Source organism: Lepisosteus platostomus, chromosome 13 (assembly GCF_059453375.1).
Source record: "Lepisosteus platostomus isolate fLepPlt1 chromosome 13, fLepPlt1.hap1, whole genome shotgun sequence".
Classification (NCBI taxonomy): domain Eukaryota; kingdom Metazoa; phylum Chordata; class Actinopteri; order Semionotiformes; family Lepisosteidae; genus Lepisosteus; species Lepisosteus platostomus.
In genome coordinates this window covers 43,124,431-43,262,332 of record NC_142623.1, presented here as the reverse complement: position 1 = coordinate 43,262,332, position 137,902 = coordinate 43,124,431, and the positions used below count along the sequence as shown (strand labels likewise).

The window sequence follows — 137,902 nt, the reverse complement described above, 5'->3', positions numbered from 1 at the left end:
GCAAACTCTTTATTTTGAAAGCTCCTTGTTAACAGATACGAATATTAATAGCAATACATGAGAAGTAGTTACATATGAGAAGAAGATGGTTTTTTAATAGAAGAAGAAGCTCCGTGATGAGAGAATTTCACCCTGTCACTTCCAGATCAATCCCAGGGTAGCAACTTCAAACTCATTTCCAGATAGCTAGACCACTCTAGATTTGTACTGCCTGTGTATGGAAATCCCACCTGTTTTCCATCCTATATGTCTATATGTATTCCTGGGTGTTATTGCAAATTCTGATAAAATCCATTCAGGATTTAAAATCGGAGGCACTTTTTAAAAGGAGCTGTGAGACTATGGAACAGTGAGCTCACTCATCCATTATCGGACAGCTGGATTTAGAGACACTAGTTAGCCCAGTCAGCACATCTGGGGAAACTGGGAGGAAGCTCCCCACTCCAGAACCAGCGCCGAGGCCCCAGCTCTACCAGCCATGCCACCTGCAAACTCACTCCATTCTCACAAACCTAAGAACAGTCATGACAGCCCCGCAACCTTCCCTGGACCTTTCTGTAATGACACTGGAAGCCACCTGGATTTCAAAAGAGATCGATTTTAACAGCAAACCAGTAGCTAATCCAGTATGTAAGGCTGAAAGGGAAACATCTAGAGAAAAGGCTGGATAATTCTGCAGACAGTAGATCAGTGTTGACTGCACATTAATTAACACTCAAGTAAATTGCACTGCATAAGCTTTGATGTGTGAAAAACAGAACAGAGCTGCAAGGGATACAAGCAACAAACACTCCAGTATTTCAGTCGCTGTTCTGTTTCGACAGATCTTTGTAATTTAGCACTTTTCTGCCACCACATGGAAATCAGTTGCAGTCAGAAAAAGAGAGGACAGGAAGAAGTGATTGCATTCAACCTGTGAAACAGGGAAGCTGGCAACATTGTAAACCTTATCTTGTAGTAATACTTTACACGGTATTTTGTATAAGTAAATGATGAGTATTTTACAGAGATTTAATAGTTGTATGTAAATAACCATGCACAGTAGATTGGTAGTGTGTTGCATTTGCAAGTGTTACCCACACATCTTGCCATATTGAAGAAACACAGATGAAACATATAGTTAGGAAGTGATGGGGAATATAGGTTAGGTCTCTTGAAACAGGAAGGCTGTGAGCAAGGTAATTCGCTCAGATGGCTTCAGCACAATGCCAAGCTGTATGAATGAGTACAAATATAAGTTTCTTTTGGATAAACGTATCAGTCTAATAAATCCCTAACAATAAAGGAACTCTAATCCTTATTTCCCATTGCTGTGATTACTTTTATTTCAGGAGGCTTTATGCGAAGCCACACTTCTGTAACTCTCCATAGCCTTACATCCGACTTTCACTTCACACAAATAAACTTGAGCTATAATTTATTTCGGATGGCTGTTTTTAAAAAAAGAATGGGATCTTTTAGGCCTTTTAGATTTCAAGAGCGTTAATGCCTCCTTCAAAATGAGATGTCTGTGAATTTGACCAGTAGACATGTTTTCTGTGTCTGGAAGTTGAATTTGACCGGTAGACGTGTTTTCTGTGACCTGTGCATTCGATTCCCCACACATTAAAGCAGAAATCGGACATCTCAAGCCAAAGAAAAACAAAGGCGAGATGGTTTCGGAACTAAAAGCCAATTCGAAACTGTGAAGTGAATTCCCACTCATTTCTCCTTTGTGAAAACAGACTGGCGGTCTGTAGTTTTTTTAAGCAGAATGCCAAACTAGAGAAACCCCACGGACTGAATATACCCTCGTAAAGAACATCTATATCCGTGCCAGATTAATAACCTCCTCCTTCCCTGGGCCAGAGTCTATGAAAAGCCCTAACATTGCTGAGGAGCAGGGAGGTCATATATTTTAGTTTTCTGTTTCACATCACAACTTTTTTTCTGTTTGGTTTAGAGTTTGTTAAAGAATTAATCATCTGAATTAGTTGTTTTTTTTTGTTAAGAATGTGAGAGGAAGGCGATTGACCTATTTATTCCTCAGGGGAATGCAGAGAGACCTGTTTTATATGGCTTGTGTGGGGGAGCGGAAAAGTACAGCCTGTTCTTTCCCCTGGATGGGGCTTGACTGATTGTCTTGCTGTTGGAACACAGGTCAAGCCACAGGAAGTACAGTCTGGGCAGGCCGGACCAGAAGGACCTGAGTGAGAATCTGGCTGCCACCCAGGGGCTTGCTCATATGGTGGCCGAGTCCTCTCGCCTCTTCCAGGTGCGCTGGGTTTCGTCCTTTCCCTGCACACCGTGCGCTGCTCCTGTACACTGAAAGAGCTCCCTTTCAAACAGAGGAGACGGCCATGTCTCACAGTGCACACCCATGTCGGCAGATATGAGAAACATCTCGATCGAAGCTCAAGGCCAAGCTGAGACATGTTTGTTTCTGCTCTGCTTTGTGCTAAGTGTGTGACAGGGCTCTTTGCTATATTATTAGGCCAAAATGTCTGTGATTGGCATGTTACTAAGAGATCTAGCAGGAGAGCCTTCAAAGCTTTTTATTGTATTTGTAGTGTAGCTCTTTCTCCGAACAAAATCTAAATTTTTCAAAACTGAGTTTAATGGGGTAGAGAGGAATCAGTAATCTGCGCCCTTGTCACGTCTTGTTAAATTCCCTCTTTCAACTTGCAAGAAAACAGCAAACATTCCTCTAGAGAAGAAGCTTTGACAATCACTGTTTTAGTTTTTAATGTGAGAGTTCTATTCCAGTAGGTGAGCAGGTGTATTTCCAGTTGCTCTCTGCAAAAGTACATGGGCTGCTTATGATATTTCTTTCAAAAATACTGGTGATGTTTCTTTTTTCTTTCTGTACTGATACGACCCTCTGGCAAAGTGATCGAAAATATTTTATACATAAAAAAAGATTCTAGTATAGTTTATCGTATTATTTTGAAGGAGAAAGTAGTACTTTCGTAACTCTTTAAAGACAGAGCCTTGGTACAGAGATCATTTCCACAACACCAAACACAAACCAGAGAAGAAGCCGAATGTGTATGTATATATACACAGCATGTAATAGTTTGTACCGAGTTTCATGCGGTTTCTTTTTGTCATTTTTAATTTCAGGTGCCAAAGTACTGGCTTGTACAGCATCAAAGCAGCTCAAAGGATGACATCACACAGAGCGAAGGGGGACAAAGCCCAGCGCAGAACAGCAGCGATAAGGACCTGGATAAGCAGGCACACCTGGACATTTCTGTGCAGGTGATGCTGAAGGAAGCCAGAGAGAGGTTCAAAGGATGGGTGGCGTGCTCTAGTTCTGACAGCGTTGACCTGGCTTTTAGAAAGGTACGACTCAAATTAGCCAAGAATTCCCAACAGGTTGCCACTTGCATGCATTCCACTTGCTGTGATATTTTACTGCATGGGCTCCATGAGGACTGTTATTATTTGCTGGGACTTAAAAGCCACATGACACATGATCCAGTAGCTGTAAAAGAGCCCTTTGTTTTAAGCAAAGAAAGAGGCTGTTAGTGAACCTGAAGAGTGATATTGAGGGGTTAGAGATGTGAAAGCAAAGGGGAATGTAAAATCGATGAGGAGTGTAGCAAGGAAAGCGTAATTAATGAAGGAGTTTGTATTTATCTCATCTCCTAGGGATCATCTTTTGATTATGTGATGACAGTCAGGCCAAGGGGGTGATCGTAAAGACCCTTTCCAGTTCAACAAATTACGTATTGATTCTGCTTCATAACAGAAACTATAGATATTGTATATTTACAAAATTAGTAAACATTGCTATACATAAAAGTGCTTTAAAGGATAATTGATTTTCATAAGCTGAAGCAGAAAAGGATTATAATCCTAATGGGGGAATCGAAATAATAATTGGCTTAATGAATAGATTAGCTGGGATTGTAAGTAATGAGCAGCTGCAGGCTGTGTCAGCTCGACCTGCGACCCCATGCAGCAGGGGTAATACATCATTAGCTACGTTCGAGCCGACTGTACTGTATATTCAGGTATTCATACTCCAAATATTTGCATACACGGTCAGGTGTAATATTATGTATCTTAACCATTTTTCTACCTTGGATCCGAAGAAACCCAGTTCAAAATTCATCCGTTGGTGTTAAGAAAGAGATATCGGCCCCTGTGTCTCTAATTCCGTTATCTCCCAGGCATGGAGGCCTGAGTGAAAGTTGGAGTACTCGGGCGTGAGCTTGCGTTTCTCTTCGCCAGGTGAATGACGGAAACCCCTTGCGGCTCTGGAGAGGGACCGTGGAAGTGGAGGCCACACAGGAGGAGGTCTTCCACCGGATACTGAGAGAGCAGAAGCTCTGGGAAAAGGATTTCCAGCACACGAAGATCATTGAAACCTTGGGCAACGATGCAGAAATATGTCATTACATTGCTCAAAGCATGGGTCCACAGCCTCCCCGGGAGTATGTGCTCCTGAGGTAAGCCCTCCAGCGCTTGTAGAAAGCGTCTTGGCAAAATGTAAAACTCCAGATGTCTACTCTTTCATTGTCTTTAAGACAGCCTAAAGGTGACATTAAAAGCTTTCTATCTCAGATGCAGTTACAGAAAATGCCATCTTTTTAGATTCATTTGGGTGTAAGACTAAAAGTGATTTCAGGCATTTTTCTGTAAGCCGCTGTGCCTTGTATTTGCAAGACAAAAGGCTGCTCTTGAGTTGCTGTAAAACTGCACACGGCTCTGAACAGGACAGCAGCAGGAGGCTTGCTGGGGGAAAGCAAATCCCAGGTAACTGCATCTGTCTTGCAGGACCTGGCAGTGCGATCCTCAGACGGGCACGTTTGTGCTGGCAGCCGTCTCCACTGAGCACCCCGATGTCACCTGCGAGGGGGTGAGGGCCGAGGTGCTGATGTGCCTCTACCTGATCGACGCCATCGGCCTCCGGAAGAGCCGACTGACGCACGTCTGCCGAACAGACTCCAGGTAAAGGCACTAGGAAAGGAGTCTTTTAGGTGTCCAGCAGAAACTCACTGCAGAGTGACCTTGCTGCCTAAGGCCCTGTTCTTGGTTCAGATCGCTTGACCGGAATGAGAGACGATCTGAGAACGGGAGCCCAGAGCAGGTTTTGCAGTGCACCAAAAGATACTGGTGAAAAAGAGAGCTTTTTATTTAAAAATATAAAAACAGCCATTCCTCACCTCACACTCCACCCCAAGGGTCTGCCCAGGAACTCCTTAAATAGGGTTTTGGGAATGTTTTGTGTAGAAAGAGGAGAGGGATATTTATAATATATAATTTGGCAAACAAGAGATTTGCTTAAACCCTGTTGTTATTTAAATAATCATGTTCCACATCTTCAATGTTTTGCTTGGTTCGGTGCAAAATATTGAAGAAGCCTTGCACAGTACATTTGAAAATATCACGCTGTTAAATTCCTTCACACTAGTTGTTAACAGGCAAACTCATTTCGTTCCTTAGAGACTCAACACATTAAGCACCTCTTGTTTTTTTTTTAATGCAAACATAAGACTCTACGGAGAAAGAAAGATTTAGAACTATTAGGTTCATTGTGATTCAGTTTACTTGAAATGCCAGTGCTGTAAAGGTATTGTTTTCCAGTTGTGTTTGTTCTCCTTTTGTAGGTAATTCAGTAGAATAGTTGTCTGAAATGTGAAAAGTCACACACAGTGCTTCAAAGTGTGTGTGTTTTATCAACTTACAGTGCTTCTAATACACTTCCAAAGTGGATTTTCTCTCTCCAGCTCCTAACTCTGTGCCTCTCCATGACTTATTTTAGTCTTGAACCTGGACAAATGTTTCGATTTATTAGACTAGGAGCTTTTAATCGACATCACAAATCCCTCAAAAACATTTTTGCCATTTCTGGGGGCAGGGAACTAGTTCAGAGAGCCCCAATAAGTCATTTGAAAGTTTTGACAGGAGTTTGATTATGTAATTGAGGACTCAGGTGGACTGAGAGAGACCCAGACACACCATCAAGAACCCCTTCTTTTGTCAAAGGCGTCTCCAGTCCTGGCCCTCAGGGGCCACAGTCCAGCCAGGAGGGAAGTATCTTCATTTGTCCCGTGGAAGAGGCTTCAGTTTGTCCAGCAAAAAGTGAAAAGCTATTTCCGGTTCTAAAGGGGGAGTGGAATAAACACACCAAGGTTCGTATTTCACAGCAGTATTTTCTTGTTTGCAGGGGCCGGACACCTGAATGGTACAACAAAGTTTCAGGACACTTGCTTGCGGCAGACCTGGTGAGGATCAGAGACTCCTTCAAACCGGACATGAAGGAGACAAAAATATAGTGACGACCTCAGATGAAGCAAGGGTCACAGTTTTAAAGAACGGGAAGGAGAGAGAGAGAGCACTTTATGATCAAAATACTCTGGAGATCCCAAAACTGCCACAAGCGCAAATGGGATCTCTGTTTTCTTCAGAATGGAATGGCCAAAAAAAATCAATTATAGTCATTTAAAAATAATAAATTTTAGCGAGTAGGCAAATAATGATGATTGGCAGATGAACTGTTGTATGGCAAGCAGTACAGGATGTATCATCATACAAATAAGGAACATCTACAGCATAAAGGAATATCTACTTATGCCAAAGGATTTCTATCTATTCCTACATTTTCAAGGGAACTTTTGGAACTAAATAAAGTTTTTGTGACAGCTCCATAGGCATGTTGGTCCATGTTTCCTCTTGGGAGGAAATTTGTGACACAGAATTTGCTTTTCTGAAGAATGCTTTTGGTGTCCTTTATTAGAAGCAAGGCATAATTTTTCTAGTTGTCTTCAATGCAGTTGGATAATTTTGGGGAACATTGTCAGCCCTGCTCTGTATTAAGCAGGTCACGGCAGACACCTTATCCTTCTGACTTTCATGTTTTTTTTCCTGATATTTCAATGATCCTACACAATCACCAAATTCCTCACACATACCAGTTTATACCTGCATGATGTACAGTTAATACCAGACATTAACTTTAAAAGTTAAAATGAGAGAATTATTCATGGGTTGCTTTGTAATATATGTAAAAAAAGTCTATTTTTCAAAATTTGTACGGAATTGCAATTAAAAAAAAACTGTATACTGTACATATACATACCAAGCTGTGCATTCAATGGGAACTTTAATATTTTCATGGTTTCAGTGCTTAATTTGGAATTGTGAGCATATATTTAATAAAATAATAAAGCCATAATATCTGATTGTGAAAAATTGTAAGAGATACTGTAATGAAACTGTAAAGGATTTTATTTTAATCTTGTATGTGTGGCTGCCAGACAGATTCTAAAAAGACTGAATCAGACAGATCAGCTACAGAATGTTACTGCAAAACAAAAAAGGAAAATATTAACAGTAACACACTAGTGCCTTCTAATAAAAACCTGGGTGAATCTGTATTTTTATAGGCTGAGTGGATTAATGTATTTTAACTTAATATTTCTATTAAAATACATCTCCCTTGTGTTTCTTAGAATGGGTCTAAATAATTATTTATACTGCTACAACTTGTAAGTGGAGGTTTGTGTATTTGAATGGTCAATTTTCTAAATAAAAAACATGATTTGTGATTTTCATTGAATTAATAGTACATTCGATTACTTCTCATTGATTAATTGATTTGCTAGCAAAGCACACCTGATTTAATTGATCATGGTAAATAGTCTCAAACTCCCCTGGGAATTTGTGTGACCGGAGCTTTGCTGCCTGTGCCCTCACAGAGGTCTCACAAACACGAAGGCGGATTGACGACACTTTTACAGCATTTTTTTTAAAAGGCCAAAATAATTTCATGTCACATAATAAGCAGTATATCCTATTTTAATTTCCCTAAAAGTTTCACTTTTGGTGTAGTTTCCCCACTAGAAAAAAGGTAAAAACACAGGCCAGTCCAGGAACCTATTACCTGTTCCTTTGCAGCCTACGCATGCTGACGCAGCTCCCCACCTGAAGAACTCCTATATACAGTACACTCATTTTCAGCCGTGTTGTAGGTAAATGGCTCTACAATAATCTTTGTTCTTTTCATCTATCCCCCGGGTGATATATATATATATATTACTGTATGTTAGCTATGCCAAGATAAATACACACTGAAATAAAGCTGTAGCCTTAAAACATTTGAAAATGTTCCAGCACATAAAGGGATAAAGTGAAATGTTAATGTCTTTTGAAAGGGTTTCAACTTTTATTTAAACTCCCTTGCAATAAAACAACCAAGATGGTTGCAACAGCAGAATTATATTAAGTAGCTCCATACAGAAGAGCCGCAGGTGGAAACAAACAGCCTCTTCTGGAGTCAAACGAACATCCATCAGAACTGACGGTGCAGCTGATCGACTGTCTGAGGACCCTGCGTGTGGGTGTTAATCAGACGAAAATATAGAAAGCTTCACCAAGCCCAGCAAAAGCTAGATTTCCCAGCCCAGGCCTCCCAGACAATTTAATTCAGTGTCCAATGCAATGTCAATTATTTCATTTTTACAAGCCCCAAAGAGATAAACTTCACATCCAATAAGCAAAGAGAACTGTGGCTAGGAAAAATAAAGCAATAATCTTACCATGGAAACTTTAAATGGAAATGCCAGGAATATCACTGAGAATCAAACTGCTTCTTCTCTTTCACTGTAAATGATTCTCTGTTAAGCCTACTAAAATAACCGACATTGAGTTATCAGATACAGCTGCAACAACGCTGGGTGTTTTATTGAGTGGACACAAACGCACCTTGCCAAATGTCTGCTATTGCTCAATGAACATCAGCAGGCAGAAATTCACATAATTGCCATGGCTGCATAAGTACTGCAGGGAAAATGCTTTTCTCTTTCTTGTAAGGTCCTGTCCCATAAATGATGCCCTAGAAGCAGGGATATCATGCACGACAGGTGATGAATAACATTCTCCACAGATAAGAACCTTCAACTTTGCGTTTTAACAATATTCAGTAAAGATTAGTTAAAAAAAGAGCCACATTATTTTGCATGTGACATTAAACAGAACAAATGCTAAAACAAAAGATTGAAATTGAATCTAATTAGTTTCCAAAGACTCATGCATATATTCAGCTGGCACATATATTGCGTAAAATGAGATACAAACACTACTGCACATAAAGTCATTACATGTCTCCCGGTATTTACAAACCCAATTTATCAATGTCTCGCTTACCTGTCTGTCAACCAGGTAAGGAATTAAATCCTGCCTCTCAAAGATTAATATCATTAATGGGCACTTTGCAGCCCATGAAGTTTCAGCTTTAATCCCTCAACAGATAATGAAAATTATCTTTCTCTTCAACACAAAATAACTAACAGCATTTTCCAACAGGTGCAATTGTGATACCATCACAAGAATAATTACTCTGTCCATGATGCCGAGGAATTGTTGGGATGGACTAATTATTCCTTCTCTTGTATTGATTAGAAATCCCTCAAGGGTAAAAAAAGCCATGAATTACACTATCAGCTTAATTAATAGAGCAGCCATCTTATTTCAACAAGAGGAGAAACTCATTTGCAGAACACTCTCGGTCCAGCATGTAGATTAAAGGAATTATGGAAAAGTAAAGACATCTTGGACAAAACCAAAATCTTCAGAGTTTCCAAATGAGCAAGGAGGAGTTCCGTTTATCATTGCAATCTTATTCACTTTTATAGTGCATGCAAGGACTATGCGAGTACAGATTTCAACTCTGACTAGTGGAGAGATCTGCAAGTTGGGAGATGTGTTTTCACTGCAAGTGTACAAGCCCAATGTATCTGTGCTCTTTGTCCACTGAAATTCCTTCCTCCTTACCCTCTACATACACTGAAAGGCTAATTACACTAACAATACAAATCCTCTATCACATATCTATCCTTCAGTTTCTTCCTTACATGACAGGCTCAAGTTTTTTTATTAAGAAGTGTTTATCTCTACAAAAGCCTCATTAGACATGCAAAAACTGTGCCTTTTTTAGAAATATCTCCAAGGCAAACTCGATGTCAAATTAGACGTAAAGAGTCAAATTAGGATACATCCGGGAATCGCAAACTATTTTAACAGCTTTAGACTACTGAGAATTTCACCTTTCATATTAATACACAAGAAATTATGTCCCTGGAGAAAAGCTCAAGATTTGTTGCATTTTTGTCTCATTTGCTTGTGGCAAAACACTCCATCTTCTCAGGAGTCTTACACTAGAGGAAGTCTGTTGCTTTCTTGTTTCTCCAAAACACAGCAGATTCGGATCACTAACTTTTCTCAGCAGAACTTTAAATGCAGGAGTATTTCCCAAAGTAATTTCAGAAGGCGGGTAAGAGTGGGGAGCAGATTTCATAAGATCAGAGTGCATTAAGGACATACCAGAGAAAAACCCTAAATGCCATATTCTAGGACTATGTCCTGTTGGAATCCCAATCTGTTGGAAAATGCACAACAGGGATACTAATCCAAATTTAAACTACTGTCAACCAATCCTGTGAAAACATAATCAAGTCACTTACAAAATGCAGGGTGGGACTATTAATATGTGAATATTTTTTCACTTAAAAAGCAAAAGCTTACCTTCCCTGGACATCTCATTGCTGAAGCTCACTCAGGGTCAGACAAGCTCTGAGATGCCTCTCGTGCCACAATCAAAGGCTGTTTCTGTCCCTGCATTTCCACGGAGATTAGATTCCCTCGCAGCATCTCTCGGCGGGCACAAACTTGAAAAAGGAAGCTCTGTGCAGCTCAGAACACGGACTCGCTTGGGCTGTACCCTCATGTCACCTTCATCCCGGTCTCCCCAAAAGCAATCCGCGCTGGCATGGAGGTACAGCAGGGACAGCACTTCAGTGCCACTCTCGCCGATCTCTGCCACACGCAGATGCTCCATTCGTGCGTTCAGATGCGTCAGTGAAGCTGTTTACACATTAACATACCTGTTACCAGCTCTTCAAGCCAGTGCAGATTGGGCATATCCAAGCTGATCAGTTTCAGCTCGTGCATCATGGGTTTGACATCTCTCTTGAGCTGCCAGCAGGTCTGTGTCAGGTTTGGGCCTAGAAACGAAGCCAAGCTCTGCACAGCGTCGTTCACTCGTCCGTGGGAGCTGAGCCAGACACCCAGTTAACCCCGGGTCTCTCTCTGCACAATGGCAGGCGTGCAGCGTGAACGGCGGGTCAGCCACACACGTCAGCTTCTAATCAACCCTGATGCGTACAGCACTGGACAGCTGCCGGCCGAGTCCGCGTTATTGCAGTTTTGGCAGGTTTTCCTGCAGTTCCTCAATCTCTCGTTAGGAATGTGACAGTTACACACAGAGCCGGTACAGTGCCAAGCTGTTCCTTTATTTAAGACACAATAAAATAGAAAGTGACAGGGATGGCAGAGGCATCGATCCGGTGCGCTGGCCCGTCAGCGTCGCTACATCCTCTGGACCGGCTTCAGGCCCAGGATGTCGAACCCCTTGGCCATGACGGAGGCCGTCGCCTCGCACAGCAGCATCCGCCACATGTTCACCTTCACCACCTCACCTGGGGGAGAACAGGAGGCAGCTCAGGGCTCACCCTGCCAAAGGCGGCGGCGCCGCCGACACAGCCCCTTCCCGAAAACCTGGACTGCACAGCCAGGGCCCTTAAACTAACCCTACTGCAGTCACGTCCGGGAAGCACCCACGTGACTGTCCTACTGTTAGGATTCATCATACGCAGTAATCCCTTGCCACACACGAATTCGCCTCACGCGGTTCTGAGTATCCATGCCGCATTCTCTGTAAACCACTGTGCCTTACACAACCTCACATTTTCAGTATCCAGGAGTTCGAGAAGAATCTGTGAACTTTGATGTGGGCTGGCTCATTACACGTCTGCAACTTCTCTCGCATTCTTCAAGTGCTCTGTGCATATCAGGGCACAATACTGCACTGGAGCCGAACACTCACAGGACCCGGGGCGGGGCGGCAGGCAGGGCTGTGTGGAACCCACCTGTCTTCCTGTCCTTCTCCACGCAGTAGCAGTTGTCGTAGAACTCGGTGAAGGTGGTGGCCAGCTCGTACAGGTAGTCGCACAGCGTGTGCAGCAGCAGGTCCTCCAGGATCTTCTGCAGGATCTCGGGGAACCGCAGGATGCACTTGCCCAGCTTCCACTCCTTCTCGTGCTCCAGGACCACCTCCGCCGTCTCCGCGGCCCTGCGCAGCGCGGCCTCGTCGATGTTGGCCAGGCGCGCGATGGATCTTCAAAGGCATCACAAAAAGGCACGCCGGAGTTACGCGACACACAGCCGCAAGCAAAACACAAGCCCGATCCCGTCAAATTGATGAGGCTAAGCCAGACTGGGCCCGGTCAGCACCTGGGCGGGTGGAAATCAGACTGCCGCCAGATGGCGTGCTGGTGAACCAGCAGGTGGCGCCATTCCCCCTGGATCCCGAATTCCCCAATGACATCCCAGCATGTGGGCATGGGATCCTGCTTTTCAGGGAGTGAAGGTTGAGCTAAAGAGCAAAGTGGGAGAGGTCTGTGGCTTTCAAGTAGCCTGGGTATGGCACCACCCCACCACCAGAATTAACTGGTACTTTAATGTATTTGTGCATGAGAAAAATGAATGGTTAACATTATTTTTCTGTCCACTGGGGAGAGTGGCGGCTTACCATTGTCGTCCCTGAGCCATACTGTAGATAACCCGAGGTCCTGGACTGAATTTAGTCATTAAAGAAGCTATAAATCGTGAGACACGCATTATTTATCACTCGCAGCTTCTGGAAACGGCTGAATGCGAAACAGCCAAATGATACAATCCCTACAGTCAAATCCTGGTTACTGGTACTGATCAGCGTGGACATCTGGGATGAAACAGTGAAGGAGAGAAGAAGCAACATGTCCCCGGGGCTCGACCGTGCAGCCGCCCACACAGCCTGGAGCCCCAGTCTGCTTCTGCTTCTGAGAGCCCGATATGGCCACCGGCCAGCACGGCAGCAGGAATGAAACCCTTGGGAGGAAGGAGGACAGCAGCAGCCTTCTCGATGCAGGGGATGTCGCCCGATGAGCCGGCTCCGCGCCGAGCTTGTCGAAGTCACGCGAAAGGAGCCGCGGATCTTTACCTGCAGCAGCCTGTCCGCGCCGCACCGCGTGACAAACAGCCGCCCCCACTAGTCCTCACAAACGCTGGGTCTACTGGGAACGAGATCTGGGGGCGCAGGGCCAGGCGGAGAAGCCCCCCCCGGGCCAGCGCTCACCTGATCCTGGTGAAGGCGTACAGCAGGTAGGCGGCCGTGTTCCCTCTGTCGTCCAGCATCTTGTCGAAGGAGAAGACGTAGTCGTTGATCCGGTTGTGCGACAGGTCTGCGTACTTAATGCAACCAAAAGCAACGGCCTCCTGGGCTGCTACCAGCTCCTCTGGGGTCAGCACCTGGGCGGAGGACAAGGACCAGGTCAGCCCGCCGGGCTCCCGGCACGCAGACGCAGGAAAAGACCGAGGTGACTTCTGGACATGAATGACTGCACGTTCACACGGGTACACCTCCAAAAGCAAGCTTGAAAATAAGACCTTAAAGCTTTCAAAGACAATAAAATAAAGACGTCTCAGTTTCGAGATCCAGTGGCAGTGATAAGATAGAGCTGTGTTTCCGAGTTGCTTTTTAAGTGTTGTGCAAAAGTGTGACGGGAAGGTCCATGAAGAGCTCAAAAACCTGTCTTTGGTCTCTGGTATACTCTGATAAATCAAAGTTCATCTTCAGTTACACCGGTCTTGCACACTTGACCAAGAAATCCTATTTCCAGATTTCCTAGTGAGCTGAGGGAGGTATCAGGGCACTAGATCCAATTAAATAGAAAAAAAATGCTAGAAAGTTGTTGCTTTTTTTTAAACGAGAATTTGAGAACAGGTGGCAGCTTGGGAATCTGGCCAGCCCTTACAGAACCAGCCGTTGAAAAGGTTTAAATAAAGTGTCTGAGGATGCCATAACAAAAGAGAAATCCTAGATCAAAACTGGCTTCCTCCACGTGTGCTGGGTAAAGTGATTACACCCCTGGGAAAGTGTGATTATACGCCTGCTAACTTTTCTGCATAATTTAAAGCAGCACATGTAACTTTCAATATCCTTGACAATTACAGGCTTGGCTAAATATATTACCAACGTTTCTTCAAAGGACTTTTGCTTGCTTGGAAGGCGCACATCACTGATGAAGTATAAAAATAACACACAAGTCCCCCTTGCTATTGTTCCCAAGCATGAACTGCCTGCTGGCGCTTTCACAAACTCACCGGGGGTTCGAGAAACAAAAGCAGCGCCACACTTCACTGCATCGCTCTTCAGACACAGTCCCTGGGTGTGCTTCACCTTTACGTCACATTCCAACTGATTACACACACGCGTTCGCTGTTGCCGAATGCTTCCCTTCTAAAACATTTAAAATATTTCTTTTAAATCCCAGACTAGCAAAGACGTCAGAAACGCCCAGGTAAATAGAATGACTCTGTGCGTCGGGCAATGCGCGTGCTGCTTCAGGAACACGGGACAATTTCCATGGCCTACCCCGGGTAGAACTATTCCCACATCTCCATCCTAAAGAGTCTGCAGGATAGGCAGTTCAACTCCCTTGCAGGATGAGATTTACTCTCAATACCACCTCCAGGAAGAGGATGGGATTAGTATACCAATCATATACTGTATGGATCATGCGCTGTTCAACATGCTCCTGCTGCCCGAACAGGCCCAACGTGCTGTTCAGTGGGTGGTTCCTAACGTTCTGCCCAGCCAGCGTCTGTTATATACAGAAACTGAAGTTTTTAAACTTAAAACACGATTTTTTAAATGCCAAGATTTTTTAAATGCGGATACAACAATAAAGCAGACCTTTATAGCAACACTGGTGAGAGAATGTGGTCCTTTACAACCGCAGTGCCCTCCTTGAGTATCTAGGCTATGCCTTCAACAGAGCTCCCTCAACCACCATAGCGCAGAAGACATTTAACCTTTTCTCCTCGCGTTCACCTGACAGGGGAGGTTTCATTCTTCCGCCCTGTCTGCCTCACTCATCTTGCTGTGCTTACCTTGTCCCTCTCCTTTTCCTTCAGCTTATCCATGGATCTCTTCAGCCCTTCTTCCAGAAGATCCATCAGCCTGACTGTGTCCCCTGACCGCGTCTTAAACTTCTTCCTGGTATAACAGGAGAAACAGAAGGGTTATTGCAGACAGGTTAGAATATCCTTTCCACCTGCAAGCCAAATGGTTTAACTCTTCTGCTTCGGGTTTGAAAAAGACCTCTAAAACGGTCTTTGGCCAGGCTCGGATGAAAACACTGACCTGTTCCTCAATTCTGGGATACAAACCTAGTACACAACATGGGGTATAGCAATGAATAGAGGGAAGATGTGTCTTGCAATCAAAAAGCAATCATTATGCGTTAGGTTTGCAGTGTGCAATAAGCAGATATATAAAAGTTATACATTTGGGCCTTAGATTTCAGAAGAGCTGCTATGATTTCACCAAGCAGCCCTGTGTGTCTTTACTCTAAAGCAGGGGTTTCCAATCCTGGTCCTGCACATCTAGCCCGAACAGTGTGCTGGTTTTTTGATGTAGTTTAACTCAGAATGACTGAATAGGATCACTGCTTATTTGCTTTTTAATGCTGCCTGTGAAAGTGAAACTGGCAGGACTAGGGCGCTCCAGGACCAGGGCTGCAGGCCCCTTGCTCTGGAGCAGCGATAATCCGTCTTGCTCTTGGAGAGGCCGAACCACGACCGTGTAAAGAACCGAAAGCGGAACGGTGGCCAGGAGCTGGGGCAGAATGATCCCCAGACCACAGTGTCGCTCTGCGCCATGTAAAGCACAGGAAACTCCAGTACCTGAGGGGCTTAGAGGTGCTTTTCAATTAGCACTTGAACAAGACCTAAAAAAAACACATGTGCCTTGACTTGTGTGCCAGATAGCTCAATTAAGCAATTAAGAGCCGAGGTGGATTGAAGACCATGAGAAACCGGCTCGGGAGCGTGTCTCACTTGTCTTCTCCCAGGACCACTCCGAACCCCGCGTGCTCCACTCGGGTGACTCTGGGGTCGTACCAGCCGATCATCTGAGCGGCTGCGAAGACCACCTGGAAATGCGTCGCCTGAAGAACAGGGGATGAGACAGATTACAAGGTGCCCTAACGACCGGCGACATCCGGCCACGGTCCAGCCGAGCGATGGTCGCTGAATCCATCCTAACACCAGGCTGTGATCAGCAGTCATGGAGGAAAGAGCACCTTGATGTCTGCTGCCGCACTCTGGAACACACAGATGTTTCACCCTGTATCACCGGGTTACAAGGGTCGGCCGTGTCCACGTGGTGAACAGGCCCAGAGGAGGGCAGAACTGGGGTACAGAGCAGGTCGAGAGGGGGGTACTGACACAGCTTCCACAAGTTCCACAGGGTCCTGGTGATTTTACTCCACCTCTGCTCTTAATTGCTTAATTGAGCTATTTGGAAAACCCTGTCTTGCCCCACCCTGACCCCAACTCTGAACCCTTACTTGTCCCACTCTGTAGCCCCCTCTCCCCCCCCATACCTCCTTTCTCCCTGCTCTGTACCCCAGTTCAGCACTGCAGGTGAACACCGCTGCCCTCTTTCTGTGAACTGTCCCTTGGCACACTAATTTCAGCCTCATTAAACTAATGCGATTCATAACCTTTTCTGGTGTTTTTTTTCTAAGAAACAGTATCGGCTCAGAAGCCGTTATCACACGCTTAATTACAGCAAATTATTTTCACACCTGACTCCGTTTCGGATGCAATTAAAAATCCAATACACAGGCTTCTAAAAATAGAAGAACTTCAGATTCCGATAAGAGTCAGGTAGGCCTGCTACCGCCAGCAGCCAGAGCTGAGAGGACTGCTGCGGTTCTGCATGAGCTCCTCAGCTCCACGCGGACTTACGCCTTGTGCATTACAGAACAAATCTGTTGTACCCGACACCCAAGAGACACGTGCCCATGCTCTCCTGGCTGTCAATAATACACACCAGAAAGCAACAATTCTACATTCTAGGGGCATGTCAATCATTTACCCATCCGGCCGTTTTCTCCCTGCTTCTTCCAATTTGGCTGGCAGGGCAGCTGGAGCCTATCCCAGCAAGCACTGGGTGCAAGGCAGGGTACACCCTGGACAGGACGCCAGTCCAGCGCAGGGCGGACACACAGACGCACACACTCACACCCGGGCCAGTTTTCCCAGAATATTCCGTTAAATAGAATTCTACAAAAAATAATAACAATATAATGGAAACCCCTGTTAGAGGCAGAGGTAACCAAACATCAAATAAACTGATATACGATACCGAAGTATACAGACCAAGACCACAGGTTTCGTAACAGCTTCATCCCCCAGGCAGTAAGACTGCTAAACAGCCAACCACAGCAGACGCCTGCAGTTCCCCAAACAGCCGCTGGCGAATAGGCAACCTCCTTGAACTGACAGGCGCACCGGCGCCCTCCTGCCACTTGCACTCTCAGGACACACAAGAAGAGCGCTAAATACCTCCTATCCCTGTAAACTGTATTGTAAATTGCAATTGTGTAATTTATTGAATCATAATGTTAATCTAATCCCTATAAATTCTTGTCCTTCTACTCCTTCTGTCCCTCTCAACAAGCTCGAGGACAAAGCATTTCATTGCTGACAACACCAGTGTATGCTGTACTGTTCGTGCATTGATCAATACACCTTAATAAATTGATTGATATTAAATTCTCACCTGTCCGCTGTCTGTCACATAGATGATAATATCAGCCTTTTCTTCAAACAGCCTCTGCTTAAGGGCTGCCAGGTCTGAAGTGTCATAGGTGTAGCCTCCGTCAGATTTGACAACAGTCAGGGGGATAGACTGACCGGGAGCAAACACAATCTTTCGGCCGTCATCCAGCTGAACGAAACCTGCGAGAGGGAACCGGGATGAGATTTCTTTGATAACACTGCCCCCTGGTGGCAGTAGGAAAAAGAACAACAATGCAAGAAACAAACCGAATAGAACAAGGGAGAAAATACACTCTTTCCATACACCACCACCTGCAACGAGCACTGAGTCCGGAAAACAGAAGCTGATCTTCCCTGTTTGAGTTTACGTCTTCCTAAAACAACTGACTGAATTACCTACCAGTGTCAACAATGATTAATCAAAGAGTCAAACTTGGCAAGTTCAAAAACATACCAAAGGGAAAGATGGTCACGTTTTTACTTTCATATCTCTAGGGACATCGAACACCACACCTTTTACAGAACATGATGGAAACGATGAGAAAGTGAAAAACAGGGCACTGTGCCTGTCTACTGCTGATGCTATCCTGATGAGATATGAGGTTCTTACATTTTTGTTTTTTTAAAGAGACTGGATTTACACAAGTTTGAAGCATCTGAAGCTTTAACGACACAAGACAAGGGCAGGAAGAATCATCCCAATAATGGAGAAAAGGTGTCTATGCTGAGATATTTCTACCTTCAGTCTTACCCACCCATAAGAATGTCTCACCCTAAAAACAATCTTGCACGCATTTTACCTTTTTCTTCAAACTCCTTCACCACATCTGTCATCTTATCCTGGTAGTAGGATTCCCCCCTTTCGATCAGCTTGATACCCAAACAGTCATACACCTTCTGAAACTCTTTAATACAGAAGAAGGATTAGCCAGATCCGTTTTCAGACTTCAAAAAACTGTACAGAGAAACCACAATCCAATACAGTGACCACACTCATGGATCGTATTATATACATGTGTGTATATTACTGCAAGAATGTATATGCAGTGTAGGCACATGATGATTGGAAGCATTTTAAGATTTAAGAATTGTTTAGTGCGGGCCGGAAGACTCAATCTGAAGAGTCTCGTTGTGGTCGGGCTTTTAGCCCTCGTTAGGACACAGTGCCCTGCCCTTGCCCCAGAGAGCCCCGATCCAGTTCATCTTACAGGCCTCCCCTTTCTAATGACTGGCAGAATCTGTGAGTGAAGCAAATAATCTCAATTAATCTCTTGGACCATGAGAGCTGTCTGATTCTGGTCCCTTAATCTGCCTTACTGGCCAAAACAAAATTTTCCCATGTCTTTAGAAATTAAATGGCAACTGACACTCTCCTTTATATGGGCTCCCTAGGACCAGGCATAGAGACCCCTGGCTTAAAAGTGTATTTTTTTGTGCATGAGAACTAAATTGTATTTTTTCAAATTGTCAAACTGCTACGATAGAGTTATGTTTGAAAGAAATGAGGTCACTGTGCAGGGACAGCTGGCCAGTAACACACCTTGTCTGGAGACATTGCAGATCAAATTCCAGGCTTTAATGAAGTCTGGCTCCTTGCTCTGTAGCTTAACTACACACTGGTAGGCCCTCTTCTTAAAGTCCTCCTCACTGTCAAAACGTTTTTTGGATTCCTAAAAAAACATATATATAAGAACTTGTCATTTTGCCTCACAGTTTTAAAGTAATCCTCACAATATTACACGTTTCTAACAGGTGTTAACCTTGTAGCAGTCATTTCATTTTAATTTTTCAATGGTCACTTTACTCATTTTAAATAAAAGTCAAAGAATTCAAACACTCTGGATTCTCAGTGTCATTATGATACCAGGTATACGTCACATTTCAACCTCTTCCTCAGCTGCACAGACTCTAGTTGACAGTAATGCTCTGATCACATAGTTCTGCATTTTAGATCTGCAGTTGCCAAGACTGTCTGGATGCATTCCTGGCTCCTAGAGAACCACAAGAGATAAAACTATAAACTGTAGTCTTGTAGCGACATCCCAACGTTTTTTAGTCACTCTATTGTAGAGCGGTGGTAGCCATCTTAGTAAATCCGTCAACAGAGTTTTGCGTATCCCAAAATCATCTTACGCTTGGGTTCAATTCATCATTTCCAGCAGAGACGCCTCCACACAAACACCCATCATGAACCGTCTTGCAAGCAATCCATTGGAAATGTTGGAATTATGGGTTCAATTACTAATAAAGCGTCAAGCTAAGACTGCAGTGAAAGACATCCCCAGTGAACACAGCTTCCCAGTGTCAGCTGGCTCTCACTTCGTTGAACCAGGACCAGGAACCAGTAATTTGGTTAATTAGATGTTTCCGAGTATTCTCAGCTGCTAAACATTGCAGCTTTAGGTTACGTATTAATCAGAATTGTAATCCTAAAATGTAGGACTTGCAGAGCATGAAATAACTGATAAATTGATACTCCTTAATGATAAAATCATTGGCTCAATAATGGTCCCAATTAAGTAATTAAGAGAGCAGCTGCACACACTGCCAAGAGAGCCTGAATGCATACATGGGGACAACACCAAGGACTACAGGCCCTTGCTGGGACACTGTAGTTTAGGAAAGAGCGAGAGACCGAGCTGGTTTGATCAGCTCGTTCTCAAGCTTCCCAGGAGTCTCTCTGAGGAGCCCTGGTGAAGGGAGCACTGTGCTTAGCACATCAGAATAAAGCGTAAAAAAACAAGACAGATCACTGGAGTTCCATCAATCCACCTAAGGCATTTAGCTGTTTCAAAGCAGGCTGAAAGCACTTTTTCATTGCCGAGACGCGGTGTCACACACTTTGTAAAAGGCCTGGAGGTCTCCTATGGGTGGAGACGCGGTGAGGTAGTCAGGGAATTGGTCCTGGAGGTGAGCAATCAGCATTCCAAACTGGGTACCCCAGTCACCCACATGGTTCAGCCTGGAACACAAACAACACGCGCACATTCACGGCTTAGCCACAGGGTTAGGAACTCACGCACAGGACAAGTCAGGCAAGGCAGGAAAGCCGTAAATAAGCACACAGAAGATCTAAATGAACATAAACCAGCGGGTGTTCTGTTAAAATTGTACACACACTTTAAAGGAATGTCCTACACTGTAGGCTGAAATAACCAAAGAGAAGGCCATGAGGGAACCAGATTCAAGTATCCAAAATCAGGCCATGAAAAAGTCCATCTAGGCTTTAATTCCTAAGGCATGTGCAGTTCTTCCTCTGCCTTTACCTCAACGGCCTCCAGGAAGCTGCGCAGGACCAAGAGCGAGCTGCAGGAAGCTACTGACCTCAGGACATCGTGCCCCAGGAACTCGAAGAGCCGACACATGCTGTCCCCAATGATGGTGGAGCGTAGGTGGCCCACGTGCATCTCTTTGGCAATGTTAGGAGAGGAGAAGTCCACCACCACCTACGAACGAGACCCAGTGCCGAAGGAGCTGAACTGGAGTGTCCAATGCAGGTTTAAAATAAATCAGAGTACAGCGCTCGTTAAACATGAATTGTTACCTTTTTCCTGGCCTCTATAGAAGGTGGCTGCACACCATTAACCAGCAGGTCGGAGAGCAGCTTGGACACAAAGTTCTTCTTGAGGTGAACGTTGATGAAACCTGCGATGGAACAAAATCATTTTAACAGGTGAGACTCCTCAGACGATCTACACAGGCTGCGTTTCAGGACCTCCACGTCTCGAAGCTTGAAACTCCAAACACCTCCTCTCTCACCTGGTCCAGCAATTTCCAGCTTCAGCGTCATGTCATTCTCTGGGATGTTCCTCATGATCTGCTCGGCGATCTCCCGCGGGCTGACCTTCTGACCCTTTGCTTTCATCATCTGGAATATGGATGAGAAGAAACGCATTCGAGTGGGCTCTCAAACACAGCAATAACTGTGTTTCCCACTTAAGGTATTTAATTCATCGCTGAGTTCACTTTGAGAAGTCTCAATGGTGATACATCTGTCACCTGTCAATGTCAAAAGAGCTACAGTTAACACTATAACAATTATTTGACATAATATTTCAAAGTTAACACTTAGGTTGTAGATTTTACAAATATTACAAGTATTGCAAATATTTGCTGATGGTTTAGTTTCACCATTAACTGAAATGGGTGACACGTGTTTTGCTTTTGAAACACAATCAAGAACTACAGGTTCTGCCAGGGAGGCTTTCATGGAACCCTACAGAGTTTTGATTTACCAACACCCGCCTGGCAGTGACTGTTTCAAAGGGATGATAGCTGGTTTGTTGCTGTATAATCGTATTTTTTATGTCAAATCATTAGTGGCAATAATACAAATGTTAAATGTCTCTGCAACCATTAATGGCATCACACAGAGTACTGTTTAATTTAATACAACACATGGCCCTGGGGAAAATATTTTTTTAGCTTCTGTACATTTCACAAATCTCAGATGCACAAGCATTCAGATTGCTTAAACATTCTACATTTCTAATGTAATTCTCAACCTAATTTTAATTAGGCTTTGGAAAAAAATAACTGTTCCTCTCTCAGGCCAATGAGACAGCTCACCCAACACAAAGCAAGCACAGCTCTTCATATCTGTGAGTCCAATGACAAAAGAACTTCACCTGAAAAAGCTCTTATTCTTTATTTTTAATTATAAAACGGATAAATCTGATTGGCTGACACGCTAACAACGCCTTTTAACTGTGACTACATTCACGATACAGCATGGCCTCTCGTGCCTTATTGCTTAAATGAAGAAATGAATTCAAACGTTTGGCTGGTGAATCTTCAGTGTAGATACTGCTGCCCAGGGGGAGCTTTAAATAAGTTTTCTACTTTATAACAGCGTAACGCGTTCGGGATGACGAGTTCGTGCAGGACCGGGATGTTCAAAAATAAAAAATGAAAAAATTAAATCAAATTCCACCACTTCAGAGGCAAAATACAAAGAAGGCTTTTAACACACACAACCTCCATAACAACCCTTCGGCTGTGCAATTACCACACATTAATCCGAATATCCATTACGAAACCACAATCAGTTACCAAGTTATTTTCCTGTAAAACTCAGTCGTGAACTTCTTGTATTTTGCGTTATAGGCTACAAATAAGGCAGTAATTGCAGCAAATGTTTACCGCATCACGACAGATGTTTTATCATCTGTTTCCAGTAAAACTGCAGAAGGAATATTCCATTGCACCGTCCTTCTGGAAATCACAAGTCGAGAGAAAATACTCCCCCGAGCGTCAGCCAGTTGATGAAACCCCTTGGACCCGTCCAGCTCAAGACCGAGGACCCCAGGACCCCAGAACTCCAGAACCCCGGACCTTCGGACCCCCCAGGACTCCAGAACTGCAGAACCCCGGACCCTCAGGACCCCAGAACTGCAGAACTCCAGAACTCCAGAACCCCAAGACCCCAGAACCCTCACCTGAGCCATTCCCATTGCGCTGTTGCACTGGTAGTCCCCGAACTTGGGCTGCTGGCTGGGCGTCACTGCCAGGGGGGGTTTCTCCAGGTCGGGGTAGGCTGCGCGAATGGCGCCCTCGAAGAGCTCCTGCAGTTGCTGGTTGATGTTGATCATGTTCCTGCCGCCCGTCCTCTGCTCCTCCTGGAGGCTCTGTGAGCCGTAACAGCCGCAGGTTAACCCCGAGTTTGGAGGGGATCTGGCCTTGTGGGTGCAGACGCCCTAGTGTGGACCCTGCTGGGCCTGCTCTGCCTCCCTGGAGGACGAGCCAGTCAAGCTGCTCGCCCAAGCACAGACTGAGCACGACAGTCACGGGGTCAAGCCTGGGTTTACATGGCTAAACATCTTTACATCACTAGACAGACTGAGCCCTGCAACATAGTAACAGCACTACCAAAACCCCAGGTCTCAGCAGAGAGAGCTGACATTGTCCACGCACTCATGATCACACAGTTTAGCACAAGAGGCACAACTCCAGCAACACCGAGGCCGTGGCAGTGGAATTCAAGTGTGGATAAACTATTCTTCTTGGGCTTGCGAAGTGCCATGACATGAGCAAAGAACCCGGGCAGAAAGGCTTAGCCTCTCCATAAACCCCCCACTCAGACCCCATATTTCAGCAGGTCAGAACATGTGCTCCATCTTTTTAGCAAAAAGAGACGTAAACGAAAGGCAGCTCGTATTTTACGATCCAGCAGTTGAAATGCGACACACTAGCAAACGTTTAAGATCTCATGTCATACGACATTAGAAAAATATCTGCCCAAAAAAGCCTGACTTTACTCACCCTTTTAAGGATATTCAGACGGTATTTAAGTTTTGCGTTTTCTTCTCTTAACTCTTCTAGATGAGGTGAGACACCCAGCGACTCTGGATTCTGTAGGTGTTCAATTTCAGCAGAAAGTGATCTGATATGCTTTTCCTGAAAAAAGAAAAAAAAACTGCTATACCATTGTTCAACAGCCAGATCATCTTGCTTGATTTACCAGAACACTCGTCGAGGGCAGATGGATCCACATGAGTGTCCCCTCAGACTGACAGTATTTCAATACTTACCCGGACAAAATCAGATGGGACTGATGTGGATGACAAATGGTAATTATTTGGAAGTAGTGAGTTTCTTTTTTCTCTTCGCAAAGCCTAGGAATGGCACTAAACACCAACGACACTTTCACTTTCTACACTGAGAAAAACACATACTAATAATGAAACTCATGCCTGTTCCATCTTACTCCCACACCTGAAGGAGGCTCAACAGCCAAAATAAGCTTCTCCTGCTTTTCAGCACGCAGTTCACATTTACCCAGTTCTCGTCACTCACGGCTACACTGAAATTTAAAAACCTTCTCTATGCTGGCAGGAATGGGAAGGTCTTACTGCTCATCACGTGTAAATGACCTGAACAGAAATATTCTCCTTTCCCTCCTGGGCCAGTATCACTACAGGTTTAGCAAGACATGCAGTCTTATGACACAAAAAAACACGAAAACTGCTGGCACCAACAAGTTTCACCGAAATTAAAAGCATTTTCCCACTGTAGCCTAGGAACTGAATTCAGGAAAACAGAATAAAAATCTTCATGAAACACCATCTCCGTGTATGAAGCTGCATTCTAGTAAAACCGCAGAGGCCTGTGACCCCTCAGCTCTCAGTCCTGTCCTTCTGTCTCTTACACCTCTTGTGCCACTGATCTTCCCTCTCAGCCCGGCACAGAGCTGCATAGTTCTCATTCCCTGCCAGCTTGGCCCACGTCCTCGTCTCTCCTCTGCGTCCCCCTGCTCTGAAGGCAGGATCAATCCTTTTTATCTGCTTTGCCAGGTCCTGCACTTGGGATCCTCCTGCATCTTACTGCATGTTGCTCTTGTTGTCATTTCATTCATTAGTCTTGTGTACTTGTACTGTTACTTGTATTTCATATACATAGGTGACAGATTGTAAATCACCCTGGATAAAGCAAATAAATAACCTTTACTAATAACCATTTCTCCCAATGGCAAACACGTTGGCCAAATATATTTGGTGTGGAACACAAGGAAATATCTCTACTTTGAAGCCTAATATTTTTTTTTGCTTGCAGAAAATTATTGTCATCAAATACGAAGATATGCAATATTCAAAAAGCGAGTACAGCAGTATGTATCGAACCCACCAGAGTGGAAACATTTAAAAATAATTGCCCTGCTACATGAATAATTTCACCAGTTTACAGTTATTATGTGTCGTTTGTACATAAATATGTGACAGTGAGAGACTGCAGAACAATAAGGAAACCGCATCCAAAACACTGGATTTTAAAGGAATAATATTTTCTTTCAGAAACATTGAGGCACGATAATCACCAGCACCCCAATACGGAAAGAGAGTGATATTTTCTATGCCTGTGCACTCTGTGTTTTTCAATTCCCTTAAAAAAAAACAAGACATTACCTCCAGTGAAAGAACTGAACAGTAGGGTACCACGTTTAATCATGCATAACTAATTGTCAGGATTGACAGGCTAATTTCTTCTTCAATCATTGACAGGTCTGAGCTCTTCACACTCTGCTCCTGATCCCCCTTGCTGTGGATCCCCCATCTCACCTGCTCTGCCCTTGGTCCTCCTGTTCCATCTTACTCCCACACCTGAAGGAGGCTCAACAGCCAAAACAAGCTTCTCCTGCTTTTCAGCACGCAGTTCACATTTACCCAGTCCTCGTCACTCACGGCTACACTGAAATTTAAAAACCTTCTCTATGCTGGCAGTACCAAAAGCCTTATTATTTGACAAAGCCACAGTCAATTTACAAATTGGTAATCTCCCCACTGTTTCCAATTGTGTAATTCCACATCACATAATAATTCCAGTCCGTTTGCTAGTTCAAGCATTAATGGTATAGAATATACACAGCATAATAACCATGTTTGTTTATTTAACATCCAGTGCAATAATTAATCACACGACCTGTCACACTTTCCTTCTCAGGTCCACTCTATCAGCTAGAATAGGACATTCTGAGGATGATCAGACATGACTTTTTGCTTCCTGACCCATTCATAGCCAGAGATGGGGAATTCCAGTGGAAGAAGTCACATTTTGCTAAACTATTCGACAAAGAGACAAAGGGGTATTAATTTTGGGCACTGTCAATAACACAAACAGGAATTTAGTGCATTTACTTTATTTGATTTCTGCTTTTTGATCATGATATCATACTGAAAGTGAAACTGCTACAGTATTTTATCTTGCACACTGCAACACTAAGATGGAAAAGGTTTCTATAATAAGGTGCATCCTCTAACAAGATATGATGAGGACAGCATCTTGACACGGGAAGAAAAACCCTGCACCTATTCCACGTCATATTCTATTACTGGTATAAAAAGATGCCGATGTAGCAAAAACCGCTAGTGCTCTTAATCGATACTGAAAGTATCGTTTCATCAACCTTGTACAACTATTTTAAGTAGCGTAAAACAGGACTGTGACAGGAATACAGCAAACATTCACTGTACTCCTCCTGACTCCAAGAAGTGACCAACTTCATCACGTTGCCCTGTAATTGCATCAGAAAAGGATTAACCACATGGACGCCAGCATCAGTTGTCATATTTTAATAAAATCCCAGCCTTGGCGAAAGCTTTCCGCCTGACGGGCTTCTGTGTCGCGATGCTGACCTGCTGTTGCACACGCAACGTGTATTCCGCGATCGGATCTGCCATTTTCCGTCCGGTTTCCCAGTTCACACTCTCTCCCAGCCCCAGCACGCCTCCAGCTTCCGCGCCAGAGCTGTTTCCTGGACCGGCTCCCGACTTCCTGCCGACGACTGACACCCCGCTCGGCAAGACAAGCGCGGCACATGGACACAACCCTGGGGGCGCACAGCGCCGTCGTGTGGGGAAAACGGGAAGGTGAACCTGACCGGAATGTATCCGACGGCCCCGGAGTGTATTTTCAGCTATAGACACGTTTTTGAAAAATATGTTCCAGGCTAACTTATCCGGTTAAATCAAAGATTGTTATCGCCGGTGCTGTAACACTTAAAGGGTACATGTCTAGCAGACCACTGATTTCAACAGCGTCAGAATTCTAGGATTTGCACCTCAAATGCTAAGCTAATTCAAATTAAATAAACCTGTTTAATATAGAAACGGAGCAAGTGCTTTGAGCTTTACGTAAGTGGCATTTTTCTATTTTTCATCGACAGAAATGGCCACCATCACTGCTGTGTTATTAGTTATTAGTTAGAGGAGCAGCTGGGATCAGGGCCCTGCAAGTCTCCAGTTTTCATCAGTCTCACTCTAAATGTAGACATTTGTTTTAAACGGATATAGGATCATTTGTATATTTCAGATTGCTCTTATTGGGTATGTTTTTATTTATGGAAATGCTACGGTCCAACACAACCCTGGTTTTCTGCGGTCATTCGTTGCTAATCTGCTCTTAACGAGCTTGATCAGGTCATTAATGGCACAGAGGAACCAATTGAACACCTGCTCCCATCTCTCCGGGCCCTGCTGCTCTGAACAGACACATATAACCTCCAGCTGTGGAGTAGAGTCTCCCTTTCCCTGCCTACAGCAGGAGACCTCATGGGACGCTCATTAGAGCAGAGAAAGGTTACGAACGAGAGGAGCCATTCAGCACGCGAGCTTGTTAGGTCGTTAGAACTTCATTGACCTCACCCAGCTGCGTACTGAAGGTCCAACAGCATGGCTGGGCAGCTTGTTCCACCCTCCCACAGTCCTTTGGGTAAAGGAGAGCCCCCTGCTCTGTATTCAATTCAGGTCCACAGAGATTCCACTAGCCACCCCTGTGCTGAAGGTGTTCCATTTCACGTGCTTCCAAATAAAAGGTTTCAAAAAAACTTAAGGCCGAAAACCATCACTCAGCCTGTGGTTTTAAGTGTCACTCTCCCTCTGCCAACATTTACTTACCCTGATGCTGAATCTCAGTATTAACCAGTCCAAATGATAAACATCTTCCTCAGTTAAATCTTTGGAGATCTGCCTGTGTTTACCTCCATATTCATTAACTTTCTAACCACTTCTTCCATTTCAGGTTCATGGGGGAGCCGGGACCTAACATGGCCAGCAGCAGGAACAAGGCACCCTGGACAAGACGCCAGTCCACTGCAGGGCGGAAGCACACCCTGGACAAGACGCCGGTCCACTGCGGGGAGGACGCACACCCTGGACAAGACGCCGGTCCACTGCGGGGAGGACGCACACCCTGGACTGGACGCCGGTCCACTGCGGGGAGGACGCACACCCTGGACAGGACGCCGGTCCACTGCGGGGCGGAAGCACACCCTGGACAGGACGCCGGTCCACTGCGGGGCGGACGCACACCCTGGACAGGACGCCGGTCCACTGCGGGGCGGAAGCACACCCTGGACAGGACGCCGGTCCACTGCTGGGCGGACGCACACCCTGGACAAGACGCCAGTCCACTGCGGGGCGGAAGAACACCCTGGACAAGACGCCAGTCCACTGCGGGGCGGACGCACACCCTGGACTGGACGCCGGTCCACTGCACAGGGCAGACACACACACCAGGGCCAATTTTCCCAGAAGTTGATTAACCTACCACTCAGATTGTGGGAGGAAACTGGAGCACCCAGAGGACACCCATGCCAACATATTAAGAACACACAAACTCCATGGCATCCCAAGAATTGAACCCAGGACACCAGTTCTGCAACGCAGTGATACTAATCACTGCACCACCGTGCTACCCTGGACTACATAGCTTGACCTCTACCCTTACCTCTGTATCTAACTCATTACAGGAGTTACCCTCAGCCCCTGAGAACTATAACCCCAGGTCAATAATTCATTGAAATAAGTCACTCTGGTCAAATGAAAACCAGAAGACACTGACTCTGCAGGTCTAGTAGTGAATATTGCTGCAGCAGTGGAAATGCAGCTCAGGATCCTGCTAATTATGGTTGAAAAGCTACAGAACAATCAAGATTTAAAATCACTTCAACTAACATTTTTCTTAACTTTCAAGCACAGGAGACAGAAGTTATGACTTGTAAAGCTGTCATATCATCTTACCCACAGTGGTTATATTTAAAGGTCTTTACTTACTGTAATTTAATCATTAATTTTTTTTTCTTCATTTTTATGAGAAAAATGGAGAAATGGTTGTATTACTTTTTTAAGTTCATGCACTTTTTAACAGTTGCGAGAAGATCCTTTTCTATCTTTGGCTTCTACTATGTTTTTTGGTACAACAGGTTGTACAAGGACTTTGCATTAGACCTTTTGTGTTAAAGAACGGGAAATGAAGACAGCACACAGTGTACAAGAAAAAACACTTTATATATATATTTGCTTTGAAACTACAAAACATGTTTAGTGCTGGTGAATATGTACAATGCTGGTTGATGCACAGAATCCAATTTTTAAATTCACAGCTTTCAGAAGTCTACAAAAAAGAAAATAACAGACCAGGAGCCCAGATAGCAAAGTGCAATAAATACACACTGTCTCTCACACGACAGCTACAGGAAAGTCCCTGTCTCCTACCACCTTGTGTGCAACAGACTTTCATCATAACAGGTTGCGACAAAAAAGAAAACCAAAGGGAAAATGAAGAAGACAATGTATAATAACCTCAAAAACAGCAAACAAGTATTAAATTACATCCATGCACAAAAGCAAGTTATTGTTTCTGTTAACAAGAGTGACCTCTGACCACTTAGGACTAGCAACACACATTCTCAATATAAATAAATATCTTTACTTGGTCAGCAATGAACAAATGTACCGTGTGCCATTAGCTGATAAAAGGCTGATTCTAATTTTAGTACTTACAGTACCTATTAATTTAGTAAGACTAAAGATCTGATACCCATATGATCTGTTCTCCTAAAATACAGCAAAGTCCTAATGTAAGACTTCCTCTATATTTTTATCAATGACAAAGAATACAAAACTAGCTGATATTGTTTCATGTTTAACTATGAAAGTCTCTTTTGAAATTTCTTATCAGTGTAAACAGGTATGCGTCATTCATTTTACAAGCAGGTCTCTGTACAAACTCTTTATTTCTGACACATGGTAGCTTTTTATTACAACAATTTTTAGTTTAAATTTCACAAACACACTCCCGAAACAGAGACCAATAAAAAAATATTTCAATGACACGGTAGGTGCTGTCACAAAGTGCCTGACTAGTTTTACCTCAGCTCCTAAAGAGCTTATTTTTCGCAGATGATACATTTTAAAACCACAAACCAGGTTCAGATTACACTGATTAAAAAAATGAATCCTGAGGAACTTGCTAAACAAAAGGAAGATACTCTTGTACCAAACATTCAACATTTGTTATGAGCACTTGCACAATGAGAGACAATTAGCTGCACAGACAGATGCTGTTGCTAAAGTGCAGAGATAAAAGAAATGATTTTAACTAAAAACAATGAGCTGCTCAATGTAGTGCAGTGGCAGAGTTTACCATTTGCACATCAATTTAAAAAAAAATCAGAACGGAGAGATGGTTCACAATTTTGTAAATGAATAGAAATACACGAGAGATTCGTTCCCCCAGAACTGCAGCCAACAGGTGTGGGGGCACAGCGGAAATAGAGGGGGGCTGAAAATGGACAGCAGGGGCACAGAATCCACTCCAGAAACACCAGGTCAAAGGTACGAGGTCATTGAACACAAAGCCTCTTTTTCCCCAGCACACAAACCTTTCAGCAGGGTGACAAAAAAGACCCCTGCATTCAGAAACACAGAACATTCCACAGAGAAAGGCTCTGAGATGACACCTACACACAGAGGAAAGCATCCTTGAAAGATCTGGAAATTTAATAAGCTGTAGAGAAAGAAACATGACAGAGCTTACACAGGGAACAGGCTTGAAAGAACAAAACCATCCCGAGCCTCTGAAGACATAGTTGCCTGGCAACTGAAGTAACTGGCATAACTATGGAGAATACTGGATAATTAAGAGAACAATTCAGAAACACGACTTACATATTCATTTTTCTACATGATGTGCCAAAAGGGGATTTAAGACATGTTAATTATCCACACCAGTGTCCTAGAATATTGACCTAAAGCAACTCTTTACATCTGTGACAGCTTGGCTCTTGTCCAGCAAACTGTTTTGGGATTTCACACTGTGGCAACAACAGATCCCAGGAGGAGCCTAAGGGCTTGAGTGTGCTCGTACTTAGAAGGGCATCCTGTTTCAACGGTGGAAAAAAAAGTGATGAAATAAACATTAGTCCAAACCTGCTAGGTAAACTACCTTGCAGGAGCATATAAAGGGAGGAATTGCTTTCAGTGCTTTTAAAGATGGTGACATTTCAAGCACAGACATGACGGAAAAGGTGAATTTCTGCCACTTCATTTACAAATGCTTGGCACAAAGGATGTGTTCCAAATCTGGAGAGTCAAATAAATACATTTAGATTTGTACCCATGAGGAAATTAAGCACAAATCAGATAACAATGCCTGACTTAATGAAAACCCTTTCACGCAGGTATTTACTTGCAAACAAAAAAAAAACCTTTTCCAAATGCCATATACTGTACCTAGATGGTAATTTTTTAAGGATTGTTTTTGCACGACAAAACACGTTCTCGACCGCAATGGGATTCAGAGAAAACCGAGCGCCGTGCATTTAAATACCCCTTCAAAATACAAAGGTTAAAAACCAAAACAGTTGTACTCAGCTGCTGGTTTTCGACTTCGGAATCAGAGAGCAAGTCATGCCCAATCGAATGTTTCTGAAAGAGAGTTGACCGTTTTTCACTGCTCGCTGCCATCTACATGTAGTTTGCCCTAGTTTCGTGTCCTATATTAATTCCCATGCAATTGATCTAGATACATATTTCATTCATATTACCATAGCATTAGATAGATATGGATAATTAGGGCAGCGAAGTGAAGTTCATGTAATGCACCACTAGACAAAGACTGGATTATAAGTGCGACAGCCCAAAGAAGGAGCTTCAGCTGAATTATAAAGATCCAATCATCATGCAGACACGCCCGAAACCTAAAACACACCAGTAGCCATTTCTCAGTTAGAAGGGAATTAAACAACATTTAAGTCAATATTATTAATAATATCCCATCTATCCATTATTTGAAGGCCACTAGCTCATAGCGACCCAGAGCCGAACCCAGAAATAGAGAGCACAAGACAGGACTGCACCTGGGACAGAACACACGCGCTGCGGACTGTGATGGACTTGATCCGGACAGTCCGAATCACATAGCCAGCATGTCTTTGGGAGGTAGGAAGAAAATTAGAGCACCTGGAGAGCCACACTCCAAAACTGAAATGGGGGATCCTAGGGATGTGAGGCAGCACTACTCTTCATCACGTAACCTGGCTGCCAAACACTAATTCAGCAGATACTTCATCCAAAGGTAACTTACAAACTCTGGGGGCACAACTAGGCATCAGCAGATACAGCAGCACCAGTTTTACAGGTTAAGCAATGAAGAGGTTAGGAAGCTTAGGACTTGTATGGAGAAACTTTAATCTTTTTCTTAGCTACTAGATCAGCCATCCTCTCTAGGCCATGTCAGAGAGAGACTTCATTGGCTAGAAGGGTCAACATGACTCGGATAAGTATTTTACCTGAGTAACTATCTGAGAGCACATATAAACTGCTTTAAAAACTGCCAATTAAGAACTGCTTATAGCGTTACAATCCCACAGTCTCCTTAGCAATCCACACGTTCAGGTAAAGTTTAGTGTAAATGATGTTAATGGTGCCAGGCTGGAGCGGAAACGTTAAGTTTCATCTCAAGGGAATTGTGCTTTCTATTAGTATGACACACAAAGATGCAGCCTTGAACTGGTGAAGGGCATCAAATGAAAGTGCAGTTCTCTCTGTTTTTTTTTATTTTTACCAGTGAAAACTTAAAACAAATTGCTTTCTTAAGGGTCCAAACGTGTGAAGACAATTTTTAAAGGGCTAAGCTGAGCCATTTTTTTTAGAAAAGTGCTTGAATGTTACTTTACATTACCTGAGTTTTAATGATGATCTGTACATTTAAAAAAAAAGTGTAGGACCGACAAAGATATGATTTATTTTCACTACCGTGTGCTGGTAACGTTTTTGTGCATCTCGGATCGTCTCTTAAGAGCCACGAGCAGGAGCAGAGTGCGATTCATTCCCACACAGGGCAAGCGTTTCTTAGGAAAATTCAAACATGAACCCACTTACCTCTTACCCCATGGGCAAGGGAAGAGCTGAAACAGTAAGACTGATATTCATTTCCAGGTGTTTATTTCTTTAGCTTGTAAAATTTAAGTTTTCCTAACGCAAGCAGGAGAGACCGACTGCGGGAAGGAAAACACTGAGCTTAAAGATCAGTCCAGTCCTGCACACTGCAGGGGGGCAATGAAACATGCCAACAGAAATCTGGAACTTTTACATAGCTAAAAATGTAGAATTTAATGTTATCTTAAAATGGTCAAATGCACGAGCATGATCATATTCACAATATTGTGCACCGTTTTCACAGAGAGGAAGAGTACCCTGGAGCAGCCCCCTATTCCTTACAGAACTGTCCTCACACAGGTGAAAAGAACCTATTGTTTAACCTTGAACAGACAACGAAGGGAACTCATCTGAGAACCCAAATTCCTCACAGGCATTAGCGAAGTCATTGTAATAGACTCCTTTAGAGTCAGAGGTGAAATACAAACCAGAGGACAAGTAGAAACCAAGGGGAAGTGCATTTCAGATGACAAGCAGGAGGCAGTACTTTAACACAAAGGGCTGTGGGAGGTTGGAACAAGCTACCCAGCTGTGTTGTTGAAGCCGGTACCTTGGCTTCTTTCGGGAAACAGCTGGATGAGGTCCTGAGGCCAATTAGCAACTAACTACCAAACAGGTCAGAGGTGGCGAATGGATTCCTACTGCTTGCACCTCTTCTTACAGACTCATGTGCCACACCTTACTTGTTTGACTTCGGTTTGCTAGTTGCTCATTGATCAAAGGGTCTCATCTCATCCTTTCCTGGGAGCGTCAAAAGCATCTGCTTCAACAGCTGGGATGGGTCCGAGCACTCGCAACCCTTTCTGCAAAGAAACGGCTCCTTTCTTCAGTCTTAAACAGGCTGGACGAACTTGTTGAAATGTTTCTGCGCTTTCCTTGAAAGCTATGATCGAGAGCGGCCTGCAGCTCGATGCCTGGAGTCACTTCTGTTCGGGAAACCAGTGTTCATGCAAGTGCCACTGAAGATTATCGGCCGTGCCTACAGAAAGTCTACACAGCCAAACAGCCCAGCAGCCCGATATCAAAACGCATTCAATCAAAATGTATTTTATAAAGCCTCAAACCTCCTGACAAGTGAATTAAAAAATGAAAGCTGGTCTGAGCATTTGTTATTTTTTTTTACTTGGGGGGCGTGCGTTTTAAAATGTAAGTAAAAGCTAAACATATTCTGATTGAATGTGTTCTGATTTCAGGCTGTTAGGCCACAGAATGTGTTACTTCGGAAAGAGAGTGCAGATGTTCCACAGGCACCGTACCTGTGGTCACTCCCTGCCAATACAGGCCAGAGCAGAAGAGACATCACCGACAACTGCCACAATCTTGACTCCTGGTATTCAGCACAGAAGCAGCAGCTAATTTCTAATAAATAATTTAAAAGTGCGTAATAGAACAGAAGTGTTTGGTTGGGGGGGGAAAGCAACAGGATAAAAAAAAAGATGGAAACTATAATATTATAATTTATAACATAAATTAATATTTAACTTTTATGTTTCATTGGGTAGCCATAAAACTGTCACATAGAAAAGGCCCCGCTACATACTTTAAGTTAAAATGATACCTGTATTGAGTTTTATGTCATGCAAATGGTAACTAAATGAATTAGGGTTTTTTTTTTTGCCAAAACCACAAACATTCCTTTCTTAAAGAACTAAAATAAAATCCACTGGTTTGTATCTTAACAATGTTAAAACAAGGTTTCAATCTCTCACCAATTGATTAATAACAGAAAAAAGAATCTGTTTGTTCTTCTGTGTGCATCAAAAAAACTATACAGATGAGCAACTCACATTCCTACAAATCTGTACATTAAAAATGTGAATGTTTCCTTGGGTACATACAGTTTTCTTCATAATACCACCAGATATCAGTCTCATCTCAGTTAAATACAGCAGTTAATTTTCCCAAAATCCAAAATACTTGAAATGCTCTACACATCGTCTGCCGGAAGATCGGGGATCGTTATCTTGGCTCGTGTGAAAAAGGCCATCTTCTCCCTGAAACACAAGTTTATAAACATCATATTTACAGAGCAATCTCCGGGAGCGTTAATGCTAACATTTTTTCTTGTGATTCCATCAAGATTACATGCAGTTATTTTTTCAAAATTAAATATTAAAGTTTTGAACAGAAAAATGACAGTAGGACAGTTAAATCATTTCAGTGCAAGGAAGTCTGTGTGGTCTTCATGGTCGAAAAAATCAACACGATTAAGAGCCGTTTCTGGATTAAGAGTATGAAATAGTTTAATTTCTGCTGCTTTCAATCCAGGTTCCAGCAACTGCCGTTAATTCTCAAAAAACAAACACAGGACATTGACTCACATTTAATCACAACTCTTGTCAAAGTGGTTCAAACCCAGACACTTACACACTCTCTTGCTGCTATTTAAACCCATAGCACCACAGAGACAGAGACTAACGCCAGTCCTACACACCGATCGGGATGAGAGGGAAGAAGACAGAACACTGCGATGTCCACAAGGTGCTTGTTAACGTTGCACGTCCGCCCATTTTAGTTTTGGTTGTCAAGTTCGTCTGCTGCTGATGGTGTCCCTGCTCCTTTACGAAAAACCCTGATGAACCCCCAGAAGCTCAAACCACAGCTGGCTGGGAAGCGGACCTACCTGAACGAGTGCACTTCCCGGGCCTCCTTCCAGCTCTGCCCTCGGATCCTGTGCACGTCTTTCGCCGCCGTCCGCATCATCCTCTCGACGCGGAGCTCCTGCTGCTGCTCCTCCTCGGTCTGGACCACGACAGGACAGGCGGGAGTTTCAGTTTCACGAATCAGTACAGCCTGGAGCTCTCAAGACAGACATCTGCAGTATTCTGATAGATGAGGTCTGACTTTTACACGCTGTCATCGGCGTTTTTAAGAGACCATGCAGTGGACCCGCTGGAGTTCAAACCTCTGCTGGAGTATTTCTCAGCCCCCTCCCTGCCTGCTCCTCAAGGCTCGTCCCCTCACCTGCTTCTCGGCCTGTTTCAGCAGCAGCCTGAACCTCTCGTCCTGCTGGACCCAGGCGGGGAGCTCACTCCGGCCCTGGGTGCGGGCCTGTTCCAGCTGCTCTTTGAGCTGCCGAAGTACCTCCAGCTCCTGGTTCAGGCGGCTGTGCTTGGTCTTGGACACTTGCAGATCCAGCTCCATGTCCAGGGAGGTCCGGAGCAGACCGTCAAGCCCCTTAGCTTGAAGAACCGGCTGTGAACCCAACAACAGAGGTGGGAAAAGTCAAATGAAAAAAAAAACCCAGCCAATAATAACACTAATTTGTATAGCGCCTTTAAATGAAGGTGCAATGAGCCTGCAGGTGTCCAAGACAGAATAGGCGACTCCAATACCCTTGAGGACAGAATTCCAGAGCTCTGGGGTGCAGCAAGAGAAGACACTGTCCCCCCTGGAATTATAAGGGTGTTTATTCACTTTCTGAAGGTTATGTTGGTTCAGTTAAGTAGCTCAGAGCAGGTCTGAAGTCCAGAAGACCAAGAGCAGGGTTACAGGCAGGGTTAGAGTTGGTGACCCGTGGGACAGAATTGTACTTTCATGTTATTACACTCCTATGGTTTTGTTTCATAAGAGGAGGAAACTTCTGAGAAATGCAAATAATTGGTAAAATTGTCTCTTTCAGTTTATAAAAGTGGTACTTGTAGAACTCTCTGGGTTATTTCTGTCCACCAAACTGTCCTGCCCAGGTGCTGGTGGGTCTCAAACTGACGCACACATGCAGAAAATCCCCACAGCCACCAGCTGTAGACAAAGCACACGTTTTCAATGTGTTCTCTGTGCAGGGAAGGATCACGGGGACGAAAGTTCAAGTCAGGTCGTTAGCCGAGGTTAATGAGCAGGGCGACTGGGGGAAAGAACGTAGAGGCGAAAACAAACTTCAGGCAAAACGTTTTTTAGCTGTCAATATCATAATTGGAACTTTAAAAAGAAAGAGGGTCATTTCCAGCATTACAAAGTCTTGCACTGATATTTCGCCTTTAAACCCACCTGAATTTTGAATTGCTAATTAAAGCACAAATAAACAGAAGCTTTGGAGACATAATCGTTAAAGGGAAGCAAAAGATCAAAACCTAAAACGAAACAAACTGCAAGTTTTTCAGGCATGTTTAAAATGTGATCGGGGAAACAGCTGTAATTAACTTGTGAGTTCTGTCTGAGTCATCCACTCTAGCGCAGAACAAAGGCTCTTTTAAGTCAGAGAGAAAAAGAACCGAGCATATCTCCATGCTAATGACCTAGTTTAAAGAGTTGCTCATAAAAGACAGCACAAACACAAAGACCATTTCTTGAAACATGACAACTCAGAACACATAGTTTCAGTAATGGCAGAGCTTACGAACATAAGAAAAAGTTACAAACTCTGGGAAACAGTTAAGACCGTCAGGATCATTTGCTTGCCAGTATCTTACTACTCAGATGAGCTGACTCAGTATCCTTGCAGGATCATGGCTGAGTAGCTTGATCCCAGCTCTCGCCACCCTTTGTGTAAAGATGTGCTTCCTGTTCTCCTAGTTGCGACTTATGTTTCTAGGTCAAGATCTGGTTTTCATCCTGAGAAATCCATTGAACTGCCTCCGTCAAAACTTTTATAACTGGCATTAAGTTCCCTTAATATCCTAATTTTTTCCTTTTCAGCTCAGCTCCTAACAAGCTCAATCAATGCTTAATGAGACCAGCTTAGCAACTTCTTATCCAGTACTGCTGTGTTGAAGATAAAAGGTTGGAGACTGACTCAGGGTGACCTACAGTATAAGACGAGAGGGACCGGACCTCCCCAGAACCAGGGGTGGCAATATCTACACTACAGGCTTTTGGACGTTTGAGTGAGCTTCAGGACCTGGGCTCCAATACACCAGTTGCTTCTAGGACAGTGCCTTGTCTGCAGTATTTAAATTCACATCTCACCCTTTTCACTCGAACACTGCGTCTCTCCGAGGCGTTTCGGACAAAGGGAGACCTCTTTGATAAGGTGGAGCTGTCACTATCACTCCGGTTTATCTGAAAAATACATTTGAGCTTTAAGACAAGAATGTTTTTTGCAAACTTTGCAAAGCCTTCACAACACTGCACATCAGAGGAGGATGTTTGGAAAAGTCTCACGCCTATTAGTTAATTCCACCAAATATGGAAATCTCTTTAATAAAATAAAAAATTTGATCTGGCTAATGACCATGTCCAATTTCACAAGAGAAGGGAAAATATTAATTAAGTATAGTTTAAGTGCCATTGTTCACTTCTTCACTTCACAAAAATCACATTGAACAAAAATGTGGTGTCTGTACTGTTTATGGGCTAACTTCTAAACTGAAACTTTAAAACATATCCAGGAAAATATCCGTGGTCAAATTATTTGAATGTCTTCTAGAAATATACTTATAGAAACACAGGAAAAAAATTTTTTTCGAGCACACAGGTCCTCGTGTGTACTTGTGTGCTGTGACAATTCTCGGCGCGTGCGGACAAGAGCATTTATGGAGAAAACACCGAGCAGAATTGAGACTCACGCTGGTGTGATTCCTCTGCTCTGGAAGGCTGGTGTTTACAGAACAGGCACTGCAGCATTGTGGGAAGCCTAAACTTTTCTACATGTACAGTATGTATAGCTAAAAACCTCCGTATTGACTTTTGACTGTATTGACTGTTAAAAAACGCCGTACCCTGCAGACGTATTGGCTCTGTGCTCCTGGAGAGAAGGTCTTTGAGCGGATGATGGTGTTGCCCCTCATGAGGGGGGTCTGCTGGGGAGCTGCAGCTCGCCTCTCCTTGGGCCGGACCACCGAAGCCGCCTGCGCAAGGCTGTCCGTGCTGGTCTCCTTATTCGCCTGACGACAAAAACAGACGGCCACGACCTTTAATTCCTCCAGGGCCTTATTTTCAAAGTAAAAAAAAAAACCTCTCTGAAAGACGGAAGTTAGTTTAAGTCTGTTCCAACGCGCCTCAATTAATAAATGATTGCTTAGCAATATGGCTTGCTGCCAGATTCGGATATAATTACTCCCAAGGACACTGAACGTCACCCACCTATAATTGAAGACGAGGGCAATGCAAATTTATAAATCAATATCTAATTTGGTTGGAGGACTTGTCATCCATCATTTTTAAAAGCACGTATCTAATAGCCTGTTATTAATTAATTTACTGCCAACACCATAGGCCTAAGGCTATGCACCTAATCTTTACAATACTTCTTCAGCACATTTGTCTTCTATTTGTAGCATTATTACGGAGAGTCTACATCCCCGTTAATTTGTCTTTCCCTCATTCCCAACATCCTAACAAGCGACAGAAATCCTATGAAAAACACAGGACGCCGAGGACAGGGGGGAGTGCGTTTAAAACTGAGACCCCGAGGTGCTTCTTTACATGAAGGGCTGCAGGAGCGGGGAACAAGCTTCTTTGCAGCTTCCAACCAGACCTTAGGGGTGTTAACAAGGGTGGGCAGACGTCCCTCAGACCCGGAACGGGGGTAGGGCCTGAACTCAGAGAGAAAGGTCACACCAACCCTCTCCGTTATTCTGCCCGTGTAGGCTTGGCCAGCGGTGCCCTCTTCTCCCGCGCGGTGGCTCGTCTCTGGATACGACTCCTCATCCTCCTGCACCTCAGCAGCCTCCGCATCACTGCCTTCCCCCTCCTCCCAGAACTCCCCTTCTAGGTGCTCACTGGTCCTAGGAAGGAGAGGTCCGTGAGGAAAATCACACCTTGGCAGGAAAAGAGGGTTGAGCCCTTGGAGATCCGAAAAATACAGTGTAGCATGCCTCATCCCCCATTACTGTGCTCATGTAAGGGCTATCATTGCTTCCCACCATTAAAGTTCATCTCACTCTGACTGCAAGAAGATGAGCCCCTCTGGTTTTGTAGCTGTCAAACTGGACAACAGATCACGCTCAGATTGGGCCAGATTCCATCTATATTTAAAAGAAAAATGACCGTGTTCACGTAAACTAAGGCAACAGGAGGAGAAGGAGGGGCCTTCCAGAAAATACCCGATACTTTCACAGGATACTTACAACATTACTATACCGTCAGCCCTTTTAAAAAGATGAAGAACCAAGGCACGATTTTAAAAAAATACATGTTACTCACCATTCTTCCTCAGAAATAAATGCATTTTTGTCATCATCTGGTCTCTCAGTGATTTCAGCCACAGGTTCTGACACAGGACCCTAGAGCACAACCGGACAGTTTTATTATCCAGGCAGCCTGAGATAAGTGGATTGGTACACCCTGTTCTTCAGTCAAGACGTCTGGTATTCCAATAACTGAAAACACGGCACCTGCAAACTCACCCTACGGGCTATACTCTACATCAGTCATTCAAATGTATGACTCATATCTGCATGATCAGGTATAAAAAGGTAATGGCCACTGCCTGTAACATTTGCAATGACCCCAGAATGTGTACACAGAGGGTTTTGTCAGCTTAGAAACAAAACATCAAACATCACACCTCCTTGTACTGCTGCAAAGACACATTACCCCTACATGCCGACACAAACTAAACAGATTTAGCAGACGATAGCTGAACTGTCAGTGGGTGGTATTTACCACTGCCCCTGCAAAGCAAACACTTCTGACATTAACTGACCACAGCAGTTTGCATATTTACACACAAAAAAACTTTGCTGAAGTAACACAGGGTATGCAGACACAATAAGGCCAGTAATGACATTTATCTTTTTGCAGTGGGAGGTGGGGAGACAGGGGCCAGTGTCTTTCCCCACAGGCAAGCCGCCTACTCCTTAGTAAAACAGCTCGCAGGAAAGTGTACCGGCAATCTGCCCGCATGCAAGATGGAGAACACGATCTTTAAACAGAGAAACCAGCGCAGGAAAGTCAGCTGTCGTACCTCGGCACGTCTCGGGGAGTCCTCTGCTCCTCTGTGCTCTGTGCCAGCCTCTGCCAGGCACTTGTTGTTGAGCAGGTTGTACCACTGGGTCGATCCTTCCCCAGAGCTGCTCACTTCTGCAAGGCTAATCTGAGCGCCAGCCTTTCCACAGAGACGGCAACAAAACAATACGCATTAACGTGGAATAAAGATGCGTGAAAGCCTTTTCTGTGAGCTTTGCTTTTATAAAACAGGAGCTTATTCCACCCCAGAAGTTGACACTGTCCCATACATTACAGAGAAGAGGGCTTGACTGCACGAACAATATGCACCAATGAAGGAAGACAAGCAATAGATCTGCTAATTGCATTGTGCTACCAGCTCCGTGCCAAGCAGAGCGTTTTTAGTGCACATACAGCATGTCCTGCTCGGTGACACTGGTTAAACGCATGAAGTCAATCAATGATCATTCTCAATTTTTCAGTCCTGAAACATAAATCACAAGCATTCCATCTGGCCCCTTTCTTATGAAATACTTTCACCAGCTGCCTTTTAATAAATTAGCCCTCTCTTGCACAAACTGGAAAACCTCCGACTGGTGGGTTAAATCAACACAGATTCCCCCCTTTTTTTATTATAAGAAAACACCAAACTCAGAAAGTGATAAACCTTTCAGGAGGCTAACCTCCTCTATTTCTAAAAACAGGTGCTAAAACGAACAATATGGAAAATCTTATATATAGTGCTGGTGGAAAATGATTTACTAAAAACGAGTTATTATTACAAGTTACTACAAGTAATAGATTACTTTTTAAAATTAACAGGAGGTCTTAAATAGTCATCACCTACAGTGATCTGCATAGTGGGTATGGTTTATTATGTAAAGTAATACACTACCAATTTCCCCAAATGTCTTTTTTTAAAAACAATTTCTCGTTCAAGTAACTTGTAACTGCAATAGATTACTTCGGAAAGGAAACGTTCCCAGACACTGTGAATGAGCAAGCTGACACGAGCTGAAGCTGATCCGTCTGCGTTGCCAGAATTCCCACGACAGTGGCTGCTCACTGGGAGGACACGAGCGAAATCCTCAGACAGCCTCCAGCTGTGAGGTACTGACCAAGCATTCCTCCCGGCCAGACGTCTTGATGTAACACACGTCCACCCGCAGCGTCTTCTGCCGGAGAGCCCCGAGCGACACAGAAACCCCGAACACCTCGCTGAACTCCAGCTTGTCCCGCGGGATCGAGGCCCTCGTTCGGAAGAGGCAGCTCGTCGTCTGGGGGCAGGGGAGCACAGCCACACGCACGTATCTGAAAAGGACAGAGGTGCTGACGGGTTGGACCGGAACCTACGGGGGCTGCAAACAGTTCTGGGGTCAGCCTTCTCCCCAGGAGGTGTAGGCGCCGAGACGATTAGAGTGAGAAACTCAGAATGATTACAATCTGTATGACTTGCAACATCGTGAAACATGGCACAAAACGGAAAGGGATACTCCTGCCATTGCCGGGGAGCAAAACGATGACTTTATTAATATTTGATTTCGGTGCAGATTTCCCGACTAGGAAAGTGAACACTGAAGAAAACCAAATATCTGAGCAAAAGGTTCGCAGTTCCAGCACTCACATTTTCTCATCAAGGGGTAAAGGCAGCACAGATGCGTTGCAAAGCTGCACAACGAATACCGCAAATCGTCTCTCTCTCGCGTCGTACTTCATCCCCAGTTGGATCTGAGCTGTTCCTATGGATCCTCCTTCATCGGAATTTAAAACCACATCTGCTGGCCTTGTAGGTCTGGAGAAAAGCAAACTTGGTTTCACTTTTTTCTTTACAGGCAAGGGAAACAGCACCCAGAATATACGAAGAATAGCTCTGTGTTCTCCTTAAAAAAGGACTCTGTTTGCATGTATGCCAGGATGAGATGTAATAGCAACTGACTGTGATAATAATATTGTGGTAATATAATAATAATAATAATAATGTTAGAATATCTCACAGTGCCCTAGAACAGTTTGGTAGACCTTTGCAATAATTCATGTTTCCTTCGAGCACAATGCAGTGTCTCACAGTTCCAAACTCTTCTGTAGAGCAGACTTTTTTAAATGCTGAGCCTGGTTCCCCATAATGTGGAGCAGGGGTCTCTAACCCTGGTCCAGGAGGACCTCAGTCCAGTCTTATAGGTCATCTGCGTCTAAAGATCGGGAAGACTTGCGATCCACTGTTCCAATAAGAAAGTGACCTGTTCAGTTAAGTGAACCCAGATCTTTTTGTGGGCTGATGCACCTACCATTGTGAACCTACATGATTCGCAAATGATCTATTTTAACAGCTCACCCATTTAATAAATAACAATGAAATTATTCCAAGCCTTTAGAAATGGGCAATTTCATGGTGAATTGGGGCTGTCAAGGTCCAGGGTTCGAGACCGCTGGCGAAAGGGAGAGAGCTTTCCTCCAGGATCAGGGCCTTGAAACACACGATAAGTAAAACAACAGTCACCCTCCGATATATTGCCACCAGCTACCTTCGCTCGGACGGCTCGTAGACTCCGCTGTCTCCTGCTACCGACTCGTCGGACACTGCTGAGGAGACCCCCGGCCTTTTCAGCACAGGGCCTGGGCCCCTGCCTGGTGCGCTGCCATCTGGGAGAAACACACAGCGTTCCTGTAGTCAACCGGCTGCCTCCAGCGATAAATACCAGTTTCTATGTTACTGTTACCTTGTCTGTGCAACAGAGACGAAAGCAAGTCCCCAACTTCCTGATTGTTTCTATACCCTAGGAGGTGACTTAAACAAAATATAGTGTTCTGGGGTCTTACATCAAAAGACCTATACAGATGAAAAGACAGAGGCTTCGCTTCTGATGTGCTGTGTGAGTGAATATCAATGAGCATTAACGGTCACTCATGGAAAAACACTGTTCCTTGTGTCCAAGAAAAAAGGAATTTAACTCAGAATTCTGCCTCAGCTTTGCAAAAGACACAGATTGAAAATAACTGAACTGTATTAACGGACTGTTTTAATTAACTGTTTTTGGTTAGGGTAGCGAGTATACCTCTAAAACACATGTGCAGAAGGATGTGGGGTTACAAGCATGGGGAGTATGATGCTTTTATGACCATTGTCTAAGAAGGAGTACATTTTGGTTCTCAATCCAATCAGATTGATCCTGGACCTATCAAATCGCTAACGTTTTATTGTTGCAAAATACCAAATCTTTTGTACTGCAGAACATCGGATGCTGAATTCTGAAGCAAAGTATTCGCACTGATTAAAAATCCATAAATCCAGAAAAGGCATTCTGCATTGATTAACACCAGAATTGCCAGAAATTAACAGCTGCATCAGTACGGAAGTCTGCAATCTTTTTTTGCATTGTTCAAAATCCAACTTAGGGCAGAGGTGTGAGACACAATTGCTATGTATCGCACACGAGCGAGGAAATATCGAATGATAAACACCAGAGCGTATTGATCCATACCTCTTCCTGCCTCTGCGCCTGCAGCCGCGCTCCCCTGCGTAGCGTGAAGCTCCTGGGCCGCGCTGCGAGGGGGGGGGGCGTGCTGGCCTTCGGCGCTGGGCTGCCCGCTGCCGTCCAGCTGGAGCTCGGCCAGCCGGCCCTGCAGCTCCAGGTCCAGGCCAGCGCCGCCGTGACCCAGGAACGCCTCCCCGCCCAGGAACGTGGGGTCCCTGAGGAGCGGGGAGCAGGGAGGAGACAGGGAGGAGAAGGAGGACCTGGGCGACAGGGAGCTCATGGAGCGGGGGGTCTCGGACAGCCTGGGGACCTGCCCCCGCGGGGGGCCGGGGGCGGCGCCGGGGGTCCGGATGACCTCGTTCTCGTGGATGGTGGTGATGGAGCTGGACGGGCGGAAGCCGGCGGCCCCCTCCTGCAGCACGCAGTCCAGCCTGCCCTGGAAGTCGGGGTCCCCCGGCTCCGGCGGGTCGCCGTAGAGGTCGGTGAAGCTGAGCGAGGAGGACGAGCCCGGGCTGGAGGCGGCCAGCGAGCCGCGGCTGGAGGCCAGGGAGCCGCGGCTGCTGCCGGACGAGCAGGAGAGAGTGCTGGCCGACAGGCTGCAAGACAAGGGCAGCGGGACAGTGTGGGTCACGACCCGGCCGGGCCTGAGGCGACGAGCCCCCCGGTGCGGCAGGCCCGAAGCGGGTCAATGAAGCAGGTGGGCTGTTCAATCGAGCCGTTTCGGGATCACCGAGACTGAGAAAATGAAACCTTCGAAAACTCTTAGGACTTAACTGAACAAGTTCCTTGCTGAAATGATCAAATGATTTGATTTAAAGGGGAGCTGCAACGCTATTTCTACGTATGTGGGGTGAGAAGGAATCGCCGCTGATGAGTGCATTTCAAACCGCAATGATCGTACAATGTACACCGTAAGTGATGGAAATCTCCAGTTTACATCACAAAACAGACAAAACGCCCAGCACCATGTTCTGAGATTCAGAACGAGGCAAAGTGAAGTGGCCCTATGACACTGTAAACAAGCAGGCTTGTGAAATTCAATCCAAAAATAGCTGCTCTCTGCTCCGAGATGGTTTTGCTAACAACTACTATTTGTTAGCTCCGCATGCAGAATCACGCGGGAACATTTCTGTGGCGAAATGCCTGCTGCACAACCTGTACTTATTCGCCAACACATCTCATTACATCAGCCATCACAGAGACTAGTGAGCAGGAAGGGCCAATTTCGGCTCGCAATTCTCTCAAACGATCGCTCTCGCCCCTTGGCAAGAACAAGGGTTTGCGGCAGCCACACAGTAATTTCACAGAATCCACAGCGAAAAGCTGGTCTAAATGGCCAGCTCAGTGGCCAAGTTAAGAAAACAATCGGCATGTAGTTGGTTATTGCTACCATTCTAGTTTGGCAAGGTTTTGTGGTGGAATAACGTCACATTTTTTCTAAACGTCAGCAGGAACTCCTAATCCTAACACACAACAGGAATTTACACAAACCTCCTTCAGCCATAGCAAACTTACAGACATCTACACTGCTCACTGGACTTTCAAGCTTTAGCTCTGGCAACATCATACCTAAGCATCATAACTAAGCAACCCTTAATCATTCTGTTTAAAGCTTAAAACAACTAGAAATGCACCTAAAATGGCTTTCAACCCCTAACATAGTTCTTTTCTTTTTATTCTATAATTTGTACATTTTTAATTATTCTTTTCTTGCTCCTGTACTTTTCGATAAAACACTCCTGTGTGAAATGCTGTTAATTAATTTAATCATAATCATCATCTTCTTTAGCCGAAGATCAGATCACTTTATTGGCCATATACAGTTTCTTGCATTAGGAATTTGTCTTTTTGCATACCCCAGCTTGCTCTCCATGAGACACACAGACAGGGAGAGAAGCTGGGGGTCAGAGCGCAGGGTCAGCCATTACACAGCGCCCCTGGAGCAGTTGGGGTTAAGGGCCTTGCTCAGGGGCCCGACAGAGTAGGATTCCTCTGCTGGATACAAACCGGCAACCTTCCAGCCACAGGCGCAGATCCTGAGCCACAGACCCACCACACCGCCCAGAAGGTGCGTCTTTGGGGCTGCTTAATAGCAGTGGCACTCTTGATGGGGCAGATTAATTGGGTGGGATATTCAGTAATCCACGTGAACATGCAAACTCCACACAGAAAGTTCATCTTCTCCAGAATAAAACTGGTTACCCTAGAACTGAGGCAGGGACACTAAATACCTTAAATCTCAAGACCCCAGTCCTAATTCAGTCTGTGGTAAGTCACACTCTTATTTTAACAATATAGTGAAAAAATGCAAACAGTCTATTTCAAGTTTTTCCTTTTTCCTCATCTCTTTCAAAAGATGTCAGGCAAACGTGTAAAACCTATTCAAGCTTTCCCTTCCTCACCTTTTGAGAAGCAAATCAGATAATTAAAGTTGGCCCTAAATTAATAAGCACATTAGGGAGTTAGTTCAACATTTCATTTAAATGCTCTGATATTAATCACAGCATGCGGTTGAACTGGTAAAAACAGAACAGAACTATAACATGAAGAAAACCCTTATTTTTACATAATACCAAGCTTCAAAATTGTGTACCATTTAAATATTTAAATCAGACCATAATAAAAATTCCACATTTACAACAATACCAAAGTGCTATTTATTCCTTTATAACTAATAACTTAAATTACATTCTCTAAGAGAATGTATCTTGTTAAACTAAGAATATACAGTACATTTATATGTATAGATCAACACAAAATGACTGCAAACTCTACTCCAGAAATGAAGGTTTTCATTTCTAATAAATTACAATCCTACAACTCTTGAAATATTGAAGTACACTTCAATATTTCCAGCATCAATGAGCAAATCTGTGCAGTAATAAAAAAATATCAAAATTCTGTTAGGAAATGTGCAAAAAATATATTCTGTTTTGGTTTGAAGTTGCTCTGTCCCAGCACAGTAATGCTGGGACCCAAAGCTCTGAACCAAGAGATCAAAAACTGATCGAGCTGCTGGGCAATGAATTAGAAATTGTTGAGGCAGCTTTGAAGAAAAAAAGCTGTGTTAAAAAAATACTACTGACAGCTTCTATTAGGGGACTCAAACCTTTTGGCAGAGGATAATAGAAAAACCTTCCAGGGACTTTGCTTTCATCTTCTGGAATAAATGGAAGCCCACAAAGAGCCTTCTCCAGCTCTCTCAGCAGGCCCTAGACTGCTCAGAGGTACTGCTCTCAAGACAAAGATCAAAACAAACGTACAAAACAAAGACAGACACCTTGACACATCTGCAGGGACACTCTATGCACCTGATAACAATCAGGAGTTAAGGAATGTCAGCTATTAAACGCCAGACTTTAATGAATCATTTATCAATGCAGTCAGTTGGCTTTACCTCTTTAGCTGTGAATGGAGTGAAGATGCAAGTCGTGCAGTTTCTTCAAGTTCCTTCACCAGTTTATTCCTTCTGCTGTGCAGCTTCAGCCTGAAATCAACAAGATGCCATGTCATGCATTTTAAAATGAGCTCCCCGACACCTTTCTAAAAGAAGAAACTTTTAAACAGTCTAGTTCCCTGCATCAGGGCCTGTATAGTGTTAGGGTGCAGTTTTGTTAAATATCTTTGTCTGTTTCTCTGTATGTCACGGCTGCTCTTCCGAATATAAGAGGGTGCTTTATTTAAAACCGGCAACACTTTCTGAGCACCATCACTATCCCCGTGTTCCTGAAAATCCAGTTATTACGCATGAAACTTAGAACCAGAACAAGCAATTAAAACAACCTGAGCAACAGCACATGGCAATGTTACAGGTTACAAATGTAAAAAAATTATATTTAAAATAACAAACCTGATCCTCTTTTGGGTGATCAACATGAAACAATGCATACTGCTCCTCTTGAGCAACCTCGCAATATATTTGTAGTTCGACCGTTTGGAAACTGTAGTGTTTTAAAAGCAAAAAAGGCATCCATCCCTCTTCCCAGCTTCTCCCGGTCGGATTACAGGAAGCACAGTATCGAGCGTACCCCAGCAAGGCTTCTGTCTGCTTTCAGAGAGGGGAAGGCGCACTACAAAGACTGGGCCCGATTGCTATTCTTGCTCCAGTAACCTGAGCTATCTGAGCAGGTGTCCACGCTAAGGATGTTTGTAAAGAGAGTGCACCTGAAATTGCTCTGTCTGGAAAAGGTAAAGTAATTATACATTTGCACAATCACATATACAACAATGATCATTCTTCCATGACCATCGCGAGAGAACGTTTCTGTCTCACAACCTTTCTTTCGGATGACAAGTGCGTCGTATTTCATAGAACATGTATCTTTTACAGGACGAAGCAAGTGAGGTTTTCTGCATTAAACAAATGCGTTCAGGAAAATTTAACCAACAGGCTTTAAATCCACGGCTTATTAACCATGCAGGCTATTTCACTGAGTTATCCGAGATTAATGGAATCAGATGACTTCTATGAATAAAGGCATAGTTCGAGGAGGGGAGTCAGAGACAAACAAGCGTTTGTCTCTGTGCCTTAAGTTTATAGATCCTGAGATCTTCCACCCTAAGAATATAATGATTTGCCATGTTCCGAATAAAAACCAGGACATAACGGTTGTTGCAGCAGATAAGTGCCCACCTATTAAATTCACACAACTGGAAGAAGTCAACCGAGCTCAGATAGACAATGATGCTCAGTGTCCTCAGCGTTTTCCTAAGGACACGGGTGGGAACGAAGGGAAAGAGCATTTCAAATTGGGAAAAGGAAGCACTTCATTGCACAAAGAGTTGCGGGAGTATGGAGCAGGCTACCATGGCATGCTGGTGAAGCCCTGACTTCTCTCAAGCAGCGGCTGGATGAGATTCATGGATCAGCTACCTACTAACAATGAAACTTGCGAGACGGGCCAATTGGCCCCCCCGTCACCTAACTACCCTGCAAGCCACAGCAGCGCGGACGTCTCCCGGGAAAGTACCCACCTCTCGGTGAGAGCTTTGCTCTGGTTGTCACGGGCAGCCTGGAGGTCCCTCTCCAGCCGCTTCTTTTCTGTTTCGATCTTCGCCGCATCGTCGGGCTGGCGCCTCCGAGGGCAGACGTACTGCAGCTCCTTCAGGAGCTCCTCTTTCTCGCTGATCAGGATGAGGCGGTCCCTCTCTGGGTCCAGCAGCCCGGGCCACGCCTCGCTGTCCAGCTTGGCGATCTGAACCTCAATGTTGGCGATCCTAAAATCCCCACAAAAAAGGCTCAAAAGGTGAGACCCACTCCGCATTCCCCTGCCAATTTACATCCCAGCGCACTTTTCACAGAACTGAGGAATCATTCCTCTAAACACTGTTATCTCGTCAGTGAATTATACCGGCAATAAGTAACGCTAAAAGAAAGGTTCCCCACGAATGACAAGTACTGCAAGTACATGCTTGAGAAAACTGTTTCTGTAACAGCTTGTCTGCAGAGGTCCGCTTTCCTCAAGCTGATCGAGCGTCACTGCTCAGCACAGGTTCTAACTTGGGACTGCTCCCCAGCAAGGGAAATCCAATTCATCAACACCTGACATTCGCTGTGATCAGCAATCAAGGACCGGTAATGGATGACCAAGCCGCATAATGACACAGGCTTTTCCAAGTGTCTTCTTGTGTGAGATACGCGAGGTGCAGTGAATTAAACAAAAAATAAAGCCATTCTAGAGAAGCATTTTATCACTGAGAAATAAGGCTCTGAGGGGCAGGAAAACTTCCAATTCGAGGTAACCACAGTCTTTTACAGTTTTAAATGCACCTTAAAATGATCAGCAGCGCAACACTAAACAAACACAGATCTCAGTCATTAAGGGTCCAGCTGGAATGGAATCCTGCTGACCAACTGAAAAAGCCAAAGAACTAATCTGTGCATTTAAAATGGAGGTGTCTGTGTTTTATTCAATTACACGTTAGCCAGAAGAGCCTGTACTCCAACTTTAAAAACTGAAGATGCAGTAGGGAATGGGTCTGTCGTGGCAATCCTTTACCTTCTCTTGGCCTCCTCGTATTTCAGGCTCAACCGGACCTTTTCAGCTAGTTTATTGTTGCTGCTCAATGCCAGCTGCAAAAGAAGACACAAACAAAACCGCCCATTTCTAAAACAAGTGTGACCAATTTCCTGTGAGATGTGGAATTGGGATGTGAGCTGTCAGATGTGTGGAACTCGAACGCTGAGTTCTGTCTGGATGCTACACGGGGCAGTAGTGGACCTTAAGACACACTCTCGGGACACCAGAATCGCCACACCAGACCTTCACACCGCAGGGATGTTCCCAGGAGAAAAAGGAGTGCTCTTATTAATTATTATCTTAGATCATTATTATAATCTCATTAATCTTAATTGTGTACGTACTGTTTTTATGTACTTAGTTATGTAATTACATATAGTGTGACTTACTTATGTACGCAGGTACTAACATAGGTAGTTACATTCTTAAGTATGTACAGTACTTGCCTACGTACGTGCTTAAAACCTTAGATGACCCCTCTCATTCACTCTTTTTTGAGAATAGACTCCTACTCTCTGGGAAGAGGTATCTGATCCCCTGTATAAAGACTAAAAGAGCATCGACTTCTTTTATACCTAAAAGCATTCAATTGCTGAATAATGAAAAACATTGTTTGCAAGTAGGATCTTATGATTGTTGTTTTTGTTGCTGTTTTTAATAATATAATAATATCACATTATTTTTAAAGCATCGTTCCAATCCCAAGGATGGTGTCAAAAGTAAAAGAAAACAAGAACTTACATGTGTATACAGATATAATGTATGGCAATTAGACACAGGCAAAAGGGGAGTTTTTAGTTTGGATTTGAAGACTGTCGAAGAATTGGTCTGTCATAGTCTGAGTAAAGGCATATGACTTTTTACCCATCCGGCACTGGTAAAGTTATGATTGAGCAACGTCAGAGAATGTTGTTTGTGTTATGGGATTGTATTGTCGTATTGTATTATTGTCGTATATGTGATATGTTTATGGGTTTTTTGATGTGCAAGACAGATTCCCATGCGCACGATATTGGTTAACGCAGTTCTTTTTCATGCAATCATTATCACTTAAGAAGCACTCACGTCTCCCGGAAGGTCAGTCTGCGACTCTGCGTCGGAGTAGAGGTGGGGGATGGACAGGCTGGAGTCCGCTAGCGAGGAAGTGCTGTCCCAGAGGTCACTCTGCGACCCGGAAGTCAATCGAAATCCATCTTTCAGGATGGCAAGTTTCTGGAACAATAACCAAACCAGTAAGTATCACAAAAAGTGACATGCTGAAACTGAGAGGCAAGCTATATCTACCTCAGCCACCACCACCTCTTTGCACTAGGAAAGACCAACCATAAAAAAAACAAGTAGCTGCATCAGCATGCGTAGGCTGCAAAGGAACAAGTAAAGGTTTATCCCATGCTGAAAAGAGAAGAAAAATACTGTACCTTGAACCTGCAGATTTTTTTTTCAGAAAGATACACAGGATCACCCAGAGTTCAATGAATACTACAGCATGCAAAAGTCATTGCATTTGAAGAAACTGCTAATAATATAATGTACTGAGACAGTATGAGGGCCAAATTTGTTTAGCCTATCAGCAAACTATGTGCTGAATAATGCTTTAGCAAATATTTAAAAACACATCTCTAAGAGGCAACTGATCCCATTCCACTTAGCAATTTGTAATGAGCTTTAACATCTGCAAACACTTCCTATAAAACAACCAATTTTTCTCTCCTTAGGCAGCTAAAAATAGCTCTGCAAAGCCAATTTCTTATCTTTCCAACTCTGTTTCACAATGAAGCATTAAACTGCTAAGAACTTAATGGTCTGTCACACCATTCCACACTTCAGGTAGGAACAGCACTGATCAAATTTCATCTGAAACCAGAAGAGAACAGTAGCATGTGCTACAGATGCAAGAAACACCCCCATTAACCATATTTCCTGCAAAGGGGCACTTATTAGCACAAGGTAAATTAAAACACTAAAAAAAAAATGTTTTAAACTTTTGGCTTCCTAAGATTTGCAGAGCAAGGCTTTGTTGATTGTGAATCATAACTATCCTACCCAATTTCCATCCGCAGCAGTAACTTTAGAAACCTAATCCCTGCTGAATCCCGTTGTCATTGCGTATTCTCACCATAACTTGAAAATTCATTTCTTCCACAAGAAAGCCCACTTCTTAATCCATCTCTAGTTAACCATAATAGCCACACAGCCAATCAAGGGCACCTTCACTCTTCCTTTCTTAAGCCACAAGGCCCTGCTGAATTAACTTGAGCAGCCTCAGTAACAATATAACCTGCAAGGCAAACACTGGTCGCACAACGGAGCAGACACAAACAGCAGTATCTGAAAGACCCCAAGTCAAACTAATACTACAGTCAAATACAATACAAGCCGAACTAAAGGTCAACGGATTACCGTTTTATTTATAACGTGCAATCCATTTGGAAATGATATCCTAATGCTCTTAAAAAAATAATAATCGGCTTAAAACACTTCACTGGCAAAAATAAAAATAAAAGACCTAACACAGAAATCCATTATGAAAATCCTCTAAAAGGCATGGTTTTATTTTAAAAGAGCCTCTTACAGCTGTAACAGCCTCGTGTCCTACCGGATAGAGTCCCAGGCTCTAGGGGAGCAATGGCAGAGACATGAAACCCTGCCCAGATGACCCAACAGGAGGAGAGGGCGCACCAGGAACCAGCAACTGGGACAAGAGGGGCGGGAGTGTGAAGGCACTGGCAGGCCAGGGTGGGTCTGGCGGGGGCAGAGAAGGACCCAGGGCCAGGGGCAGAGGAGCACAGCAAATACCCACTATCCCCCTCTCCTGCATTACCTGCATGAGCTCCTTCTTCTCCTTCTCCCCCAGGCTGATGGCATCTTTGATTGACTTCACCTCGTTCAGGATGGCCTGCGCTTCGTGCAGCTTGTACCCGCAGGGCGCCTGGGACACCTTCTGGTCGATTCTGAGGGGAAACGGGCAAGAGCGGGTTGGTGGCTGGGATTGCTACAGCTCTGAGAAAAGGAGAAACGCTGAGAGATGGCTCTTTACATAATGGCCTGGCCATTTCCAGAAGCAAATATGTAAAGTGAGTCATAACCGGCAAGTCACGCATACAGTGGAGCAACAGGTTTGTCCACATTCTCAACCAAGGACAAAGGAGACAGATCCCGCTAAGAACCAGGGGGAATTCAGCTGATCCTCTGAAAGGCCGATTGTTGTCCTGCAGCATGAGAACGGTTGCTTTCATCTCTAACGGAATCTTCCGTACTTTCAGGGACTCATTGGGGTGTCTTCTCGTCGGAACACGACTCTCGAGGTTTACAGACAAGCCTGGGATACTCTTGAGGGGCGGAGGAGAAGCCGTTTATGATGAAGTTCAATATTTAACTTGGTCATGACATTTGCTCAGAAATGCACTCAGGAGTCCACACCTACTCTCCACTTTAGATTCATTTCATCTGCTGAAAGCAAGAGCGATCTGAAATTCTGAGGTCCCCACCGATCGCGTCGGTCTCATTCAAGTCAAAAGCCAAGCAGCAGATAATAAGGGAATGGGCATGACTCACTCCTTCAGCGTTTCGTAGCCCTGCTCTTTATACTGCAGCTCCTGCCTCATGTGCGCCAGGTCTCTCTTGAGCTTGTTAACCTGGTGATAAGGGGAGAATTGAATGATGCAGAGAAAACAGCAAAAGTGAAAAGCATAGACGTCTGCGTGGCCATTGTCTAGATTTAAAAACAAAATTAAAATAAGGAAACGAAAGCAGACGGAAGACGATCAATCAATGCTGTGTCAACAGCTCGACTAATTCTAAACTATAAACTGTACTTAGCCACTCATACATTAAGAGCATCTAAATCTTCAAAAGTGAAAAAGTGATGCTGAAGAATTAACAACTGTCAGGAGCCTGTTTATTAACACTTTTTCTACACAATCCAAAAAGCACAGCCCAAACCAAACAATGTGGATTATTCTTACAGACATCTTAAATACTTCTTTACAAGGCTGGAGTAAACAGTTACGTAGCAACCTCTTAGCCCGAAAAGGTCTTATTAATATTTAACATCATAATATATTTAATATACTAAATATTTAACTAAACATCACAAACAAGCCCCAAATAATCCAACCAAATCTAACTATTTTAATAAGTGCTCGGTTGACTTACAGACCAAAGACCTTTGAGTTTACAGCTGTATAGATTTAAAAGTAAAATTTTATATTTATTGGATTTTAAAGTGCCTAAGAAAAAAGAAAATCGTTCTTATAACAGAGTCACTGCTCAAGGGAAGACAAGCCTGCGGTCCTTACCCTGCTTTTGGCAGTCACAATTTCTGCTTTGAGAATCTCTGGGTCGTATTTACTGCTGGAGGAGGATCCTGAATTCACTGAAAGAAAGAGCAAATCCTTTTCACTTCGCATTCTGCAGAATGTCTACAACGGCCTGCTACAGAAATAAAGTAATGTGTTAAAAAAAAGTTATATAACTCTACTCTTTTTTTCTAGAAAAATGTCTTTCAATCTTATAATAAACGCCTCTGAATAGCCTGTCCGGTACTGAAGGTCAAATTGAAGAGAAAGACCAGAAACAGACCTTCACAGCTCTGGCTTTTTCCCAGAATGATATTCTGACAGATTCGCCTTTTGTTTTTAAAAAAAAAACACAGAAAATATCATCAGTTTTCATGGCCTATAAAGAAGAAGAGGATCACAGTCTTTTTAAAAGAGCTGTGGGAGCACGCAGCACGCAGCTCTCTTGACCCTGCTGCGGCTCACTGGCCTCCCTCGGCGTCTCCTCACTCACAGCTCGTCCGAGACGTGGACTTGTCCTTCCAGACTTCGTTGAGCTGCCGGTACTCTTGCTGGGCCAGTTTCAGCCGCTGCTCCTTGACCTGGTAGATCTCCCTCTGCGCGTTCAGAGCATCCTGGGCCACTTCCAGGTACTCGCGCAGCATGTTCTCCTGCTCCCACTGCCACTGAGCCCGCGGGTCCTCCAGCTGGGTGGTCTCTGAGGGGACACAGGCACACCGGGTCTCACACGCGGGGCCGGAGAGACACCGGGTCTCACACGCGGGGCCGGAGAGACACCGGGTCTCACACGCGGGGCCGGAGAGACACCGGGTCTCACACGCGGGGCCGGAGAGACACCGGGTCTCACACGCGGGGCCGGAGAGAGACACCGGGTCTCACACAGGAGCACAGAGTCACGTACAATTGTACATGTCAGCTTATAGTCTCACACAGTCACAGACTCTCACATGGTACAGACTTTTCTATTTTCAGTTGGTCGTCTTCATACAACAAGCGTAATGGTTCAGAAGTATCACAGTGTTGGCTCACCATCTTATTTCACCTGTGAAGATGACGACTGGGTACAATTTTGTATTCCAAGAGGAGAGCTGCCTTGAGCATACTGTGTCACCAGTTTAATTTTACAATACTCTCAAGTTACAGTAAATGAGTTTACAAAAATGTAATTCTAATTATTTTTTGGTAAAACAATGAAAGTCTAAATATGTACACCAGAGAATGTATGTCCTTCTTAAAACCAGACTTTCCAGTCCAGCTCTCCGGAGTTAATTCTCAATAATGTATTTTTTTGTTTTACTGACCAGCTCTATTACATTCATTACATTTATACATATGGCCTTCAACAGATAACATATTCACAAGAACAGATTTACTGGGCTCGAATTAAAAAGCAAGCCTGAAAATGAAACAGCCTCATCACGTTGTAGGGCGAGCAAGTTTCATGATCCTTCATTTGCACAAGGATGTATAGTGTACACTGGAGACATCTCTAACAGACATGCTGTACCCTTAGCAGAGTAACACACAGGATGTGTTTCACCAAGAAAAGCATGTCAGCAGCTTTAATATGAGGACAATCTTTTGAATGAGGGGAAAAGCCTTCTTATCTGTCTTATCTGTATCAAGGGAAAGAGAACTAGAAGGCATGAATTTACAAAAAATATGGGATTCCTTATTGATTAAGGAATAAAGATAGAGAATTCTTGAAATATGTCTTTTCATATTGTCATTTTTGCCAATTAAAGTCCACGGATCCACCTTCTTCTTCCTGATATTAAATTGGGTTTCTTTTTTCAGAAATTGGGAAAGCTTTCTTCAGATGCACGTGTGTTTTTGAGCATGTGCAGTGGTGTTACATTTAACTCAAATGTTATCACAATAATTCTGGACACTTACTAGTGTTGTGGTCAACATAATAGGCTCCAACCTTTGGGTCATAGGCCTCCTCCCAGCCCACAGGCAACTCATCTCCGATGCAGTCAGCAAAAGTTAAAGGTTTCGTCTGCCTGGAGGACAAAGAAAAAACACTTTAATGATTTATATCTTTAAATAATTTACTAAACTGGTGCGCTTAGAACACTGCCATTCTGAATTACAGCAGGTACTGTGTAAAGTGCACAACAATACGTAAATACCTAACAAAAACGTACAATTATAGTCTCACTGAAATAAACTAAATTATTGCATTCTTTTAGTCCACATTTTCTACCGATCATAACATAAATGTTACTGAAACCACACGTTTCACTTCCAATCCAAACCATTGCTGCTGTTCGTGTCAGAATTCTAATCCAGCCTCCAGGACTCTGAGGAGGTGCCTCACAGATTTCTGTGTTTTGTGTTTTATTAATAGTATGGAACACAGTAGTACCTGTACCTGAGTACCTGTATTAAATATAATAGCTAAGGAATTATAAAGCTAATTCAGCAACCTTATTGTTATTACAACACTACTAAAAATAATAATAATAATAATAATAATAATAGAGAAATGCCCTGGGATTTTTAATAACCAAAGAGAGTCAGACCTCGGTTCTACATCTCATCCGAAGGACAGCGCCTTTTTACACTGGATGTAAAAGTATAGTGTCCCCATTGCTATACTGGGGCATTAGACTCCACACAGACCGCAGGGTGAGCACCCCCTACTGGTGCCACTAACACCTCTTCCAGCAACAGCCTCAGCTTCCCCAGTAGGTCTCTCATCCAGGTACTGGCCCGGCTCACACCTGCTGAGCTAGTGGGCTGCCAGTGGTGAGTTGCAGGGTGATGTGGGTGCTGGAAGATGACCTTTTCCTACAATCAGGACTGCAGACCAGACCACAATCTGCTACAGCTTACTTTGCTACACAGTATGTGTTCACCTTAGGATCAATTAGGACCTTAGAAGCAAGAAGCAGGCGGTTGAGCACTTACAAACTGAAAACAGGAAACATCTCTTTATGTGAAGGGTTTTGTGCCAACTGCATAATCAAGCAGGTTCCCCAAGGATCCTTCAATAAACGAGTGGGCGCTACCAGCAAGAGGGACTACACTGTCTCCTCTCCTTCCTTATTTTCTCTAGGACATCATTTACTACAGTGCTGCTTATAAAGAGGTAAAGGTAGAGCATGGCTCAGCCAGAAAAAGGACCGGCCCACGAGCAGGTTGGGCTCATTGATTCAGTTGACGGACCAGGGTCAGGTCATCCTCCGATTATGACCGGAATTCTTCAGGCGACACAGCTGCCGAAGGACTGTTAAAGGGCAGGGCTGAGTTCAGTGAGCCAGGGCTCTCTCGAAGACACAGCGACCCCTGCAGGCTGGAGGACGCACCGCCCCTGTGATCAGTGATCCACCTCCTGCGCATCGCTGCCCAGAGGAGCCCTTCGGCTCTTGTGCATTTCCCTGGGGTGTCCCCTAACCCGAGGCATGAAAAGCAGAACTGGATTTTAAAAAAAAAGAGCGTATAACAGAAAACAGGGGGCAATTCCAACTTAAAAAAAACATATATATAGTGTGGTGGAGCACCAGGTGGCAGAAATATTTTAGACAGAAATGAGACATAACAGATACCATAACATGTTTTTGTAACATTTAGCCAAAACAGTGAGAGCCGTCGTCGCTTTAGTTAAAAGCATCGGCTCTGCCACAAGCTTGATCAGCCCCTCGAGCGGCCGTGATGGCAGGCCTGCCGGAGCCCTGACTGCGACGTGCCAGTCGGCCTCTCCTCCTGGCCGGGCCACCCTGCCACCCTGCCACCTCGCGCGGGACTGGTAGCCTTCCCCTCGCTTCAGCTCCGAACTCCCGTCCTGCATCCTGCAGAGCCTCCTGAGCAGAGCCCAGCAGAGCTTCACAGTACCCCCAGAAAGTAAAAATGAAGCACTCCTCGCACCCTGACCCCCTTAAAAAAAAACCTGAAGCTGCGGCAGGGCCAGTAACAGCCAGGGTGAGGACAATTAAGAATTCAGCGCCACGCTCCGTGCCCAAGGTGATTCACACACATTTTTCTCATGCCTCGCACTGCCATGAGGGCACAGGAACAGGCTCTTTTCGCCTCAAGGGCGGCCAGCGACAATGCAGAGCCCTACCCAGCAGGCACACCGAGACAAAGGCCTGGCATTCCAGACGTCATACTAACACGTCCCCGAGATGTTTCTGGGGCAACACTGCAAGATCTCTGCAAACCGACAGACTGGGCACAGGAAGCGGAGCGCGGCGGCTAACGACCGCAGCCCCACAACGCCAAAAAGAGGCGGTCAATTTCCAATTTACTCCCCACGGGTCTTTCTAGCAGGGAGGGCAGCTCAAGTGAACGCGCAAAATAACAAGGCCGGCGGCCTTCAGATACACTGAGCTGCCGGAGTGCACACTGGTCACCCCTTCATGAGCACCTGAACTTGATTTCTCATATTTTAATAAGTGCTTCTCTAATCATTTGGATTTAGTGAACGAGTGGCCTTGTGCCGTTGATGGTAATATTAGTCGCCATGAGATTAACTTGCTCCATTACGGTATTTGTATGTGCACCGCAGCTCGCTAACCTGCTGACCACATTCCAGCACGCAGAGAAGGCATTCATTGTTCCTAGCTCATGTTTTTTCAAACAGTGAAATCGAACTGGTTCGTTTTTCAAGTTATGAATAATGCAAAGAGAGAGACACAGAGACCCTAGCAGAGCTGCCGTGACGATGTTTTTGAAAGCTCGGAACGGAGTGCTGCACCACCGCCAGCAGAATTAAGTGACTTTTTGTTCCTTATTTGGATGAAAATGAAGAAGTACTTGTGTGAAAACTTTGCACCACTTGCAACCTGTCGAGAACACACACCATTGGTCACAATTCTGAAATGAACAGCTCTTCAGCCCTACTCCATTCAAATCCACAATCAGAAGGATTTCTAAAGGAATCAAGAAAGAAACAGGGCCTCCAATATGTCTCCAAGACACTGGGCCAGAGTTTCAAGCTAGATATTTTGACTCTAGCGGCACGTGACCTAGATGCTGACCTAAACACCCTTTTAAATTAATTACACAATGTTAAATTCTTGCATATCCCAATTAAAATATAATTTGAAAGTAATTTCACTTGGTCATACACCATAAGAAGAAAAAAATATACCCAGACCACGTCAACAAACTGGGCATTTATCCTTACTTAAGAATAATCTTATACTCTTCATAAATCAAAGCTCCTAATTTCTCAACACTCTCCTCATTTCAATCTCAAGACATCTCATTTATGCACCAGGTATATGATAGTAACGTAAAACAATAGAAAGCAAATAAAAGAAGCAGTATTTCAACAACATTGATGCCTTACTGCATACAAAAAGATGAAAATTGCCAACTGTAATGATTTAATTGTTTTTGCGAAAGCAAACAAACCTACAGTGGGTGAGCTCAAATGTTGCTGAACAATGAGGAAGCTGTGTGTTTACAGTAACACATTCCTCTGAACACTTCTGTGGTTCCTACCACACTTGTCATTGGTGTGTTGATGTGATCAAGGTCCAACTGTGCCAGTCTGGTTCACCCCTGACAACTGCACGGTCATATTTTAAAGATAACATTCCATTGCCCTGACTGGAGTCTGCGGGTGTCACATGGCCCGCTAAGTCAACACCGCTGTTGGAATACCTGAGAACACAGAGAGGGCCACACACCTTGCTAAAAGGTATTTCACACCCACATCAAGCCATAGCCAAAAAGAGGCTGTTGAATCCTTTAGATAGTTTTATCATTTAAAATAACCTTTCCTTAGCAAAACAATGCCGACGCGAAAAGGCCTTTTCAACAAAACCGCAGTTTCTTTTGTACATATCTTACCCAATTTGAAAACTGAGAACAAGGATGATCCCCAAAACAAAATGACCTACGTGCATCTATTTGATACCACTTGCGTTTTTAATTCAATTTAGGTTTTTTTTTTAATCCCCTATGAGAAAATTTGCTTTGTGGAAGAGCCCAGCACAGCAATACAACTGAAACATCACCAGCAAAGAGTCAGGGACAAAAATTAAAAAATTTCATTAGAATGTCAGTTCTTTTTATTATATATTGCTATATTGCTACACAAAAATGATGTTCAGGATCAAGAGTTACAGAAGAACATGAACTTCAGCAGACTGCAACAAAGGTCTCGTCCTACTCGGCGTGACTGTACCTTAAGCCAAGGGAAAACCCAGATCAGCACATGGTTTGGGGATTAAGCTCATGCTTGTATTCCTGTCCATGAATTTACTGCACCTTCTCAAAGTTCCAGCAGTTGGAGAGAGACATGCCTGCCAGGGATATCCCAAAGGTCAGGAATAACTCCGTTCTGAGTGCTCACGGCTTTCACACAGGCAACACCAGGCTCTGACATCACCAATATCGTCCCCCAGGCAGTTTCATTCAAACGAGATACAAATCGGAAATTCAGTCGTCAGCCCTATGCAAACCAATTCATGTTTGTATCACCTATGGCCAAGAATGAAACTTTACAGAGACGTGTGCGCAAGATGGAGACCGTCCAAAAAATTCTAGCAAAACTGTGAACGTGTACAGAGGGGAATTGCTTATAGGTGCTCAGAAATATTATTGTCGGCCACCACAGGCGTCTTGAACTCTGACCCTGTGAAATCCCTCTTCTTCTAGAAAGAGGCTTGAGTGAACAAGAGAAGGACTGGTCTGAGGTCATTTGCATTAAGACTTCCTTCTGTCTGGACTTCTGCTTTCCAGTTGCATTTCTGTAATCGCCAAGATTACAGGTGAGGCACCATGACCAACTGCTGCTGAGACCCTAGCCTGCAGTGCCCCTGGGCATCCACTGCCACCACCAAGCAAAGCTTTCCACTACACAGTCCACTGGTGCTGGGTACACTTCAGGATGTGAACAGATTTCTATCAGCATTGCACATGATTACATTGGGCAAAGCAGCGATCCCAGGATTTCCATTTCTTTGAACAGCTATGTAAAATGTGATGTGACATTTTGCTCGCTTTTGTTTCCTTGATGTTCAAATATTTGATTTTAGTGAGCATGACTCTTTTCTCATTTCTGATTTATTTGGCTGGTGCTTTTTTACAAAGCATCTAACATTTGCACCCATTCATACAGCTAGGTATCTTACTGGAACACTTCAGGTGAATCACCTTGCTTACAGGTACAACAGCAGTGTCTCACCTGGGATTCGAACCCACAACCTTCCATTCACAAGCCCAGAGCCCTGTCCACAGCTCCACACTGCTCCCCTTTTTAATAGCATAGGGTTCTAAACTGGAAACACGTGTAATGCTCTTAATGATGGTGCTATAAAAGTTACAGTTTTATAAGACCCCACGTAAGAAAAGTTATATTCCACTGAAATGGTATAAAAAACCAAGGGCAGGCATTTTCATCCACTGCCCTGTTTATCTTGGCTTCTTATTGTGTCAATGACAGCTCCATTCCAAGGCAGTTGATTCAGAGAGACTATAAAGCTGAGATACCCCATGGATTTACAATCTAGTGTCTCTAGTTAAACTTCCGATTAAACCTTTAGTTAAAAACATGTACAGTACTAAAAACAGAGAGCAAGCTGGGTCCATGAATTTACAATGACAGGAAATAAGAAAATGTGAGTGCCCAACAACAGGGGAAAGTTAACTGCAAGACAACTAATCACTGCAAATTCACAGTGTCGGAGAGGTTACCGATTGTGTTATCGATTGGGTATCGATTGGGTGGATGAACTCAGTAGTTATGCAACGCACTTGGGAGTCATACAAGGGAGCGCACTAGACAGCTACACTGAGTTTTAGACGCCTTGCTGGGCACTTCAGACTGGAGAAAGTCTCCGAACATCACGATGGCAAGGCGAGGTCTCAGCGAGGCACAGATCAGGGAGCCATTCTGCAAACATTACAGACCAACACTGTTCTCATGAAAAGCTTCTCCTGCCACATGGCCCACACGCTGTCCTGGCCAAACCGTCCAGCTTTCACCCAGCCAGCTGCTGACCTCTTCATCCAATCCAGGGGCGCGGGGCAGGCGGCGCACATTCCAGTGAGCCTGGCCAGCCACCTTCAAAACCCAACACCCAAGGACACTTGATGGAGAAACTGGCCACACAGTTTCCCGTTGAGTAAATGGTGCACATATCCATGGCCTGATGTGCCCTGCCTGACCATCACGCCGTCTGTCCCAGACCTGTTTTACCATCCAATACAGACCCACGTCTCTTACATCTCAAACCAGGCAAGCAGGTAAACCCCACGTCTCCCTTCTCACAAGCCCACAACTCCAACACCAAAAGAGCAGCCTGGAACAGTGCTACACCCAGACGTTGGCTACATCGCCAACGATTCAGACCCTCCTTGGGTACCAGGTCACCTGTCCCTTGCTCTTGACAGGCAAATCCAGAGAGTGCACAATTCCTGCACAGGCGCCTGAAGGCGAAGTGCGCAGAGCCTCTCTCTGAACTGCGTTACGGGGGGGGGCGAACCCGCACAGTGCACCCGTCACCAACCGAGCAGCTGGATGAGGTCCTGGGAGCAGGACAGGAGACAGTCCTTTACAGTCCTTTACGTGCCGAACAATCTAACCAGCCCCGTGGTTGAGTCGATGCTCGGACTTCTTTTGAGAAAAACCCTCGGGTTGATCAGGAGCGGAAGACCAAAAGACTTGTGATGTGGTTGGTGGCCTCCTCAGTCCCTAACCTTCGTTATGTTTGATCTCTGTGTTAGTGTACACATCGCAATCCATCTCCTCAGCAGGACCTGGCCCACTAGTACGTCCTGCGCTTCAGCTCTGCTCATGGGGAGTGTCTGGTAATGGCGGTTAATGGCTTTGTACCTAAGCACTTAATTTCAGCTCAGCGCAACCCTGTCTTCCGTCCGCCCCCCCCCTTCTCTGTGAAATGCATTCTAGGAATGCGGCTCTGGGTGCGTGTTTACGCTTCTGCCCTTCCCGTATCCTAGAGACCAGGCTGACCTCTTGCATTCCACCGGGCAATAAAACCCAGCCTCGCATCGGCGTCCGGCACTCTCAGAATTTCAAAAACGTGGCTTGTGTAGCAATAAAAGCACAAGCGCACCTCTTTGGATTTAGGTGTAAGTTCAGACCAGGGCGGCATTTCTGTGGGGGATCTTGTAGTACGCCAGTGAAACCTGGAATGTGTTAGTAATCTTAGAAGAATTACGGATTTAAAATATTGTGTTGTTGTTGTTGTTGTTGCTGTTTTGTTGTTAAAGACAATGTTTCAAACTGAATACATCCCATGTGCTTTTAGTTGTCCCTTTGTATTTTTAAAACTTATGTTACGTTTACTTGCTACAAAAACACAGCACTACAGTATGTTTTTATTTTCAGACCTGGCAGGTAATACGTGACGTGTAGCTCTCGAGGTGCCGGGGCCCGAGGACCCGGATGCGCCACCCCTCGTGCAGGGCAACAATCATAAAACGGAAAACAACGGTTGTGGACGAGACCGAAATAAACCACCAACTAGAGCTAAAATAATTTTCTTACAGTGTGTTTCATGAGATGAAGTTCTAATTTTCAGCACGTCTCTTGCCAGGCTTTCTGGAGCACAACACATTCTAGAAAATGTCAAGTCGGGATTAATTTCATTAGTTCAGCTCATGAAACATCAGTTCATTAACTTTGAATTATTTGACTTTTTAAATAAAAAAAACAATATAAAGTTGATTATATCGTCCGCTTCATCAATTGATTTCATTAGTTCAGCTCATGAAGGCCCCTCCAAAATACTCCAAATGACAAAATTTCTGTTATTCGTGACTTCTTTACAAATGATCGGCATTTTTTATTTTTATTTTGGAACATATCTACCACAGAGCTAATGGCAAACCTTTGGATTAAACGATAACAAAGTCACCTTAAATCATCCCCACTCGAAAGCATTCGCTCATTCAAAGCTTCTATAATTCCCTTAATTGCTTGTCCTGATACTGGAGCCAACGTTAGGATTTTAATCATTTTAAAACATGACTTTACGTTTCAAACTCCCCTCCACTAATGCAATAGCGCCGTGCCATCCTCATTTTCACTCTAGGATGGAAAGCAAGGACTTTTTTTTCCGCCCCGACTGCACCTGCTTTCCAATGCTCACGTTTCTACAAACGAGAAAGACGATGCTGCACGTCCGAGTCATCCTCGCCGTGACTCTCGGAACTCTGCCTCGTTGGTCAGGGAGAAACGACTCGACGGTTCAGTACCGAGCGCTCTCTGCAACCTTTTTTTTTGTATACGAGTGTTATCTGCGTTTCATGAAACACTTGATCTGCTCTTGAGAACATAAATAATAAAAATAATAAAAACTGGCGTGCGGCGGGTCAGGTATAAAATCACCAGAGAGAGGAGAAAGCAGAAAGGGGTGGGTATAGACAAGGGGAGACTCACAGACGGATTTGAACGTCGGAAACCCTAGCTAGCCCTCTAAAATCCCAAATCCTTTTCCCTCGCCGTGAGGCGGCTACCGCAGGATCCGCGGCGCCAAAGCCACTGAACTTTCTAAGCGGAGCGGCGGCTTCTGAGTAGCAGGTAATGTAGCCGCGCACAGGCAGAAGAAAGGAAACTTTGTCTCCCGGGTTTCCTTACACGCAGGTGCTGTGGATCCCCCCCTCCTGCCCGATCTCTACCTGTCTCTGGGGTCGATCCAGCTCGTCGTTTTATTGATGTGGTCGATGTAATAAACCCTCCCGTCAAAATCCCGGGCTTCTTCCCAACCCTGCGGCAATGGTAACTCCTTCCTCGGCATGTCAGGCGAGTCTCCATGTAATTTTGTTCTGGATGCCTTTTTTTGTGGGTTTTTTTTTTTGCGTGTGTGTGTGTGTAAAAAACAAGATGCCGTTAAAAGGTACACCTGAGAGGAATCGACACAGCACACGGTCCAGACAGCAATGTGAACGGCCCCCCTCCCGATGGAGCAGGTGAAGCAAGCGACCTGTCAACACTTTTTTTAAAAAAAAAAGTTAGGGTTCCAGCAAGTAATAATTCGTATTGATGCGCCTTTTCCTTTCTTTTCGTTAATTTCACGAACGATCTCTCCCCCCTTCCCCCCCGCTATGAGTTCTCCAAACGCAGGTAGAAAATAACGAAAAAAGCGACAGCTAACCCAACAGCAGGGGAGAAAGGAAAAAAAAAATCCAGATGATTATCTTGTGCCCCCCAACACGGCGGGGGTTCGGGTGGGTGGGAGAGGCGGGGGACGAGGGGGGTCTTCCTCCGCTCCCGATTCCCGTCAACAATTCAAAACTTCGTCGGGCGAATTATCCAGCATCGCCTCGGCCGGGAGTGTTTCGTCCGACGGCACTCACGACCCACGTTTTACTCCATGCGCCTCGGCTATCCCGGCGCGGACAACAGCCTCCCCCGCCGGAGGGCTCACTGGTCACGGCACAGCCGCCAGTTGCAGCTCCCAGTCCCCCAGCGCAGCTCCCAGTCCCCCGGCGCTCGCCGCCACTCCATCGCTGCCCGGTGCGACCTTCCGCGGCTTGGCTTCGATGTTGTCCAAAACCTGCCTTTAGTTTGCCGTGGCCACCATATTCCCCCTCCTCCTCTCCACGCCGCAAATTCAGAGCGCTTTCCAGATGGGCATCGCCCGGCTTTCCTGCCCGTCTGTGCCTCGTCCAACAGCTCCACTCTTTCGCCGACAACGCGCTTTCGTCAGTTAGCTTTATTGTTGATTTCTGTTTTTAAAAAATACACACGCACACGGGGGGAAAAAAAAAATGTTTTTCTTAAAGGGACAGTGTCCCTGCCTCCCTGTGTACTGGTTCTCACTGTCGTGATGCTGCGGGTAGGGTTACGTCATCCAGGTGATTACCGTAATAACACCAATAGATGTAGCTTGTAATGTGCGCCGTAATCATGGAAAGATAAGGGTACGCTATAACAGCTGCTGGGGATGCCGATCATCGGGGCCCTTTTTTTTTGGTGAGGTAATAATAAAGCATGGAAAAATGTCTCATTATTGTAAAATGTTTGTGAGCCCATTGGCATCTTATTGTTTATAACGCCTTTATAATCTCTCTGTTCTGCAGACGCGGCGATGATTAAACCTGGAATATAATCAGGGTGCAAACGGGTATACCGACGAAAAGCTTAAGGTGTTAGTCAAACCGTCCGAAGAACTCTCTGCTGAAAAATAAATAATGCCACGAAATCGACGGTCGTCGCTTAATCGTGACTTTCCGTGGTCCCTTTAAGGGCGTGTAATCGTGTAATCTCAAACAGTCCAAGGAAGGGAATTTGAGAAATAATGTGTAGTTGGCATAAGTGGGTTTTTTTCCCCATTTAATCTGATTACACTTTTATGCAAAGTGATTTACTTCTAGACGTATATATTGTACGTGCAAAATGGGGATAATTGGGCGAAATGTCTAGCTAGAGGACACAACAACAACAACAACAACAACAACACTTACAGCGCCCTGTCCGGCACCTGATACCATAACATCGCGCAGACCCGATCACTAGGCCTCGCGTCCGAATGTGAAAGTAATGTTTGAGCTGAAATTCGCATCAACGAATAAACCGCGGAGCGTATGTACAGATCTGTGACCGTGAGAGGGGTGCAAAAGAGGAAGAGGAGAGGTTAGTTTCAGACTGAACAGCAGAAAGCAGAAGCGCAATGTCGCTGCGCCTCCTTCAGCTGCGTGTCTACAATTTGCGACCCATTGCGAAATTCATGCGCTGACATCAATACGCCCGAAGTTACAATATTGCATGGTGAATAAATATGTACACACCTGCGGATCATAAAATACAAAGTAACTTTGTTGCCACAAACACTTATCAACCTTTAAAAAGCTCAATTCCCAAAACACTTCGTGTTCAAACGTCGATGTTGGTTACATTTTAATTTCATCTGAACAGTACAGCGATAACCTATTATAAAAACAACGACTTCTTAACGATACATTAACAAAAACACGGGTTTCTTGAAATCAGCACACACATCGTATTGATTTTGTCGGAAGAGAAATTGATTCGTTTTTTTTTTCATTTGTGGATTTTCTCAGATATCTGTTGCTGTGGTGGAACTATCCGTGTCTGTCAATGGATATGCGGTAGCTGTGCTCTAACTGTGAATCTGCTGGTTTACAATATAGGACCTGACGCCCACGCTCCAGTTGTATTTGCCAGGAGTTCAGTAAAGACAGCCGAATAATAACTGACACATAAGAGTTGTTTAACATAGAACATTTACCACACTTTATAAATGAGTAACCACAGCCCTGTGCTGGACAGCATTTACTAGATCTAATGAATGAGTGACCTATTGGAGTAAGCGGTTATTGAAAATGGATTGACAGAATGGGTACTTTTTTTTCCGGACACAGGGTAACGCAGCACTCGTTTAGAAAACGATTTAAGATTCCCACAATAACGGAGCATGAATACATGACAAATATTTGCATTGTGAGGCTTTACCATGTCACCACAGCTGTATTGCGCTCAGCTGTTAATGCGAGCTCTCAGGTGGCTGTATTGCGCAGAGGCTCCTCAAAGAAAGATGTTCGGCATGCAAGGTCGTGGGTTCAAATCCTTTGAAGTAAGGAGCTGTGACCTGCTTGTTCAAGTCCATCCCATCCGTTTAACTGGTGTCAGTGTAAACCTCTCACAGCGAAAGCGTTAATCAGGTTAATTAATAATAATTAAACAGCACCATCTATCGGCTGTACCTACTTCCTGAAAGCAATCTTTGCCTTGGGGGGGACTCGAAAGATTTCATTCGTTATAGTAATGATGATAATGAAGAATAATTCCAATTACTGTACCTATGAACATCCGTCCTTTTAATAGAAATTCGCCTTTTTTCCGAAATTGGTCCCGAAGTCATGGCGACTTGTCGTTGTAGGGATGCGGTGAGCGGTTTTTATATGGTCTTATAAAGGTGTGAAGAACGGCAGAACGGAACGAGTTCGTAGAAAACGATATTGTTGTCTCTTGGTGTGATCGGCTTCTTGATTCCCTTTTGCTTCGCCCTAGTTAGTAAAATCCAATAACAGGTTATATAAAGCGATTGCACTGACCACTGTGTGTCTTCTCTGCTGCCCCCCTGTTCGCTAATGGGCGTCTTTCTGCCCCGTCAGTGCAGGGGAAATAAGTGACATCGATACATTATTGAGCAGTATTGATATATGCCTGGTGCCGGCGCGCTGGTGTTTAGTGTTGGAATTATTTGCAACCAAAGAGTCTGTAGAGTCTTGGTCAGGGTGTAGAGATGGTCGACTCCCAACACGTTTTTCCACACCAACGTCGCCTGGAGAAAAGGTCGCGCCAGCGTTGAAGGCCCTCGGCTGAGATCTCGGACCGGACTGGCCGGCCGGCCGATGTGAGAGGACTTATTTCAGCTTTAACCGTCTGGCAGCCGTCCTCAATTAAATAAAAAAAAAAACTAAAACAAATCGTTTCAGAAATAGTTCTTCACCCTTAAGCTAAAAATTAAAAATAGCCCACGATTTTGCCTTGCTAGTTACCGAAACGCAAAACGTCGTATGTCTGCGAGAATTTCCTGAAGCACTGCCTTTGCACAGTGAAACGCTGGGAGGGAGAACTCAAAATTAGCAAGAGACTCGCATTCAAGTGTCTAACATTCATTCATGCGGCAAACCTGAAACCCTAAGATACCCGAACCCAGGAGATCCGAAACCACCGGTTAATAAGAGGGTAGGTCCTTAACATGCGCTACACTCGCTCTGGATTCAGGAGGACCACGCTGGACTAACAAGTTTTTTTTTATTATTTTTATTCCTGTGCGAAACTTCAGCCAGTTGGCAGGCAGGTCACTCCCTTCCAAGTGTCGTCAGCGTGTGTCGCTCGCCTCTGAGCGGCGATAGGACGGGCGTGTGCTGGGCGAGCAGTTTTTTATCTCGGTCACGTGTCTCGGCTGATGTGCTGATTTTTCTTCTTTCTCTCTCTTTTTTTTTTAAAACCCGGTCACCCAGCCTGCTGGCCTGTCGGCTCATGCCGCGCGTCGCGCCGCGGAGACATGGTGCTGCTCAGGCGCATCTCCATCGCCCTGACGGCCGCGGTGGCGGCTCTGGGCTCCGCGCTGTTCATCGCCTGGAACTATTTCTACCGCAGGCGCGTCTGGTCCCCGGAGATGGACTACTACAGGATCCCAGAGGTGAGCCTCGCGAAAAGGGAAAAGGCGTCGCATCCCGTCCTCTTCCTCCCCCCCGTGGATCTGCTGGGGTCTGGGGTCTGCAGGTCCCCGCCCGCCCGGCTGCTTGGGCGAACTCGTAGCCCTAAGCGTTCGCCCTAAGCGTTCGTTTTGTAAAGGATCTAGATAACGTCGTGACGTGTCGTTTCAGTTGTGATCTCCCGTCTGTTCTGCCCGAAACAGCCAGCTGCTGCATGTGCTGTCACCAGAGAGAGGCAGGTGCGTGCACAGACGTGGGGTAGCAAAACACACTGGGGTGCCTCCTGTCCTGGAGCTATAGTCACTCTTTGGCCAAAACGCTAGCAGTCACATCCCGGTTAGACACGGCTGTCGTTTTAAGGCGCGTTGTTCAAACCAGATCCCTAAATGTCTCGCTTGTGCGAAAGCCTTGTTTTGTCCTCGACCCAGGACGCCCCGTTTATTGCTCTTCTGCACGCTTGCGTGCGTGCGTGTGTGTGCATTGCTCTCGCGTGGTGCAAAGGTTTTACTTCTTAAGACGCCACTAAGGGAATTCACTTCCTGATTTCGGCGCTGGTCACAAGCAGGCTGCCAGGATAAGACCGGAGAAGGGAAAAGGAAACGATGTGTCCTGGTCAGGCGATGGGCAGGACACGGGTCTGCTCTCTGCCCTCTGCACAGACAGCACGGCTGGAAAGGAGTTTGCGTGGACAGTACAGTCCGGACCCCCTTAATGTCACTGGGGTGCCACATCCCTATAGGACCGGTGACACCGGCCACAGAGGTGTAGCTTCAAATACGAACGCTGTGGAGAAGAACTCGGAAAGGCTTCGTTTGAAAAAAAGTGTATTTTGATTGAATTCTAGGTAACTGGGTACTGTGGTCAGGAACACCAACTTGTCGGAGCTGCTTCGAGGAGAGATTCATAAAACGTCCATAAAAAAGCTTCACCCTACCAGATATATTTAATTATCTTACAGCGTGAAGTCACAAGAGCGCCTTTCCACGCACTTCGCCAACACAATTGCCTTTTCAGTTGTGATTTTGTGGTTCTGCTCTCTTCCTTAATCGCTTGTGAACTAGTTGTCAAACACGATGATACTGATCCATCAATGCAAAAACAAGAAGACGTCTTTATTAACACTAAAGTAGACGTATGGTCATTGATTGGTGTCGAACAGCCAGAGATGAATTGATTTTGTTGAACAAGACTACAGTTTGCCGTAGGTCCGTTTGAGAAAAATAAAGTATTGTTTCGTGAAGAGTACCAGATCACTTTTTTACGTCCACCTATTGGACCCTAGCAGAGCCAGAATTGTTCCCATTAAATATGTAGGAAATGCAATTGAAAAACACTTTACTTTTTTGTTTAAAATATATCTAAACTTGATTAAATGCCCTATTCCTTTAATCATGCTTTCTGTCCAGCCAAATGAGAAGTGCCAGTTACTGTTATTTGAAGTAAAAAAACTAGGCCAGGCACATGACATATTAACCCAACTTCACCTTAAAAACAGAACTATCAGGGAAATGCTTTCAAGACCGTTTTAAACAATGGCAATTTAAATGCACCATACTAACTGTTGACTAAAATACACACTGTCTCAAATGTTTTGGTCATTTTAGTGCAGATGACTCAAATCGGAAATCTCGAGCTGTGATTTAGAAGAGCAGTGCTTCACAACCCTGTGTCTGCTTGTGTTCATTCCAGCTGAGCTCTACATCTGTAGCGCCAATTGACGGCTTCATTGATCTGCTTGCTGCATTGCACTTCTGTGTAACATTTCTGCTCTCAGTTCTGAGTTTCAGAAATATTCCGCAAGTGCTTTGCGTCAGAAACCTCAGCATGCTTAACTGTAAGCAGTCTCTCCTCCGCTTGCTCACCCTTATTCTTGACCAGACAGCTCATAATGACAGCTGAGGATGAACAGACACAGGTGAGAATGACAACGTATCAGATGTTCCTTCAGTGAATACAGCCATTGTTTTATAAAGGGTGTTCGGGAACTGAGAGAGTACAGGATTGACACCGATTGCAAATCCCTCTCAAAGCTTTTAATTATTTACTCAATCTGCCTCGTGTAGAAAAACAGAATCAATTACCCCGAGATTAAGAGCTCAGCTGGAACAAATACCAGGAGACAAGGGTTCCCCCAGAATCAGGGTAGAGAACCCCTGCTTTACTGTGGTTGTAGCGGTGCAAAACACGAATCCCAGACCAAATACACCAAGAAGTAAAAAAGAACCCCCTTCCAGCACCCCAGCACTCCAACACGGAGCCCGACCCTCCAGGAGGAATTCAGTACTGGATAAGCTGCAGTAAATTACTTTAAATTGCAGTTTAAATTACTCCATAGACTATAGAGAAAAAAAAACCCGTCTGCTTGGGAGGCTAATGTGGTCTGGGCATGCGTGCTACATACTGTAGGTCAACAATTTATAAATCCGCCTCACTGTGTGGGATCTTGAACCTCCAGAAGACCTTCAAGTGCAAGTAAAGACTCTTCTCGTCAGTGGCTAAAAAATGTGTTCTAATCAATAAAGACAGTTAATTGGTTCAATTAAATAATTGTGGGCCCAGCTTGAGTAAAAGCCAGAGAAGCATATCGATGGTCAGTCGTGGAGACCACTACCAGTAGATATTGCTCTTTACTATTATCTCTTCCTGACTGTCAAAAATGTCTGGAAAATGCATTTTAGAAGAAAATACTGAAATGACCTTCTTGGAACAACATTTGTGTGTAATTTCAGGTGCTATGAGCTGCAGGCTCTTATTCAAGCCAATCTGAATGTTTGAAGCTTGTTAACTTATTTTGATTACATTTGCATTGACTGATGTGTGTAGTCAAAGTGTTACCAAGTGTGTTTCTTTTCCTGTAACCGGATTACATGAATATTCAGTGGGGTCGTCATAAAACGTCTGTGTTCTGCTGCAAAACATGTTAGACTACATCTAGTTTTAATATCACTGAAGTTAAAGATGTTTACTGGTTTCAACACGAGCCTGCTATCTCCTGGTTGAGATAACAAAGCAGCTATAGGACAACATTAGTTTGAAGAAATGAAAAACATCTCATCAGCTGACATAGCAGGGGGAGGTTTGGGATTGGGAAGAGTGAAGAAGTTTTGAGTTTTGGCGGAGAATCAAGGTTAGCGCCCCTGCTTTTTCAGCCCGTCCCGTGGGGTCTTCACTGATCATCCAAACCAAAGTTACCCTCACCTGTCAGATGTGTGCTGCTGCCTTACTAGTTTGGAATGTCTGGTTCAGAAGGAAGAGTATCATTCTGTCAAACGAGCAGCTTAAATCAGCTTAAATCAGGACCAGAACCCCTGACTTGTAACTGGAAGGTTGTGGCTTCGACTCGCAGGTGAGATACTGCTGTAGCACCCTTGAGCGAGGTACAGTATTTTACCCGCACTGTTCCAGTAGATATCAAGCTGTATCAGTGAGTGCGAACGGGAGTGGTTTTGAATAAAGGATCAGCCAGATGCAGGTGTAATAGTCGTAAAAGCCCTGGAGTGGCGTGCAGTGTTGACCATCTCTTTCGGTCTGTTCTTGGCGGCTCTGCAGGAGGAGCAGGAGCACCAGGAGAGGCAGGTGCTTGTCCTGGGCCTGGACGGAGCTGGGAAAAGCAGCGTGCTGCAGGGCCTGTCGGGAGAAGGGGTGAAAAGAGGCTGTGGCCCAACAAGGGGTTTCAACTTCATGAGCCTGAACACGCCAGCCTGCCAGCTGGACTTCCTGGAGAGTGAGTAGGCTCCCGGCCTGGTGCCAGGCAAGCAGGGAGGAGAGAACTCCTAGAGGTCTCACAGCTACTGTACTTACACCACCGTCCTGCTTAAAGCACATGTGGGAGGAGTCTGACATTGTGGCTTTATACGTCACGGCACAACTGCTTGCTAATCAGCCTGATGCTTTTCTTCTCCGTCGACCGCATGCTGGCGTGTGGGTTTTTTTGAGTCAGTGACTGAGCTCCGCTGTGTTCAGTGTGCCGGGAGTGAGTCTAGGTCTGAGCTCTGCTGTGTTCAGTGTCCCGGGAGTGAGTCGGGGTCTGAGCTCTGCTGTGTTCAGTGTCCCGGGAGTGAGTCTAGGTCTGAGCTCTGCTGTGTTCAGTGTCCCGGGAGTGAGTCTAGGTCTGAGCTCTGCTCTGTGCCCCTGTAGTCGGAGGCTGTGAGAACCTGCGGTCCTACTGGGTTGAGTACCTGCGGAGAGTGCACATCCTGGTCTACGTGGTGGACTCTGCGGACCGAGACAGGCTGCCTCTTGCCAAAGAGGAGCTCCATCGCCTCCTGAGGGCCAACTCCCAGCTGCCACTCGTGGTCCTGGGAAACAAGCAGGTGAGCCACTGTTAGAGGCACGCTGTGATGAGCGCTGTGTGGTGGATAAGTCGATCTGGGAAGTTTCAGAATATCCTTCAGCACTGTACCCACTGTGGGATAGAAGCTACCACTCACACGTTCCCACGTAGGCTGGGAATACGAGATTCTGCACCCGGCTCTGGATGATGTGAGGGCTCAAGCTACAAGGCAGAGATGTGTCTATACATGTTTTTACATGATATTCAGTCATAGTTGTATTCTCTCTTAATGCCAGAGCTCCTCATTTTAAATTTCCATACCTTTTAATGTACAGTATCTATTTCTATTGGATTTAAAAGAGATGGATTCAAAAGCCTGCTTGCCTACAATGTTGTGTTGCCTCGTTCTGAATCGCAAAACGTGGCTCTGTGTATCCCTGGGACTTGGGAACTGTTTTGCAATGTAAATTGGAGGTTTTACACTTAACTGTACATTTACCCGTCACTGCGGTTCGCTGACGTGTGGCCCGCGCTGACGGTTTCTATGAACGAGCCGCTGGGCTCCCGGAGTGACGTGGCCCTGGCCTGTCCCTGCTCTCCTCAGGACCAGCCCGAGGCGCTCGGCGTGTCGCAGCTGCACGACGCCCTCGCCCTGGACGCCGTGGGAGACGAGAGGCGCTCCTTCCTCCTGGCCGTCCAGCTGGCCGCGGACGGGCCGGACACCCCCGGCAGCCTGCAGGCCCTGCGGGAGCTGCTCCTGCAGCTGGTCTCCCCCCTCTGAGGGCTCGGTGCCGCGGGAGAGGCTCGACGGCACGACTCGCCCCAAGGTCCTATTCTTTTCTTCTTCAGAGGACAATTAAGAACTCTTGCTTCTTTAAATTATGGGTAGCATCTTGGACTGGTCCTGGCAATGGTGGAAGCTCGTCTTAAAGGCATTATGGTTTGGTAAGAGTGAAACTACAGACACCATTTTCACATGGGGCCATTTAATGCAGATATCAAGGATGCTTTAAAAACATCACATTTCACATAAGATGGATTTAAAGCATCACATCAATCAATAGTCTTTGAGGGACTAGAAACAAGCTCCTGTAGCTAGGAACACTAAGACATGAACTGGCTACTCCAAGAATTGAAGTTACCAGTTCTACTAACTTTTGCTACTTGGACACTGTAATTGGAATGACAGAGTTTCTGTCATTCACAGGTGAGGCACAGTGGAGATAACCAAGAAACACAATTGGCTCAGTTTTCTCTCTGTGTATACCTGTGGAATGGGTTATCATCCAGTGTCTCCCAGTTTACTCCAGGTGGGGCTGCACACTGGTGGTGGTGGAGGGGATCCCCATTACCTGTAAAGCGCTTTGAGTGGAGTGTCCAGAAAAGCGCTATATAAGTGTAAGAAATTATTATTATTATTATTTACTCAGGTGGTGCAGATGGAGCTCGGATGCTGGTTACCAATTCTCCCAGTCTAATAACACTCTGCTTGAGTTGTTAAACACTGTAGATTTTGATAAGAGCAATCACTTATTGGTGCATAGAGGTTTTTTTTTACTTAAAGTTTTTATTACATTTGTCATGTTTTTTTTTACTTCCATTATTTAAAAGGTTATATTTTACTATATATCATGCAATGTTAGGGACTTCAAGATCCAATATGCAATGAGAAAATTATATATACTATTTAACATTAAAGCTGTTGTGCTTTCATGTTCCAATTTGCACATGCAAACTCTGTGCAAGTTGCACCTTTTAGGAATTCCTAATTGTGCACAAGCACTAATTGTGTTTCCAGAACTAGTCTGCTTCTCATCCAAGCTGCTACTGAAAGAAGTCATTGGAATATCACCACGACAGTTCCTCTCCAGTTTGCATTCTTCTTATTTTTTCTCCAACGTGATGATCCAGGGAGAGGTTTCGCAGCACGCTAGTGCCCCCCAGTTACTGGATAACTGTTCATGTTCATGTGGGTTTCCTCCCACAGACCGAAGACATGCGGGTGGGTTAATTGGCTTCTGGGAAAGATTGCCCTGCTGTGAGTGTGTGTCTGCCCTGCGATGCTGCTGGCCAGGATAGGCCCTGGCTCCCTGCAACCCTGAATTGAAAGAAGCAGACAGGAAATGGGTGGATTGTTGTATTCAAGCAGGGAATCCACCATGCAATGTTGTAGATGTCCTGCAAATGAATCTTTTATATTGGAAAATTCATTTCATGTGTTGCTGCACGGAAAGCAGATCGTATAACTACATAGTATAACACCGTGGCACGGCTGTTTATTACAGCAAACACATTGCTGTCCTGCTTCAACTAGTCAATATTAATGTCTAATGGAAGACTACATGTGCTGTATTCCTCTTCTCTTTTCAATAAGCAGGAGAGCTCGCAATGGAAGATAGTTTACAATGTCAGTGTTTGTAAATTTAATGTTCAAGCTGTAAAAGTTCTTTTCATTCGTGTGTGTGGATAAATCTTAACAATTCTGGCAATATTTTGTGCTTATATTATTTCACTAGAAAGGGCGTGACAATTATACATTACAAATCATGACATTCAGAGGTGTTATTTTAGTTTTGTAATCAAGTGTTTTGCACGTATTTAGGCAAAAAATATAAACATTGGTTTATGTTTTTGTATGCAACTATTAACAGCAGTGAATGTACTATATTTTTGACCTCACAGGAAAAAACACAAGACTGGCTTAACATGCACAATGTACATAATGTTTTTTTTTTAATTTTTCCATTTTATTTTATAAATGCAATAATATATGTTCTCTTTTACAAATAGTGTGTACTGGCTAATATTTCAGAGATTTGTGTCATTTTATCTTGGGCTATGCACTTAAAATGTGCACCAAGAAAACTGAAAACCAAATTAAAAATGCTGAAAGCAAACAGGAGGTGTATCTCTGTGTCCTGACTGGATGAAACCACAACCTCAAAGAAACAGCTTTCCATCACCTACACTTACAATATCTTGGCTTTAAAAGAGCAGAGGTGTAGTTCAGCGCGGCACGTCTCTGTCCATCTGCAAGATCGCTCTGTGATGTTTCTCCAGGCAGAGCTCTGCCCTTCCAGGTGCCAGCGAAGCAGGAGGTCACTTCCGGTCGCTCAGGGAGTCCATGAAGGCAGCGTACTCCTCCGGGTGGTACCGTCTGTACAGCTCCACCTTCCTCTTGATCTGCTTGGGGGTGTCCTGGTAGTAGTTCTTTTCATCCTTTGCCATTTCCTGTAAGATGGAAATCAAAATGAAGTCAGATCGGAATAGAACACCCCCTCGGCACCTGTGCTTTTCAGCCCAGCCAGTGCCAGAGCCTGTGAGCCGGACTGGCGCTATGGAGCCTGCACAGCTGAGCCCCCTGTGTATCACCTACGCTACTCCAATGATGCACTCAAGTGGAAAAAAAGTCCCCTTCGTGTGACCTGCTGTTTTGGCATTAGCAGATGAAACCAAATGAAATCTAAAATATACATGTACATCTGACAGAAGTCTTTCCTGTCGTCCCAAATCAGATTAGCCCACAGTTTCAATTGGATAAGCTCCCTACAAGGAGCTGAAGAACTGATAATCTTTTCAGCATTATTCGCTTCCCAGAAAGGCCCATTCCAATAAGTAAATCTTTGTTTCCTGCATCTAAGCATGACTTAAAACACAAATTGAAGATCAATTAAGTCTTTAAGCTGGTTTCCATGCTGCAAGAAGACAGCCCTATTGCTGACGGGTGTAATCGAACCCAGTGCTTGGAAGAACGGGAACTGAAATCTACTTCTGAAGGAGTCTTACCTTATAGTTGTCATTGTGCTGCTGTATCATGTACTGTACATACTCGATCATGTCACTGGACAGCGTTCTTGTGTTTTTCGAAGGCAGGCTGGCCTCTGCTGCCAATTCTGGAGAAGCACAAAGTAATTAATGCTCGTTAATTAATCGGCATTAACCTCAAAACAAAGGGAAACTTAAAATGTTAAAACCATGCAACATGAAATGCATTTTCTTCCATCAAATTCCCAAATCAGTTCTCAACATCACAAGGCTCTCTAGCTACACATCTACCACTGACAGTTTACATCTCCTCACAGCTGAGGGTTCCCAGACTCCTGAGGCAGAACTACTGCACGCTGGGTGAACCGCAGACACTCCTCATCTATAAATATTTTAACATACAGGGCGTCAAAAGATGCTGCTGCGATCTTGTTCCTCCCCCTAAATTAGCAAAAAAGCACGCTCTTTAGTAAGAATGTTGCGTGCAATTCATTGCTTAAAAGAAGTCCGTCTATTTTTGATTGGTGTCTGATCCCAAATCCACCCTCTTCCCACCACAACCCGTGGGGCTTGAATTTAATGGTAAGTGGCTCTCTATCAGAGAAGACTTCACACTGTGGCCTCTCCTCAGTGTGGCCGGCTGTCACAAGGTTTTATTGGAAATACAATTGGAAGAGAAAGCACACTTGACCAGCTGCTTTGAAACCCAACCTGGATCTGGCAGGCCACTCAGAAGAAAAAAGGGCTGCATCCGTAAACGCAAAGAAAGACTTCCCAGTGAGCTCTTTCAAAAGAGCAATGCGATCTTCAAAACAATTTCCTGTTTTAAAAAAGTAATGAATCAATTCTATCAGACTTCAAGGCTAACCTTGAAGTCCACGTGATGGAGAAAAAACGTAATGTTTGAGTTTATTTTCCAAAACATCGCTCGATCAGGAAAAAAAATCCTTTATCCAGAAGATCGCATGAAAAGTACTCAGTTAAAAACCAGACAGCACAAGTTCTTTCTTACCGTTTAGCACATAAGGTTTCTTCACCGTTGTACTGTGCGCTTCCGAAACGCCGGCCTCCACTGCGGTCACCTACAACAGAAATAACGTCTATAGCAGAAGACCATCACTGTGTCAGAACAGGTAAACACACGGAGCCTGTCAAGAGAAAACGACCTGATAAACAACGAAACCCCAGTCTCGGTTTCCCGAAGCTCTTATCCCTGGTATACCGGCTAGGTCTTCTAACTCTGTATTTAAAAGGATGGACAAGGCGGAGTCGGCTCACAGTTTTTACGCGTGCCCTTGTGTTATCTCCACATCACAGCTCCCGGTTAACACGACATGCTTGTGTGTTTGTGCGAGCTGCGTGCTGCGGAGGAACAGAGATCCGTTGCCTACGTGTGGGGGAAAAATGGGTTACCAACATGACCGTTTCACACACCTTCGCTTTCTGGATCGGGAGAGACCGGTTCGGGTCAAAAGCCAGACCCATTTCTTTCAGGTTCTGTGTCACCGACTTCTTGTCATCCCAGGCATTCCGGATCTGCGCGCTGGATAAACACACACAATTACTCGGTGAACCACGGCGACAAATCTGAGCAAACACCAGCGAACAAATCGCCCCCCCCCCAAAAAAAAATACAAAAATACAAAGATTCGGCCGTCTTCTTTCGCAGCTACTGCGGTAACACTCAGCGATCAGAGCGGTCTGCCCATCTCACACATCTCCGCTCATTCGCGTCCCCTGAGCCGCTTACCACTCGATCCTGGGAGCCGCAGCTTTCTTGAATTTGAGCTTCAGTTTTTTCCGGTTCTGGGTGTAATCGAACTTTTTTCTCCTGCTAGACTTCTTAGCTTTCGGCATTTCGTTTTCCTTACTGAACACAACCACCCGTGAATTCCCTGCTTCTCGCTCCCCCAACTCGGCGCAGAGACAGACACACACACGCGTTTCACCTCGTCACGTGACTTTGGCCGCCCTTTCACCCTCGGCCTTTCACCCTGTTTAATATTCATGATGGGGGGCGTGGTCTCGGCTGATTTGTCCGGCCTCCCTCGCTCAGGGGAGTTGTGGGATAGGTGGAGCTCCGGAGCGCCCGGCTCCATTCAGACGCAACGCCCCTTGGTCTGCGGGCGGGGCGTGGTTTCGGGCGAGGCTCCGCCGTGATTGGAGGAAACCCGAGAAGGCGGAGACGCTGGAGCGCCTGGACCCTCCCCTGGCCGAGGAGCGGCGCGCATGACAGGAGAGGAGAGAGAGGGATTGTACAGCGTGTTGCACTATCCCATCGCCACAACAGGCTGTTGTAAATATTCAGTTATGTATTACTTGTGTGGTGAGCGTACTGTGCTCACTATGGCTGCTGTCGTATCAGCCAGGTGGATGCTGCACACAGGTGGTGCTGGAGGGGATCCCCATTACCTGTAAAGCGCTTTGAGTGGAGTGTGGAGTATGGTACACACCCAGAGGAACTGGATTCGACTGCAGCTTGTAATTTATAGACCATGATATGCTATCTTAGATCTCAGAAGAAAAGCTTCTTCTTCTTCTAACAGTAAAGTAACTTTTACAACTTACAAAATGCGATCATTGTACAAATTTTAAAGAACCTTTTTTTCCCGATTTTCTTTTCCTATGGGCGCAGTGGTGGCTCTGTGGCTCAGGATCTGCGCCTGTGGCTGGCAGGTTACTGGTTCGAATCCTGTGGTTGGTAGAGGAATCCTACTATGTTGGGCCCCTGAGCAATGCCCTTAACCCCAACTGCTCCAGGGGTGCTGTATAAATGTCTGACCCTGCACTCTGACCCCCAGCTTCTCTCCCTGTCTGTGTGGCTCATGGAGAGCAAGCTGGGGTATGTGAAAAGACAAATTCCTAATGCAAGAAATTGTAAAGGGTTAATAAAGTGATGTTGTTATTATTGTAACGCAACGGGGGCTCAGGCGGGCGCCCTTGCCGCATCTGGTCGGCCCCATCCCGACTGGAGGCTCGAACCCGGGACTTCCGCGTCTCTCTGCAGCGACCTAGCCCCGTGAGCTAAAGAGAGATCTCTCCACAGCCCAGTAGCTGTAGTCCTGCTATCACAGGGAAGGGCGGTGACATCACCTGCTCTGGTACGCCGGCTCTTACACAGTGCCTGTCGGCCGTAAGCGTTACATTATTATTATACAGTGTTCGGGATTTCAAACATGTTTACATGTTGCATCCGAATCTAAGATCACAATAAAATTGGCAAACAAGAGGATCTCGTCAGGCACTTGTTTTGAAAGCAACAGGTGTTATCAGCTTCAACGTGGATCTAGAGCTTGTTCAAGACTCCCACAACCCTTTGTGTAAAGAAGTGCTTCCTGTTCTCAGTATTAAATGCCTATCCCTTTAGTGTTAATTTATACAGTGTATGACACAAATCCAGCCTGGCTGTTACAGAGAAGAGAGGGGTGGGTCCCAGTCAGCACACGATAGCAGTCTGAAGATCTTTCTGGGACAGCGGACAGTGCCACCAGAGGAATGCTTTTTAAATTGCAGCACTGCCCACAGCTTTTATAAGCTAACTACTGTATCTGCAAGCGCTGTGTAGAAGAAAGAAGCCAACCCCAGACACAGAACAGGATGCAAGCCGCAGAAGGAGCCACATAAGAGTGACAGGAATAAATCTCACAGGTCTGGAACAGAGTCCGTGTGATTTAATTTGCAGTGCTTGACCTGAGGCCAAGCGCACGTACAGTATCTCTCTCTCATATTAAATTAGATGCCACTCATGGCAGGGGGTTTTAAGTTCACTTTTAGCTGAAATTCCTGCTCCTGTCTAAAAGGGAGATATATACGGTATGTGTGTCATCAATACCACAGTGCTCCTAGAAATGAAGAAATGAAGCCCAGCTTTGGCGTGTGCTGTCTGTGCCCCGTGACCGAAGCAATCACAGGCGTGTCAGTGCTGTGGAACACGGGACCCTACAGACAAGGGGGCGGCAGGGGCATCTCCCAGTCTCACCAGGGGGAGCTGAGCAGGAGGGCAGCGGAACACGCTGAGAAACGTTCTTGTCTGCAAACAGTACGAGCTGGAAGCCTCGGGAGCAGGCTGGCTCCGCGAGCTGGGCAGTTTCTTATTTTCATACACATGCACACACAAACACACACGCCATCTGTTAACACAGCCCGTCCAGCCGAAACCCCCAGACAGACTGAGCCCGGACTGCAGAAGCCAGCAACAATCCTGATTGCTGCTATCCAGTAAAATCATTCTGCTCTGCTTAATCCTTTGATTTGTTATCCTCAAGAGCCACGTTTAAGACAAAAGGCATCAGCACCATCTGCCCCTCTATACTGACAAAAGGAAACCGATTGTGTGAGGGCAGATTTGACATCATGCTCGCTGTTCTCTTCAAGACAAGAAATAACGAGACATGCGTTAACCCAGAGACACTTTTCAGACTTACTGCACACCTGAGAGCGCAGGTTTGCCTTTTATTAGTTAAGGGCTTCCTGCCAGTACTGTCTATACAGTATAAGCAAGGTTATTTCCTGCAGATGCTCTTTGAAAGACCGGACTAGAAACAGAAAGAGGTGAGAAGGATGCCGGAACTTGCCTGGAGCTGCTGCCAGTGTTAACATCACTTGCAGGTAGACCAGAAGTGGTGCCATGGCTGGTGTTCAGGGAGGCCAGTGCAGGAGAAGAAGGTTTTATTCCTCTGCTTCAGGGAGAGAGTGAGGCAGTGAACGCGTGGCGACTGCGTTAGAGAGCCTGCGGAGTGCTCCTTCCCCGAGCATCTTCACTCTCTCTCTCCCTGCCCCCTCTCTCTCTTCCCCTGTCACTCCTTCTCCGTCTGCCCCTCCACGGCTCAGCTTCGAGGGAGCGTCACTGGCGTGCCTTTCAGGGCCCGTCAGAGGGATTGCACAGCGTGAGCATGACCGATATAGATCTCGTTTGAAATCGTTTCACTTTTTTTCATTTTCACACATGTGCTTTCATCTGCAGTCGTACGCAGGAACAGCTGTTACTGCAGGTGTTTTAGTAAACACGCAGGAGATCCTAAGGAAATAAAATCAAAGGGGCAAGTACGAATAGAAGTTGTGCAAACACTATTTATAATAGTGCAAACACTATTTCACCCTCGTAATCTTTCTTACTAAGACAGAAACACCGCATGATCACGATAGTCTGCACCCTGCCTTTATTTCTCTCAGGTGGCCCTGTTTGTTTTGAAACAATTGAATATTTTTAAAAGAATTATTTATTTGCACAGAAGCACTGTACAGAAAAAGTTAAATTGCTCTCTCACCAGGGCCAGTGCACCTTATCCCGGGAGGAGAGCGCCACCTGCTGGTCCACCAGTCTGCTTTTCCTTACAGGCCTCTCGTCCCAGTACTGAACAGTCCTGCCTTGACTCACTTGTGAATAATGCAATACCCTATTGTGGCAATACTGCTGTCATTAGAGTTATCCACCCATCCACCTCCTAGCTGTAACAATTTTCATTACTTCTAATTAGAGGTGGATTCCCAAGTGGCTACAGTATGTGCAGTCACTGAGTCTCGCATTTCAAAATAAAAAAGGGAAAATGTCATTGTGAAATTAACAGGTGATTTAACTACAAAATGTATCATTTCTAAAGTTATACATTTGTAAGAAAACAGGATTTCAATCTACTTTGTTGAGATAGATTAGGCCTTCCTGAACCAAGATTATCTACTGATTAGGTAAACAACAGCAATACTACTGTAACGCAACGGGGGCTCAGGCGGGCGCCCTTGCCGCATCTGGTCGGCCCCATCCCGACTGGAGGCTCGAACCCGGGACTTCCGCGTCTCTCTGCAGCGACCTAGCCCCGTGAGCTAAAGAGAGATCTCTCCACAGCCCAGTAGCTGTGGTCCTGCTATCACAGGGAAGGGCGGTGACGTCACCCGCTCTGGTACGCCGGCTCTTACACACAGTGCTTGTCGGCCGTAAGCGTTACACTACTAATAACAATGATGGTCAATTTAACCAGTAAAGTTTTACATGCTGATCTCTCATTTGCTGGTGTAGAATCTAAGCAAATCATGGTAAAATTATTCTATGCATGTTGGCGTTTATCTGGAACACTGTGCTCCATTTCATCTCCAAGCCAGGAGACAGATAGCACTGCTCTAAAGAAGATACGAAACAGGGTGATGGGACCATACCCCCAGTCTGAAGAGAAAGTCATGCTTCAGCTAATAACTTTAGCCTGGAAAACGAAAACTGCATTCAGGTACGAAAAGTCCTGAAGGACATAAGCCACGTCCAGGAGATATCTTGAAGGTCAGCAAAGATAAAGAAAATTACGTTTAGAAGCATTCAGGACAGAAGCCAGGAAGAGTCAAGTGGAATCAGGAACAAAGTCCTGTTTTGTCTTTTTCTTTATCACTATTTACAGAGTCCTTGGGTTTGGAAAGGCACTTTATGAGTAACAGTCTAAATTATTATGATATTTTTTTTATTAATATGAGCCATATACTGTATTTGGAAGCTCTCTGGGTCCTTTAAGACATGACCTGGTGGAAGTCCGGGATCACTGTGGCTAAAGTGACAAGGCTCAGTGCACTGGGTGAGTTAGAGAAGTGACGTCCCCTCTGTACAATACAGACCTCACCTGCCATCCGCTGTGCAAGCTAGGGGATTGTTCTCTCCTCTTATCGGTAGTCTTTATTGGGCTGTTTTGTTCTGACATGTGCAGAGCATCAGACCTGGGCGCATTTAGAGGGTCAGTAAGAGAGCTGCATGTGGCCAGCGCAGGGTACTGCATGGGCGCTCTGGGTTACAGTATATCATGCCTCTGGGGATATCTATCTGGAGAGGATGATCCTCTGAACCAGTGTTTCTATATTTTTTTACTCAGAACAGAGGAAAAACGGGTGGAACCCTAAATTCAAAGTCCGCCACGATCTTGGATTTGATGGACGTACTGTTGGGCTGGCGTGAGACGTGTCTGGGCAACAGTGCACGTTCCCTGGGGATGGATGAGCTGAAAACTCTTCTTGTAATCCTGCAATGTGCTTTTTTTCAGGTTTTGTACACATTGTACTTCTGGCTAAACAAATTCCTACCACTGCGTAAAAATGTAAATGCTGCAGAGAGACTTTATTGCCCTTGAAAAATGATTGACTGTCTTGTAAATTCATTCCATCCCCATTCAAATGGGAGAATTTACTGTGATTGAAGGCAGAATCTTCTGTATGAAGTCCCATAACTGCCCACCGGGTCGTTAATTTAACTTCCCTTTGATACATTTATGATCGTACCTAAAGATTGAACATCCACTTGAAATGAGCTATTTAAAAAACAGACCCAGATATTTACGACAACCGTGAGGAGATAATTTATCGCTTCAGACCTCAGCTGCTCCTGAAATGCATTGCTACTGTACTCCCCTGAAAGGGGAACCTGACAAAACTGCAAAATAACCAGCACTTTATCGTTCTTCCTGCTTTGTCTTGGAAGTCTGGTGGAAATGCCGATTTTCCCTTGTCAGAGCTCTGGAACAACCCCAGAATCCAACAGTGCACCTTTGCCACACACTGTTTTCTTTTTTGACAGACCATTAACCTGATGTTAACAGCCTAGAGTGGCTGCATTCTCAGGAATGTGCCATTACAGCCACCATCTGTTGCCACCACTGTTCGCTGCCTGTCATTATCATTCGCAGTTGCTGGAGAAATATAGTCAACAGGCACTTTTGCCACATTGGGTTTAGGAGGCAGGCGTTTCTCCAGCAGCACTGGGTGGTGGCAGTCAGCAGTCCTGAAGACGCACTACTGCACGAATTCAGGCTGCCATCTTGAATGTGCTGTTCATTCATCAGACATCTAGTTTATAAACACAAAAGGTGGGAAGGTGCTTTGTAAAGACCATGTAGGTCAGGATAAGCTCCTGTAATCCCATGGCCACTGACTTTGAAATGAATACAATTCTCCCACACTCCTGTAGAATATCCCTGCTCTCTCCCTTATTCTCCCACACTCCTATACAATGCTGCTTTAAAACGTCTGTGTAACTACTGACTTAGGCGCACGTTCTGCACTGCTAGTGTGAGTTGGTGGCGAAACAGTGAATTCGAAAGCATGGGAAAAGGAAATAACTCGCCATTCTTTTTATTTAGCAGGAAAGAAAAGGAAGAAGAGGACTGTGAAGTGGAGCTGAAAGTGACAGGTTACTGCTATCACTGGCACTCTTTACAGGGGGAGGAGATTCACTTTTGCCCTCACTGAAGCTCAACCCAACTTGGGCAAGGACCTGGGCAACACAGCATCTGACATCAGCACATACAGAATCTGTATCTTGTACTGCATCTGTGGGAAAAGTGCAAATCTGATGAGCTGCTTGGCTCAAATGCTTCACAACCTTGCTGCTGGGAGCACACATATACACAGAAACCTCCTGGCTGCTACAACAGCAAAGGAAGGCAGGCCAGCCCAAAACCTCTGTTTCTCCAGTGGAAGGAAAGGCAGGAATAGAAGAGGAACTCACTGTCTCCTTCACATTCTGTCCCCATACCTGAGTGTCCAAAAGGCAGAATTTTTCCCTCCATGTCTGTTTTGTTCAATGGGACCACAGCCTGCATTGTTACTGTGAGACACGTTTGCAGATATTCAGGTTGCAGTGACATGTAATGGTATTATCAGAAATACACTTCAGAGGAGGGAAAGAAACACGGGTACATGGTTGCCAGAACAAGTCATTCATCAACTGCTGGTTTATTTCTTCTTTTTTTAAAACAACAAAGGCAGGCAACAGTCTCCAAAAAAAGTTGCAGATAGGAGCAAATTATCACTCATCCTAAAGTTTCGCTGGGACTGATTATCCAGCACTGAGCATAAAGCACTTCTAGGTAGTGTGGGAATGCTAGCCCAAACCCTAACTGGGATTACAACAGAGCGGCATTTAACAAATCACAAGGTTCACATTAGAAGACATCACTTTTGGAGATCTGCAGAGCAACATACTTATCTAAATGGCATAATTTCAAGTTAAACATGGAAACATGAGATTAATTGCAGGATTTCAAATGGGATGACCACAGTTTTTTTTTTAAATAATTTGACTTTTTAAATCATAAAAATTCAGAAAATTGATAAAGACAATTTAGATTATAAATAAAAAGTGAATGATCAATGACAATGGTGTTTGTCTCAAACCACAAGGTTTGTTTTCAACTGTTACAATGCTTATAGGAAGTTTCGGAAAGAGAAAAAAAATGTAATGTGTAGAAATGTGTAAAAATACGCATTTCATTGTCGCCGCGACTGGTAACACAAAATAAATATTTCCGATAATAAACACACACTGATGTGCCAAGATACAAACGAACTGAAAAACAGTCCAAATCTAAAGGAAATACAGAATTATATTACACAATAAACACTTTGCAGAGCGATAACAAAATAATCTAAACGTTAATGCAGGTTTACCTCGATAACAAAACACACGCCTCCCAAGAACTAGATATCTCGCTCTTGATCTCAGATCGGTGAAGGTTGTCCCAGGGAAAGAAACAAAAATATTCTCGCTCTCGGGACTGCATAGGACGTACAGAAAATCTCTTCCGTCTCCTCTTTCAGTCTCGACACTGACTGAATCACACGGTTGCACAGGCTCTCGCTAATTAACCACAGTCAGGTGTGAAGAGGACCAGAAATATAGATAGAGGGAGAGAGCAGTACATCACGATACTGGCCGTATTAACAGTCAGAGTCACGCTAATGAAACTGTAATTTCCATCTAAATCACAGCCCTGTGCTCATTCCCATTGCACGTACTCAGCCTATCCAAAACTACTGATAGATATTGACATTCAAATTCCTGCTTTGCGTTTTAAGTGAACCGTCCCCCGGAATCTGTGCCTAGCGTCTATGCTATTTATGGCCGCTAGATGGCAGGATATGCAAAGCGACAACAACCAGTGACGGTAATTATTAGTATTAGGCACAAACTATTATTAATGCTTAAAAAAAGTGTAGGTTTTAGTTAAAGCACGGAATCTGTATAATCTAGTGGGTTTTGCAGAAACTAAAAGGCACACATTAGTGTGGTCTGTAAGATAAAAAGCAATCACAGTTTATTTATTGCCATAGTAGCCAAACTCAAACGAAAAGCATTACAAGCTTCAAGTTTAAACGGATCGGATCTCAGAAGCGATGCAAGTCCGGGCCAGGTGAGCACGCCAGCACCTGAATTCCTTTCCGGTATTGAGGAATCCGGTTCACTGGTTTTAACTGGTGAAGCACTTTCTCACTTTTCCACCTGAGCAGCAGCGTTAACAGGGCAGCTGCACCCAGATGGTGTCTCTGATAATACAACTTACGCAAGGAGGAGTTTTGTAATCTTTTGGGATTAAACGCCATGCATTATTACAAGAAACCATGATGATAAATAGGTACAAAATTAATCCAGATTGGAAACGGCTCCAAAACAGCCTTTAAAAAAAAAGAGCAACGCTGGAAGCAATCACTTTTTGTCCCGGCTTTCTGCTACACAGAGCACATTCACAAGACGGGTCGCGCGATTTATTGATCAGCTAAGAAAGCTGAAGTTTGATTCAGGGGTAATCAGCATTTTAATTGTCTCCTGTTTTGAGGTGGAAGCTAGTGAAGGACTTTGATTATGTTTTTCCTCGTTTGGTTTGGAGACCTCCATTTGGCGAGTACGGTTATTTCTGCGTGAAATGTGCTAGTGACAGTTTGAGTTACAGTTACCTGGTTAGAGGGACAGTGACACAGGGGGAAAAAAGTGGTTTATTTCAGTTTCGGTTGCACTGTATTTTTATTTTAAATAAGTGACTGTGTATTCCTTCGACGCAGAAAAGCAATCTGACGCTTTACTGGAAGCCAGCGTCGTCTAACAACGAAGAACTTCACCCTGGTTTGTCACCCGCTGTGAGCTTTGACAGCATCGCAGCGCCTGCAGGTCCGCAGCACTTGGGGGACGGCGCCTGAAGCAGGACCCGTCCTGGACCGGACTCTCCGTCCTCTCGTGAAGCAAAACGTGGGACCTCAGTCAATTCACCTTCCCGGCTGCGGCGGGGACTTCAAGGAGACAGGCCGAGGGAGGGGTCCTTTTCAACACATCTGCAAAGAAATTGCACGTTACGTTTAAAAAAAAAAAGAGGGCCGCTTACTACACTGAGTGCTTTTAGGCAGGAAGTTGTGCAGCAGATTCGACATGCATCACACATGTACATCAGGGGCAGCTGCCTCTTCAGTCCATATAAGGGCAGGGAGGGGCGCGGTCGCGGGAGGGGGCTGACCAATGGGCGCCGCGGCCGTGCGCGAGGGGTCGCCGGGAGCGCCAATGGCGTCGGCGTGGGCGGGGCCGGCCGGTAAACACCGGGCAGCCGGCTCGGAGCTCCGGGGCGGAGAGCTGGCGCGGAGTGAGCGGACAGTCGGACGGGGGTGGGGGCGGACACACTCACTTGCCAACCCGGCGACGAGGCTGGGCCTGTGGTACCCGCAAGCCCAGGAGGATCATGGAGCTCGAGAATATCGTGGCCAACACCGTTCTGCTGAAAGCGAGGGAAGGTGAGCCGCGGGAGGAGGGGGGTATCTTGTAGGTTGACAGCTCTCGCATCCCCGCCTTGATGTGCTAGGAAAGCCCGGGGATTCCCCGAGGAAGCGTAGGCCACACGGAGATCAGGGCGCTGCTGCGAGCGGACTGCTAGTGCCTTCTTTTTTTTGTGTGTGCCGTTTACACATCTTTTTCCAAGCGCTAAGCGCGTCCATCCAGCATCATTTGCCGGTTGTGTCTCCCGGCTCCGGGTGTAGTTCATGTTGTTGTAACTTCGAGCACAGGCTGCCGTGCGCGATAGGATCGGAGCCAGGATGCATCATCTGGAGGTATTTTGCCTTCTCCCTTCAGCGCACCTCCTAGCGTGTGTGTGCATGGGCAGATGTTGACCTGCGGTGTCCGGCAAGGTACTTAACGCTCAGGCGTGCGACCTCCCCGCGCCTGATGCCGTGTAGGCAGCCTAGCAAGTGTGAATCGAGAAGTCTCTCTGCTCCTCAGTTCTGTGTGGGACGGGGCTTTGATTTTCAGGGCTCCTTCTGCCACACTTGACGTGCATGTCCTCGCAACTTGACTGGGAGGGAGGGAAAGGAGAGCGCAGAGCGCAGAGCGCTGAACTCTCGGGTCGCCGGGGCGGCCAGCGAGCTTTCTCATCCCTGCTTGCTTTCTGCTGTGAACGAGGACGTCGACACCGCTTCCTGACTTAAGAAAAAAATAAAAATAAATCACAAAACCGACCGTCAGTGCTCTCGGTTTCGCGTCTGAGCGCTTCTTCCTGTGTGGCGCTCGCCTGACGCACGGGTGTGCAGGCGAGATCTGGCCACACTTCTGCCTTGCAGAGACAGCTGGACTCGGGTCCCGTTTACTGGCGACGGCCGGCTTGTCGCCTGACGGGGGTTTGCTCGATGCCAGGAGGGGACTCTACCTGCCCGTGTCACCCTGACTCGCGGAGCTACAGACAGGGCAGTGGGCTGGTCTGAGAGAGGCTGCCGTATGAGCAGCAGCGCCGTCAGTGATACACAGGCTGCGCGTTTCCACCGATCACAGCCCCTTTCTCTCGCAACCGGAGGAGAAGAAGGTGACGGGGGAAATTGCTCTATGTTCCTCTCACGTTTTGCAACGGGCTCATCCCTGCCCTTCACACACACAACAGCGCATTACAACTGCGTTTGTTGAAATTGAGGATGTGGGACATGTGGTCATGGAAAATTACACCAAGGCTGCAGTTCATGCTCGATTCAAAGGCGTGTGTGTTCTCCCTAAATCAAGATTGTCCCGGGTAATTTTCTCATAGGAAGTGTTTGACATGAAAGGATATAAGGCCATAGTCTGTTTTTTTGTCGTCACCTTTGCAGATATGGCTAAAAAGTCAAGGTCTTGGCAAGAATGTTTTTTTCAGAATAAAAAAGTGTACACTTTAAACACCTCCAAAGAATCAGGTCCCAGTAGACTAGGTTGAGCATTCCTTGGTCTCTGTTTTTATCTTTCCTTTTTCCACAATAAAGAACACCTGAGCACCTGTAACCTTGCAGAAGTCCCTGGAGCCTGAGGTTGACTTGTTGCTTTTACCTTGATATTCACCTTCGCCCTGACATCACCTCTTGGCTGAACAATCCATTGCATACGATTGAAAAAGACTTCATCTAGATCCTACCTTATGCAACTACAGTACTTCCAGCAAATATCAAGTATTCTGAGAAAAGGTCCTTGAAGTTACTCCAAAGGAGCTAAATTCAGCTGGTAATCTTTTTTTGCAATCTCCACCCCCTGAAGACATATGTATGCTATTAAATGTTGAGTTATTTTATCTGTTTGTTCATTGTTTTGTCAGCTGAATGGTAGAGCATCATCCGAGCTCAATCTCCTTAGAAGCAAATGATTTCAGCGCAGTTCTGATGAAGAGATAAGCTCTCATATGTCAGTGTTTGCTTTCAAGACTTCCACTCTGTGATATTGGTGGCATCCCTCGTGAATACTTATGGCTTCAAGAAAGTCAATCTTGTTATTTTAAAAGGTGAACTGCAAAAGTGAAGCAAGCACCAGTTTCTGGAATTAATTCTCAACTAGCAGTAGATCATCCCCCATCGTTTTCTGCAGAATTCCAAGCTTTGTGGATGTTCCTTGGCTTATTCCCTTGTGCTGTTCCAGGGCAGAACCCTTCTAGCTCTTCTGTCTCTTTACAGCCTCAAGAACCTTTTATGGTCGCTGACTCCCTTTTGTATGATTGCAATCGCTTTTATCAGTTCAGGGATCTCTGCACGCCTGCAAGTGATGAACTCAATCAAATTGTGACATTTCTGTTATCTTTTGCATGCACAGCACAAAATGTTTTTCTGCTGAACCTTGTCTCGGATGTCACTTTTTGACTTTCTCTTCCCCACTCTGTCTGTCCTGCTGCTTTGGTTTGGTCATGTGCACATTGATCACACCTTGTACAGTTCAGAGTCCTAAGATTTAAAAATAATTTCTTCCTAAACATTACAAAGAAGAAAAGACAGTCCAATCCATCTGTTTTTGAAGAATCCCCGTCAGTCAGCTGTCGGCATGTACCTCCTCAACCCTAACACACTAACTGTGGCTTCTTTGGAAATACAAGGAACTCCAAACTGCTGTTACAGGCCAAAATATCAGCAACGCCCCCATCAAATACTCTGTTGGGCTGATCGTTTGAACAGGATGTGGTCTGCAGTCCGCAATGTTTTGAAAAAGGCTCATTGGAGTCCAGTCCCATCCCAGTATGGCCCGGCATCTGTGTTGTGCTGGTTTGTGTTTCCAGTTGGGTTGAGATCTGGGGGATTGCTCTGGCCCTGAAACGCGATGGAAGTCTGTCTCTTCCTCTGCAGAAAAAGCCGTGCATTGTTTACCACCGAGCGAGAGAGATTATTGACGGGGGGGGGTTCCGGTTATTTTGGCCACTGGCTGTATGTTGCGATTTCCATAATGAATCAGGCAGGCAGTTGCCTGGGTGTTTGTGAAGGGCCTGGGCGTTGCGTCGAGGCAGACTGTAGTCTCCTGCCCCCAGCTCAGTTGCTGTGATGTGTTGCAGTTCACGTCTTGCACAGAGTTTCCTGTTTGCTCTGTTACTGGGCTGCTTCTACGCGTCTCGACTCTGCCATTGTGATGGCACAGCCGTGAAGCTGACGGCGGAAGTCTGCGGTGAAGCGGGCTGAGGGGAGGGTGGGTGAGCTGGGCTGAGGAGCAGGGAAGAGGGGCTAAGTGGTGAGTTTCCACCTTGTGGGGGAAACGGGCTTTCCAGAGCCCGTCTGCGAGATGCCCGGGCAGACAGAGCCCAGCTGTCTGCTCCGGTTTTTTCCACTTGTGCACTTGTTTACAGGTAGTAGCATGGCTTCTTTGCCTGTGTGTAAAACCTGGACTTTTTATGGGAAATGGAAAGAAACTACTTTCACACACCTCCTTGTCGTCTGTGCTCCGTGCACAAATCTGTGTGTTTTTTTAACTCATGGCTGTTTTCCCTCAACCTTCAACACATTTCAACATTTCATTTTTAAGAGTACATATAGACAATTAAGGACAAGCTGTAGAACTGGACTAAATATAGGAAAACAAATAACAGGCCTAGTGCAAAGCAGGCTGATCCCTGCGATCATTGGTGTCAATTGTAGCGATTTGAGTCAAAGGGCTTTTCTCAAGTACACATCTGTTTAAGAAGATACACTTCTGGGAAACCAGCAGCAAATATTGAGCTTGCAAGATCAGAGCTGAATCAAAAGATTGCTCATTGTTTTTTTTTTTCTTTTTTAAAAGGGTGTTTAATTGTTACTGTCTTTTTGCCAGTCTTTCCACTGCCTCCCCTTTCATATAAGTTATATATTTGTTAGCTCTATGTGTAACTCTTATGCTGTCTTTACGCCTGTTCAGCAGCTGATTCCAGTTTGCTGCACACGGTCCAGTGGGTTAAATCGGAGTATTCAGAGTTAACGTTGCATGTGTTTGGCTGCACGTGGAGTGATTTGCATTTATCGCTCATTTTCCTTCTTGATGAAAGCAGGTACACAAGCATGGTCATCGGACGGACTGCTGTCACTAACCCTTATTTGACTTGCAAATGTTCTGTGGTGCCCTGTGTTGCATATTTTCCTAGTGGCTGGTTTCAGTGATGGAGTATCCCTTTTCTTCTTGTTATTTTTCTTTCCACATCATCTCATTGCATTCCTGGTAGGCCCTCCCCCAGCCCACTGTTCCTGACGTTGGCAGTGATCTCCGAAGTACAGAGGACCATTATTGACCGGCTGAATGGACGCTCTTCAGTATTCAGCCGAGAGTCGTGGGGAAGCGCTCACTCCAAGGGCTCCAGCACCACACTTGAATTTCTCTTACTCATTTTTGAAGGTCCTCAAGAGGCTAGTCCTCGTCAGTTCTTCATTAAAATGTGGCGGCGTGTTTTAATGAACTCTTTTTATTAAAAAAGATCACTCTTCCTTTCTTTTAAGCCTTTTTCTTTTGAGCAGCGTCCTAGACAACTTTCTGTAGGTCCGAAGAACATTGCAGGTACAAGACAGAGGTTCTCCACTAAGCAGGTGTTATTGTTTGGTGATTGCATTGATAGTGCTTTCCCCTTGGACCTGCAAGTGCTGCACAGTGTTCTCCGGCTCTCGTACTGATTCTTCCCGACCTCGACCTTTGCCAGTTCTGCTGTACAGGCAGATGTTCAAGTGGCTTCCCAGCTGGGCAAGCCTGTAACAGCTGTGTGTCTGGTGTTCAGCTAGTGGGAGTCTGACACCGACATTGACATGGTGGCATTGAAATAATTCTCCCTGTGCAGCCCCCAGCTACAGCTCTGCTCGACTGCGTCAGTGCGACTGGAGGCACTGTCCCACGAGGCAGTGTTAAATGTAGCTGGGCACGTGCGCAGAAGACAGATGGACCACTAAGGAGGGACGATTGGAGGGTAGCCTCATGCCTTTGCTTTGCCCAAACCTCCAATGAATCGTATTTGCACTGCAGGCACAGCCACGGTGTGAAGAGCACTGCGGGTTTTGTAAAAGTAGCCGAGGTGCACTGTGGGGTGGCGTTTCCCGCGGCGACCCTGGACACGGCCCTTCAGCTTGTCTCACGGTCTTCTTCTCGTGTTTGTTCACAGGAGGCGGAGGAAACAGAAAAGGAAAAAGCAAGAAGTGGAAGCAGATGCTCCAGTTCCCCCACATCAGTCTGTGCGAGGAGCTGCGGCAAACCTTGGGTATGTTGGCTTAATTCTCCAGAGTTGTGCACCGGTGTGCGTCCTGCACAACCTGGTGCGATCTTTCACAGGCCATGCGCTGGAACTGCAGTCCCGGTCTCTCAGACCGGTTCTGAAATCTAGATAACAACTACATTCATTGATGCTATAGAAAAAGATTGACAGATTTTGAATCAAGCAAGCATTTGTGAACTTTGTGAAAGTACTGCACCGGGTTGTAGCAAACTGCTGGTCTAGCCATGGGCGAGAGAGAGAGTTCACAAGAATTGCGACAAGATGTGGCCCTTCCTGCCCACTAGTCTCCGTCATGACTGATGTGATTTACAAGGGAATAAATACAGGTCGTGCAGCAGATGTTTCAATGCAGCAAGTTTCCAACATGATCTGCATGTGGAATTAACAAGACAGCTGTCTGTCGGCAAAACTGTCTCGAAATCGAAAGCAATATATCTACTAGATTAAAAGAGTTGTATTGACAGGCCTCCTTGTTTACAATGTAATAAGGCCAACACACGTCGCCAGAAGTTTTGATGCCTCGTTTTGAATCGAGAACATTGCGCTGCTCATACCTGGAAACGTAGTCTATTCTGCTGTGTAAATTGAGTGTTTGATAAGTAACTGTATATTTTAGTTTTGTCGTGGTTTGAAATAGAGTCATCCATGCTGATTCTTTCTAACCCCAGAATATAAAAATAGTGTTGCAGTGCCCACCTTAGTTTTGCAAACTCCCAAAGTGGAACTTCAGACCGCCGTCTCTCGGTGCGTGCGTGCAGCTTTCTCCTACACACGGCACTGGGTGTCGTCGGGTTTGAAATTTGGAGTTCAATGGGCGGGCGGCTCCTTTCATTCCACCTGGGCCTCGGCCTCCGCTGCTGAGGTGTTAGGGACCTGGCTGTGACAGTGTGGTGGTCTGACTAATGTAGGGGAGCTGCTCTGACAGTAGCTGGTTGGGACAGAAACAAGCGGGCCTGCAGTGTTTCCCTGTAGGAAACCATTTCAAACTATTTCGTAATCATCTTAATCGAGCGCTGGGCTGCGTCCTGTGGCAACTTCTTGATAAAACGCTGTTGTTCTTCCGACTTCTCCTTTTTGCGTTTATCTGCAAGCCCAAGCAGTGGCTCTGAGTTTTTTTTTTTTTTTTTAAAAGAGCACCGTAAAAATCGTTGTTGGAGCTTATGGTCCGTGTGTTCTCTCAAGACGCTTGTCCGTTTTCGGCTTGCCAGCCGGACTCGTTGTGAAGTGTGTTTTGTACGGCCCCGCCGAGGCGCGGTCTCCGGCACCAGCTGCTCGCCTCACCTGCACTGCCACCTTGGGGCGCTGCTGTTGGCTGGGGGCTTCCCTCCGGAGAGGAGGAAGCTGTGGGTGAAGGGGGAAGAGGATGCATCTGCCTCTCTGGTTTGAACACGCTGCAGCTTTGTCGACGGCGCTTTTGGAAGCGTCTTTAAGTGTACAAGTTTACAAGCTGGTGTTTTAGTAGATGACTGTATTTACAAATATGAAGCACACTGGAACTCGGACATCCTGTCAGCTCGTGTGTCTGAAGATGAGGGGGGAAACCCATGCACCATAATTCTCACTTTAAAACAACAATGTGACACATGCTTCATATTGCTTCTTGTGCTGTAGAACATATTCTGTCCTCCTGAGTAATAAGCAATGATTGCAGAGTATAGTTACTTTTGGAAATCCAACTCCTGAAAAGCATTTTACTTTCAAACCTCAAGCACATCTTAAAGAGTTCTTGTTGCGTTCAGTTTAGGAACTGGTTAATTGTCACTTGCGTCTTTGGTTGCTCCAGACTTCTCAGTGTGTCGGGGCATGTCTGGGCTGGATTCAGTCTTAGAAGCCTGTGGTGTTTAGGTCTTCTGTGATCTTGCAAAGTGAAAGAGTGAAAGACGTGTTTGTCAGGAAGTGGATGGAGTTCCTTTAAAAAAAAAAAAGCTCCTTGGTTACCAAATCTCACCGCTTCCTATCTTATGATGGGTTTGTCTGAGTGTAACCTTAAATGAGGCGCCCTACATTATCTTCCAGTAAAGTATGTGACACGAGAGGCCTCAATTTGCAGTAATTGCTGTGTTTTTTGGCTTGTGTTGATCAGTCACATTGCTTGCTAGTCTGTGTTTTGAGCAAAACAATGTCCTCTGGATCACTGAAAATTAATTATTTTCAGTTTATTCCAAACCCAGCTTACATACTGTAATTGAGTTTGGCTTGTGCTGAAACTGTTCTAGTTCGGTGAGAGGAAAATACTTCATGAAGATCATTTCTTTTAGCTTCTGAATAATGTAAATCTAATTGTATACATTTCTTGTTTACCGTCTTTTCTTAAAATATCTTTCCCTCAAATAAGGGAACAGGGATTGACGATGTGTATCATAGGGCCTGACTCATCTCTCAATGACAGCTGCTGTTCACAGTGGAAAGATCTATTATCTGTCATTATTTTCAATGTCATGGTCTGTTTTGGGTTTATTTTCTCTAGTTTTCAGCATGTGTTTGGTCTTCATGTGAAAGAGATTCGCTTGCAGTAAAGCTTTTGTGTAGAAAGAGGATAGTTGACAATACTAGATTGTAATATACCATCAGTATGGTATAGTAAACCTTCTTAAATGTCTTGTACCATATTGATATATTTTGATAATGGATGTGAGTATAGAGTCATAGTATTGCAACATGGTCAAAATGTAAATCCATAACTATTTTACAATACATGCCTATTTTATGAGTATCATCCATGACAAGTCCTGTACTGTCCGGATCATTTCAAGATCTGCTCCTGACCTGCTTCAGCTGTGAAGGTGGCAGGTTGGAAGAGCTTGAGAAAATCAGGCTCAGGTGAGCTCGATGGACAGGAATTGAAGGTAGCAGAGGGGAGATGAGATGGGCCTTAACTCTGAGTAGCGGGTGGGAATACAATCTTCAGACTGTTTGAATGGCGTTTTCAAGTATTGATGACTGTTTAAATAAAATAATTGTGTGTCTCCTGTTCATTTCCCTGGTCTCCCCTTACCTATTGATCTGAGTGTTTTACGTTCTGCTTCCGTTTTCCTATCCCAAGTTTTTTTTCAAAATCGTTGGAAGCTAGAATTAGGCTGCCCAACACAAATAGTTTGTTTTATTAATGCCTTGTCAATTTGCAATAGAAATATAAAATGGGCTACAGGCCTATCGTGCATTATTTGGGGACAGGTTTACCACACACACAAAATGCCCAAAGAAAGGATTATGGGGTGCCACATATTTCTTTCAGGGGGTGGTCGTAGCATTTCGGTTATCTATCCATCTGTTTTCTAACTGCTTTATCCAACATAGGATTGGTCGTAGGGGCGCCAGAGCCCATCCCGGCATGCAATGGGTGCAAGGCAGGGTACAACCTGGACAGGACTCCACGCGTCATCATCGCAGCTCATTTCATAGGCAAAAACAAATACGTAGCAGAGCTTTTTAAGCGGAGAGCAAGAGGCACTTCTTTGCACAAACCTTTGTGGGAGTACTGCACATGCTACCCAGCCATGCTGTTAAAGCTGAAACAACTAGTCACTTTCAGGCTTTCACCTTGGCTTCACCAGCAGCTACATCGCCCTGCAACTCACAGGTGGCTCCATCCACTGGAGCCCAGCAGGGTGAGTCGGGCCAGTACCTGGATGGGAGACCTTCTGGGAGAGCTGAGGCTGCTGCTGGAAGAGGTGTTAGTGGGGCCAGTAGGGGGCGCTCAACCTGTGATCTGTGTGGGTCCTAATGCCCCAGTATAGTGACGGGGACGCTATACTGCAAAAATGGTGCCATCCTTAGGACCTTGGCTTTATGTCTTATCCAGACTCTCTGTGGTCAGTAAAAATCCCAGGGGGTTAAAAATTCCCGGGGGCCTGCTCAAATTTCCTCCAGCCTATAACAAACATGCCCTGCTAATAACCCCCAATTCTGAACTGCCTTCACCACTCTGCTCTCCTCCCCACTGAGAGCTGGTGTGTGGGGAGCGTTCTGGAGCATCACCCAGGTGGGGCTGGTGGGGGTGGAGGGGATCCCCATGACCTGTAAAGCGCTTTGAGTGGAGTGTCCAGAAAAGCGCTATGTAAGCGTTAGGAATGATTATTAGTATTACTTTCAGGAAACTGTTGGATGAAACGGGGTTGGAAAATGGGCTAGATGGGCCACATGTTTGTAACCGTTCTTGCGTTCACACACGTGTCAAGGGCTCAGGCCAGACAAGCAGGGAATCCAAGGCACTCACTCACCCTGCCCCCTGGAGAAGGCTGTGGTACCGCAGGCAGCATGAGGGCGTGTGTTGCCCAGCTGGGATGTCGTTGCATCGGGATGAGCCCACAGCAGGGGCAGCCAGTGAGGTCCCTGGACCTGACCAGCGCAGGGCCGTGCCGCCCGGCTGCCGTCACTCACGGCAAGAGACGGCCTGCAGAGGCCAGAAACTCCTGCCCAGGGCGTCACGCCTGGGCTGACCCTTTGACTTACCCGTCGTACACAGCTGTCAGCTTGTGATTCTGCACATCTGCGCCACGCACACTGACGTCCATCACGGTCGTCACAAAGCCCTGATTCATTGCCAAACACGGCTCGTCTCCACTGCTGGCAAGTCCAGCTGACGCATTGCACCAGTGTACAGTGGGCTCGGAGGTGTTGCTCTCTTGGTATACGGGCTGGTTCCTTTCTGTATTTTTTTTCTTGGTTTTCACTAGGATTGACTTTTAACTGATTAAATAACTGTAGCACCTGGGGTCAATCAAACCTCTCTACTCAATAACGAGGTGATTTAGAGGTTATGAAAAGTCATTTAAGTGCAACAGTCAGTTGTAAATGATTGATTAATCAAAATGATGTCATAAACGTGAAATCTAGACCACAAATTTGCTGTACTTTATTTTTCTGAAAACATGTATGAGTTTAATGACAGATTCCTTTTGGTTCAGGAACTGGTACTTATAGTGAAACTAGATGATGTCAAAACGTACAGGAATTTCGACCTGAAAATCACTGACAGCCCTTTAAAGAGAAATGAGAAATTACACACAGAGACAGTTGTTTGTTCCTGAAACTGACCCGTTTCAGAAACTGAGGCTGTGGCTGAGTAGATGTCTGGTAGGTGTTCACCAGGCTTTGTGAATGCTATAGTTGTGCTTGCAGTCAATCATAAAGACTCACAGACGCAGGTGATATAAGGTTAGGGTTTTGCCTAAAGCATATGATTAAGGCATACAAATACTCCCAGAGGCCGTTTCTGCTCAGATACGGTTTTTTTTTATATAATACCCTCTTCTCTTTCATTTTTTTAAACTTGTCATATGAATTATTCACATAATAGCCTCAGTGTTCCCACAGTTGCTTGAGTACAGGGTGGAGAACAGTCAACCGTCGGCCGTGACGATTTGGCTCAAGTGAGTTTCACCACTGCGGTTTGCCCCGTGTTCATAAAAGGAAGCGACGTTTGCCCTCCGCTCCGTTGGACTTGACTCTTTGCGACCGATCGTTAACCATGCCGCTGTGTGTCGGTGTGACAAGGTGCACGTCGCAGCCAGGCGAGGGGAAAGGTCAGAGTGCCGGTTTTTAACGGAATTATTTTGGTAGCTGAAGGAGGATGGGGGCGAGGTGGAGCAGAGATTGGTAGAGTTGGGGCCCTAGGTTCAGTTTCTGGGGTGCCCTCCGTGTGGAGCCTGCGTGTTCCACCCCTGTTCTCCTGGGTTTCCTCCAGGTGCTCCGGTCCTGACTTACCCGTCCTACTGTTAGGTTACGGGCCTTCTGGGAAAAACGGGCTCAGGTGTGCGTGTGTGCCGCCTGATGGACTGGCATCCCATCCGGGGTTGTACCCAGCCTTGTCCCCGTCGTGCCCAGTTAGGCTCTGTCTCCCCCCAGTTACCTTGTACTGGATAAAGCGGTTTAGGGTGTGGCCAGATAAATGATTTCTTCAAGGAGAGAAAAATCCAGTTCAGGGTGATGAAAGTGAGGGTGGAGAGCAGCTGAGGTGAGAATTCAAAAACAATGCAAGTTCTTTGTATTTTTCTTTTAGAAATCTGTTTAATAATGCAGTGCTGTCTGTCGGCATGCCACAGCGTAGGCCACACGTCATGTATACATTTCCCGTTCGTTTTGGGCAATTTAGGACTACGTTTGAAACTGGCTGGACTGTTTAAAAAATTCAGATAGGGTACAGTAAATGCAGTTCGGTTCACTAAAGTTTGGTTCAATGAAGTGAAATAAAGTTTTGCAGCTAAGTATTGCTATTTCAGCCTGACTGCAATCATCAGAGGCTGTTACATATCTATAGAGAAATGACTATGGATCTACAGTTCTGTGTGTCTGTGTGTCTCGTGGAGAGCAAGCTGGGGTATGCCAAAAGACAAATTCCTAATGCAAGAAATTGTATAGGGTTAATAAAGTGATGTTATGTAATGAGATTTACCGGCTCGTAGTTTGAATTTTGATTTACTTTAAAAGCTTCCTTGTTGGCTGAGAGTTGCTTTGAAAGCAGAAATAGAAAACGAGGAGCTTGTGCTCTTTCTGTTCTTGCCCTGAGAGTGCTGCAGCGGAGGGCATTAACTCGGGGCACTGTCTGCTTTCACCTCTCCCAGCGTCTGCACTGGCTACTTACAGTGCCTTCAGAAATTATAGCGGCTACATGCACTTAAGCACTCTCCCAGCTTGTAGCAGGCTCTCTTATATCACACATAAAACAGAATCTTGAGTGTGAAAGACAAACACATTAATCTCTTACGTTTCAGTCTGCACATAATGAAAATGGACTGTACATTAATTGTCAAATAGCGTTCTTATGGAGAACACAGCAGCATTTATGATGCAACAGCATTTACAGAACAGTTCCTTAGCCTCTTGTCTCGACTCAGAGCTCAATGATAATTTGAGTCTGTTCTACCAAAAAAGCTACGCCTAGCCCGAGAAACATGTTAAAGGTGGATTGGGTAACTGGTGAGTTGAGAATTGATGGGTATCATACTCTGATCATTTTAAATAGAATCTCAAGAGACTGCAACCTACTGTGGTCCTTAATTTTCTTTGTCTTTCTGTATTTCTGCTGCAGCCTGAACAGTATTAGCTGATCCTATTTTAGGATTACCTGTCATATTCCAAACTACATTAGAATCTAAGTCAATTATATGAATTAAAAAAAAAGTAGTGGTCCGGATTCAAATCTTTGATTGCATCAAAATTTCCTTGAATCCTGCCACCTATATTTTGAGAATTAATTGTTTGAAATTAAATAAGTGAAAGATTTAGTAAGATATTTATCAAAAATTGGGTTTATAAAAAAAAAATGAAAATCGAAATATACCATATTGTATGCTGTTTTTTCTTCTCCATTACCATTGTTGGTACATAGGTTTTCTAAAACCATGTTGACTGTCCTTTAGGTTCCTGTTGGAATACCATGATCCTCTAATTTGGTTCAGTTCTAATTTCCATGGTCTCTATATAGCTGTGTTTTCAGGTTTCCATAGCCTTGCATGTAATAGAAATATCGTATTGGCCTATGATAACTTTATTCTGGTTTATCACCGTTTATAAACCAGGGATGGGTGCTAAGTGAGCAATTTCCCCATCAGTGATGGGAACACGGGGCGGAGCAGTGGCTCTGTGGCTCAGGACCTGTGCCTGTGGCTGGAAGGCTGCCGGTGCGTATTCGCGGCCGGCAGAGGAATCCTACTCTGTTGGGCCCCTGAGCAAGGCCCTTAACCCCAACTGCTCCAGGGGCGCTGTACAATGGCTGACCCTGTGCTCTGACCCCCAGCTTCTCTCCCTGTCTGTGTGTCTCATGGAGAGCAAGCTGGGGTATGCGATAAAAAGACACATTCCTAATACAAGAATTTGTAAATGGCCAATAAAGTGATCTTATCTTATTAATCATGTCTTGAGTGACTGCTGAAAAAGTTTTGTGAAAGATGTGCAGATAAGACGCCTTGTATCCTTAAGTACAATTGGTAGAATGCCATCAGGCCTTGCAGTTGTGTACCTCAACTGCTTCTTATACCTAATATTTCTGCCTTATACATGCTTAATGTAGAACTTTTCTTTTCTTGCCCCGAGAGATGTTGCCAGTTGCTTTCTAAGTAAACAGCTGGGTGAAATTCTTTTAATTCATCAGCCAATTCCTTTTCATCACCTGAGAGGCTCCTTATCAGATTCAAATACTGAGAGCTTTATCGGCATGACCAATGAATCACAGTGTTGCCTGAGCAGAAACAATTAACAGAGCATTCACGGTTCCCTATCTTATCTCCATTGTCTCCTGAGACACTTGACTACCTCACCTCCTCTGTTCTTTTACTGTTATGCTGAATACATGCCTTCATCTTGTTTCATTTTAATAGGAGCTTTCTTTCTCCCTCTCTTTCTGTATTTGTTAAACTTCTTGGACACTGCTTCCTTGAGTTTGATTTCTTCCTGGGAGGAATCTGTTCTCGAGTCTTAATCACTTAGTATTTCTTTACTGTTTCAATAAGACATAAGATTGATTTTCTTGGTTGTCAGTTCTTAATTGGAAGGATTGTGAAAAACCAGCAGGCATATATGTTGACAAGATTCAAGATTTCTTTATTTACCATATACGACAAGTGTATTGGAATGCTTACTCGTTCAGCTGTGCCCAGGAACATTAGAGAAAGAAAAAATGCACAAATGACAAACAGACATGGACAATAAATTTAGACAAAAGACGTTATAATACAGCCAAGACAGGACATAGTGCAAATAGTGCAGTACCTTAAAGTGCAGGTGCTAATTTGAGCTGTTTATGATGCAGACTGCTTGGGGGAAGAGGCTGTTTCTGAAACTATTTGTCAGTGTTCTGATGCTGTGATTCCTCCTACCAGAACCCAGGGGTGGAAACAGATCGTGGCCAGGGTGAATTGGGTCCCGAAGTATAGCTCGAGCCCGGTTGTGGCAGCGGTCGAGGTATATCCAGTCGGTGTGGTATGGTGGAGCCACAGTACAGGACAGAAAATCCATACAGAGGGTAGCTCAGTCCCGGTGATTTTCTGCGCGGACCTCACAGCACTCTGTATGGCTTTTCTGTCCTGTACTGTGGCTCCACCATGCCAGACCGTAATACCAGCGGTCAGGACACTCTCAATGGTATTACGGTAAAAACTGGTGAGTGTTGTCTTGCTCATCCCCCACTTCTTTAACGGTCTCAGGAAGTGAAGGCGCAGGTGGGCTTTAGTGAGGATGGCGGCAGTGTTCTCTGACCAGCTCAGCCTCTCGGTGATCTGGAGGCCGAGGAACCTGAAGGTGCTGACAGTTTCGCCTGGAGCCCCCTGAATGATGATGGGTGTGTGACGTCCTCCGTGCCTCCTCAAGTCCACTATAATCTCTTTTGTTTTGCCGATGTGAAGTGTGAGGTTGTTGGTGTGGCACCACTCCACCAGCCCTGCTGCCTTGCTCCTGTGGGTGGTTTTATCATTGTTGCTGATAAGACCAGTTACTGTGGTGTCATCAGCAAACTTGATGATGCTGTGGGGGCCCTGTGTTGAGGATCAGAGGGGATGAGGTTTTGTTTCCAACAAAAGGTTATTGTGCAGTTATATGCATGTTCCCATTTGTTTGTGAGAAATACTTTTATAGAACTGCACGATGACTCTTAAGTGCGGGCCAGCAGTATCCCATCCCTGGCTTTTGTGTGTGAATGCAAGTATCCGTATATCTGGGGCTGCCTGCACCTGTGACTGTATTTTGTTTCGTCTTCCGAGAGACACTACTGTAACTGTAGTTCACGGACTGCTTCAAGACGCGCTGCGTGGCCCTTGAGGGAAACTAAAACCATAATAGCAGCCCAGCTGCTCCGCAGAGAAACGGAAGCAAACTGGCGAAGAAATTCACCGTCAGTGAGTCACAGATTTCAAAGGGCAAAGAAACAAAAAGACAGTATTGTTAAGGCATTTGAACACAGAAAGAGAAACTCAAAAGTTGGCTTGAGGGGATTCTTCACTTCCTATCTTCAGTGGTTCACATTCCTGACAGCCGTTATATACTGTAAACGCCCTTATATATGTGTTTTCCGGCAACAGAATGATTGGTTTTGAAAGACAAGCGTCTCTTTAGTTCTTAATGTCAGGATTTTTTTTCTCATAGTAGTAATGGCATGAGTTTTAAAATATATAGCGCTTCACTGTAGTGTACAAGAGCAGAAAGTGTATTGCTAGCATACTGTTGCCGACTTCTGCCACATCTGATCAGACATAAACCAAACTATGTCCTGTGTAAGAATAAGAATGACCTTAGATAGCTCCAGTTCAAAACACTGCACAAACTTAGCTTGACATTTTTATGTGTTTGCATATAGTGTGTGTGTTGCGTAGCGCAACCTGCACTTAAGTGGACTTCACTCTCCTTTATTTGAGATCTTGGTCTTCGCATAGACAGGAGATGCTGTCTTCTACCTTTCTGATGAGTCCCTTACGGATTGAGACAGTCAATGAACCTGATAATCTCATCCATTATTCAGGTATTGGTCTCTAACAGAGCATTCAGGAATTCGCCCTCTTGCGACAGTTTGTTGTCGGAAACACCCTCCTGCCCGCCCTTGGTTAGCAGGGTGTAGCAGGCAGAGGCCTGTGAGGAACAGTTGTGAGGCTGCGAGTCAGGAAACCAACAGCTTCCGTGTTTACTGAAGAAGAGAGACGAAGGACAGCCTATCGAGGACCAAGGCAGCGAAGACAACATTGTACACACAAGCTTCCTTTTGTGTGGTCCGTCTGATCTCTTGGTCCTGTCAGACTCCCGGCCCTGCCTGAATTCATCCACAGCAGCTGTCTTGCTGCAGCCCTCCGCTCCTACCTGTTAAGTGTGTAGCAAAATATTTTTGTTCCACATTAACGCGGAATATATTGGACATCTGTCAGCAATGCTTTGTGTTTATTGGTGTCCATTAATGAGAGCTAATCAACATCAAAAAGCAGCTGGTTTGCTTGTTAGTACATCTGAATGCATTATAATTAACCGATTCTTCACATACGGTAATGTGGCATTTTAGTGCTTTGATGTTGCATTTCGCTGCTGTCTGTCTGAATTCTGTGTGAAAGGCTTGTAATTTTCCAAAACAGAGTTTTGCAGCCACAGAGTTACCTGTAATCTGATAAACTCATGTGAACTTCAGTTTTCTGTCATGCAAGTTTAATATTTTTATTTTTAAATTAAGTGGATTTGGCTTATGTGCTATTCAAGTCCGGTAATAATCTGCTTGTGTTTCCTTTGCTTGTTTGCTGGCTGATACTTCAGTCAGGTGGTATCAAACTGAAGCCAAGAAATATTAGAAAAAGCAACAACAAATGAGTTGTTGAAATATCTAATATAGTCTTATTGCAAGACTGGACATTTTCACATGTCACGTTAATGAAGACAATTTTACGGTTTCGTGACATATTAACCCCCCAGGTCTTCCCATGTTACTGCCGTATTTCATCCCCTGTGATAATGTTTTCCCTTTCTCATCACCGTAGGAGTGTGAGGCCAAGCTAGCAGTCAAGTATGCTATTGTCCACTCTGTGCTTGGGGTGCTGCCGGTTGCAAAGTCTTTGTCGAGACTTGCAAATGTGCGCGATCTTCGTTCATGGCGAAAACCAGACACCGGTTTGCTCCTTCCAATGGCTATTCATCACTTGAGTATTACTGACCGTGCTTCTGTTTCAGGACCTCTTATTGCGGATGGAAAGCAACTGGTTTATCGCTTTCTAAACATCGCAGCGTAACAAAGCAGAGAGGACAGGAACTGAAATAACAGTCTGGCGAGTCAGCTACAGGTGTCGGTTTGCATAGAACCTCCCGCATGTTTGCATTAGCCTTCACGCTACATGCAAATGTATTGTTCTAGTGCGCCTTGATCCGCACTGGAGGCAATACAGGGAGAATTTCTGTTCCGTACCCTTGACATCGGCAGTGAACATGCCTTGTTTATGCTTAACAAGCCATAGTGACATTGGCAGCCGTCCTCCTGTGTTTCTGTGAGGACTAGGTTTTTACCTGTTAAGTACTTTCTTTATGATGTCGTGTGTGAAGGGTTCATTTGCTTTAATGGGTTTTTAGCCATGCCGACAGTTGCGGTTTACTTTATGCGTGCTAAGCGTGCTGCAACATCGGATCAGAAACGGATCGTTGTTGTTCAAGAGTTCCGTGAGAATTTTAATAGGTTTTGGAAGCCCAGTGATACATTCCTATCTGTAGCTTAACAAACGTGTGCAAGTCGGAGTGGCTTCTGTGGGGCTGCTGTCTGATTGCCAATGTAGTGAGGTTGTTCCCTTATTCAGGGGCTGACAGCTCTGTGATGTCCTTCAACTTATTCCGCTTTGTGCTGTGTCAATTCCACAGAGAAAGACTACCACAGCCTTTGTGAGAAGCAACCAATCGGACGTCTGCTTTTCCGGCAGTTCTGTGACACGAGGCCGGAGCTTGGGCGGTGTGTCAGATTCCTGGACGCTGTGGTAAGGAGCACGATGACGTCCGAGTCTGCCATGCTATTATTTTTTATTCACATAGAGCTCAACAGAAAGTAGTTCTGGGGTGGGATGTATTGGTAAAAGTTTTTTTTTTTTTCGAGATTAAATAATAGACAGGAAATCCTGGGCAGGAAATCTGACTTTTGGGACTGAAGGGTTCACTAACTGCGTCATTGTACCACCCTTGTCTGCCTCTCCCTCCCCCCCTCCTCCTCCTCCTCGGTCCAGCTGGTCCTCCGTGAACAGTACCTTGAGCGGTTAGTTCTGTTTAGGTCACATCTGTAAGTTTCCCTCCCACCCACTCTCAAGGGACTCTGCTTTCTGCTGTGCACTTGTTTATTTAAGTTCTCCCGATGATAAAATCAGGCCAGATTTTCAACACTGCTTGGCAGATATGGTTGTCTGTGGTGTGCTGTGCCGATATCGGCTTGGCAGCCAGTCTCTTCTGGCTCGGTGCTATCCCCTCACTCGTCTACCCCCGTGACAATATGGGAGGTGGGCTTTTGCATACATCTGGGTTTCAGCAGGACTCCTGTCCGGCTTCACATGCAGTGAAGCAAAGCTCCCGGTCTCCAGTCTAGGTCTGCTTGTTTACTGTTGCCTTGGCTTGTTTTCTGTAATAAGGAAGATGTTTAACCAGCCTTCGGCAATTATTTAGGTAATTTCCAGTAGTGTGACATAGATGGTCATACAGCCTGCATAAGGAGGTGGGTGCAGTAGGCTCTCTCCTGTAGAGCTGTTCATAGAGTGTTTCACTGTGTTGTTCCTGATTTATGCAGAATGACTTCCAGTGCTCGTGAGTGTCGGAGTCCTGGAAGGTGCAAACAGGCTTGTTTTCTCTTAATGGTGGTGCATGTTGAGAAGTGGTGGTCTTGCCGTTTTAGTGTCAACAGGTGAAGAGAAATTTGCGAGCGGTGGTGTAGGACACATGCGGGTTTAAACAAGTCGGCTTATGATTCGTTTGATATATTCTGTGAAGGCTTGTAGCTCAGCAGATGTTTTAAAAAGGGACAAGACTTCCCATCGGTTTTAGAGCGTTTCACAAAATCCCGTGTCATTTCAAATGGTTGTCATGTTTTTCTTTTAAATGGATTTCCAGCTACAAACCCTGTCGGTTCTGCTCCTGAGCCCTGCATGAAGATCTATTTGCTGTTTGGGAATATGATTCTGGGGGGGGCTCAGCGTGCTCTCAGCTCGCAGGGGGAAGAAAGCCCCAGAGCTCAGTGTGTGCTTGACTGGAATGGCTCAGGCCGAACGGTGACAGGGATCCCCCTACCGCTGACACAGACCTGGCCAGGAGCCACAGGGGCAGCATAGGCATGAGTCAGGCAGTCCTGGGCTTGGCTGTGCCTGTGCCTTTGCCAGGTGCCCTCGACGCTGCAGTACTGCCAGTGAGAGACGCACAACAACAACACTAATTTGTTGTTTATTTGTGAGCACTTTCTAAGACACTCAGAACGTCCAGTTCAGAGCTCTATGAATCATCCAGGTGATGCCAGACCTCCTGTCGTGGCAAAACCACAAATGAACCAAGCGCGTGGATGTTGGAGGAAAGCCAGCTTGTTGCTTATTCTGAATTGGGAGGACTTAAAGATCAATTGACGATTTTGAGCTTTAAGAAAAGAAATTGCCAGTGGATGTGCTGTTCAGAGTCCCAGTCTTTAATTCTGCTGAGAGGTACAGAAGGCCTTGTTTCTGCGAACTGAGTTTCAGAGCAAGTTGATGCCAATAAACCATTTTGAAAGCCCCAATGTTCCACCTGCAAATTGTAAATCACACATCCGATTCTTGATGACTGGTTTCAATTAGTTTCAAACAAAACTTCCATCGTGAGCTTTTAATTTGTTGTTGGCAGGATAATAAACGTCTGAAACGGAACATCTCCAACTAGGGTAACAAAGAAAACTATAAAGGCACAGGGCAAAAAAGCAAATGGCATTTCATCCAGTACATTTTCTAAATTGTATCTTAATTACAATTTACAGGAGACCTACCTGAATTGAGGAAAATGTGAATATTGTGCTGTAATTTAAATGAAAAAGAAAAGGAAGCCATAAAAACAATTTCTTAGTTCTACAGAGCTGTAAAGTTTTCTGGTGCTCAGAAGGTCACTTAGTAGCAAACAGCATCTTTTATTCAATTTTCTCTTCAAACAGGCAGAGTATGAAGTCACACCAGACGAGAAGAGAGAGGAGTGTGGACAACAGTTAATAGAAAAGTACTTAAACCCAAAGGTACAGCCTGCAACTCCATGAGCAATGCTTACCTCTTATTTCTGTGCTTTTTTCTCAGATTATGTTATACCTGCTGTACTGTAGCACATAGTCATGCAGTTTGTTACTGAAGTTGCATTTTAAGTGCTGCACCTTATTGGGTGACCTTATTAGAAAATACCCTCTTCAACAGTACTATCCTTTTATCTCAGTATTAATGATATTGACAGAAACCAAAGGATCAAATCCATTGGATTTTCTTCTAAGTGTGCAAAGTTCTTTTTACATCCATACAAAGTACGTAAAATCGCTGCAGAATTGATAGACTGCTTTTTTCAGTCGGCGGCACATAAGAGCTCTGAATTTTTGATGAGTACGAGCAAACTTGCATTTTGTGTTGGGGAATGGGGTAGAAAGAAGAAGAGCAGTGGGCTTTACAGTCTCTAACTGCAGCCTAATTGATAAGGCTTGAAAGTGGTATGGCAGTTTTAAAACCTCATGTGTTTCCTTGGCGCCACTCGCCGGAGTGCCCCGAGGGCATCGGTGAGCACGTGGGCGCGGGCAGTGAGTGTGCTGTGTCGCCCCGCAGTCGGAGGAGTGCGTCCCGGAGCTGCCCGAGGAGCTGGTGGCCAGCTGCACGGAGAGACTGCAGCAGGAGCCCTGCAAGGAGCTCTTCAAGAGCTGCACCAAGTGAGTGGTTCAGCAGGCACCTTCTCTTTCGAGAGAGGAGACACCCCCCCTCCCTCCTTCCCTCCGTCTCCGCCTCTGCCTTTGTTACGCTGTTGTCCAGGAAGGTATGAGCCAAGCTTTCCATCTTCAGGTTTTCAGGGTGTGACCCTACCTCCTAATATATTGTGACTTGTAGGTGTGGTGTAGGGGGGTGTAGGTGATGGATGCGAAGAAAGGCATTCATTCTGGCAGAGAACACTGCTAAAATATAAGGGGAAAGTATTGTTTATTGTGGGAAAATCGAATGTAGGCTCAGCTGCTGATTAAAGGGACATTGCTGTACTGAGCTACTGAGGCAGCAGACAATACCAGTGTCTTCATAAGTCAAGCCTTAGACACACAGGTTTCAGGCAGTAAGCGTTCAGGCTTAGTTTAGTCCTTCTCGGGGCTTGGCAGCATTTCCGACTCGCCACCTCGGAATGAACCTGCCTGTTTCTCTCCCATCGGTGAGTACTGGGGGAGGACTGGATTGTTAAGAACACTGGGGGGAAAAAAAAGGAAAGAGAGAGAGAGAGAACTAAGACGGTGAAATAAGTCACGGTGCTGGGCCGTTGAGTGATTGTGCGGTCAAGAGCAAACGTTAAACGCGGAAAAGCATCTGTCGAGTGTTAGCTGTGCTGAACTGCTGAAGTCGTGCAGAAGGCTGGCATGCGGTGCTCCAGAGTCAGGGCCATACTGTTGAAATTAAAAGTCACAAGGTGTGAATCCCTTTCGTTCCTCATTACAGGCTGATCCATGACTATCTCAGCGTGGCTCCCTTTGCAGACTACATCGACAGCATGTATTTCAACAGATTCCTGCAATGGAAGTGGCTGGAGAGGTATGTATTCCCCAGCACCCGGCTCCAGAACAAGTAGCAGGCCATCGTTTTCGAACAGGCCGTTTCTGCTGGGTGTGTTTACATCCAGTGGTTTGTGCAACTGTTGATGGCCGGGAACTAATGGCGTTGATATTTTATTCCCGAAGCGGTTGTTTGGTATCTAAGTAGTGGGTTTTAAAACGATGTCTTGCCCAGCACTAAAGCTGCTGATTTTCCACATTGATGAAATGTTCCCACTGGTAATCCTGGGGGACCCACTTCTCTTCTGTATTTTGCTCCGAATGAGTTCTCGTCTAATTGATTTCCATTTTTCTGTAGGGGCCACGTGTTTCAATTTGCTTCCACCTCTTCAAAATGTTAAGTGGGGTTTTCTAGCTGGTATCAGCCCCATACCAATTTCATTGTTCCCTCATGCCTGCCGCATGACCAACAACCTATGCAGGAGAAACAAAATGCTCATTGTAGGCTTATCTGATACAGCTCTGTTCACCATCCGCTAACAAGAGTTGTTAATTCAGAAATATCAGCAAATAAGCTGGGGAGAGGTGGTATGAAGTTCTGTCTGCTGGAGGTATTGGAAATGATCTGCTAAGTGAGCAAGCAGATCAGTGAAGTCATCAGTTAGTTAGAGATTTAGAGCTCAGCAGGAAGGACAATCAGCAGACTAGTGGTCCTCCAGGACTGGGAACCACTCCTCGGTGCAACATGCTGTCACTCTTTTGTCTGTTCGTCCATTAATTGATTGCTTATTAATCACTGTGCATTCATAAATATGGGTAAGCGAGAAAGGCTGAATGCTTTGGAAACAGTGCCACTGAAATCGGGTATCCTTCAGGACTGAGTGCCAAAACGGGAAACCTGAAAGTCCAATCAAGCAAGCGGATGAGTTGAATTCGTCAGATAACACTAATGGGTTTAGAGCTCTGCTCCCCCGGGACTGGGGTGTGGGATTGCTGCCTTAGCCGAATGAACATGTTCTCAGTCCGCTCCAGCTCCGATTTCCTCTCCGTCTTCTAGGCAGCCGGTGACGAAGAACACGTTCCGCCAGTACAGGGTGCTGGGAAAGGGAGGCTTCGGAGAAGTAAGCGATTCAGCTTCCACACTTTCGTTTCTCTTACTTTTAACAGAAGCCGTGCTCCCTCTTCTGTGTAGTTCAGTTTTGAGCAGGGTCATATTTTTACAGGTATTTTTCCATCAGCAAGTGATGAACACCTAACAGAGCAGGTGATTTGACTTCCTAACAATTAGGTCGATTGAGTCAGAGAAGGACCTTGTAGCTCTCAAGGGCTTGAAATCTCTGTTCCTGCACTTGTGTTTCAGAGTAAAAGTAATCTGAACCGCAAAATGCAGTCCCCCGCCCACTGAATTGCTCTCCTCCAGTGTATGAGGTTTTATCCCATCCTCTGACAAAACATCCATGCCTGTAATGTAATTACACCAAGAACCCACTGATATCTATTAAAAATGTATGCTCAACTCCTCAAACGAAAATGAAACGGAAGATATGTTTTGATGCCTTTTTATAGTACATTATTGAAATGACCACTCTTGTTTGGAAATGTGGCCATCTGGATGGACAGGGAAGTGAGCATTCCCTAGGCCATGCGTGATAAAATTCCCAAGGAGAATCTGACGTCAGACACCATTTTAACACAACATAAGGCTGGGGTCTCCAGGATCTCCTGGTGGCGTCATGATTATGGCTGTCGCTGTATGCTTAGACATTTAAAAACATGAACTTTACTAATCCCCGTGTGAATCTTTCCCTGCATGAAATTGCTGAATTAATACTATTATTGCTTTTTTAATAGTTATACTAATACTTATTTTATTGCTGTACAACGTAAAGATTAAATCCATAAACCTCCGAATTGCAGGTGTGTGCGTGCCAGGTACGAGCCACGGGGAAGATGTACGCCTGCAAAAAGCTGGAGAAGAAGAGAATTAAAAAGAGGAAAGGGGAGTCCATGGCACTGAACGAGAAACAGATCCTGGAAAAAGTGAACAGTAGGTTTGTAGTAAGTACATGGGAACTGTTCTAACTTTGCTTGAGGTTTTGTGTCGTCTTGCTCTCGGCGTTGTTCAGGAGAGACCCGGCCTTTGAGGGGGAGCGGTGTGTTTAGATGTGGAAGGGAAGGAGGCTGTGACGCGGCTGTCGTGGTCTCGCACGAGAGGGAGATCCTCCCAGACAGCTGCTTTCTGTGCGCTCCAGTTCCTCCTCCTCCTCCTCCTCCTCTCCTCGACAAGTAGTCACTCCGTCCCTGGGAGAGGCCCCGTGCACCCTCCTTCTCGGACACGGGTCTTCCGAACTTCTCCCAGTTCCTCCGGGCGTAACGCTGCAGAGCAAGAGCGCGGAGCGACCCTGAACCCGCCGCCCCGCGAGGCTGTTGTGATGGTGAGCTGTCACTCTTGCCACCAGTGCGGCGTCAAGCCATGCAGGGGCAGGATGACTGCGCACTGTAAGGAAAAAAGACAGCGGATTAGGTTTCGTTTAGTGGGTTTGTTGTGGTGTCAGGCAAGCCTTGAACAGTTCACTTGGTGGTCTTGGCAGTTTTTTTTAATCAAGAGGATTAAAGCGTCGAGCGTCTCCAGATGTCATCAAATTCACAGGGTTTACAGATTACATGAGAGCACTTGTGGAAGTTTTGTGTCACTGGCTATACACAAAAGTCCTAAGTGATTATATTAACATGAGATACACAGAAAGGTTTGTGCTTCACTTCAGTGAATTTCTTTTTCGTTTTCTCTTTATTTCTTGCCCTGGAGGTGAGTTTGGCATATGCATATGAGACTAAAGATGCCTTGTGCCTTGTGCTGACTCTGATGAATGGGGGCGATCTGAAATTCCATATCTACCACATGGGGGATGCTGGCTTTGATGAGAACAGAGCCGTCTTCTACGCTGCTGAGATCTGCTGTGGTCTGGAGGATCTTCACAGGGAGAGAATAGTGTACCGGTATGTTTTCGAGCACACCTGAATGAGTTCGTTTTTACTTTAGCAGACAACATTAAGACTTCTTTTAACTGCTGGTTTATTTATTCTAGGGACCTCAAGCCAGAAAATATTCTGCTGGATGACCACGGTGAGTGAGAGTAAAATTTAAGATAATTAGGGACAGTTGCTGGACACAAATATAATCTGATTTACCTGCTCTGCCAAACCTAGGCTAAAACCAGGGTAGTTCTCCCTCTCCATCTTACATCTTAGATTCTATCACTTTTGCTCTAGTAAATATAACACCAAATGTATCTTGTAAAAATATTTTATACCATTAAGTATGAAAAAGTATATACATATATAGAATATACAATTTAATTATGAATGAAAATTTAATTTAAAAAATCACCTTGCCTCCTTTATTACTGTGCTTCGTATTTGCCTATAACTTAAAATATTCATCTTTTAAAGTCTTTGTCTGACACAAACATGTCATATTCCACCTGGTCATAGAGAACCCAGATACAACAGAAGGATAATAGTGCCCTACTTGGAACATAGTTTGTTGTAAAAGACTCAACTTTTTTAATCTACAAAAACAGAACTCATGTTAGGGTGTTCCCCTATTATTTTTGCAATAATAGATGCGTGAAAAATTATAAAGGATTTCTATTGCAACAAAGTTCACCAGAATGATTCACATAATCCAAATTGCATGAGTGTCGCCAGCCTGTCATCTTTTGCGTGTGCAAACTTGGCAAGAAAGAATCGTGTGGGTTAGTGCTGTTGCTTTTTTGGGTTTGCCATCCCCCACATCTCCTGTAGATGGTGCCGCTGTACTGCCGCTGTGCCTCTGGGGAGGGCTAGTTACCTCTGCAACATCCAAGACAGTTTTTCTTCACAGGAAGCTTCCTGCTGAGCCATTTTAGATAACCTGGATAAATGAAAGTGTTTCCCCTTCACGTTTCAGGGGTCGGTTTCCTTTCAGCAGGGCTTGCACTGCGTTCCATTACTGTCTTCACTGAACTGGTAGGCAGGCTCTGGAAAGAAAGATGCGTGTCTGCTTAGTTGAGCAAGTCCGTAACGTTCTTGGCATTTGAACACACGTTCCTGTTTGGAAGGAGATGACTTAGTTGAGTTAAAGAATATGAAAGTAGCGTATGAGAAGACCCTTATGCTTGAGGGCTCTTTCCCTTTCAGGACACATCCGTATCTCGGACTTGGGGCTGGCAGTACATGTGCCCGAAGATCAGACAATCAAAGGCAGGGTTGGCACAGTGGGCTACATGGGTGAGTTTATTTCTCCCTTTATACCTCATTCCACTGCGTTGCCCCCTGCTCATTGTCTTCATCATGTTTTTGGAGTGTTAGTAATAGCCACATTTATAAATGAATCTTCAATGTCGGAAATTCGTGTCCTCTTTTGAAATGTCACCGGCAGCCTGCCTGCTCATCATCAAATTACGCCATACTAATTCTGAAGTGTGCCTGGTGAAACTGGGAAAAAAAAATCCCTCCTGCATATGCCTGCCTTAAATCCTCAGTGCACAAAGTAGCCTGTCAGCTCTCAGACATCCACGCTGGTGAAAAAATTGCCTGGGCTCGACCTGGCGGCGTGAGGGTCTAAGACCGTTTTGAAAGGACTTGAGGTCTATGCAGAAAGCAGGACCAGCCCTCTGCCAGGGCCAGCAGCGTGCGCGCCTGCCTGGTGTCCTGGTCCCGTCCGATCTCTGCAGCTCGGTGAGGCTGGGCCTGGTCAGCACCTTGCAGATTAACCTCTGGAGGGCTCCAGGTGACGCTGGGCCAGTTTCTTTGACACTGTACAAAGCCATTGGAAGGGCAGGTGCCGACTTCGCAGGCTGTCGTGTCCCATCACCCTTTCCAGCTTCAGGATACAAACTGTGCTCCTTATTTCATACGTGACAGTCCTGTGAGTGTTTTAGAATGGGTACAACGCTTTCATTTTTTAAATTTCATATCGACAAATGAATAAAGCTTTGAACTACATTTTTGTGCTAAAAAACATAGGAGTGGGAGCAAATTTCTCCCATGTAGTTTATTCCTCATACATATTCAACAAAGTCTTCATTGCGGGTTTACATCTCAAACATAACTAGAGCTGCAAGTCCTTCAAGTTCCTTGTGGTATTTGTTAAATCCAAGAATAACAGCATGAAGTCCACTTTCACCCACACCCACCAGTCAAAGAAAACATTTTTAATGTAAACAGTATGAAATCCCGGGAACAAGGCTCCGTTCCGCTTGACCGGCTTGGAGGATCAGCGTGTGCCTTACCATAAAAGGGGCCGAGTAGCTGAATTCAGAGACAGACTGTTCCCTTAGTGCTCTGTATCGGTACAGCCAGTGCTGCAACCAGAGATTAGTGCCTGGGCCACTGAGCACTGTTATTAGCGTTCGCACCCACCAGTGGCTTATGACACATTATGTCTCGGAGATAAACATTTATGCACGAAGGTCAACCAGTGAATACCTTTTAAGCATCTGTTAAGATGGTGCATAGTCCAGGAGCACTGCTACCTGTCCTGATGACTCTGTGGAACCGCTGCCTATGAATTTAAAGACACTACATTACAGTATGATTGAATATTTCCGTAGACGTTTTCATGCAGGTCCACTGAGTACTTTGCATATTCATTTCATTAGCTAGTGTCCGTTTCCTCATATCTGATTGCAGTCCTGGGAAGAGACGGGTTTGCAGTCTGTGTTTAGGAGCACCAGTTCCCGTCTTTTTAAAATGCGTAGTGAAAGGGGCAGGCGTAAGACTGTGGGGCCCTGCTCACGCGTGTGCCTGGTTCTCTTTGGCCCGTGTGCAGCCCCCGAGGTGGTGAAGAACGAGAGGTACACCTTCAGCCCGGACTGGTGGGCCCTGGGCTGCTTGCTGTACGAGATGATCGAGGGCCAGTCCCCCTTCCAGCAGCGCAAGAAGAAGATCAAGAGGGAGGAGGTGGAGCGGCTGGTGAAGGAGGTGGAGGAGGAGTACTCCAGCAAGTTCTCCGAGGAGGCCAAGTCTCTGTGCAGGGTGGTGGGTGTCTCGCAGCTTCTCCCCGTACCTGCGCACACACACAATATCTTGCTCCTCTGTATACTTGTACATGGCTGGAATGACAAATAAACTTGAACTTGATATTGTCTGCTGCCGTAAAAGAAGTTGCCCCTTGGGGATAATAAAGACACTCTCTCCTGTCCACCCAGCTGCTGGTCAAGGACCCCAGCGAGAGGCTTGGCTGCCGGGGTGGCGGGGCCTCAGAGGTCAAGGCGCACCCTCTCTTCCGGTCCATCAACTTCAAGCGGCTGGAGGCAGGCATGCTGGAGGCCCCCTTCATTCCTGACGTGAGTGGGCCGCAGGGCGAGCCGGCCAGCCCCGGCACCCCCACTCTCTGTGAATGCCGCAGCCGGACTCGTTTCATCTGCTAGGCAGCGAGCAGCCCGCACGCGATGAGCAAGAATGCTGCGCAAGTCTTGCTTTTGGCGTCTGCCACTTTGCCCGTGTGGAAGGATCACTGCGACACGTCATGTACACTCACTGGCCAAAATATTAGGAGCCTGGTTTTGGTTGTTTCTTAGAAATGATGCTGCTGCTCTGGAGTCAGTCCAGAGAATAGCAACCAGGTTCCAGGGCTTAAGGGAAGGTCCTATGCTGACAGGCTGGATGAGCTGAACCTTTTCAGTTCTCACAAGCAGAGAAGTTTGTCGGGGGACTTGATGCAAGTACGAATGGTCCTGAGTTCCATCGATGAGGTCAACTCATTGTTGTGAAGTGCGCTGGGCAGTGAAACCCGAACCAGCGTAAACAAGTGGAAGTGCGCTTAAAACAGAACAAGAGACACCTCTTTATCCAGAGGGTTCTGGGAGTTCAGAGAGGATTATGGAAAAGGCTGTCCAGCCATGTTATTAAAGCTTATACCCTGGATTCTTACACAAACCAACTAGTTCAGGCCCTTGGATCAGTTCACTATTATTTACTAAATGGGCTACACTAGACAAATGACTTATTCTCCTTTGTGGCTGTTCTTAAATGCTCCGGACACAGCAATCCCCAGACCTTAATCCTATTGAAAACTGGTACAATGTACAATTCCGCCCAACACACTACTATTCCAGCTTCAGTCCTGCTCAGTGAGATAAATGTTTGAGAAATACATACCAATTCATGTTGAAGCTGTAGGCCCAACATGTTGTGTGGTGGAGGTCTCATCTGTTTTGGCCAGTGAGTGGTTTGAGAAGGACAACTGATCTTCTCAAACCTTGAACTAATTTCATGGATTTGTCGACTTGCATGCATACTGCACAAACACTTAGACCTTAGCCTGTTACAGTACAAGGAAGTCCTGAGGCAGACATTAGTAAGCAGCCTGAATAGAAACTCCAGTGCAAAACAATAACAGTCTGTTAAAGGTCTAAGTTACTTTATTTCTCCCAGGCACATCCTGTCTGAGTCTCTGTATCCAAATTGTCTGCTGTCACTTTTTTACTTTGTCAGTTTTAATATTGTTTAATTATTTTCCTGTAGTTGCCTAACAGTCATTGTTACCTTTACAGCTTCCTATTTTTTATGTTGCAAGAGAATTGCACCACTGTTGCTCAGACCGAGTGACAGGGTGATTCATAAATAATGCAACATTTTCAGATCATTACAGAATCTCGCAGAAACTTGAACTCTGAAAACCGTGCATAAAAAAACTACTATTAAGACATTTACAGAACATGTAAAACTCCATCTTGCTGAGATGGCAGTAGTCCTGTTCTCTCTAGAGCCACCATTTTGTTTGTATTCCAGTGATGTGGCCTAATGCTGTGAATTTACTGAGTGGGGTCACAAACTATATAAGTATATGTGAGCTGATATAACTTGCATTATACTGCTGGATATTAATATGCTAAAACTAAAAACTAATTTCAGTCCAGGGGCCAGTCCTTTACCTGGTTTGCGAAGGCAGATCCTGTTGGGCTGTGTGCAGTAATTTTAAACAAGGTGTAGACATCTGCTTTTGCTGACAGTGGATGTGTGCTAGTACCTGCTGCTGTGGATTCCTCAGCATGCTGTTAGGTGCTAATAGGGTTGCAACTTTCCGTCATCACCTGGAGTCATACCCCCAGCTCAGTAACGTATGTTCTGGGGGTCTGGGGGTCTGGTTCAGATGACGCCTCACCTCTACATGCTCGATAGTCCCGCAGCTGAACTGCAGGGGTCAGCTGGTGCATCACAGGTGTGAAAGTAGCTTTTCCTTATCTCCCCAGTAACTCCCTCTCGGTTTTGTCCAGCGCTCTGACAGTGGTACGATGTGTTAGGATAAACCTTTCCAACCTCGGAGGTGTGCACAAGCCCGGGCCATTCCTGTGTTTGATCTCGGCCTGCTGTCACCGTACCCTCTGCCTAAACCCTCGGCACTCAGCCGCTGTTCGCTCTGTGTGCGCCCCCTACAGCCCCAGGCCATTTACTGCAAGGACGTGCTGGACATCGAGCAGTTCTCCACAGTGAAGGGAGTGGAGCTGGAGCCCAAAGACAGCAGCTTCTACAGCAAAGTCTCCACGGGCAGCGTGTCCATCCCCTGGCAGAACGAGGTGAGACCAGGTTACATGGCTACTGCTTTGTTTCTGTTTTTTATGGTCTTCTCTGTTCGAGTAATACGGATGACGAACGGTGCCTTGTTCAGGCAGCTATAAAAAAAACCTAACTCTAAAATAGCCCCATAAAACCGTGACCTTTACACCGAACAATTGGTGCTCTTGAAATAATTATTTTCTTCGTGCTTTTTTGAACTCCAAATCGGTGAAAGCACAGCATGTATTCAAAATGTTTTTTTTTTTGTTTTCTTTCATGCTGGGGAAACAACAATGCTTGGTGTGCTCCTGGTCACACATTAACCCCTTACCGATTAACGTAATGCTTTGTGTGCCCAGCCAGATTAACACTGTTACTGTGCCAGGGGTACTCTCTACTGTTTCTAAGACCTCTCCCGACAGAATAGAAATTATTATACTGTAGTAAATCTCATCTATTTATTTAAGTGATACAGTCCCCAAGTGGTCCAGTTATAATTACTCGTAACGTCTCCTTCACCGAAGGACAGGTTTTATATTGAACAGGAGTACAAATTTTAGAGTTCAAACAGATAGGGATGTGGACGGACGTGGCAGCTGGAGCTGAGCGTGGAAACCTGAGGAAGGTTCGAAGACGGGAGGGGGCCGTTCAGTCATACGGCTCATTTGGTTAAAAGCAGGTTAATGATCCAAGACATTTATCCGTGCTCTGCCTCGAAGCATTCCAGAATCACCAGCAGGCAAGGGGAGTGGATAGGTACAGAATGATGTGTTGTCAATCTTGGGGAGAAAATCCCCTGGTTTAGCCTGGTGCCCCTTGAGGTTTTAAATGTTGGAATGAAATCTTGTCTGTTCCGAGCAAACAAGTTTCATTTCCCTTAATCCGAGTCTAACATTCCTTTCGAGCTGGGCTTTTGCCTGGCTGTTCTGCTTCGCAATCGCCTCTAGAGGGACCACATTGCTGTGCTTTGCCTTTTACATGATTCATTCGTTCATTCATTTATGAATTCATTATTCACGATTCATCGTTCAGTTCCTGATGCCGTCGCTGCACTGTACATGGAAGGTACACAGTCGGAGGTGCTTCCCGTCTAACAGTCCCCACTGACCAGCACACCTCCGGTGGGGTCTCGACCTTCAGAGAACGGTTGTCTGCTTGAAATGAGAAAGGTCACAAATAATTTGAGTTAGTTCGGCTCATCTAGCTCATTTGTTTTTTTGTAGCTAATTAATTCAAGGTCTCATCCAGCCGTTTCTTGAATGAAACCGGAGTGCTGGCTTCGATAACGTTCCAGACTCCCACAAGCCTTTGCATAAAGAAGTGCCTCCTGCTCTCCGTTTTAAATGCATGTCCACATACTTAAAATGTAGCTAAAAAGAGGGGAGTCCCATGAACCAGAAAGTAAGAGAACATTGCACAGAACAAGCGAGGTGGGTGTATATTCGCGAGTATATTGGGCGGAGTGGTGGCTCTGTGGCTAAGGATCTATGCCTGTGGCTGGAAGGTTGCCTTCCTGTGGCTGGCAGGCAGAATCCTACTCCGTTGGGCCCCTGAGCAAGGCCCTTAACCCCAACTGCTCCAGGGGTGCCGTATAAATGGCTGACCCTGCGCTCTGACCCCCAGCTGGGGTATGCAAAAAGACAAATTTGTAACGCAAGAAATTGTATATGGCAAATAAAGTGATCTTATCTTATATTCTAAGTTTTATTTTTCGTGACGTTGAAACTCGATTCAAACAACAGTATGAGCAGCTGTAGGCGCTTCCAGCGCCCGGTGATGTCAGTACGAATGGAGAACCCGAGACCTGACACAGGCCTGCTGCTGCTTCTCCCCCAGATGATCGAGACGGAGTGCTTCACAGAGCTGAATGTGTTCTACACAGACGGACCGGTGCCGCCAGACCTGGACTGGAGAGGCCAGCCGTCGCCGCAGCCCAAGCAAGGCCTGCTGCAGAGGCTCTTCGGGAGGCAGGTAGGAGTCAGGGCTTCCCCTGTACTGCAAGAAGGAGAGGCCTCGCGGTCTGGCTCAATCACGCGAGCAGCTCCAACAGAGAATGCGAGCACAGCACAGCGAGGAGTGCGAGCAGGTCACGCAGGATTCAGCTCGAGCACTCGAGAAAAAAAAAGGCTTGATGTTGATACCGCGGACTATAGAAGGGTATCAGCCCAGCTGGACGGCTGTGCTGTATTTGAGCTAGGAGTTCACGTGACAGGGCAGGGTCCTGTCTGCGAGGAGAGTCCCGTGCACTTTCTTTTGATCACGGTGAAGAGGACATGAAATCCAGGGTGTGAGCTACGCTGTGTCCGTTTGTAGAGCAGTGGAGTAACACTGTTTGTCCTAGCCGTAAATCTTCAGCTTTGACAAGCAGGGCTCCGTTTCAGGGTAGTGGTACATTCACATTAAACCACTTCAAACCGCGCCGCTGCCTGCCCAGCTGATTGCAGTACTTCTCAGGGCAGCAGGCATCACTTCAGACACGTCCAGGCTCAGCAGCACGCAGCGAGTTGGGTCTGGAGAGAGCTTGGACTGCGAGAATGGGAAACACAGGGTAAAAGACTGTACCGCTGAAGCATGTTTCTCAGGTGCCTGGCTGGAAGGAAGTGGTCCATACAGGAGTTGAATCCCGATAGGAAACCTATCTCCTTGGTGTCCCATTTCCATAAGCCCCAGGACGATCGAGCTCTTGGTCAAACACTCAATAGATGAACATTTTACTGAACAGGAGGGGGATAAAACTAAAACCTTGTAAATCGTATCGGCCTTTCTTACGTGGCTTGTGAGTAAAACATGCTGTTAATGTTAGCTGTTCTTCGCAGACAACCGTAATGAGAAGACTGAACTTTCAGGCACAGGAATTTGGTTCAGTGTGGCCACTATTGGTGCCCAGGACAGCTTGCCTGCGTTCTCTCAGGGGCATCCAGTGGAGCTGGTACCCTCTGATGTATGTCTCTCTTCGACATCCGGAGCATTTCATTGTTCCAGTTGTGCAGGACATTGTTCACATTTCATTTCTTCCAGCTCGGTGTGGTTGCCTAATCTGGCTGACTGCATTTATAGCTTTAATAGCCACTGTGTGCTTGACCATTAGTTGCATGCTTACTTACCCACACCTGTCTTGGCTGCCCCCTACAGGACTGTTGTGGGAACTGCAGTGACAGTGAGGAGGAGCCTACGAGGCTGTGAGTGAGTCTGTCCAGCACAGCCCACTGGAGGACTGTCCACACACCACACGGGATTCAATTTGTTTACAATTTTTGCACATTTGTATTTTTAAGATAATTCTATATAAATATGGGAATGTATATTTTCATTATGTAGCCATACGGTAAATGTTATTTAAAAAAGTCATGTTATCGTATGTCAGGTGAGGTATAGCTACACCAGAAAGGCCAACCCTGCTAAGTCTCTAAACTCAACCTTCTTACTTGCTATTCTTCTTACTTGCACATATTAGCAGAGCTTCTGATTCCTGGTGCTTCCTCCCAGAGTTCTGCTTGCTTTTAAGAATTCGGACACTGTGATGCCTGTTTGACATATTTGTGTTTCTTATGTTGAGGGTGAAATCAGTTGATCTTAAGGCCACTGGCTGCGTCTCAGCTCCTATCCTCTTGCCAAAAGATTAATTTTATTTCTCCGTGGTTGTGTACCCAGTCATCCAGTCTTCATCACAGTCGATTCAGTCACACAAGCACAGCAGTCGTAATGAAGCGTGTCCAACATTATTTTTTCCCTTAATTTTAAAGCTTTTCAAACTGTAGTTGTCCATGGACTTAAAAAGGTGCTGCCTGTATGCTTGGAGATGGATGGACAGAGGAGGTGAAACGCCATTACTCAGAAGCTCTGTATCTGCAGTAACTTGTTTGCAGTGTAGTAGCTTAAGTGCAATTGTTGCTAGGATACTTGAGACGTTTCCTGAAAACAAAATACTAAAAAAGAAAAATCTTAAATCTTTTATTTTTCTATCCAACTTTTAAGCGTTTTAACTTGTGCGTTTCTTTGTGCGGTATCGCAGTCTCATAGAGAGTACTTTCCTTAAGAGCATTTGAAGAAATACAAACTGTTCTTTAATGTGGTATGTGGCATTTATGAGATGATAGTGATTAGATATGCTCTTTAAACTGTCAGTTTTAATCTGAATTTGCAGAATGAACAGTGTTCAACATTAATTCCACTGTATCTGACCTCCAGGTACATACGAAATACTTAGCAGGGTTGGGCAGGAAATTCTGTTGGACAGGATATTCAGTCAAGTAACCCATAAAGTGAAAGAAAAGTCTTGTAAAGACCGTTTTTATTTTGGAGGTATGTTGATTTTGTTTTTACGGTCAGTGCGGTGACGATGTATCTCCCACTGCATTGAAGAAACATGCTGTACTCTTTCTCTGTATTTTTATTTTTTTATTTAACCTAGACAATGTTAAAAAAATGTGGACACAAACTGAGGTCTGGCTTTGAAAAAAGGTGTGTGTGTAAAGGAGAGAAGCAACTGAACCTGCAGTTCCTGGAGCCGTGTAGGTTTTCTCTCTTGGGAGTCCTGACTTTCCAGAGGTGTCCTGAGGCAGGCTGTGGTAGACTTGCCTATAAACCATGCTCTCTGCAGCGTTCCTGCCGGGACAGACTGTGTTTCCGAAGGCCCCCGCAGTGCATTCGGGCACGGGAGTGCGGCCGTGCACAGACGGCGTGCTCTCCCGCTAGGAGACAAACTCGAGTACGCGTCGCAGAACCCTTCCCGGCAGCAGCGTGCAATTCTGATTGTCGTCAATTTCCGTCTTCCAGATTTAGTTTTTTTTTTTTTTTCTGGATGCTAGTTGTAGGTTCTTTTTGTTTAATTGACCCTCGTAGGATAAAAAAAAAAAAAGCCTGCCTCGTAATTCAAAGTCGGTCAGCTCCTGGAAAGAATTAGAGCATTTCAACTTTGAGTAAGAAGCAGGTGGTAAATGTCTACTTCAAAAACAAACATGTGGTTAGGACATATACACCTTTGAAGACGTACAGTATGCTTTGGCACCCTGTGTTCTGCATCTAGATAGGTTTATTCAGCAAACAGTATGTCTGTGATACCTCATCTTAGTTCATTAAACACTCATTCATTCTAGTACTTAATAAAGATATTTTGTTGAATTAATAGAAGCTGCAGGGTGCCATTTCATACTGTTTATCTCCAGTATGTTGCCAGGGTGCCATTTCATGTATTACAGCCTGTGTATTTTTTTAGGCTTTTCCACGCAACTGATTTTTTTTCACACGATGAAATATTGATTCCTTTTTAACAAGAACAGACTTGTGTTGTTTTAAAGCGTTGTTTATTTTAAATGGGGTTATGCGGTAAATATGTCACAGTTCAAGGTGCCTTGAAAGTGTTGTTGTTTTTTTTTGTTTTTTTTTGGGCTCAGTCTGAAAAGAATTCAAAGCAGAATAGGGGTACAGGGGTATGAGTGACCGGATATATTCAAGACAAAGGGGTCTCTCACTGCCTTGTTTCCGATGTTTCCTTTGTTGTGCGGGTCTCTCTGCACTGTGAAGAGACAGATTTGGAAACTGGGTTTTTCCTCCTTGACATCAGTTGGGACAGCATTGTCACTGAAGAATGTGCTGTCCTGAGACCTTCAAGAAAAAGCCCTGTAACCTTTTTTTTTTATTGCATCAGGTATTCAGTCATTCACGTTGAAGAGAAAATAACCTCTCTTCCCTGGACAAGATTCATATTCAGAATTGTCCAGGACATCTAGGTGTACATTTCTCCAGAACTGAAGGAGTAAAATCCTGATGTCCTGTCTTAGTGTTTTACAGTTTTTTTTTTCCTCTAACTTAAATACATTCCAGTCTGTAATGTACTGTACAGTGTAAAATTATTCTACTTTGTGTTTATTTAGCAATAACCTGGATAACGATGTATAAACTAGTGCAAGTCTGAATTTAATTTTCATTTTGTAAATGTATTTCTGAGCCAGGCTTCAACACTGTGAAATGGAGGGAGAAGTTATCATTTCTGTTGCAGTTGTCACATTGCTTTGCAATGCACTGATGTTCATCTGTATATATGTACATGTGTGTGTGAGAGTGTGTGTTTGCGCAATGTATACGTATCCAGTACTGCTTGGAATTATTGGGATGCTTGGTGATGTCATGGCTACGTAACTCCTCTCAGTTCTGAAACCTGCTGTGCATGGATATACTGTATGTCTATGAAACCTAGATAGCATTTAAAGTGAGTTTCTCGAGCTGAGGATGAGGGATCTTAAGCACAAAGAGATGTGATGAGTTCAGATAGAGGTGAAGTCTGTTACGTTATCCAATGGTTTTTAGTAAATCCCGGCCAAGAGACCAGCGGAGATGGATGGAACCTCATCTGTCACGATTAAAAAGGGCAGTAATTTGCTGTTCATTCTGCCTAGTTCGTGTCCTTTGGCAGTTGTCTTAATTCTAATTGCCAGCTGTAATTCAATTTAACAATCTAGCAGCAAGTATTTGCTGCTTATACTCTACTCATTGTTTGTATGGGGAGATCAGAAACGGGGTAAACCCTGTGTTCAGCTGCGTGTCCTAGCCCTTCTGATTTGGAGGATGATCCCCAAGGCAGGGGATCATCCGGGGCTGTGACCCCCCCCCCAGACGCAGGAGTGAATCATGGATCCACCTGCCTCCTTTTGGGCTTGTGTCTCGTGTGGCAGACGTCCAGTCCTACAAGTCCTGAGAGCCCTGCAGCAGCAGACTAGTGGAAATGAGTATCTGCTGCACTTGTTACTTTCCCTTGCCTGGGATTTCCTTAAAGCAGAAATGATGAGCACATGTGGACTTTGATTATTCAATTACATTACATTTTAGGTGAGCAGCCACTACTACAATAATTTAGCTGTTGCCCGTTCCAAAACCACAATTACTGGTTTACTACTCTGAGGACAGGATATTTTTCTTTTCCATTAAAAAATAAAACTACAAAGTGTGCTTGAGCTGTAAGCTCCCCCCTGTTCCAGAGAAATAGTATGGCTGTAATGCCCACAAGCAGCTTCCTGCTATATTCAACGTTTCCTTGACATTTGGGGGATTTTTGTTTACAAGAAATCTCACACTGGACGTCCCGGAACCTTCAGTTTCTTATGGAAAAAATCAGGGACTGACACTCATTACTCAGAAATAAGTTTTCTACCAAAGATTTTGCCTTGAGAAGTACGATAAGCTTATTTCTGAGCAGCTCAGCCTTGAATAGGAATACGGGACAGTTTCTGAAGATTTACTCTCCTGGGTCTCTTCAGATTGTGATCAAGTTGAAAATGAAAAGTGACCTTGCACAAATCTCTGTGTAGGAAGGTAGCATTCACTGTAACTCATGACACTGTACATCGAAACTGAAGAGCTGAGTGTTTAATTTCATGAGATACGAACACGGGGATAATTTAGAACCAGTCCTTTAACTGTTATCCGTTGCAGAGCCTTTCTTTGTAAACATATCTGTGCCAAGCTGGGGGGGGGGCTCTGCTGACACTGAGGCTGTTGTTGAAAACACTTTTCCTTTCCAGCATATTGTTTAAAAAAAGGTTATTCTTTCCTACGACTGCCTTGATTTTGTTTAACGTTCCTCAGGGTTTCTTGCTTACATGCCTAAAGCAGGGGTTGTCTAGTTTTTTCCCCCAGTTGTTTATCTGTAGATGCATGTGATTGTGCGTCGTGAGGTGAGACTTCACGCCATCATGCTTATTTGGCGTGCCGGTATGTAACAGTATGTCCCAGGCTGTCACCGCAGTGTAAACCTGTGTCCAGGGAAAGCAGCGTCATCGGCGGTAGATTAACCTGGCCCTTTGGGGTGGGGAAGAGCAGGCAAAGGAGCAAGGCAAGAGGCAATGACATTCATAGCAAAAGAGGTCTGGGATGATGACCACATCAAAGTCCTCTCGGAATCGCACTGGGGAAGAAAATCCTAGACCCCCCTTGTTCAGGTTTTAAAGTCTCTGAAATAAATGCAGTGGGCGCGTGATTTTGAGTGCTGTAAGTTTCTGTTTTGTTTTGGAAGTACGCTCTCTTCTTTTTGTCACGCTCTAATGGGTTCATGTCCTGTTTGTACCAGAGGGGTGAGAGAGGTGTGTATCCTTTCAAAACAACAGCGGACGTTCTGCCCGGTGGAGTGAACATTGCTTTGGTCCTGGAAGCGAGCAGGTTTCACGTGCGGACAGATGTAGAAGGGCTTCATGTGCCGCAGGTACAGGAGAGGTCACGACTGGACAGTTTCTCGCTGAGCTTTCTGTCCCTTCTCTCTGGACTTGAAGCTCATTTGCCGTGCTTCACTTCTTGTACCTCGACGCAATGATGATGTATAAGAGAGACTGCTGTCCCCGTGACTGTCGAACCACCGAAGCAAATTTCACTTTAGTCTGCAGTCTGCAGATTTTGTTTTGTGGTTTGGCCCACTGGTTTTCAGAGCCTGTAATTAAACCTGCCCAGTATGGTATCAGTGCCCTGAGGAATGAGAAGAGTCCGTGGTACTGACAGAAGAGTGCTCTGTGGAATCTGCCACTTAGGCTCTCTTTTCCAGCCCATTGTTCAAACACATGTAGAGACTGACAGAAACGTTCAGTATTTTGTTCCATCTATTTTTTATCAAGTCTATGAGCTGAGAATGTTGTGTGTTTTTTTTTTCCTGCACATCTTGTGCTCCAGTTTTGTAAAACCCTCGTACACCATTGGTTATCAAGGCCGCTAACTTTGCTAACTTTGCGTCAGTGTTTACTTTAGTCTTTGCCCCCCTAACAAACATGTTTTCGGAGCCCCAGGACTGTGCCAGCCCTCCGTTAGAGGGAATGGAAGAACAGTTTAAACGCAGAGCTGGAATGGCCTTCGCAAAGGAAGGCTCACGTGCTCAGTGTGGTGGAATTGCACCCCTCCTCGTGTCTCTCTGGTGTGATCCGAGTGTGTGCCTGCTCTCCCCCGAGCTGCTGTCCCACAGCCTCGGGTCGGAGCAGAATTCCACATGTGCCTGCGACGTTGTGTGTTGGCCATGGCCCCTCACGCTGGCCTTCTGTGATACACTTCTGAGTTTGGAAATATCTATTTTTTTCTGGCATAAGCACTGTACTTAAAAATAAAAAGGTTTTTGTTTTTTTCAGTCGTCTTTTCCCGTTTGTTCTGCCTGGAGAGTTTTCGATGGCGGTGACTTGGTGCAGTGTCGCTGAGATGCGAGCCCTGCGTCCTGGTGGCTCATCTGTGACGTACTGTATGTGTGCAAGACGTGAGGCTCGGGGTTCTGTGATGTCAGGAAGCCAACACTCTGCACAATCTGGCTTAAATTTGCAATCAAACTGAATTGGCTGTTTATTTTTCTCATAACTGATAATGTCTATAAATACTACTAAACCCAATGTCCTGTTTAATTGGATGATGGCAGTTAAAATAGGCACAATATTATCCAGATTTGACAGCGCAGGACAATGTGAGGAATGGCTAATGGTTTTATTTTTATTCAACGCCGCAGCTTTTCATTACCAGAAGGACAGTTCTTCATTTTTGTGGACAGCAGTAGGGGGAACAGTGTTTATGGCTCTGGGTTCATAACTGGAAGGTTGAAGGTTCGAATCGGTGGTGGAAAGGAGTTATGCTCTTGAGAGAGGTGCTTCAACTGCACTGTTCCAGTGAAATGCACAGTGGCTATCAATGGGTGCATATGTAAGGCGATTTGGATAAAACCATCGATCACATTAATAATTTTTTTATTTTTAGTTGACTGTATCCTAAATATCTAGGTTTGCATGATGCAGCATCACGATTCCACCGATCACTGCTTTGCTATATAGGGTTGTTAGCAGAGGGATGGGTTGAAGCTGGTGTAACTTAATGTAATAAAGAGATAAACCTCACATCCTGGTTTCATTGCTGGGCTTGAATCATGCCCTGATTTGACCTGGTCAGTCTCTTGATGAGCAATTGAACTGAATCCCTTTCCCATTCTCCTCACAGGAGGGTCAAAGACATTTCGTTCATTTCACTGGACTATTCCATTAAAAGCAGGAATTATCCTTGTTGTTCTTTGATGAACTCTTTACAAGGTAGCACTTCACTGACATTTTTGCTTTCGGTTCAAAGCTTTTTTAGTGAAAGTCTTTCACATCTCTTTACATTCCAACAAGCAAACGTTTTACCCACCTCACCCATTTTATTGTAGGCTGCCCCTTCACGTTCATCGCAGGCTCCTGTGATGGTCTTGCGATGTATCCAACAGCTTTTTCATCTTCTGTCCTGAACTCACCTGATCTCGGAACCGAGCAAGGATGGGCCTGGCTGGGAGCCCTCCAGGGACATCCACGCTGCTGCTGCTGCCAAGTAGGGTGATGGCGGACCAGCAGGGGGTGCTGTTTCCTCTGCTCCACAATGTCCAAACCAGTGCCTTAGTACTGTGGCAAGCGAGACTGCGCTGCAGGGAGCTGACAGCCTCCTGAGGACTGAAGGACTGGATGAAGAACTCGTGGTACTTTTTGGAAGAGTGTCCAGTGTTAACCCTGGTTTCCTGGTTAAATTCCACCACTCTCACCCAGCCTGGCCTCCCTCGACTTCCTGCTTAGTTCAGTGCATGAAGTTATTTCTCTCTTCGCCTGTGGGGTGCTTCATGGTTTCCACACATCATCCAGGTGGGTGCCTGCGCTTCGTTGGTGGGTGAAAAGGGTCCCCTCCCATAGGGGCTACACTTTGTCATGCTTTGGATTGAAAAGTGCTGTATGAACGTAACGGTTTTATTAAACTGCATTCCCGCCGTCTGCAGCTTTCACCAGCACATCCACTTCCAGAGCATGCACTTGAGAGTTCATCGGGTGTCCCTGCGGTCGATTGCCGACTGCTTTTCTTGAACACTTCCTTTATGCGGTAGTCATCCCCGTTGCCTGGCAACATATCTAAAAGGGATTTAAAATAAATAATAAAACCGAAAACGGAATCTTCTGCTTAGAAGCTGAAATGGGATTAATTGCCTCTTTGTAACTGTAGTTGTCTTCGCTCAGACCATATGAGGGAATGCCTTTTTGCTGGGTTACAAGCACACATACATCATCAAACGCAAGCGTTCATGCACAAGCCTTCAGTGATTCGCGGGGAGTGTAAATGCTACCTTGGTAACAGGCGTTTCTAACAAAGCCAAGGACGATGAATTCATTGTGCTTCGGTTGACATTAGACAATAGCAGACATGACTGACACCCCCCCTTCCATCATAACCCCCGTTCTCTCCATTAACCAAAGCAGAGTTTAAACTACAAATTAGCTTACATAGTGAGCATAGCAGGTGGCTGCACTGACAAGGTCTCGGTTCACCTGTCATTTCTGTGCGGTCTGAATTACTGTAATTCAGTTATGTAAGCAAAGGCTGCTTTAGTAAGACCTTTTCAGTGTCTTCACTGTGCTGATGCTTTGAAGACAGAGCAGCCTCACTCCTGGGCCAGATAATAACTGGAAAGTCGTGCTTCTTAAGTTGCAAGTAAATGCAAGTCGTGCTTCTTAAGTTGCTCCTCAATTTAATAAGACATGCACAGTTTCAGTCTGCCTATCAGTCACTTCTGGCCCCGAGACAGAGCTGACGGCAGGGCTTGAACCTTGTCGATCAATCATTTCTGCACTCTGGCCTCCAGTAGTGCTCACTGGGCCCTTGCTTCCTGTGCTTGCACAACTGGGTAGTGCAAAGTGAGATTGATTTTTTAAAAATTATTTGCAGTTACATCAGGGGTGGTGCTTGCATGAATTGCACTCTCTATAAGGTGTCCAAAATTTAATAATGCATTAAAAATTATTGCCCGTTCAATCTTACCTATGGCCTGACTGGCACTTGCAGTGCACTAAACAGTGCACGCTCCTGATATCTCTAAAAAAAATGACTTGAGGCACCAGCTTCCTCCCTCACCACCCTGTGGATGTTGCACATCAAACGGGGAGACTGCACTGTGGCTTTATGAGATCGTGAAAGCGAACAATACTCCTCCAGCATATTAATGTGGGCAGGTTCGTGCATTTCTATTAGAGTGGCTGTCTGGTGTCTGCTGCAGCTTCTACAGCACGAAGTTGACTGCAGTGCCTTCGCCCCTGCAATGAGGGCAAACAGTGTGAATTGCCAACCAGGAAGACAAGGGGTTTCGTGGAGGGATCCCCCAAAAATACACATTTATTCACCTGGATGACTGCTGGCCGCTCACAGTAGCAACCAGTCCAGATTCGATGGGTGCCTGTAACGGTAGGATAAACCAAAAATACCTCCCCCCCCCAAAAAAAAAAAACAAAACTCGGCAAGTGCACCGTGCAGGAATGTGACACAGTGCCAAGGAGCTTCAGTGATGCTTGACAGACGGGAGGTAGGTGATCACAGGCCTCTGGGGGTCAGGGATGGATTTTGGTCCTGCTCGTGACAGGTGGGCCGGCCCCCCATCAGGAGGCCACAGCAGAAGAGCCTGAGCCTGGCCACCTCTCAGCCTGGGCACCGCTCTTGGCCTGAGGAAGAGGAATTGCCCGTCCCTGCGGGGCCTGAGAGTAGTCTGGAGGCGCGCTGGTGCTGCTCTCCTGCAGGCTAGCACCAAGGTTTTGAACATGATGCAGGCCGTGGCCCTGGAGAAGCCATGGAAGAGACACAAGGGGCAGAAATACAACAATGTCTCAGGCGGCTGGAAACCAGGCAGGCGCATCTGCTTGGACTGGAAGAAGTAGAATGTTTTCACACCGTCTAGTATGCCAGCATATGCAATCACCAGTCTCCGACAGCACACTTCTGCTGTGGATATTTTGGATTTAATGATAGCATTGTTCATAACGTTTACTTGGTATCAAATGTGACATTATTTCTGAACCAGGGTACTTACTGAAAGGGATTTCAAACAGAGAGTTTCCCTAGTCAGAAAACATTGTCTGAAAGTGCTGTCAAACTGCACAAAGCACAGGGAGGGTTGTTGATACAGTCTGGAGGACTCGGTGTCAAACTATGAACAGACCATTGAAAGCAAATTAACACCTTAGCTTAACCAACGAACAGCATTCCACTGTTCCAGTACAAATCCTTGATCCTCGTCACGCAAGCCTGGGAGATTAAGTTGGAATTGGTATAGGGATATACAGTACTAAAGAGGATACAGAGCTATTAAGAAAACAATTCCATCATGCTTGATCTTCACCTGGTAGTACCAAGGAAGAAAACGTGTGTGAAGGACCACATAGAATGTTAATTGGTTTTGAAAGCTTAATTCTTGACTCATGTTCATTTCTGTGGTTGAAATAGTTAATGACTCATTTTTGCTTGAGTTTAAAAAAAAGCCAAACACTTTGATAAATGTTTTATCCAACCTCACCACCCCATATTTCAGGATGGGTTTTTTTCCCCTTTTTCTAGAAGAATGGGGAGATTTAGTGCTGCCCGAAAGGCCTATTGTTCAGGGCCCCTTTGTCTTCCTTCCTGTGATTCAGTCTCGCCCGCCGCCCGCTGCCCGCTGCCCACCAGCTCCTTTCGCTGTCCAAGCCCACAGATCAGGCGGTGACGGGGGTCTTCGATTTCTCATCGGCGCCGCTGGGAGGTGATTCCGCCATCAATCTCACTCGGCGTTGAGCCGCGCCGTCTGTGTCACCCGCTCACTTCAAGACTGGGAGTCGGCATAAATCACCGCAGCCTCCTCTGCCTTGTTCTGGAAGTGTTAGGACGCGGACAGTCCTTGGAACTCGGCCAGCCACTTGGACTGCCTCCCTCAGAGACAGTGAGCTAACAGCCCAGTCACAATCCCCTGAGTCATGTGGAGGGGCCCGTCCAGCCACCCCTGCTGCAGCTCGGCCATGGGAGGAAAAAGGACAGGGATTCAATGCCTGTACAGTCCCTGCTGCACTGTGGGAATCTGATACCTCGGTGAGGTTTGCAAATATCTTTGTTCTCCAAGCAGAAATCAGACACTCGGCCTTCGGAGCATCAGAACCAGAGCCCAGTTCTCGTGCAAAGATCATGCCTGAGGCAGAGGGAAAAAGTCCGAGCAGCCGAGCAGCAGCACACCCTGTTCTCACCTTGACCACGCAGACGTGATCGGGAAGTATTATGAAGCCGTGCTGACAATTATTTTCAAGGAGCTCACCAAGGCCGACAAAGGACCATGCTGAGAATGAACTGCAGTTTTAGAACTTTCAATTTCATAACTGTACACAGACCATTCATCATTGCCCAACAGTGTAGTCTGTGTTCCCTTCCCTGCCTGTAAAAGACTAGTGTCCTCTCCCTGGGAACATGAAGCACAGATTGTTTTTTACTTCGGGAACTTCAAGCAAATGGTGGTAGAATAATTATCATTCTACTATGATCAAATTTAATTCGTAGATTATTTAATATAGAATAATGCCAAAGTAAAGGATACAGTTTCAAAACCTAGTCCGCTGTCCTAAATTTTTGAGTACACGGCAGGGTTAGGCTACTCTGCCTGGTACAAAGAAGGATCAATGGATTTAATCCAGAATGAGAATGACACAATCACTGCAAAACCAAAGACGAAACAGAAAACAGAATTTGTGGGGATGTGCTGTACATTCAGAATCCCCAGGGATCTTTGGTGATCAAACTGTCAAGATATATTGTTGGTTTTCTCACTCCCTGTACCACGTGGTCTTAAATAGCCCAGTGTTTTGACTTTATCCTCACTAAAGAGGAAATAAAAATACATCTGCTAACGTTCTAACCTGAAAGCATGTCCTGTTCCGACAGACTACTCCAGTTTGAACTGCAACATAGACTGTTATGCGAGGACTTGATTCTGGTGTTCAAAATGCTGGAGCATGTTCAACAAGCCAATCCTGGAGACCAACTCAAGGTCTTCAAGGGTTCAAGGACCGAAGGTCACAAGAGAAAGCCAGGATATACTTCTTTACAAAGGCATTCGTGGGTTGTCTGGAATACAACATGCTTGACATTGTTGAGGCTTTGGTTTGAGTCTGGGATCATTAAGTAACCAAATGAACAAGAAGGTGAAAACTGCAGTGTCTGTACTTTGACTATGTTGTATCTTACCAGGTGTGCCAGCTGGGGACAAGTTCTTATTTCAGATGAGAACCTGGAGACCCGTTTACACAGCAGGGGGCTTACTGGAGCCGTGTGGGTGAGGCTCCCAGCTCGAGACTAAAGCAGCAGTTGTCTGAACCCACAACCTCCTGTCCAGAGCTCTGACCACTCCTCCATCCAGCTGCCTCAGATGTGCAATTTTCAGGTGGGTTACGGTTTTGATGTGATCGCAGCCTGATCTAGAACACCAGTGTCAAAGAGGCCCCCTTTTTCTGTGATCAGCCCCGATAATGGCGATGTGAAAGCAGAGCAGACAGCACACTGGACAGAGAGTCAACTCAAGGTGTTTACGCCAGTGATTCTGGTGACAGTTAACATAATAAAAAAAACAGTTGAATAGGATAGAATCGCTGATTCCGGCTTTTAAAAAGGAAAATCTCCCCTGGGAGAGAGACTTTAGAACACATCATCACCAGCTTTCTGTCAAAACTCAGGCTCCTCATGGACTTGAGCCTCTGAAGAGCCGCAGTCCAGAAGGTTTTACATCAGGATTTTGTGAGCACTTGGAACCATTTTTGGCTGCTGAAGTAGGTGATTCTTGACCAGACCAAGTCTGGTCACCCAGTCAAAGAGTCTATGGTACGTATAGCAAACAGCAGGGATTCAGAGATTAAACAAATTTATTTATAAAAATTGTATCCTGTATATTTGCAATGAACTCGTGAAATAATTGGAATTCTTATCATTCAGGTTGTCATGGCGATACAATTGCACTGTGAAGTTTTGTCCCAAGACAAAAGATGTAGTAGAATTTCCATCTCAGTCTAAGATCTAGGTTGGAAATGTTTTTTTTTCCACTTTTCCATGTATGGCACTGAATTTTCCTCTATACATATTTACCCCTTGACATAAAATTCCGGGGAAAACCTGAAATCGGTCTTCTGTAAACCTTTTGAATGATAAGTGTTAGTTCTGAGACCATTTCCAGCTGAATGGTGTAGTTATCGCTCCTTCGCAGTCCTCAGCAGTTCTGCCTTGGCTTTGCCAGCATATCTGTGCTCTGTGATCACAAAATGAGACATAGAAGAGTGATTCATCACAAAACCCAGCTCTTTGCAAATAGTCAGGGCTCGTTGTCGGTTTTGGTGTGCAAGCTGCCTTTGTGATCCTAGTCACATTGCGTGATGACAGCGACTGCGTTGGATACCAGCAGCTCTGAGTTATCTGATGACAATACCCAGGTTTATGTTGCAGTGGCCAAATCTGTCACTGTCCAGCAGCAACTCCTCATGTGGTCACTCATAATGATTACAATGTTCATGCTGCAGAGACAGGATCCGGGTTTGGGTCCCACTAAGTCTGTTTTCCTGTCACATTTTAGCCCACCTGGAACCTGGTGAATCCCATACCGATTGCTGGCACCATTCCCAGGGAGAATTCCTTCTCCCTTCCCACGGGCCTCACCGCGGTGGGATTGAAAGCAGGGAAGCTGTGTGCTATACAGGCTCTCATCGCCTTTACAGCAAACATCATCAACCTCTTTCCCTAAGTAGCAGATTCAAAAAGCACGCTGGCAGCCACACGCAATCACAACAGCACAGAAGACAGTATACATCCTGCAGGAGGATGGAAGAGTTGGCGATCCTGAAAGACAAAAGTCAGTATTACAGTAAGTGACTCTGCCAAGACAAGTGCATCTTTATGGCAGGGAAGCTGAAGAGAAACAAGAAGCCTAGTGTTAATCTCTGGGGGCCCTGGAAAGGTTAGTGACTAATAAGTGCTGAAATTCTGAAGCTCTGAGAAGGAGAGAGAATAAAGGCTGAGATTCAGGCTCTGTTCTCGCCACGGCTGAACAGCAATCAGCAAAAATCACACACATCAACTCTCCCCCCTCCAAGCCTTCACCCAGCACTCAAGGACAATTTCTCACTGGAAATAAAGGCTCTTTACACACCATTTAAGAGGGAACAGCAGCAGAGGAAAATACACACAGCTTTGTCAGAAATGAGCAGTGTATTTTTAGGCCAAACTTGGTCTGACGTTAAAGTTTGAGCTGCTCTGAAATACAGTATATGAGTGGCAGGTAAGCGCCCCTTCACAACAAATCTGTAATAGTGTTGTGCTGTTATTGACACTCATAATAAGATGAGCTGGATGCAAACTCTCTCTACTCCAAAAAATGTTTTTCTTTTTTATTAGAACTTCATGTCCCAGTGAAGGCTTGTTCCACATTGTTGACAAGCTTTTTTCTTTTTTTTTATATGCATCCATCTCACCTTTATTATTTTGATTGGCTGTCACTGGACATCACATCAATTAATCCTTTCTTAAGGTTTCACCAGGGCACACCCAGACACCTACACGATCACGCCAGGGCACACCCAGACACGTACACGATCACACCAGGGCACACCCAGACACATACACAATCACACCAGGGCACACCCAGACACGTACACGATCACACCAGGGCACACCCAGACACGTACACGATCACACCAGGGCACACCCAGACACGTACACGATCACACCAGGGCACACCCAGACACGTACACGATCACACCAGGGCACACCCAGACACGTACACGATCACACCAGGGCACACCCAGACACGTACACGATCACACCAGGGCACACCCAGACACGTTCAAGATCACACCAGGGCACACCCAGACACGTACACGATCACACCAGGGCACACCCAGACACATACACAATCACACCAGGGCACACCCAGACACATACACAATCACACCTGGCACACACACAATCACACCAGGGCACACCCAGACACGTACACAATCACACCAGGGCACACCCAGACACATACACAATCACACCAGGGCACACCCAGACACCTACACGATCACACCAGGGCACACCCAGACACGTACACGATCACACCAGGGCACACCCAGACACGTTCAAGATCACACCAGGGCACACCCAGACACGTTCAAGATCACACCAGGGCACACCCAGACACATACACAATCACACCAGGGCACACCCAGACACATACACAATCACACCAGGGCACACCCAGACACATACACAATCACACCTGGCACACACACAATCACACCAGGGCACACCCAGACACGTACACAATCACACCAGGGCCAGTTTCCCCAGAAGCCAGTTCACCCACCAGTAGGTCTTTGGACTGTGGGAGGAAACAGAGCACCTGGAGAACACCCACACTAACGCAGGAAGAACATGCGAACTCCATGCAGATAGAGCCCCAGGTCCAGACTTGAACCGAGAGCCCCAGGGCTGTGAGGCAGCAATGCTAACTACTGTGCCGCTGTGCCTCCACTGTCAGTAAACCTCCCATCTTACTTAGTCAGAACAAAAACAGACATGT

At 45.3% G+C, this 137,902-nt stretch overlaps 6 protein-coding genes and 1 long non-coding RNA gene across 14 annotated transcripts in view; 3 read left to right on the top strand and 4 right to left on the bottom strand.

Annotated features, from left to right (window-relative positions):
• The window catches only part of LOC148650716 (rho GTPase-activating protein 7), a 96,960-nt gene extending 89,411 nt beyond the window's left edge, over positions 1–7,549 (top strand). For all 6 annotated transcript variants that reach the window (XM_088604812.1, XM_088604806.1, XM_088604810.1 and 3 more), the window contains exons 10-14: positions 2,140–2,254; positions 3,103–3,324; positions 4,219–4,436; positions 4,765–4,938; positions 6,158–7,549. In XM_088604812.1, coding sequence (XP_088460938.1) covers positions 2,140–2,254; positions 3,103–3,324; positions 4,219–4,436; positions 4,765–4,938; positions 6,158–6,266 — 838 coding nt within the window. In that variant the 3' untranslated portion in view covers positions 6,267–7,549. The remainder of the gene's footprint in view (positions 1–2,139; positions 2,255–3,102; positions 3,325–4,218; positions 4,437–4,764; positions 4,939–6,157) is intronic.
• A 3,709-nt stretch (positions 7,550–11,258) lies between these two features.
• On the bottom strand, positions 11,259–26,944 carry rars1 (arginyl-tRNA synthetase 1). Of its 2 annotated transcripts, none has more exons than XM_088604804.1 (15): positions 26,787–26,944; positions 23,920–24,054; positions 23,097–23,285; positions 21,418–21,526; positions 21,203–21,303; positions 20,983–21,104; positions 20,500–20,620; positions 19,199–19,328; positions 18,459–18,563; positions 17,660–17,838; positions 15,928–16,037; positions 14,980–15,085; positions 13,163–13,335; positions 11,916–12,163; positions 11,259–11,465 (listed from the first exon to the last, which is right to left on the bottom strand). In XM_088604804.1, exons 1-15 carry the CDS (start codon positions 26,829–26,831, stop codon positions 11,356–11,358), a joined length of 1,983 nt encoding a protein of 660 aa, XP_088460930.1. In that variant the 5' UTR covers positions 26,832–26,944; the 3' UTR covers positions 11,259–11,355. The 2 variants fall into 2 exon arrangements, with proteins under 2 accessions (XP_088460930.1, XP_088460931.1); XM_088604805.1 differs by lacking the exon at positions 26,787–26,944 and adding an exon at positions 24,189–24,766.
• A 2,475-nt stretch (positions 26,945–29,419) lies between these two features.
• Positions 29,420–66,717, bottom strand: wwc1 (WW and C2 domain containing 1). The gene is made up of 22 exons (XM_088604800.1): positions 65,592–66,717; positions 56,886–56,995; positions 55,483–55,686; positions 54,990–55,066; positions 54,247–54,326; positions 53,513–53,642; positions 51,757–51,903; positions 50,671–50,744; positions 49,646–49,888; positions 48,069–48,158; positions 44,678–45,267; positions 43,721–43,838; positions 42,823–42,990; positions 42,317–42,509; positions 41,218–41,358; positions 40,455–40,534; positions 39,874–40,036; positions 39,029–39,193; positions 38,277–38,369; positions 36,336–36,566; positions 35,995–36,113; positions 29,420–35,365 (listed from the first exon to the last, which is right to left on the bottom strand). The coding sequence occupies exons 1-22, from the start codon at positions 65,708–65,710 to the stop codon at positions 35,299–35,301; spliced, it is 3,402 nt and encodes a 1,133-aa protein (XP_088460926.1). The 5' UTR covers positions 65,711–66,717; the 3' UTR covers positions 29,420–35,298.
• A 182-nt stretch (positions 66,718–66,899) lies between these two features.
• arl10 (ARF like GTPase 10) lies at positions 66,900–77,273 on the top strand. Of its 2 annotated transcripts, none has more exons than XM_088604801.1 (5): positions 66,900–67,548; positions 69,906–70,087; positions 73,653–73,827; positions 74,241–74,416; positions 74,981–77,273. In XM_088604801.1, the coding sequence occupies exons 1-5, from the start codon at positions 67,500–67,502 to the stop codon at positions 75,155–75,157; spliced, it is 759 nt and encodes a 252-aa protein (XP_088460927.1). In that variant the 5' UTR covers positions 66,900–67,499; the 3' UTR covers positions 75,158–77,273. The 2 variants fall into 2 exon arrangements, with proteins under 2 accessions (XP_088460927.1, XP_088460928.1); XM_088604802.1 differs by lacking the exon at positions 66,900–67,548 and adding an exon at positions 67,592–68,822.
• On the bottom strand, positions 77,102–80,120 carry nop16 (NOP16 nucleolar protein homolog (yeast)). The gene is made up of 5 exons (XM_088604803.1): positions 79,892–80,120; positions 79,576–79,684; positions 79,154–79,223; positions 78,163–78,269; positions 77,102–77,607 (listed from the first exon to the last, which is right to left on the bottom strand). Exons 1-5 carry the CDS (start codon positions 79,996–79,998, stop codon positions 77,476–77,478), a joined length of 525 nt encoding a protein of 174 aa, XP_088460929.1. The 5' UTR covers positions 79,999–80,120; the 3' UTR covers positions 77,102–77,475.
• A 6,689-nt stretch (positions 80,121–86,809) lies between these two features.
• Positions 86,810–96,007, bottom strand: LOC148650711 (uncharacterized). The gene is made up of 2 exons (XR_015926207.1): positions 95,553–96,007; positions 86,810–89,211 (listed from the first exon to the last, which is right to left on the bottom strand). It is a non-coding gene; the product is annotated as an uncharacterized LOC148650711 (long non-coding RNA).
• grk6 (G protein-coupled receptor kinase 6) lies at positions 89,456–128,653 on the top strand. Its single transcript, XM_088604799.1, has 16 exons — positions 89,456–89,661; positions 94,746–94,841; positions 107,166–107,278; positions 109,450–109,527; positions 110,096–110,196; positions 110,963–111,055; positions 112,073–112,136; positions 112,933–113,073; positions 113,822–114,012; positions 114,102–114,139; positions 115,195–115,284; positions 116,828–117,036; positions 117,207–117,344; positions 119,439–119,576; positions 121,393–121,527; positions 122,689–128,653. The coding sequence occupies exons 1-16, from the start codon at positions 89,610–89,612 to the stop codon at positions 122,737–122,739; spliced, it is 1,728 nt and encodes a 575-aa protein (XP_088460925.1). The 5' UTR covers positions 89,456–89,609; the 3' UTR covers positions 122,740–128,653.
• The last annotated feature ends 9,249 nt before the right edge of the window (positions 128,654–137,902 follow it).

What these genes read in the sequence shown, in the direction of transcription:
- rars1 (XM_088604804.1), bottom strand. Translation starts at nt 26,831, where the DNA reads ATGGCAGATCCGATCGCGGAATACACGTTGCGTGTGCAACAGCAG. An exon ending in CTGCAATGTCTCCAGACAAG is followed by an intron (nt 18,564 to 19,198) that starts GTGTGTTACTGG and finishes TCTGTATTAAAG; the next exon opens with AGTTTCAGAAGGTGTATGAC. An exon ending in GGAGAAGGACAGGAAGACAG is followed by an intron (nt 11,466 to 11,915) that starts GTGGGTTCCACA and finishes GTTCTCCCCCAG; the next exon opens with GTGAGGTGGTGAAGGTGAAC.
- wwc1 (XM_088604800.1), bottom strand. Translation starts at nt 65,710, where the DNA reads ATGCCGAGGAAGGAGTTACCATTGCCGCAGGGTTGGGAAGAAGCCCGG. An exon ending in TACGAGGAGGCCAAGAGAAG is followed by an intron (nt 49,889 to 50,670) that starts GTAAAGGATTGC and finishes TGGGGATTTTAG; the next exon opens with GATCGCCAACATTGAGGTTC. An exon ending in ACTCCCCGAGACGTGCCGAG is followed by an intron (nt 40,535 to 41,217) that starts GTACGACAGCTG and finishes GTTGTGCTCTAG; the next exon opens with GGTCCTGTGTCAGAACCTGT.
- arl10 (XM_088604801.1), top strand. Translation starts at nt 67,500, where the DNA reads ATGTACAGATCTGTGACCGTGAGAGGGGTGCAAAAGAGGAAGAGGAGA. An exon ending in GCAAAAGAGGAAGAGGAGAG is followed by an intron (nt 67,549 to 69,905) that starts GTTAGTTTCAGA and finishes CCGGTCACCCAG; the next exon opens with CCTGCTGGCCTGTCGGCTCA. An exon ending in CCAGCTGGACTTCCTGGAGA is followed by an intron (nt 73,828 to 74,240) that starts GTGAGTAGGCTC and finishes GTGCCCCTGTAG; the next exon opens with TCGGAGGCTGTGAGAACCTG.
- nop16 (XM_088604803.1), bottom strand. Translation starts at nt 79,998, where the DNA reads ATGCCGAAAGCTAAGAAGTCTAGCAGGAGAAAAAAGTTCGATTACACC. An exon ending in GCGGCTCCCAGGATCGAGTG is followed by an intron (nt 79,685 to 79,891) that starts GTAAGCGGCTCA and finishes GTGTTTATCCAG; the next exon opens with CGCGCAGATCCGGAATGCCT. An exon ending in AGCACAATGACAACTATAAG is followed by an intron (nt 77,608 to 78,162) that starts GTAAGACTCCTT and finishes TCCATCTTACAG; the next exon opens with GAAATGGCAAAGGATGAAAA.
- grk6 (XM_088604799.1), top strand. Translation starts at nt 89,610, where the DNA reads ATGGAGCTCGAGAATATCGTGGCCAACACCGTTCTGCTGAAAGCGAGG. An exon ending in TCAGATTCCTGGACGCTGTG is followed by an intron (nt 107,279 to 109,449) that starts GTAAGGAGCACG and finishes CTCTTCAAACAG; the next exon opens with GCAGAGTATGAAGTCACACC. An exon ending in AAAAGTACTTAAACCCAAAG is followed by an intron (nt 109,528 to 110,095) that starts GTACAGCCTGCA and finishes GTCGCCCCGCAG; the next exon opens with TCGGAGGAGTGCGTCCCGGA.